The 136297-nt window shown below is 41.8% G+C and overlaps 1 protein-coding gene across 4 annotated transcripts; it reads left to right on the top strand.

Moving 5' to 3' along the window:
* The first annotated feature begins 56639 nt into the window (after positions 1 to 56639).
* Positions 56640 to 135944, top strand: MPPED1 (metallophosphoesterase domain containing 1). Of its 4 annotated transcripts, none has more exons than XM_053387659.1 (9): positions 56640 to 56765; positions 70908 to 70965; positions 72311 to 72583; positions 77981 to 78162; positions 91855 to 92080; positions 124368 to 124483; positions 131573 to 131686; positions 132717 to 132803; positions 134499 to 135944. In XM_053387659.1, exons 3-9 carry the CDS (start codon positions 72432 to 72434, stop codon positions 134615 to 134617), a joined length of 996 nt encoding a protein of 331 aa, XP_053243634.1. In that variant the 5' UTR covers positions 56640 to 56765; positions 70908 to 70965; positions 72311 to 72431; the 3' UTR covers positions 134618 to 135944. The 4 variants fall into 4 exon arrangements, with proteins under 4 accessions (XP_053243634.1, XP_053243637.1, XP_053243635.1 ...); XM_053387660.1 differs by lacking the exon at positions 56640 to 56765 and adding an exon at positions 57078 to 57133; XM_053387661.1 differs by lacking the exon at positions 56640 to 56765 and adding an exon at positions 58961 to 58981.
* Positions 135945 to 136297: the final 353 nt, after the last annotated feature.

Here is a 136297-nt window from a genome sequence, read left to right as displayed (position 1 = left end):
GCTCCTTGTTAAGTGCAGATAATAATCATGTCAAAGTGGGCTACATGTGAATTTTCCAACAGTACAAAAAGAATCCTGCTCCTTCTTTAATGGCTTTCTTTAGTTCATTTTTCTTAGATATTATGAGTAGCGTAGGAAGGTAAGCTCATGTGCTGCCAAGCTTTCTTCCATATAACTATATAACCAGTGTTTCTAAAAGCTTAGTATTGAATTAAGAAACTAGATAGAAGATTCCTCAGCCTGCTTTTATATTAGTTCCTTTATGCAAAATACTTCCTACAGCAATAGATTTCCATCTGAAAGAGTTAGGAGTGAGAAGAGAAACAAAATAAATTATAACATGTAAAACACTAATTGCAGATAAAAGAGTTAAATTCCACTCCAACACATTATACATGGTGCAATAGCAGCTCCAACATACGGACATTTCAGAAGAAGAAATGATTCAGTATTTTTAAAGTCCTCGTTAATTCTTAATTATACAAATCTAGAAATCCAATCTGTGATATATAATTTTAATTTTTTTTATTATTACTAGGAATTAGTTTTGAATTCTTATTCTTCATCTATTGTGTTCATTCAGTTTATTTGTTTGTTTGTATATGCCATTTTATACTGCCCCCTTTAGCCCCAAAGGCTCTCAGAGTGGCTTTTAAAAATCAGTGTTAAGAGAGCCGCTGCCCTCAGGTTTACAAACGAGGAAGGCTCAAGGAAAGGACTTCTCAAATGTCTGCATCTCTCTCTCTCTGGATCTTGTTATTTCTTTAAGGCTTTTCTTTTCTCTGCTCTCCTGTACATTTGTGCAGAAAGGCATGAAGAAGTTGTGAGTTTCTTGCTGAGCTTTCTCTCTGCAAATGTCCCTGGGGAAGCTTACCTGGTACCTTAGAGCTCCATCTAGTGAACTTCAATACATTTTAAGCAGAAATTTCATTCTTTAAAAGACGGACATGCTTGAACTATCATTTAACAGACAGCTATGGCAAACATTCTGGACACAAAAATCCTATTAAAAACAATCACATTAAAAGCAAACCATTCAAATAACAATATGTAACAAGCAGTTAAAGAAACGAGGCAGTGGCAAAAGTAATCGTTTGTTAAAAACCTGCCAAAACAAATAGATTTTATTTTTTTACTTTTTTAAATATATTTTTATTGGTTTGTACATATATTTTCCAAATAAAACATACCATCTCTCATCTTATACTACATTTTGGCTATAAGCCTAGGACTTCCATCAACCACGTCTAGTGATTTTCAACCTTCTTCTCTTAGTTTTGCATTTCCTTGTCTTAACTATTACTTTTAATAATCCATACTTTAAAATCCATTCTCCTAAAAAATTTCCTGTATTATTTAATATAGTTCTCCTTACAAAACGTCTTGTAATCCTACAAGCGTAGTCAGCTGATTACAATTGTTTTTCAAATAACCCACAAATTTACTCCAATCCTTCAAGAATTTCCGGTCCCGCTGGTTTTGAATTCTTCCTGTCATCTTATCCAATTCTGTGTAGTCCATTAATTTCATCTGCCACTCCTCTTTCATCGGCAGTTCTTCCTGCTTCCATTTCTGTGCCAATAAAACTCTTACAGCCATTGTCACATATAAAACAGTTTTTTATCTTGCCTATTAATGTCCATGCCTACAATCCCAAGTAAAAACGCTTCTGGCTTTTTAATAAATGTATATTTCAACATCTTTTTCATCTCATTGTAAATCATTTCCCAGAAACCTTTCACCTTTTTGCATTCCCACCACAGATGATAAAAGGTACCTTCTTTTTCCTTACATTTCCAACATTTGTTACTTATTTTATACATTTTAGCTAATTTCACTGGTGTAATATACCATCTGTACATCATTTTCATCATATTTTCTTTCAAGGTATGCAGTAAATTTTATTCCTTCTTTCCACAATTTCTCCCAGTCTTTTAACTGTATATTATAACCAAAATCTTTGGCCCAATGTATCATAACTGACTTAACCTCTTCGTCTTTCAAAAGCCATTCCAACAGCAACAAAACAAATAGATTTTAAATTGCCATCTAAAGCCAGTTTCCAAATGCAGATGGAAGAGTATTCCAAAGCCGTGCCGCCACCACTGAAAAGGTCCTGTTCCTTGTGCTTATCCACTGGAAACGTTGCAATGGCACTATCTGAAGCTGATCTCAGAATCTGGGTGGTTCTGTATAGGAGCAAGAGGCCTTTGAGGGCTTTAAAGGTCAGTTTAAAGCTGACCAGCACTTTAGATTGATCTTAGAAACAAATAGGTAATCAATGCTTATGTGGGGTTTGTGTTTCCTTCTAAAAGAGGGACAGTGGTGTCTTTTACACATATATACAACCTGACCCTATGGTGGAGAGGTTCCCAGATTTAACACCCCAAAAGCGTCTGCTTCTCCCCTAGCCCCAGCCTTGGATTCCAACAGAAATCAGGCATGAAGTCTCTCAGCTGCTCATCCTGCAGCTTGCCACACAAATTCCCAACTCTGGCCTTGCTAACTACCAGCGAATTAGACTACTACCTGGCACAGAGCCACTTCCGTTGTTTCCTTCATGGCCCATACCTAGAGGGCCATTGCCTCACCAAGAAGCTAGCCTGGCTGCTCCAAGAATTGAGGATCCATGCTGGATCCAGGAATTAGAAGGAGGCTCAGGTGCACAGCCTACTCCCGCAAACACATAACAGACATGATATACACCAATCTGTGACTGCTCAACAAAAATCTGCCCCCAATATTTCAGAGCAATTTAACTTTGCCATACTCTTTTTATTAAGCCACCAGGAACCAAAGTAGGGAAGTAAGAAGGCATGCTGCGCCTGAGCAGCCACAAACAAATGCTTCTACAATTCTCCACCCAACGCCAACTGATAACTTCACAGTCCTGAGGCTTTGAAGAGAGGTATATTTGAAAGAGCTGAATATAGCAATTGTCAAGAAACAACTAAGTACCTCCCCCCAGCTTTCTAACGTCAACTACCCTATAATTTCCCGAATATCAGACTTCTAAAGTTGGACATTTGTCTTTGGGGAAGGAGTGTGGGGAAGTGAACAGCCACCATGGAAGAGTTCCTCTCCCCTCTTTTTCTTGCTGCCATGATTTTGGGGTTCCTCCTTTGCCCTTCATCACTCCTTGCCCTCTCCCTTACTACTGAGGGTCTCCAACACAATACCTTTCAAGTCTGAGACTATCCCAGCCAAACTGCCATGACCTTCCAACACTGGAGATCTCTCCTAACAGGAGATCCCATATGTAGGGTCACTGAACCAGCTCTGCTTATAAACCGGCTGCATTTGGCTCTTCCCCTCCCCCAGTTCTTTCCATTCAAGTTCAAGAACTTTACAACTTTAAGAACTTGTGCCTGAGTTTGCTCTTCCCTCCTCACCTCTTTTTCCTTTTGTGTCGTGTGTTTTAGGTTGTAAGCCTGCAGGCATGCACTTGCCTTGTGGTTATTGATCTTAGGTGAGCCTTTTTGGCTGAAGAGTGGAGTCAGAAGCAAGTCCTGAGTTGGGTTTCTTTGAATGAAAAAGCACCGGAGACTTTTATTCTGGGCTTTTTGCCCTGCCAGACAAATCTAGAGATATCTTTATTTACAAATGTACAAGCAGAGCATAATGGAGACAGAAAGCCAATGTTGCAAGGAAGGAGTTTTGCCAGAAAATTACTGGCCAGCTGCTGCAGCACTATGAAGCTGCTGTATATGGAGTGTGACCCTTGGTGTATATGTTGCTGCAATAATGCAGCCCCAGGTTGCATCAACAAAAGTATAGGTCTTAGTAAGACTACAAGCTTAACATGAGTGTGATGCAGCAGCAGCAAAAGAAAAAAGGAAAAAAAGCTAATGCCATTCTAGGCTGCAGATCTAGTGTCCAGATCAAGGGAAGTTATATAAGTAATATTCCCACTCTATTCTCCACACCTGGAGTCCTGTGTCAAGTTCTGGGCAGCACAATTTAGGAAGGATGTTGATAATCTGGAACGGGTTTCAGAGGAGGGCGACCAAGATGATCAAGGGTCTGGAAAGCCTTATGAGGAATGGTTGAAGGAGTTGGGTATGTTTAGCCTGGAAAAGAGACTGAGAGGAGATATGAGAAACATCTTCAAATATCGGAAGGGCTGGCACATGGAAGATGGAGCAAGCTAGTTTTCTGCTACTCCAAAGGGTAGAACCTGAACCAATGGATTCAAATTACGAGAAAAGAATTTCTGACTAAACTGAAGTTTTGTTTTTTCTTTTTCTTTTTTTTAATAAAAAGACAGGTTTAGGACCAGGCTGACAGTGTTACAATGTTAGGAATTGTATGGGACTGGAGAGAACACTAACTAGTCTTTTTTGAGATTATTTTCTGTGTCTCCTTTCTTGGTTTCAACTGCTTGGATTTTTTAATATAAAAAAATAGCAGTTACACTTTGCATTTCAACTCCAGTAATCACTGTGATGAGAAATTTTAAAATAGAAAAGAAGAGGGCACGGATCTTATGTTTTTGGCAGGCATTTGCTTTTTCCTCTCATTATTGGCCTTTTAAAGAAAACAACCAGGAGGAATGCACAATTTTCACACTAAAGAAAAATAACGGGGATTCAGAGCTAGAAACTAAATCTAGGCACCACTTAAGAAAAGCTTCCCTGGAATAGCCTAACTGCTGGAGGATGTCAGTTCCAGCATTGCAGCAACCAGTTAAAGGGTTGAGAACCAGATTTGTACAGCCTCACAGAGCTAGAGCCATAATACAGAGATGCAAAATCATTTGCAATGATATGGCTATGTCCACACTCACACTGCAGGGGGGGGGTTGGGGGGGACAAAATGCAGGCCTTAAGATGTTATCCTTTTGCCACAGAAAAAATGTAGGTTCATGTTAAGGGCCTTGAAACCAAAGAAAGAGGAGGCTGATAACTAAGCAGAGCTCTAGTAACATTACTGCTTCTGATATGCTAATTTTAGTGGATTTTTTAAAAAAAGTCACAAAACTGTAATGCTCCATATTAAGTTTTGGTTGTTTTGGAAGGCTGGCCACTTCCTCCTAGAATTGGGGAATCATGTAGACTGTGGTCAGTGAGGGCATTGTTGCCGGGGCACGGACCTGCCCAATAGCATCTAAAGCCATTTTTTTAGCACCCCCTACCATCCACTCTTTTCTGCCCTACATCCATTTTATACTTCCATTTGAAGTTAGAGGGTTCTGGAGGAATTCTCCTGTTTTCTGGCCAGTCAGCTGTCTGCCCCACTGCCCTTAGCCAATCCCCAAAGACCTCCATGTAAAGTCCGATATTTGTAGGCCTGAATATCTTGATTGTGTCCAATATCCATTTTTTCCTTTGATTTTTAGGTTCTCCCCATTATTTCAAACCTACACACACTTTCCCTGAATCAAAAACGGGGGGGAGGCAGGCTAGAGATAGACCACTTCTTCTTCTTCTTCATTTTAATTCTCCTCTAGGGATCTCCCTGGAGGTGGTGTTCATGGGTCTCCCTTTCCATATGTTATCCTTAAAACCTTAAAACCCCCCACCGTGAGATAGATTATACTGAGGGAAAGCAACTGGTGCAAGGCCACACAAGGAACTTAATGACTGAGTCGTCATTTGAACTCTGATCTCCCAGGTACCAGCCCAGTTAATATCCCTCCACCTTATATCATGTTCTGGGAAGAAGATGTAGAAGCGAATAAGCTGGAGGGGAATAATCTTTTCCCATTGGTCTGGAAACTTACGGGTTCCCTTGTTCACAGTCCTGTGTGGTACCTTTAGAACCAGCCAATTTAGGCTATACTTCTGTACATTCTTCCCAGGGAGAATTCCCATGGAATTCAATAGAGGTTACTTTTGGTTTCTTTGACATGAACCCACACTAGATATTGTGAGAGCGGATCTGAACCAAGGTAAGACAGTTAGGTGTTAAGTATTTGCAGTTGTATGCTTGTCACGCTGGCCACGTGACCCGGAAGTGTCTTCGGACAGCGCTGGCCCCCGGCCTCTTAAGTGAGATGGGCGCACAACCCTAGAGTCGGACACGACTGGCCCATATGGGCAGGGGTACCTTTACCTTTTTAATGTTCAAGTGTCCGTTGCTGCTACTGCCCCTCTTCTTCTTCTTCTTCTTCTTCTTCTTCTTCTTCTTCTTCTTCTTCTTCTTCTTCTTCTTTGTAAATGAGATCAATAAGGTTACCAGATTTTTTTTCAGTGAATCAGGGGACACTTTTCAACTTCCTACTAAATAGATGGATTTTGTCAGGGGACCGATTTGTAAATCTTGGGACTGTCCCCTGGAAACGGGGACGTCTGGTAACCTATTTTGTAAAGGAGACCAATAGGGAGAGAATCAGAACCGGTGAGGCCACAGATCATTTCTGCCTGCAGAGAAGCAACTGTGACTGCAGGGATCGCCCTCTGAACCAAAGTAAGACCCTTTCCAGTTAGGTTGCACACTAAATATTTTTGCAACTGCAGTGTTTAAGTGTCCACAGTATCTTTGCAAAAGAGGAGGCTGGGGAGAAAAACGAGAGCAACTGGCCATGCCCCTGTGACCACCTTAGTCTTGCCCCATGACTGCCCAGCTGCCACTCGCTACAGTGGGGAAAATCCCTTTCTCCCTCCTCTTACTGGTTCACACTGGGCTGCTGCTTGCATCATAAACTCACACCACACTTTGCTTCCTCCCAGATCTTGGGTACTGCTAAATGTTTATAGATTCACTGATGTCACCATTTTAGCTACCAGCAATTTCTGTAGTAAATTTCCAAAAGATTACTTTCTTCCTTTATCTCCTTTCAGTTCAAAAACGTATATGCTCATCATTTGCTGACTATAGCATCAAGTGCTGACCTAGCGTTTGTGCTGGAGTCATCGCAGGTTGATCATTGCAGCAGAACATTCACATGCAATTCTTTTCCCTGGAGACTGTTCACACTTCTAGCTGACAGTCAACAAATGTTGGTTATCAAATAATGGACATATTGGTAATCAAATAATGGTGAACCAGCCATTAATTTTCTTATTTGACTGAATGAACTTCAAAAATTCCTTCAATGAAGTGGGATTTGGGGGTTTCCCGTGTTTTCCTTTCTTGTCTGACAGAAATTTTTCTGTAGGCATTATTTTACGTTAACAGTCTTCCACAAGAACTTTATGACCAGATCAGAATTTATTATTTTATTTATTACATGTATATGTATAACCCTTCCTTCCAAAGGAGCGCAGTGCAACCAACAAAAAGTGATAAAAACAATAAAAAAATCTAAGAACTGGTTCCAGTACAGATGCAGACTGGAAAGATTTCAGCTTAAAAGGCAAGAGAAGGCCCTTGTCTAATGTTCAAGGGGAGGTGCTGAAACCCTAAAGGCCCGATTCCAACACTAGGCAGAATTGATTTCCTGATAAGGTGGTATCTACAGGAGCCTTTCACCTGCACAGTGCAGTGGTCGGTTTGGTTTATAAGGGGTGAGACACTATTTCAGATATCCTCGTGCCAAGCTGTGTATGGCTTTATATACTAAAATCAGCACCTTGGACTCCAGCAGTGAACTGGCAGACAGTGCAATTCTTTCAACGATGTGGCAATAATATCCTGCCTCAGGGAGCAGTTAAGCCACAACAGCAGCCCCACATAGAGTACATTGCAGTAATACAGCTTGGAGGTTACCAGCACATGGATTACATTTATTCAACAACAGATGTATCAATTTAAATAAATTAGTTTGACAACATCTTTGGGGGAATAGGACACTCCTGTTGATTACAGTTCTCGGTGTCTTCACCATGGTTCAGATGCACATATGATAAATGAAAATGGAAAATTCACATTTGGTGTTCTCATTAGTCATTCCTTCATTGTTTGGTTAAATAAGGCTGAATATTATGTCATACCTGTCCCTATGCTCCAATTTCACTGCAACATGGGCTTAAAATATTCTGATCTACCACAGAATAGCAGAAAATAAATTGGAGAATAACCATCTAAAAATTTAAGTCTCCTCAGCACGAAAGTTCTAGGGTAGACAGGATGGGGTGGTTGTTGTTGTGGAATGCCAAAGTCAAAATACTGAAAGAATGTCACATCAATGCAAAATCGTAATCAGAACAATACCATAACATATACATTGTATTAAATATAACAAGAAACAAACAGAAAGATATTATGAAAGCTCTTTCAGCAAAACTTCAGACATAAAGAAATCGGCACAAATAGCAGCCTCTGTTCCAGCACCATTCCTCCTTGGCTTCTGTGCAGCCACCACAAATATAGAAATCTTTTGTATGACATACTTCCCTAGTTTATATAGGGAAGTTTATATGTTAGCCTGCTTATTTATATTTGCCTTTTAGCATGGTTTTATGCTGCTATGAATTTACTTTTTAGTTCCATATAAATGAAGGGACGCAGGTGGCGCTGTGGGTAAAACCTCAGTGCCTAGGACTTGCTGATCATAAGGTCGGCGGTTCGAATTCCCACGGCGAGGTGAGCTCCCGTTGCTCAGGCCCAGCTCCTGCTCACCTAGCAGTTCGAAAGCACCCCTAAGTGCAAGTAGATAAATAGGTACCGCTTTATAGCGGGAAGGTAAACGGCGTTCCGTGTGCTGCGCTGGCTCGCCAGATGCAGCTTGTCACGCTGGTCACGTGACCCAGAATTGTCTCCGGACAGCGCTGACCCCCAGCCTCTTAAGTGAGATGAGTGCACAACCCTAGAGTCGGACATGACTGGCCCGTACGGGCAGGGGTACCTTTACCTTTACCTTTATGCTGCTATGAATTTACTTTTTAGTTCCATATAAGTGGGACAACATGTATTGCATAGTAATGTAAGTCTTCGAAAGTTTGTGGGTCACAAATGAGTAATCATTCTTCTATTGGAATTTTATGGCAGCAGCAACCACTGAGTGGCATTGCTTGGGATCTTAAGGTCAAACGGCCCTCTGAAAACAGATCTCTAATAAACATGTTACTTCTAGGTAGCAAAATAATGAAATCTGAATCATCTCCACATCATGCAGGATATATAACTCGCCTCATTCAGACGTGTGAATCATAAGAGCCCTCTTGGGTGAATCATAATGGCCGATCTCGTCCTGCATCCTGTTCTAACAGTGGCCAACCAGATGCTTATGAGGAGCCAATAAGCAGGAACTGAGCACAATCCAGCCTCCTGCTAATTGCTGTGACATGGAAAACATGGAAAATGATGGAAACATTCTAAAGGAACATGCAGTGGATTCAGTGAAAGTATTTTCTATTCCTGTGATGCTGGCTAAGTGTTCGGAACCATATTCTGAACAGGAGCACTATTGCGATTTCAGCAGGAGAGTAAGATTAAATGGCCCATTCTTGGATAGATTGAGATTAAACCATATAATTTAAGAACATTTGTTACGATGAGGTTTTTTTAAAAAAACATTCCCCGTAATGATACAGGCCAAGCACACAAGGGGTGGTTGTGTTAATCTGGCAAAAACTATGGAATCCAGTAGCACCATGAAGGCTAAATCTTTTCTGGGATCAATTTTTCAGACGTAGCTTCAAGTAATTCTTTTGGGAAACATAATAAATTGTGCACAGGCACCAGCAGCTGCAGCTGGGACCAGAGCTCTCAAAAGCTGGATGTTCTCTGCCGTCTTCATTAACTTACTCATGGCCTTTCACAACCAGTATGCCATCTCTCAGAGTTTCTTTTCTTAGGACAAAGGCACCCTCCGGGTCTCCACCTCTTCCTTTCCCAGCTACCATTGAAGCTGCAATGTCTGGCAGGAGAGGCTCAGTATTGAGGAGGGTTGCAAACCCACCCATTTGGTTCTTGTTCTACTGCTGGTGGTCTCCAGATCCGCCTGATGCCCACCAACTGCTGGGGCGAGCCAACTGTCTGACCTTGCCAGCCGCCACAGATGCAGCAGCCCTCTTCCTAAAGCCAACTCCTCTGGGTCAAACTGGGTCAAATACTGCCCCTGTTACTGGCACTAGAGCTGTAGGAGCAGGCTCTCCAGCAGTAGATTGCCCTGTGCTCAGCATTGCTCTATGCTCCAAGACAAAAAGGAGAAGTAGCTCTGCCCCATTCTGTGTAAATGAGGGGGAGAGAGTTCTGGAGTCCCTTCTGGAGAGGAGGAGGGGGCTGAGATGAAAGGAGCACCTGGCTCTTTACCAAACGTAGCCTTCGCTGCTCTCACTTGAACGCCTACCGCTCACTCGAAGTCTGCTTATGTATGAGTGGAGGAAAGACCTCACCGTAAATCTCTTGCCTGCGACCCACAAAAATCTGGAGGCAGACCTGTTTCCCCCTTTGGTATGTATAAAAATAATAGACATGCCCATTTAACTATTTCTGGTTCAGCTTAGCAGTTCTGCAGCTAGGCTGGAGTTGGCCAGAGACACAACTACCCCAGAGAAATTGTCACATAGGCTTGACTGCCCCCTCACCGCCCTTCTTAAATTGTGACCATCATTCTGATCATATGGAAAGGTAGGCGAGGCAGATGGGAGTTGTAGTCTAAATTTATGGCGAGCACCAGGTTGGGAAAAGGTAAAGGACCCCGGACAGTTAAGTCCGGTTAAATTCAACTTTGGGATGCGGTGCTCATCTCTGCTTTCAGGCTGAGGGAGCTGACGCTTGTCATCAGACAGTTTCGCCTGCTGGCTGCAACATGGCTGGGAAATGCCATCAACTCTTGTCAGAGTTTTTTTCCTTGCAGAGAAACACCTTTTTCAGCATAAACAAAACGTTTTCACAAAGTAGCATCTAATAGATCTTACTGTGTGTCTTCTTTTGGAATGAGGGGGAAAGTGTGCTGTGTTGAAACTAACCACTGTAGCTATGGGGAAAATAATATTTATTCAGAAATATTTAGATCTCGCCCCATCCTATCCCCGTCGTCTGGATAAGGCTCAATGTTAACAGCATGATGGAAAAAGTGGAGCTCAGGGCAAATAGGAACAATGCGCTGGACAGAAAAACATACAAAAATTATGAGATACATTAATATTGGATCATAATCATCACTGATGCCTGTCAGCTATGATCACAGAAAGAGCTAAGATGCTGAAATATAGTTAGGCATGTGAAACAGCCTTATACAGAACACTGACAGGGACTCTTCAAGATCTTCTGCAGTCGTCTTTCTCATCACCACTGTCTGCTACCTGACTATTAAGCTGGAGGTACCAGGTATTGAACTTGGAACTTTGTTCTTGCAAAAACATTGGTTCTACCACTCAGCCATGGCTCTCAAGTTTAACAACTGGATTTGTTTTTTGTGAGTGTGGGCTCTCCTTTCAGTGAGGTGAGAAGGATTCTTTCCTAGGGGTTTTTGATGTCTTTTATGCTTTATGTTGCTTTGGTGCACTCATTTGTGTATGAAAATCAGCTAATAATAATAATAATTTATTATTTATACCCCGCCCATCTGGCTGGGCCTCCCCAGCCACTCTGGGCGGCTTCCAAAAAAATATTAAAATACTGTACTACATCAAACATTAAAAGCTTCCCTAAACAGGGCTGCCTTCAGATGTCTTCTAAAAGTCTGGTAGTTGTTGTTCTCTTTGACATCTGGTGAGAGGGCATTCCACAGGGCGGGCGCCACTACCGAGAAGGCCCTCTGCCTGGTTCCCTGTAACTTGGCTTCTCGCAGTGAGGAAACCGCCAGAAGGCCCTTGGTGCTGGATCTCAGTGTCCGGGTAGAACGATGGGGATGGAGACACTCCTTCAGATATACTGGACATGATAAACAATAGATATTACAATCTATGAGTTAAATTCATAATTGGTAGAGCATGGGGCTCTTAATCTCAGGGTTGTGGGTCCGATCCCCAGGTTGTGGAAAAGATTCCTGCATTGCAGGGGGCTGGACTAGTAGATGATCTTCGTGGTCCCTTCCAACTCTATGATTCTACCAAAGTAGAATAATGTTCTACCATAACATTATTGTATGATCAAGAAACAGAAGGAGAGTGGAACAATGCAGAGGTGTTTGTGAGTTATAGACATGAGAAGCAGCTCTGATTGTCAGTCACTGAGGTCACTAAGTCCAGGAAGCAGATTTGGCTCTGAACCAATTATATTTCCCTTTACTTTCATCCATATGAGTTAATGCTTGAATTCACTCCTTGCTGTTTGAAATGTAATGTGCTGCACCTGCACAGACGCTAGTAGGATCTTGGCTTTGGCCCAACTTAGACACTCTTTCTGTGTGCGCTTACTTTTGGGTTGTTCAGTAAAAGCACAGGCCAAATCTGAATTAATCATTTGGGAGTAGGAATAATCTGAATAACTTTATGTTGGATGGTAGCTCCAACATTTTTTGTTTCGTTACATGTTGCATCTGTCTGGAAGTGTTCCTTCTGTAATTTTGGGAAAGAGTGATCAATTCCAGACTCTCTCTCTCTCTCTTTTGAGGGGTGGAAGATATCTGCCCCCATTGACCAACGTGACAGCCATCTTTTCTCTGCCACAAAGAGTTCTCCTAAGAATGATGCTACATTATGAATTTGCCTCGGGGCTCTTTTTCAGCCAGAACTCTCCAGAATTCAGTTCTGGCCATTGTAAGAGAACAAGAGGCATTCATGGTGAGTTCCGGTACCCCTTTTTCGAGAAAAATAGCACTGCATTGCCTAATGATGAACTTATATTAATGTTATTGAGGCCAATGTTCATCAATAACTTTTTTAATGAGAGTATGTTTTTGGAATACATATGAGATGAACATCTATTTTTCCTGTTTGGCCAAAATGGTTTTGAAGCCACTCAGAATTTTTATTTCCAGCATAGACTTCAGAGAGGTCCATTAAACTCCAGCAATGGATTGATACTATCAAAAGTTGAGGGAAAGGAGAACTAAATGCCCTCCACAATCTCTCTCCTAAGGTATTATGGGCTTTGCTGGATAGGAGCTGTATCCCACTTGTCATGGATTTGCCCTACTCCATCCTATTGAGTCATTGGACATAATTACCTGATACCTTCCTAGTGTGGATGGAGATCAGTCACCAGATCTGCTCCATCCTTTTTTGGAGAGGTCTCTATGCATCCCTGCTAGGGCACACTGTCCCCTCCAGATGTTGATGAAGTAAGTAGATAAGGGCACACTCTAGCATGACCAAACAAGAGAATTGAGAATAGATAATTTTGCACATAATCCTCCAACCACAATTGCCTCCTCCCCCCCGGAGGTTAGACCAGTGTTGCGCTGGCACATGTCTTGACAGCAGGAGGTGTTGACTCTTCAGCTGCAGTACATGAAGGCAAAGTCATGGTATGAAACAGCGGAAAGCCTCATACATAAAACACATCAACATGAGTAAGAGCTTTGCAAGGGAACTACTTGCAATGGAGCCTGTGCTTGCTGGTTTGTATCCCATGACTTACCAGTTTGTGTTCTAAAGAAGTGGCCAGACTGCTCTTAGATGTGAAGAAAATTTATATTTTGAAATGTTTACTTTTTATCAGTTAAATATTAGTTATAATTCTATATGCAGGGCCAAGAATATGGCTAAGAGTTTCCATTTCTTTCCGAGGCAAGTCTAAATCCTGACCGTTTCCAAAACATGTATACACATCCATCACACATTCTTTTTGCAACTGCTTCTGAAATCAGGATAGCCTTTGTAGTCCTTTGTAGAAGGACTATTGTTATTGTTTAGTCGTTTAGTCGTGTCCGACTCTTCGTGACCCCATGGACCAGAACACACCAGGCACTCCTGTCTTCCACTGCTTCCCGCAGTTTGGTCAAACTCATGTTGGTAGCTTCGAGAACACTGTCCAACCATCTCGTCCCCTTCTCCTTGTGCCCTCCATCTTTCCCACTAATTTATCCAGTACCATGAAGGTAGTTTCTGTTAAATCCAGCAACACAATTCAAATAAGACTGAGCCACTGAGTGTTCAAAATACAGATTATGACAAGACCTAGGCTAAATATATGTTTTAAAAGGTTGAACCAGCATTCCCAATTCCCAGGCCTTTGTTGGTTTGACACTGTTCAAAACCTATGCCTATTATCATGGTACAGCAGTGGCTAATTAGGTTTGTGCTGCTACAGTATATCTCCAGCAAAAGAAGATCTTGAAATTCAGTGATGGCATCCCTTAAAACATCATTTGTCTTTCATCTGTGTAGAGGTATTTATATACTTTTTTTCTCCAAAGAAGCAGATTTGGCAGAATAGTGGGGATTTTTAGAAAAATAAAGGGTATGTTCTAAAAATTATTTAGCTGAAAATAACACAGTTACAACAGTTTCCAAAAATACCAGTTGTTTCACAAAGACAGACATTACAGTTTGTTCTATTTTTTACTGAGATGGAGCCAAGTGACTTCTTGTTGCCAGCACTACAGTAATCAAGATGATAGTATGATTTCACTTGCTAAAGCCAAGATACAATGTGCTGCAAATTAGAACGGAGCACTAAATAAAGAAAGATAAGTAACACAAGAGAAGATGATGGCTAATTAAAATTGAAAGATTTACAGCCCCCGCCCCCAATTCCTACCCTGATCCAAGTTTGGAGCTTGATTCCCACAATTGGAGCTTGTCTTATGTAAGAACTCATCATGTGAAACAATCATTTAAAATTGACCAGGATAATGCAGGAATAGGAAGAAAGGAAAATACACTAAAAGTAAATTCAGATTGAGGATGGGAAGACAGCCGATTGCTTCTTGGAGTGAACAAGAAAAAATGGGAGGGGTTTAGGTTGACAAACATCTATTGCATCAGGTGTTGAGAATTTGTGAAAAACCAAAAACTAGTGAAACAATTTCCCATCAGGTCTGGAGTGATAAGAAGGAACAAGTAGTTCTGTATAACTGGGGAGATCTATCGATGGGAAAGTGGGCAAGAGGGGGCCTTCGTGCAACCATGAATAATATGGTCACTTGTGAAATAAAAGAAAGCATTTGTGTGAAAGATAAAAGGCATTATACGAAGCGCCAGATATTCTTGTTAATATACCTTTAAAAAGCTTTCTAGTAAACCACTAAATAAACAGGGCCGTTTGGTCTTCACCTGCAGTACTTTAACTTATTGATGTAAATAATTGGGAACCAATGTGTTTTGAAAAGTTGATATTTTTGAGACTCTGCTGATTTTGAGCCTGAAAAAGGGCCACAAGAGAGAGCATCTTAGTAGAGCGGTTTCATCTTTTTAAAAAAGTGTATTTCTATATAGCATCCACTAAGATACATTCATTTGCATCCAATGATTTTGGGCCTCTTCTGCACCTCATCCCTTCTCTCCCTTTCCTTTCTCTTTATAAGAATATTGTTTTGAAGTCGGCCAACGAAACATGTTTTATTTAAGTACTATATTCCTGGAGCAATGGATTCTTTGGAGAGCTAAAGGCTGTGGAGCACTTCATTAGTTCCACATAATGAAAGAATGGCGCGATTGAAGGAGGTCTCTAAGGGAGAATGGCGTGGAAATTAGAGATCCGTCTGCTCACTTGCAAAAAAAAAATTTAAAAAATTGTGGATTTGCTAAATAAAGCACACCGTCTCCATTCAAGTCCACTGAGAAAAGGGTACCCCACTCAATCCTCTTACCGTTGACAATATAATAAAACCAGAGGGACTTTTTTGAAGTAGATCCGCACATTCCACATTTGGATTGAGGGGCAATGGACTGTTTAAATTGCTATTTACATTTCCAGCTGTTTTACCAGTGATTTGCCCATCTTAATAGCTCTTTAAGCTTTTAAACAAGAAAATAGCTATTCTCACGACTCAAAGAAGAAACCATGGTTATTTCAGACTGCCCCTATTGAAAAAGGCTTAGCTCCCTCTGTCTTTATATATGCTTTTCTTTTTATGCTACTTCCCTTTTCCATCCCTTCCTAGTTTCTAGATTTTGTCCTTTTTTACTTTTTTTTTTAAATTTTACATTATATGTTTTAGTAACATAATAAGTCTTTCCTGATACTGCTGATTCAAGAGGAGGGGGGAGACTACAAGCAGCCAATACGGTTCCCTAGAGAGGCTTAAACTAGCCAGAAAATGAGAATTAAGACTATAATCTTCTGCTAGTTATTGGAGAGTTAGGCTAGTGTTAAATACTCTGAGATGATAGAAAATGGTGTATTTATTTACCCACTTTTCTCTGGAGATGCATCAAATTTAGCAGCATGTTCAGGCATGATTTAAAACTCTCTTTTTACTTATTTTATTTTATTTTGCTGATGGCGGAGAGAAAGAAAAAAGAAAGAAAGAAAGAAAGACATATCAGATGGCAAATATGGAGGGATTTTATTTCCATGTTGATCTATAAAACACTGCAGCAATTCTGTTATAATTTGAATTCATTAGCCGCCTTCAACTAACTGCCTTTAAATTGTTATTCATGGTATTTGGGGAGAGGGAATCTCCCTTGTCTGAACCATACATGCCTTATCATTTTTCTTTTCTGTTAAAGTGTCTCCTATTAACTCTGAAAATATTCCATGTTTAAGTAAAGTGGAAAACTTCCAAAACTGATATTCTTCAAGTGCATTGACTGGAAAATATTCAGTCTATTCACTGGAAAGAAAATTGACAAGCTATATTTTCTAGGCATTGTCATTTTTAATCATCACAGTCAAGAAATGGAAAGCATTTGCATTTGTGATTCTGCCCTCCCCCCACCACAACAAAATGTGTAGATCCAGAAAGCCAATAAGATTACTCCAGAGTAAGTGGCCTTGAAAGGCATGGCAATTGCTTGTTTATTTAGATTCAGATTTCCTCACCCCAGCCTGGAGGGACTGGGGCAAGTAACAAGAAAACATGGATAGAGACAAATAACCCCCACAAACCAACAATTTTTTACTTGTTTTGTTCAGCTAAAACCTTATTGTAATGTCTGCACTTTGCTAATTTAAGCTGAGTACGGAAAGGCAACCCAGATTGGCACTGATTTAAAAGACTTCTGAAAAATGCACAGGCTAGGACTTTGGTGAGTCTACACGGACAGGGCCTCATTTAATAATAGAGTGTGGCCTCCAAGAATGCCTCTCTTCATGCCCTCAGCCTTTGAACCAAATTCGTATGAGGCACTATCAAGAGAGGGGCTCAGTGGGTCTCAGGGATCACCATTCTATGATTTACTCAGATTGTTGTTATTTTTCATTACGTAATTTTATTGTCTGTATTCTGTATGGCATTATTTTACTGTAAGCTACGTTTTATTGTTTCTAAAAGAAAAGCAAGTATAAACATTCGCTTAATTAATTAATTTATATATTCTTTCCTATTTGAAATGGGGCATTTGTTTCCGCTGAGGTCGATCACATTATTTGCACTTGCAAACAGTGCAGGCTCCCTTGGAAGCAGGACTCCAATGCATTTCACAAAGCGGTTCCATATACAGGGGAATTCCTGCTTACACAGGGGTTCCGTTCCCAGCAGGACATGCGCAAGTCCATTTTGCCCTGTTCTGCTCCCTCCCCACCTCCTTCCAGCACCAAAAACAGTGTGTGTGTGTGTGTGTGTGTGTGTGTGTGTGTGTGTTGGCAGTCAGGGACATGCTGATTGTCCGCCAATGGGTAGGTGCCTGTACCTACGGCCCACCTGCACTGGCTATGAATTTGTTTCCAGGCCCAATTAAAAGTGCTGGTTTGGGCTTCTACATTCTTGCATGGCTCAGGACCCCATTACCTTAAGGACCACCCCTTTGCATATGAATTTACCTGGACCCTGTGATCTTCATCTGAGGCCCTCCTTCATGTGCTCCCTCTATGGGAGGTCTGGGGAACAAGCCTTTTCAGTGGTGGCTCCCCGCTCATGGAAGCTTCTTCCCAGGGAGGCTCGCCTGGCACCATCCTTACATATCTTCAGGTGCCAGGCAAAAACAGACCTTTTTCATACGGCCTTTGGCTTTTTACTACCTATGGTCTTTTTGCCTGGGTGGGACGGTGTTTTTAATGTGTTTTTCATTTTGTTAAAGAAACGGTAAATTGCTTTGAGTTGCCATGACAAAAAATGACTAATAAGTTTAATTAAGAACAACAACAACAACAATTTGGAGCTTAAATTGAATTTGTTTGCAGGCAGGACCCAGCAAGCCCTGCTGAGTTTCCCTCTGAGGATTCCTTAGCGTAGCCAAGGAAGTTCTGTGTCAGCACTGTCAGAGACCCCTGCTTGGCCATTTGTAGGTGCTGTGTGGATGCAGAATCCCACCTGCTGCTGTGCTTTGAATCCAATTTGTGTCTGCAGATGGACTGCAAAGCAGCTTGCTATAACCACCAACATTACGGTAACCTTAGTACGAAATGTTCCTTTCATATCTCCAATTTTCTTGAACAGATCTCTGGTCAAGAAAATTAAAAGACGCCTGCTTCTTGGGAGAAAAGCAATGACAAACCTAGACAGCATCTTAAAAAGCAGAGACATCACCTTGCCAACAAAGGTACATATAGTTAAAGCTATGGTTTTCCCAGTAGTGATGTATGGAAGTGAGAGCTGAACCATAAAGAAGGCTGATCGCCAAAGAATTGATGCTTTTGAATTATGGTGCTGGAGGAGACTCTTGAGAGTCCCGTGGACTGCAAGACGATCAAACCTCTCCATTCTGAAGGAAATCAGCCCTGAGTGCTCACTGGAGCTGAGGCTCCAGGACTTTGGCCACCTCATGAGAAGAGAAGACTCCCTGGAAAAGACCCTGACGTTGGGAAAGATGGAGGGCACAAGGAGAAGGGGACAACAGAGGACGAGATGGTTGGACAGTGTTCTTGAAGCTACCAACATGAGTTTGACCAAACTGCGGGAGGCAGTGGAAGACAGGAGTGCCTGGCATGCTCTGGTCCATGGGGTCACGAAGAGTCGGACACAACTAAACGACTAAACAACAACAACATAACCACCAACCAGCCCATCAACGGTTGCAGCAATGAAGGCCTCTTGAATTTTGACTGGCGGGTGGCCTGTCAATGGAGGAATTGCGATGGTTTTCAAAGCAGGACTACACCACAAACAGTCCTGGTCCTACTCTTCAACCCTGGTACCCAAATCCTCTCCCCAAGCAAACTTTAAGAAATTCAATAAGAAGGTTGTAAATCCTGGAAGCAACACATGAATGCTAACGCCAGAGTTTTTCATCTGGCAGGGCAGGGCTGATGCCTTCAGGCACAGTTGTGTGAATAACCAGCAAAGTTGGGCTTCTCACAGTAGAAACAGCCGAGTGGATTATACGGCTGTTGGTCAGATCCAGCCAGGCCATTCTTAGGTTCTTATGAGATTTCCTCTTCAGAACATGGCCAAAATAATTCCATGACTGTGTCATCCCAGTTGCAGTTTTTAATCTTGGTGGGGGTGTTCCTCCCCACCCATATTCTTACCCTTTAATGTGGTTTTATAGAAACTGAGGAGGCTGCTTACTCGTTTTTCAAAGGGAAATTAAAGTCTTACTTTAAGTTCCAAATAATTAAATGCCAGTGATTTCAAATTGTTGTTGACCTTGGGTGGGACAAGTTACTGTAAGTCGTTTCACATGTTCTGTCCTCAGAGCTTTCAAAACACCAAGGCGAACATACTCTGTACTCCACGGTGACATTAACAAGGGAAAACAAGCCATAATGTAGTTTACTGGTGCGGGTTTTAATCTGCATTTAGTGTAGTGTTATTTAAACTTTTCAAAAGTCTTACATTATTATTGTTGTTAATTCTTCTTCTTCTTTTGTAAACTGCTTTGAGAGAGTTTCTTTCTTTTTATAATCCAGCAGTGCAGAAATTCTAAGAAATTAATAAATAAACAAATTCCTTCACCCCAATAGATCTCTAACACTTCTTCCCTGACCAACAGCATGGTTGTGAATTCTGAAGCGCAGGAGCTCAGAACAGCAGCCCACATGGCTACACCCCCAAGGAGAGCCCCAAAATGCAGGCATCTTGTTGAGCCATTCCACACACAGTATAGAATAACGATAAACATTTTTTGGGGATCATCAAGCAGTCATAGAATAGTGAGCTGGCAAAGGGTGGTACAATGGTTAAAAGGTAAAGGTACCCCTGCCCGTACGGGCCAGTCGTGTCCGACTCTAGGGTTGTGTGCCCATCTCTCTTAAGAGGCCGGGGGCCAGCGCTGTCCGGAGACACTTCCGGGTCACGTGGCCAGCGTGACGAAGCTGCTCTGGCGAGCCAGCACCAGCGCAGCACACGGAAACGCCGTTTACCTTCCTGCTATAAAGCGGTACCTATTTATCTACTTTCACTTAGGGGTGCTTTCAAACTGCTAGGTGGGCAGGAGCTGGGACCGAAAGACGGGAGCTCACCCCGCTGCGGGGATTCGAACCGCCGACCATACGATCGGCAAGTCCTAGGCACTGAGGTTTTACCCACAGCGCCACCCGCATCCCTCGGTACAATGGTTAGCATGTTGTAAATTGGTTGGTTCACATCCCTAACCAGATTAGTGAGATGTCAGCAAAGCTCCATTGGTGCTTATTTCTGACTGCACTGGGTGAACTTGTAAGACTCATCCACACTAATTCCCCCCTCCCCCGGTGGGCACAGGTCCACACTTTCCCAACCCATGTCAGAGCCCTCGCCTCTGCCCACCAGCACTTCCTTCACAAAAACCTGTTATTTAACGCTCTTGGCAACCCGTGAAAAACCCAAATTGCTGTTTGTTCCGATTCAGCATTAAAGAGCAGGTTTTTCTGGAGAAAGTGCTCAGACCCAGAAAGCATGGACCTGAGCCTATAAAGTGCGAGGTAAAAGGTAAGCATGGATGAGCCCACACTGAGCATTGCCAGAAGATCTTCAGTTGGCTGAAAATAGCTCTGAATTAAAAAGTGAAACTATTTCGCAAAGAACTGTAAACTGCTAACCTGAACACCATCAAAGGGTACAATTATCCATCCTGCTTTGGATTATTTCCCTCATTCAGGCTAATCTGTCACAAGTACAGGAAAACTTGAATTCCTCATTATCACTTCATTCACTTGCCAGAGCAAGGAGGATCCACCGTTTGCTTAGTGCTTGGGCAGATGATGTCACTTCTCCCCCTTTTCATTGACAAAAAAATTGTGGCTGCACGGCTTGAACAAACCAAATGAAGGTCATACCTAGTACATAGACCCACTTAATTGGTTTCTAATCATAATTAATTGTTGTGTAGAACCAATCAGTTGGCCACAGAGACTGGGGCTACTGACAGGGGGTCTCTAAACTCATAAACTTGTGACCTTCTTCCCCCTTCCCTGAATATAGCTTTTGTTGCTAAGGAAAATAATTCCTGGGTCTTCTCTTCTTCTTTTCAGGGGCTTGGAAATAAAACAATACACTATTGCTTCATCAAGTTTCTGCAGCAATTCTTTAACATGAGCTGCCTTCCAGAGTAGACCCTTTCCCCGCCATTGTTTTCAAAGTAGATGACAAATGGGGACATGGAACATGTGAAGTGAGTTACAGACTGCCCCAGTTGCTAGCTTTGCTAAATGTTTCCACAGCTCTGACTCTCTTTGGAGATAACTGTGGCAACACTATCACACAAATTTCAAATAACTCCATTCTTAGTAAGATGTCAGCAAGCCGCTCCAATATATAAAGACATATGACTGTGATTTCGGAGCTGGAAAAGGAAATCCTGAAGAGTTCTTAACTTTGAGAGACAATTACAAAGCCCTTGAATAAATTTGTCTTCTATACTGCACTTAAGCCAAGGGAGATTTTGGCTTTGGGGAGTCTGTGTAGTTAGGGGAGGAGAAAGAAAGCAGATGATAGGAGGTGATGGCATAAGCTTGTACAGCTCCGTTATATTTTATGAAAGACATGCCTGCAACTTTCTAACTTAGCACATATTTTTATGGCTTTCTCTGAAACGAACTCCAACAATCAATCTGGCTTGCTTGCTTATCTTACCCTGTTAAGCATGAAGTTTCTTGTTAGTGCTATAAAATAAACAAATACGGGGGGGGGGAGGGAGGGAGAGTTTAGGGTTTGTGACTCACTAAAGGCTGAGTCGATGGGTCTCAAACCCTCAGTGAGCTCATCAACCTGGGAGGGTAGCCCATCTAGAAGAAGGAAAACTCTGGTCCTAAACCTATGTGGGAAGTCTTCCGGAGTAGAATTGGCTAAGGATTAAACCCCACACAAATTCAGAGTAGAGTCCCTAAGACAACTGGATGGTGCCTGGTAGTTCTCCTTCCAGCAAGTCGTTCAGCCAAGCTGGTGCCGAACACATTGCTCTGCTTTCCTTTGGACCACGTCTTGCCCTCTGGGCAGCTCAGCGCCTCCACACACACGGCTCAGCCTTGCATCCCAGGGAGGTCAGTTCCCCTAATGCAGTGGTTTGACTTCACCCCTGGAGGCGCACTCCATTCTCTCTCTCTCTCTCTCCTGCCCCCCCCCCAATTATTTACTCAGACAGGTAGCAGCTCTCCAGTAAAATGCCTTTCTCAGCCTTGCTACCTGGGACAGCTTAATTTAATAATTTTAAATTAAGGGGATGGAAGCTGGTGCTTATACAAGTACTCAGCCTCGGGCCTAGTCATGGACGCTGATGACCGTAATGAAAACTACATGGGGAGACCGACTCTGTATAATCTGTGAACTGACCTTTACCAAACTTGCTGCGTTTGGGATGTATGCGTTACTGGCTCAATTTTAATTATTTATTTTAAACATTTATAAATCACCCTTCATCCAGAAATGGATTTCGAGGGCAGCATACAAATAAATTCAAAATTACCACACACCCCAAAAATTGCTCTCTTACCAAGCACACAGGGAGCTGAATCTAGAGCTTCTGATGTATGCTGGACCAGAGACGGTCTGAGCCCCACATTGGGGGAAAGATTCCTGTACTGCAGGGGTTGGAGTAGATGACCCCCGTGGTCCCTTGCGACTCGGATCCATAGTTCATTCTGGATGCATTCTCTGATCCAGCAAGGCTCCACTTAAGTTCTTATGCCCACTGGTTTATCTATCTGAATGTTTTTTTATGTGGTCTGGCAGCGGCTCTCCTTGATCTCAGGCAAAGGTCTTTCTACAGCTTGTTACTGGAGATCTTTTAAAGTGGCAATGCTGTGGCTCGCAGCTAAGAACTTCTGCATGCAGAATGTGTGCTCGGATCTGCCTTTACACACTCCTGCCCCAATATGGCACCAAGTTACAGCTACTTCTGTATCTTTCTCAGCAGAGTGTTTCTGATATGGGCTACCTGGAGGTCTGCATGGCACTGCGGTTGAGCCGCTTCCCTAGGCAGGCCCCTTCAGCGCTTCTTTGGGAACCTATGGACCAGGGGAATGCAAAATAAAAAATGATCTGTAACAGAGGTGACCATGCATGTGAGCGAAAAGGAAACAAAGTGGGGTTATTGGGGCACAGCCTTGAAAATGATCTAGGCACTGCACACAGAGGGCCGGAATAAGCAACATGCGCTTTCCTGAAAGTTTAGTAAGTCTTATCCAGTGAGGAAAAAACAAACAGTGAAATTAAGGATAATTGGATAAATTAGCACTAAAAAAAAAAGCATATGCAGTGAAGTCTCCTGTAATTGCAGGACTCCTGAGTCAAACACTGATTTTATAAACTCTATTAAATTTACACCGTAGGCATATATTGTGCAAAGCTAGCCTGCTTCCTGGCACAGATCCTTCCACAAGGGAATTTTTTGTGTGCAAGTGATCGCTTACACAACCACATTAATTGCTCAAAAATATTGAACTTTTATAAAGAAAAATGCTCTGTGTTAATTTGACAAAGACACTGCTGCCTCCTTGTGGAATGTCATGCCTACTGTTTTTTTTGCAGATAAAGTCGCTGAGATTCAGAAGGAGGTAGACTCCACCGTGGGAGCAGGGCCAGGGCGGGAGAGTGCTAGAGTCCTGTCTAGTCCTGTTACATGGGATCAATTCCAATCTGTTACCTCCGAGGATGTGGACAGGCTGCTTGGACAAGTGAAACCGACTGCCTGTCTCCTTGATCCTTGCCCATCCTGGTTGATAAAAGCAAGCCGGGAAGGGCTGGGCGATGGGCTCTGCGGGGTGGTCAATGCTTCCCTCTGTGAGGGAGCCTTTCCAGACCCGCTGAAAGAGGCAGTTCTTAAAAAAAACATCTTTAGACCTGGCCAACATGGCCAACTATCGCCCAGTCTCAAATCTACCATTTTTGGGCAAGGTGATTGAGCAGGTGGTTGCTGAACAACTCCAGGCACGCCTGGAAGATGCGGACCATTTGGATCCCTTCCAGTCGGGATTCAGGCCTCACCATGGGACTGAAACTGCCTTGGTTGCGCTGGTCGATGATCTCCGGCGGGCTAGGAACAAAGGTGAGAGCTGTTTCCTATTTCTCCTGGATCTCTCAGCGGCCTTTGACACCATCGACCATAACATCCTTCTGGACTGTCTAGAGGGGCTGGGAGCTGGGGGCACTGTTATACGGTGGTTCCGCTCCTTTCTCCTGGGCCGTGTTCAGAAAGTGGTGTTGGGGGTTGAGTGTTCAGACCCCTGGACTCTCACTTGTGGGGTGCCTCAGGGTTCCGTCCTCTCCCCCATGCTTTTCAAAATCTACATGCAGCCGCTGGGAGAGATCATCAGGGGGTTTTGGCTGGGTGTTCATCCATATGCAGATGATACCCCGCTCTATCTCTCTTTCAAATCAGAACCAGTGAAGGCAGTGAAGGTCCTGTGTGAGTGTCTGGAGGCAGTTGGAGGATGGATGGCGGCTAACAGATTGAGGTTGAATCCTGACAAGACAGAAGTACTGTTTTTGGGGGACAGGGGGCAGGCGGGTGTGGAGGACTCCCTGGTCCTGAATGGGGTAACTGTGCCCCTGAAGGACCAGGGGCACAGCCTGGGAGTCATTTTGGACTCACAGCTGTCCATGGAGGCGCAGGTTAATTCTGTGTCCAGGGCAGCTGTCTACCAGCTCCACTTGGTACGCAGGCTGAGACCCTACCTGCCCACAGACTGTCTCACCAGAGTGGTGCATGCTCTAGTTATCTCCCGCTTGGACTACTGCAATGCGCTCTATGTGGGGCTACCTTTGAAGGTGACCCGGAAACTGCAATTAATCCAGAATGCGGCAGCTGGACTGGTGACTGGGAGTGGCCGCCAGGACCACATAACACCGGTCCTGAGAGATCTGTATTGGCTCCCAGTACGTTTCCGACCACAATTCAAAGTGTTGGTGCTGACCTTTAAAGCCCTAAATGGCCTCGGTCCAGTATATCTGAAGGAGCGTCTCCTCCCCCATCGTTCTGCCCGGACACTGAGGTCCAGTGTCGAGGGTCTTCTGGCGGTTCCCTGATTGCGAGAAGTGAGGTTACAGGGAACCAGACAGAGGGCCTTCTAGGTAGTGGCGCCCACCCTGTGGAACACCCTCCCTTCAGATGTGAAGGAAATAAGCAGCTATCCTATTTTTAAAAGACATCTGAAGGCAGCCCTGTTTAGGGAAGTTTTTAATATTTAATGCTGTACTGTTTTTAGCATTTGATTGGGAGCTGCCCAGAGTGGCTGGGGAAACTCAGCCAGATGGGCGGGGTATAAATAAATTATTATTATTATTATTATTATTATTATTATTATTATTATTATTATCTACTAAACAAGAAGGCTCTCTCAGTCCGTGGCCCTCCAGGCAGGAATGCTGGGCAGGCAGGGCCTTCTGCATCAGGGCCAGTCTCAGTTCTCTTGAGCAAAGCTTGAAAATGAAAAGGACATTGTCAACATCTTCACGGCCTTTATATGGTGTGACCACACACTGATTCTTATCTACAGTTCTGGTTGCTGCACCTCAAAAAGAACATTTCGAGTAGGAACACATGCAGACGTGAGGAACTGTGCGACGAGGAAAGGTACAGCAGTTGGAGAGTTTTTGATTGGCTCTCTAGAAAAGGAAAAGGTGGGGGCCTGACAGATTTATGAAATTATCCATGGGTCGCCTTCTGGGGCCCTGATGCCAGCATTGGGTGGGGCCACAGGCAAAAATGGACACTTTTGTACAGCCGGCTAGTGAAAGGTGTGCCTGGGGAGAGGGCAGATGGCTGGAGAAATATCAAAGTCAGAGAATCACAGAGTTGGGAGGGACCCCCAGCGGTCATCTAGTCCAACCTCTTGCAGTGCAGGATTCTCAACCTGCAGGGCTCTATCCAGCCTGAAACCAGACCAGACCATGCCATGTGTAGCTTTGCAAATGTGCTAGAGACTCGGTGGCGGTGCCTGGGACTGACGTTTCCTGGTTTAAAGCGTTCTGTTACAACTTGAAAACAAATGCTGATTTTCCTTCAAAGTGAAATTGGGCTCCAATTTACCATTCCTGTCTTGCAGCATACAACCAAATCCCTGTGATCCTGCTTTCTCTTTTCAAATTTGGCCCACCTACCCTTGATCTAAGACAAACAGCACCACCAAACAAGGGCAGTCAAAGAGCTGGCACTGGAGGTTCCCTTTTGGAAAGGGGGCACCTGCTACATTTCAGGCTACATCAGATTATTCTCAGGACGAACTCCTTTATCTCTAGGCAGCGCACTAATTCTACAGGCTGTGGTTGGGGAAAAGAGTGGTTTTTAAAGAGGTTTGGGCAGAGGCCCAAAGCATATCTGGGTCGCTTCAAGGAAATGATCAGTAATGGTGGAAAAGCTTTCCTAAGGTCCACTTGTCCACATGCCAGTGATCCTTCCCGCAGCCAGCGGGGAGTTTTGTGCATGTACGAGGCCACACTGGTACACAGGAGGGACGGTCATGCTCCATAGCCTGCCTTGGTAAATGCTCTCTGCACTCTAAAACACCCCACAGAACCCTCCATAGTCCACACGGTTTCAAAGGCAGAGATACATGCGTTTCTCAGTTGGGAAGCTGACATGGAAAGGGTTTTCCCAGAAGAGGAATGTTTGAAAAACCACACACACACACACACACACAGTGCTTTTTTCCTAGAAAAAGAGGTGCAAGAACTCCCACCTTCTTTTTGACGGACAACCTTATGTTGTTGAGCTTTTTTTTAGAGAGCGCCAAAAACAAAAAGGAAAACAATCTCAGCATTTTTTCTTAAAACTAACAGCTCTTTAGCAGCCTTGAATGTAGAATGTATTAAAGAGCAGGGGCGTCTTACCCATAGATGCTAGTGGCACGGGGTGCCAGGGGGCCAAGTTCTGGAGGGCACCAGGGAAGAGGTGGAGGCTGGCATCAGCCTCTCCTGGCATCAGCTCACTGCCCTTGCCCGCCTCTGCCATGCCGCGCCAAAGCAGCTCCATGCCCGGAGCCTCCTTCTGCCATGGCCACCGTGGCACGAAGCGGCCAGCTGCGCCAGGAGGTGCCCTCCAGCCGCTGCCCGCCTCCTCCAGCCCCGCCTGCAGCGCTGTCCTCCTTAAAAAAAATATGGGAAATGGGGGGGGCGCCAGAGGGAGCTTTGCACCACAGCGCCAGATATGCTTAAGACGGCCTTGTCCAACAGCAAAACTTTGGGTCTTGTTGTATCCACCCACCTCCAGGGCAAGTGAAGATTAGTAAAAGGTAAAGGTAAAGGTACCCCTGCCCGTACGGGCCAGTCTTGACAGACTCTAGGGTTGTGCGCTCATCTCACTCTAGAGGCCGGGAGCCGGCGCTGTCCGCAGACACTTCCGGGTCACGTGGCCAGCGTGACAAGCTGCATCTGGCGAGCCAGCGCAGCACACGGAACGCCGTTTACCTTCCTGCTAGTAAGCGGTCCCTATTTATCTAGTTGCACCTGGGGGTGCTTTCAAACTGCTAGGTTGGCAGGCGCTGGGACCGAGCGACAGGAGCGCACCCCGCCGCGGGGATTCGAACCGCCGACCTTTCAATCGGCAAGTCCTAGGCACTGAGGCTTTTACCCACAGCGCCACCCGCGTCCCTATAGTGAAGATTATCTGTGAGCAAATGTGAAAAATTATGCACCAGAGCCAATGCAGCTGCCAATCTGCCCCTCAAGTGCCGCCTACCATCTTACCCCATGCGTGGATTTAACAGTTGATTTAAAACCAGTCTTGGGAGGACCTCTGGGTGCTTGGCTCTGGCATGAATATGCCCTTTGTCTTGCATCAAGCCTGCGGCTCCCATGTTTTGTCACCAGATGGCAGAATTCTCCATAACAATAGCAAAGAGATACAGCAGAGAAGAATGATGTGGAAGAGGGAGCGGCAACTGGAAGTAGTAGCTTTCAACTCATCTGTTTCTATTGAAAGTTTTACTACCATTCTCCCCCACACACACATAAAAACATCAAAGAAAACAAAATTCTGAACCGACATTCAATATCAAGTCTCTCCCCCCATTTTAAATAGGTTTAAATTCTGGTTTATTAGATTTGCTCATAAATTTTATAATTGTATACTTCAATATGTCACTTGCAGAGAGTAATTAAAGAACACAGGTTCTTTAATCCAGCTAGGTTTTACTCTTCCTGGCATCTGTCTGTCTCAGGAGACAATGGAGGAGAGCGCCTTTGGGCGTAAAGTCAAACAGGTGGAAGGTTGCAGCGCCTGCTGTGGCTGTGGAGGCCGATACGGGAGAGACATGTTTTGTTGCAGTCGGGGCAGAGGAAGGCGTCCGGTTGTGTTGCTGCAGATGCACCAGGGCACATCTTCTCTCTTTGTTTCTCCTAGGCTCTGGTCACTGTTGTGGATACCTGACTTGACTGCCTGCCTCCAGGTCCTGTGGCTGACTACAAGGGACTCCCAGAAATCCCACGGCAGGGTTGATGTTGCCAGCCTTCATCCTTGGGGATCCTGCCATCTTCCATTCTACATGACCAAGGCAGCGCAGATGTCGTCTACACTTGTTGTACTCACCCATTAAGTTAACGAGCATGACTAAGTTTGGTCCATTATTTTCAAGAGGTCTGCTCTGAGTAAAACTTTGTTGCACGCCACCCACAATGTTTGAGTTGAAGCCCATGTATATTAACTCATTTATAACCCTGGCTTTTCTACTAGTACCATCATTTTGTTTAAATATTAATTTACAGCACTGCTAGATCCTCCACAGATCATAGTATGTTTTGCATGACTTTCTAGTCAACATCCCATCAATAGCACAAAGCGGCCATTATAATCCAAGTTATCCTTCCTGCACCCAGAGGGGAATTTTGTGCATGTATGATGAGTTATTATAATTAAAATTCAATTTCTCTCTTGGTTTTGCATTAAAGTAAATACACAGCATAGTGCCATTGTTTTTGGAAAGGAAAATATTAAGAGATAATTAAGCCTTTAAATGTCCTGCTGACTGGTGGGGGGTTGGGGTCTATAGGGCAGTGTGGTCTATAGGGCACAAATGGTCCTCAGGTAAAGAATGCTAAAAATGGGTGCCAATTCATTTGAGAGCCTTGCTTTTAGAAAAGTGGGAGGCAAATGAACTGAGAGGCTTCAGAACTTCTAACCCAACCCCTCCACCAAAGCAAGTCATCTGGGACCCAAAGAATCCAAACAAATACTTACCCAGACTCTCCTTGAGAATCAAAAACAGTTTTTTGACCATAAGAGAATTTTCTCTCTCTTTTCCATTGCATTCAGGCCAGGTTGTGTGTAGAAACACGTTGCAACATCATTTCTCAAAACAAGCATGGTACTTCAAACAATGCGTTTACCATCACATCTAAGTTTTGGCCTTGAAGCACAGCGACCGGTTCTGGATTTCGTTCTATGTCTGATGGATTTGGATGCTCAACCCTGAACCACCCTCACAACAGATCATACCAACTCAAGATTTATTCTCAGAGAGGCCACCACTATGGAAGAGGGTTGAGAAGAGGGCCGTGACATATAAGGACAATGAAAACTTCCAGTCTGGACCAACGGCACCGTTGCACAAAGGACCCCTCAGTTTAAAGAACCCCTGAGTTCAGAAACTAGACTATACATGAATCCTGTACAGAAACTGGACTCAGAAACAACTCTCCTTACGATACGATATACGATATCTTTATTGTCATTGTCCCATGCAGAACAATGAAATTGAAAAACTATATAAAAACTACATAAAACTACATAAAAACTACATAAAACATTCAAAAACCCCTAAAAACTCTGAAACTCCATTTTAAAATACACTATACTATAGAACTCATTGAGTTCAAGTGGGCTTACTCCCATGCAAGAAGGCGCAAGATTGCAGTCTTAATTTCTTTACTGGGCTGATCTACTACAAGACTGCAACAGCCATGCCGTTACATGCAGAATTGCTTTGATGTTTATTGGAGCTAAAGGAATACAGCTTCTGTCTGTCTACCAAAGACAAGTAATAATTATCTGAAGGGTGGGAGAAATGGAAGGAGAACTGCATGAAGAACAATGGATAATAACAAAGGCTTTATTTAATCTGTTTCAAAATAATAATAATAATGAAAAAGGTCTAGACTTGTTACCACCCAGCTTCATCTAGAAATGCAAGGAATGTAAGAATTGGCGCAATCTATCATTTGGCACTGATGTTGCATATGTTCTGGAGAATTATCCTTAAATTTGTCTAATCTTATAGCAACACACCTCCCATGGTACAAAGAGGAAAAACAACAAGGATATTTCCGTTTGGACTGTTTTGTATTAGATTTATTACAATATAAAAGTTAGCTCCAGCCATACAGTAAGAGATCCCCATCTCTTGCAGACCTGCTGGCAGGGCCGGCCCACCCAGGAGACAAGGCAAGGCAGCCGCCTTGAGCAGCCCAAGCCCAAGAGAGGCAGTGCCGGAAGCAGCACTGGTTTCTGGCAAGATCTCGCTGAAATCTCATGAGATCTCACAGCGTGCACAAGATCTCACAGGATCTCGCTGGAAGCCGTGGTGCCAGCAGGGTGGGGAGGCAAGTTCCTGTTTCGGTTCAAGTGGCAAAATGGGACTCACCACCTCTGGTTCTGGGCGATCCATTGTATGTGCAGATCCCTGGAGAGTAATGGTCCAGGCAGCCATACCCAGCCCCAAATTGCCTGCCAACCCAGCTGCCAGCACACCCTGTCCCTCCACACACGGCTTTTGCCTTGGGTTGAAAACACAAAACTGTTCTCCCTCACACCTGGTTTCCTTTGTGGAGAGAGGACTTCAGTACAGAAGAGCTTTCAGTCATGTTAGAAGGGATACCGCCCAGGCATGAATGTATCTTTCACCTCAGTGACAATTAGGCCTTAGCATGTGCTAGTGATGTCAGCAGAATTCTCCAAATTCTCTCTTTTTTTTTTTATAATATTTTTATTGAACAATTTTTTTATATAACAGAAACAAAACATACATGAACAGACATTCAACAATAATAAAACATAAAACAAGTACCATTTCATGACCCAATTTCTAAACCTTACTTCCTCGACCTCCTCTTACTTCTCGTTTCTGTATTCCAAATTCTTACAGTAGTTCAGCGAAATCTTGCCTTGTTTTATTATAAATTTATGCTAATCACCCTTATTCTCTTTGTCATAACCATTACTAATAGTAACCATTTATTTTAATCCAACATCATTCTAACTGTCTCCAATTTTATAATATTTCTTTAAATAGTCCTTGAACTTTTTCCATTCTTCTTCCGCCGCTTCTCTTCCCTGGTCTCGGATTCTGCTCGTCATCTCTGCCAAACTCATATAGTCCATCACCTTCATCTGCCATTCTTCCAGTGTGGGTAGTTCCTGTGTCTTCCAGTACTTTGCAATGAGTATTCTAGCTGCTGTTGTAGCATACATAAAGAAGGTTGTATCTGTCTTTAGCACCCCCTGGCCGACAATACCCAAGAGAAAGGCCTCTGGTTTCTTGGGGAAAGTATATTTAAATACCTTTTTCAGTTCATTATAAATCATTTCCCAGAATGCCTTAATCTTCGGGCATGTCCACCAGAGGTGAAAAAATGTGCCTTCCTTTTCCTTACATTTCCAACATTTATTATCAGGCAAATGGTAGATCTTTGCAAGCTTGACTGGGGTTATGTACCACCTATAAATCATTTTCATTATATTTTCTCTTAAGGCGTTACACGCCGTAAACTTCAACCCGGTGGTCCACAACTTTTCCCAGTCAGCAAACATGATGTTATGACCAATGTCCTGGGCCCATGTAATCATAGTTGATTTAACCATTTCATCTTGTGTGTTCCATTTCAGCAGCAAATTATACATTTTTGACAAATTCTTAGTACTGGATTCTAACAGTTCAGTCTCTAATTTTGACTTTTCCACCTGGAAGCCTATTTTTCTGTCTAGTTTAAACACTTCATTTATTTGGTGATAATGTAACCAATCTCTCACCTTCCCTTTTAATTTTTCAAAACTCTGCAGTCTCAGTTTGTCCCCTTCCTTTTCCAAGATTTCCCAGTATCTTGGCCATTTCGACTCCATATTTAACTTTTTAACTGCCTTAGCTTCCATTGGTGATAACCATCTTGGAGTCTTATTTTCCAGCAAGTCCTTATATCTAACCCAGACATTCAGCAGTGCTTTTCTGACAATATGATTTTTGAAACTTTTATGCGCTTTAACCTTGTCATACCACAAATATGCATGCCACCCAAAAATATTGTTAAATCCTTCCAAGTCCAAAATGTCTGTGTTTTCAAGAAGCAGCCATTCTTTTAGCCAGCAGAAAGCTGCCGCTTCATAGTACAATTTAAAATCTGGCAGGGCAAACCCCCCTCTTTCCTTTGAATCCGTTAATATCTTAAATTTTATTCTGGGCTTCTTGCCCTGCCAGACAAATTTAGATATATCTTTCTGCCACTTCTTGAAACAGTCCATCTTATCCATTATTTGTAATGCTTGAAACAAAAACAACATTCTTGGCAATACATTCATTTTTATAACTGCAATTCGACCTAACAAGGAAAGCTTCAAGTTTGACCATATCTCTAGATCTTTTTTCACTTCTGTCCAAGTTTTTTCATAATTGTCTTTAAATAAATTCACATTCTTAGCTGTCATATTCACACCCAAATATTTCACTTTTTTAGCCACAGTCAACCCCGTCTCATTCTGAAACCTTTCTTTTTCAATCTGTGTTAGATTTTTCTCCAATACCTTAGTCTTTAACTTATTCAATTTAAATCCTGCCAATTGACCAAACTTTGGTCTCCAAATTCTCATTTATGTAGAAATGTAGGGTGTTGTGGTACACCAATGTCTGCCCTAGAACCAACCCTTCTGCCTTAGATGGTCTGTCAGTTTTTGTCATGAAGTAGTAACTGATTTTGACTCCACAAAAAACAGGGGATTTTTACTCATTGCTTAAGTACATAATATCTTAATCATTTTGATGAATGATTTCTGAAATTCTCTGAAATTTTGAATTACTATTACTTTATTGAATTGTATCATTCATTTTTATGAATTTGTTGTTTGCTTTGTATATGCTATTGTGTTTGATAGTACAGTGGTTGCAATGTTTGTTGTTTTTCAATCTCATTGTGATTATTGTGAGGCATTTTGAGCTCAACATTTGTTGTTGGAAAAGCAGAATATATATAAATATTAAATCAAGTCAATGTTAAATCACATACTATAAGTTATATAGACTGACTACTTTGTGTCTTATATCTGGCCAGTTACACACCTCAAGGAGTGATTTAGTGTTAAAAACCTGTCTTGGATTGGGCCAATGTTCATCTGAGTCAAGCGTTTTGTTTGTTATAGTGATCAGACATGTGCTGGGAGCAGTGGCGTAGCGTGGGTTGTCAGCACCCGGGGCAAGGCAAGTAATTTGCGCCCCCTAGCCCATGGATTTGCGCCCCCTAACCCTAACCCCCAGATGTTGCGCCCGGTGCGGTCGGCCCCCCCTGCACCCCCCACTCTACGCCACTGGCTGGGAGTTTTTGAGTTTCAGGAATAGAAATATTTCCTGAAAAGAACATTTTGGTTATGTGGCCGTTTACTTGGATCATGTGCAGTTCCATTGTTTTCTCTACCTGACTGTTGCTCCGTCTTTCTTCTTCATGTATTCATCTAGCCCATCAAACATCTTGTAGTGAACAGAATGATGTCACAAGGCTATAGCTACTCAGATTTGACTAACAACTTTATTGTATTCTATGTGCTGTAAGTCACCTTGCTATATTTTATGAAAGAGCAGATAATAATTGTTTTTTTAAATAAAAGAATAAACAATACAACTAAAGGTAAGTGAAATTTTCCCAAAGAATGTATAATTGCCAGATTTTCAAGTAGCACCAAAAAAATAAAGTTCATTTATTGAGATTCTGCCTGAACCATTTTGTAAGTGATATTGCAATACAGATTCTCACTCTCTCCGGTTAAGTTATTTGGAATCCTTCAAGATTTGGGGATGGTGACTGATTACCTGAATTACCAAATGTTTCAACAGTGCTGATTTATTTAATTGCTATTTCTATAAATGCACACACACAAAGCGGGCATGGGGACGTGGGAATAATGTCATATAGTTAAGTCACTAGGTGGTATTGGACATAGTTCTATCTGAGTAGAGTCAGGATTTTTCAAGATTTTTCTACTCTGGTTAAAAGGTAAAGGTAAAGGTACCCCTGCCCGTACGGGCCAGTCTTGCCAGACTCTAGGGTTGTGCGCTCATCTCACTCAAGAGGCCGGGGGCCAGCACTGTCCGCAGACACTTCCGGGTCATGTGGCCAGCGTGACGAAGCTGCTCTGGCGAGCCAGAGCCGCACAAGGAAACGCCATTTACCTTCCCGCTAGTAAGCGTTCCCTATTTATCTACTTGCACCCGGGGGTGCTTTCGAACTGCTAGGTTGGCAGGCGCTGGGACCGAGCGACGGGAGCGCACCCCGCCGCAGGGATTCGAACCGCTGACCTTTCGATCGGCAAGCCCTAGGCGCTGAGGCTTTTATCCACAGCGCCACCCGCGTCCCTACAGCGCCACCCGCGTCCCTGTAACTCTGGTTAGAGAGAGACAATGAAGTCCTTTCCCCACTTTCTCAGTTTACTTCATCTTAATGAATGCAAATGGTATTTATGACTTACTCAACTATTTAATCATGCAACCTGCAGCTGCTCATTTCCGTAAATTTTCTTACATTTATATCCTGCCTTTCTTCAATCATAGAATCCAAGGCAGCGTATACAAGGTTCCAAGTCAGTCACCTTCCTACTGACCAGACCTAGTCCCTGATGGTCTTCAGCAAGATGTGGCCTTTTATACGGCCAGAGTCAGACCATGCTCTCATCATATACCCACCTGATCCGCTCTATGGAATATTAATCTTGCTCCCTTCCAATCACAAGAAAATAATAAATAGATTTTTCCCCACCTCTGTTTTGCACTCCTTTAGATGCTGGAATTTGTTTCTTGCACTAAGCAAGTTGCACTCAGGCTACATCAAAAGCATGTCTATAATCCCAATCACTGGTTCAGTTCAGAAGTATGATTACAACCTTAAACATGATGGGTAAATGTAAGGATATTAGCTGTTAGGATTGCTATTGAGGTCAGGATTTTAATAAGTTCCGTGTTGTGTACTGCCAGGATATCAGATTTATGCAGTTGCAGTTTGGGTACCAGCATTTTTAGCGTCAGCATTTTTGTAGCAACAAACCAGATAATGTCAGGGATTATTGAGTCCAGATAGTTTGGGTGCATGCCTGCCTGCCTCCCCTCCCACTATGCGAACCTTCATCAAATTGGTCTTTTACCAGAAGGAGAATGCAACACTTTTCTTTCACCAAAACCAAGCAAGACAATACAAAGGCTAAAAAAGGAGACTGTTTAGCTTTATATATTTGGAAAACGTTAGTGTTAACCACATACAGTACATTACATATGCATTTTATTCGCCGCTAATAAACTGCAGGGTTCATTTCTTTCCAGCAGGCAACATGTTCCAAGCATGTTTCCAACGCTTTTATTTTTTCCAGTTGTACTGCAAGACTCTGAAGAAAAGAAGAAACTGAATAGAAGCTTAATTGAATGCATTCCTATTTAGCTTGAAGCGAGCAATACACACCCAAGATGTCCTGGGATTAACAAGTTAAGATCCAGCAGATCTCCGGCCCGGCCAGCCAATTCCCTAGTGCAAGCCCTGCACCCTGGCTAGGCCAGCTGAACAGAGACCGGTGGATCTTATGCTGGTGTAAGCCCTAAAAATATTGGTAATGCAGGAGAGTGACAGCCAGGAGCAGGGCCAAGCGGTGTCAGGGGGAGACTAAGCTGTACCTAACTCCATGCAGCTCCATGCAGCTCTGTCAGAGCAGCAGAATTTACAGTGGCACAAATGGTGTAATTGTCAAACTCTGTTTCAAAGGCTTGTTTTCCTTTCGCCAGGCTCAAACAGCTCAGCCAGCGGTAGCTCCACTCTGGAACGGAATAATTTTTGCCATCTTCCTAAAGTTCTAGGAGGATTGCAGCCCAAACCTGCCGCCTGCTTCGGGAATGCCAGTGACCCCGATGGCGTTACTACACCAACAAAGGCTTTTAACATGTAAGGATCAACTGTATGAGGATTGATTCAGCTTTGCTGACCAACAAAATAATATTTAATACAACAATAATATTTAGTACACGAATTTCAATATTTATTGCAATCATTAACAGTCTCCACATACCACTAACTGAGAATTCCTTGAAGATGTATTTCGTGTTTAGACTGTTTATTATCCTGGGACATAAGACAGATTAGTGAAGCCCGACTATTCCTCTTAAGAGTGGAACAGAGTTTTTCAAGAAACAAAGGGTTCTTGAAGGAAAAATTGAGTTCCACCTTGAGTACCATTTGCCATATCATGGGCCAATATCATTAAACTATATGTGTTTCCTTGATTCCCCTGGACATCAGCAGCTGCTGTTGGTGGAATCATGTCACCATAGAGTTGTAGAGTTGGAAGGGTCCCTAAGGATCATCTAGTCCAACCCCGTGCAATGCAGGAATCTTTTGCCTCATGTGGGACTCAAACCCTCAACACTGAGATTAAGAGTCTCATGCTCTACCGACTAAGCTATTCCAAGTCCAGACAAGGTAAAACACGGTGCAATGACTTCAGGACACAGCAGAGATAGACTTTGTGCAGGAACAGTTCTCTCTCTCTCTCTCTCTCTCTCTCTGTCTCTCTCTCTGTCTCTCTCTCTCTCACACACACACACGATATCTCGTACATAATACACCCCATTATTTGTTGTGCATTCCAATAAGCCGCAATTCCATCTCTAGAGGTTCATTGAAATGAACTGCAAGTTCAGCTTAGGTTCCTCATCAGTATTTTATTCTTACCAGCCTTGTTACCCAGTGCTATTGCTATCTGCAGTGAACAGATACTATGGCATACTCACTAAGAGACAGCGCTGCCAACCAGAAAATCCCCTGTCTGTCACCATTTCACTAGTGACCTCAGGCCATCTGCTCTACCCCAGCTCCCTCTCCTCTCTGCTCAATAGTGACAGTAACAGTAACTTACCTAGCGGGGGACGGGGTTGGAAGATTAAGTAAAATAATTGGCCTCTTGGCTGCTGTCTTATTTTGTATTGTAACTTTAATGTATCTGGTACTGTATGCCACCTTGTGATTTCAAATGAAAGGCAGCCTATAAATGCTTTAAATAAACACATTGATATAATATGTACCTTGATAATCTACAGCAGTCCAAGATTGTTAGCATTCACGTATTTCCTTGCCAGAAAACAGCAGTTTGTGATATTTAAGGTCTGCACTGTGCTCTCCTTTCGGTGTCCTTCTCCTGTTTGTTTCCTTTTGTGGCCTGGGAACAGGTGAGTGTGGAAATCTGGCAGTGCGAAAGTGTGAGTGTGCTGCCTGGTTAAAAACTCTTTGCACTTTGACAACTAGCATGTCAATGAAAAGGCATCCCTGGCAGGCTAGCTGCCTACATGCAGGATCTTGAAAAATATATCTGAGGAAAGATTCGTACATGCATCACCCTGCCTCCCTTCAATCTGTGGGATGTTCCAGCAAGAGCTGCACCAAAGGATTCTACTCATTGTGTGGTTCTGCTGAATGTCAGAAAGGGGGTCACACCGAGGACTGGAGAGCTGGTCTCCATCTCCAGAGGTCCTTACTTTGGAGCTGCTGTCCATGAAGCCGAGATGGCTAATCTGTGTTCCTGCAGATGTGGATGAAATACAGCTTCTGTCCATCCCAGCCAGATGCCCAGGGGCAGAAATTAGGCAGCATCTGGAAGGCCAAAAGTTAGCCACTTGTCCTATCAGGCTACATAAAGGTTTAAAATGCAACCAGCAGAGGGAAACAGGTTATACGCATTCTCTATGCATTGTGTGTTTTATAGTTTGAAATTATCTTCTTCTTGAGACTGTGGGATAGGAAATTGGGCAGAGACAGTGAGTGGATATTGGCGATCATCTGCCACATGGTAACTTAGTATGGCCATACTGCTAGAGGTGCAAATGTGTGATAAAAGGGGCATCCACACGCACTCACCATGTGAACAACCATGCCACCACAAGGTTATTTCACATGCCACAAACTGAGTTGAGTCATTACAGAACAGCTCCCCTAATACCTGGCAGTAAGATGTTCGGCTGGAAAATCACATGCATGGATTGAGCTCATTGCTTTTGGGGATTTAGGATATGACACTTCGTAATTATATAAAAACTTTAGCTCAGAGTGGCAGAGAAGCTTTTACACTTCTTTCTCCCCGTGTTTGACATTAGATGGATGGACAAATGTACACACACCACTCCATCCCATCACTGATTGACAGCTTGGCAGCCTTTCCCTTCAGATGTTTTAGACAACACCTCCTATCAGCTCTGCCCATTGGTCATGCTGGGTACATGCTGGGTATCTGGGTACATCAGGTTGAGAAAGATGGCATTGTAAGATGGCTCACAGCAGGATGTAGAAAGTGCTGAGGTGGGTGAAAAGTCCTGCATCTGATCGTTCACGTGTGTGTGTGTGTGTGTGTGTGTGTGTGAACTCATCGTCAGAACAAGAAAGTTCTGTTCTGTTTCAACCTCTACCCTATTAGCTACTGCAAACACATCCCCACTGTAACCATTACCGTCACCCCTGTTTTTCATTTGCTTTGTGGTTTGAATATTGTCCAAATATTCCTGCCTCCAGGGGCACATCTGCTTGTATATATTGCTTCTTGTTTATATAATGAAAAGCCAAATACTGGTGCCAAATGGTGGACCCAAGAGAACTTTAACAGGGCATCCAAGTCCTGCGATTTGGCACAACAGTGAGATTTCCATATTTGTACATTCAGGCTGCGTGTATATTAATTATTATTTGTCAAGTACTGACTGTGCTTGGCAGTGTGGAAAGCATGGAGGCAGACATAAATTCTGCTACACACAAAAACACTCTCTTTTTCTTTCTTTTCTAAGTGTATACTGTAAACAAAAGAAAGAATTTGACGGTGATGGTGAAACGCAGTAGCAAGTTGCTAAGGTGTCCTGTTGTCATAAAAGAACATGGCAGGAAAGAGAAAGCAATTCTGAAGATGGCAGCATAATGCTACGTTAGGAACTGACCAAGAACAAAGATATTTCACCAAGAACCCAATAAATTTGCTAGTTTTGCTGGCTACCAGAGACTGCAAAACTGAGGGGTGTCATTAGGGATCGGTAGCCAAAAAACAACAACAGGTCAGCTGCAGAAAAGAAGAGGCAAGACAGGCTTCTTTTTATCCCACACTATCTTTTAGTTAATCTGTACATCTTAAATGAACAAACTGATTGATGCTGGGCTCCGTCAAAATTTGCTAGGCCTGTCAAAACCCATGGGACTCTTGCCTTGATCAGCTCTGGGCTCCGTTCCTGAAACCAGAGTGCTCTGCCCCAGCTCCAACACAAATTCGAGGGCAGAATGTATCCCAGCGTTACCCATCCGGCCAAGTCACAAAGCTTGTGGTTTCCTTTGGGTGGGTGGGCCAGGCATTTTGCAAGCCTGAGCGAAGCACCAAGCAGAGGCCTAAAACCATAAGCGGCCGTGGGCTTGTTGACTATTGCCTGGCGTGAGCTGAAATGTTGTAGGAGAGAAACGTGTTGGTGAATGAAAATAATAAAGCTTTCCAGAGCAGTATGGGCGTTATGCTTAACTGTGGTGAACATTTCTTTTATTGTAATACCATGTAAATAGCAAAAACCATGAAAGCCTAACCGCCCACATGCAGTTCTTTTAGCCTGTGTTGGAGGGGGAAAGCACAATTCTGTACGTTTCTCCTGCTATGGAAAACAGCTGAGCAACATACAAGTGGCATTCAGGAAGCAGAGAAAGAAGGCAGTTCCTGCCTCATTAGCACTTTATTTTTGTCAGTCTGATATACCTTGGGAAAAGATTTCTGCTTTTCAGGCTCAAAGGCATCATCTTACTTAGCACTATAAATGCAACCCTTCTTACCGTATTTTTCGCACCATAGGACGCACTTTTTCCCTCCTAAAAAGCAAGGGAAAATGTGTGTGCGTCCTATGGAGCGAATGCAGGCTTTCGCTGACGCCTGGAAAGTGAGAGGGGTCGGTGCGCACCGACCCCTCTCGCTCTCCAGGCTTCAGGAAGCTATCCGCTAGCCGTGGGAGACCCAGCTCTCCCACGGCTAGCGGAGCGCTGCATTAATCCCGAAGCTTGGGGCGTGCGGAGCTCAGCGCGCCCCAAGCTTCTGGGTGCCGGCAAGGTCTCCGCTAGCCGTCTAGACCTTGCCGGCACCCAGAAGCTTGGGGCGCGCTGAGCTCCGCAGCACCAAGCTTCGGGATTAGCGCTCCGCTAGCCGTGTCTAGGCTGCGGATAGCAGCCTGCTTCCTGGAGCGTCGGGCGCCCTGAAAGCAGAGCACCCGGCGCTTCGGGAACACATCCGCAGCCTAGGCAACCCTGCGGGAGGTCCCGCAGGGATGTCTAGGCTGCGGATAGCAGCCTGCTTCCCGGAGCGTCGGGCGCCCTGAAAGCAGAGCGCCCGGCGCTTCGGGAACACATTCGCAGCCTAGGCAACCCTGCGGGAGGTCCCGCAGGGATGTCTAGGCTGCGGATAGCAGCCTGCTTCCCGGAGCGTCGGGCGCCCTGAAAGCAGAGCGCCCGGCGCTTCGGGAACACATCCGCAGGGTGGGGAGCCCTGCAGGAGTTCCCCGCAAGGCTCCCCACGCTGCGGATAGCAGCCTGCCGCCCGGCGGGCAGGCCGCCCTGAAGCAGAGCGCCCCTCGCGCCGGGCAGACATCCGCAGCGTGGGGAGCCCTGCACGAGTTCCCCGCAAGGCTCCCCAAGCTGCGGATAGCAGCCTGCCACCCGGCGGGCGGGGCGCCCTGAAGCAGAGCGCCCCGCGCGCCAGGCAGACATCAGCCAGCCCCACAAGCTCGGGGGACAGCAGGGAGGCGCAGCGCCACTATCCCGCTGTTCCTCGACCTGGTTCGGTTTCCCTGACCTGCTTTTGGGGGGGAAATAAAGGGAAAATTTTTTCCTTTATTTCCCCCCCAAAAAACTAGGTGCGCCCTATGGTCCGGTGCGTCCAATCGTGCGAAAAATACGGTAATTTAGGAAATGCTCTGCTGCAGATCTCATTTCCAGCAGTTTCCCCCACAGGATGAACCCACTTTCTGTACCAGACCCAGCCACATCCTGTTGTCCAGCTCCATCTTGCTTTTTAAGGATGTTTTAGTGACTAGTGAGAGCTGGACCATAAAGAAGGCTGATCGCCGAAGAATTGATGCTTTTGAATTTTGGTGCTGGAGGAGACTCTTGAGAGTCCCATGGACTGCAAGAAGATCAAACGCATCCATTCTTCCTGTTTCAGGAAGCTTTTAATGTTTGATGTTTTGGTGTGTTCGTGGTTGGGGTGACCCGGTCAGATGGGCAGGGTACAAGAAAATAATAATAATAATAATAATAATAATAATAATAATAATAATAATGTCATTTAAATCCCATTGACTTGGATGTCCCATTGTCAACCTGGGTTACAAACTAGCTGGTAATGCTACAATATTGCTTTTAGGAGTCCAAGAAAATTGGACTATGCAAGCAATGTCATCACCAGTTTTCCTTAAGAACGTAAGAGGAGCCCTGCTGTATCAGACAAAAGGCTTATCAAGGGCTGCATTCAGATGGCGGTTTATTCTATTTCCCCAATGCTTCCTTACCTGATAGTTTCTGCATTTTATTTGGTCTTTTGCATCACATAAAACCCACGTCTGGCAATCTAGCGGAATACAGTGAAAGTTTAGCACTCATTTCGGTGTTGATTGTTTCTGGAAAAAATCCATTTGCAACCCCATTAAGCCAGAAAATCACAGCAGTAAAGTGACAAAATTTGCAGCTGTATACTGGCAAAATGCTATTTCCTGCCATTTTCATGGGTGAATCAGAATCACACATGCGCAGAAGGTGTGGGGGAGTAGCAATGCTATCCGGTGATGTTCCTTGTGCCACACCATGGCCCACTGAAATGAAATGAAATTTAGCATGACATGCTGGTGTATTGGTCCAACAGTCACAGTTTTATAAGGCAACAGGTACTGCAGTGTGAAAGAAACGTTAGAAATTGGGAGAGAAGCACTGCTCTTTTAATCAGTTAAACTAACACAGGAAACCCCATTTCTGAATGCAGCCCTAGTCCAGCACCCTGTTCTCACAGTGGCCAACCAGATTCCTATAGGAATCCCCAAGCAGGACCTGAGGGCAACAGTTCTCTGCCCACCTGCAATTCCCGGCTGGTGGTATCTAGAGACATGCTGCTCCCAGCTGTGGAGCTACAATACAGTCAGTGATAAATTTATCCTCCACGAATCAGTCAGACCCTCTTTTCAAAGCCACCCAAGTTAGTGACCATTGCTAAAGTTTGCAGGAGTGAACACGGCATTTTTACTATGCACTTTGCAAAGAAGGATTTTCTTTTGTCCTGAATCATCCAACAGCCTGTGCTGAATGATGGAAGATTCAGGGTGGCTCCGAGTTCTAGTATTATGAAAGAGGGAGAAAATAATTTCCCTGTTTATTTTCTCTGTATTATGCTTCATTGGGCACTTTGCTAATAGCATAACCATCGTCAACAACTTAGAAGAAATAAAATGAGTGTGTTTTGTGTTCAACACCAGACCTTCTTCACTCCCTTTCCTGAGTGCCCCACAGCCTTTTATTTTTTCATTTTTCATTTTTGGTACCTAAACCATAAAAAACAGTGCCTTGTTGATAAGATGAAGATTTGTGATTGGGGAATAGACTGGAGAAAGAGAGACAAGGTCAGGAGACAGACATTCCCTTTGGAATCTTCTCCCCCAAGCTGGCTCTCCCATGTCACTTGACAGTAACTTACTTCTAAGTCTCTATCTCACAACGGGTTAAGGTTTCCGCGGTGTCTCATGTGTTTCTGTGCCTTAATTGCTCTCTTATTAGGGTAAAGCAAAGCAAAGCTGTAGGTTTTCTTCTGCAGTCTGAGTGTGGCTTAATTGCATTTGGGAAAGGCAAAGAGGGGAATGGGAGCTTGCCAACATTCATGCTGTCTGTCATCCACAACCTATTGATGACAAGGAGTTGAAAGCTTGGCAGCTCCTCTTATAAACAGCAACCTGGACGATGAGGAATGGAAAAGATTATATGAAATATACAGACAAAAGGGGGGCATTCTTCAAGAGAAAATTAAACACGAACAAAGGGCACAGAACAACCCCAAACAAGGGCCTTATCAAAACAGGAGAATGTTACATAAAATAGTTGCCTTTTTCAATTAAAAAATAGATTTATGCTAAGCAACATAAGCAGGCATAAAAACACACAGTATTCTAGGGCTTGCCGATCAGAAGGTCGGCAGTTCAAATCCCCACAATGGGGTGATCTCCCGTTGCTCAGTCCCTGCTCCTGCCAACCTAGCAGTTTGAAAGCACAAAGTGCAAGTAGATAAATAGGTACCGCTGCGGCAGGAAGGTAAACAGCGTTTCTGTGCGCTGCTCTGGTTTCACCAGAAGTGGCTTAGTCATGCTGGCCACATGACCTGGAAAAACTGTCTGTGGACAAACGTCGGCTCCCGCAGCCAGTAAAGCGAGATGAGCGCTGCAACCCCAGAGTCGTCCGCGACTGGACCTAATGGTCAGGGGTACCTTTACCTTTATTCTTATAACTGTAGTGCAGGTAGATATCTCTGTCATACAGTAGTATGAGTAACAAGGTATTTTTCTAAAAACACATTTAATTTATGTGAATTGCAGCTCCGTTGTGGTATATTAGCATAGAGACTGTGGGCATCTTCAGGCATTTGCCTGAACATGTGAATGCCAGAGTGTTTTGGGGGTCAGGGTGTGCATGCAAGTCCCACCCTATAGCCTCCTGCACTTCCTTCCCCATAATGTGTAGGAAAGGTGTGGCTGGTGATTATGCTTGTTTAAATGCAAATGGAATTGTCCTCACAATCAGGGATCTCCTTTATCTAGCTCCCCAGTGTCACTGAAGGTTCGACTTGCAGTAAATGAAAAGGAGTGGAAGCCCAGTGCACACCTTTTCTATGCAACATGGGGGAAGTTAGGGACTGAGCAGTGGGGCTGGGCTTGTATGCACATCCCTGCTGTCATCCACTCTTTGACGCAGCTGTCTGTGCAAAGCAAGAGGCTTTGATAAGCACAACAGAGGAAGCAGCCATTGTTGTTCACTAGCTAGTTTCATTCATATGAAAAAGACCAGCTCCTAGTACCTGAGAGGAACAAGATCTCTGAATGTATGCTAATGCACAGATTTGCACTGATCTGTTTGCCAACCACCAACACAAACACACGCCTCCATTTGGCCTTTAATTAGTCCTGGCAAGAACAAAGCACTACCTTCAATGGTAAACTCACGCAAGTTGTTTGCATTCCTCCGAGCTAGGATGCCCTTTCTCTGTTTTGCTGCATTGGCCCCCTACTCTTTTGCACTTGGCAGTCAAAGCCAGGTGCAGTTTGTACCTAGATTGGCTCATGGTCTTCAACTTTGCTCCCCAAGAGTGCTTCTCCAACCTGTGGTAGAACACTTGTCTCATCGTACTCCGGGTTGTTGAGCACATTCACCTTGATCTCAAAGTCATCTCCTTCCTTTAACCTCAGTTTTGATTTCATTCACCTTTTGTCTTAAGAAACATCTTACAAGTTTGTATGCACTTGTTTCCAAGGCACCACATTGTTAAGCCTTTGTAGGATCTCTTGAGGACAAATTGCTCCAAATGTAGCCGGCTCCCTTCTTCCACCTTGCCTCCACTCCATGTTTGTTGTTTTATTCAGCTTACACAGAAATCTTAATGGGACATGAAACCGTTTGTTCTCCCTTGTGGTCATTGTTTTATCTTCCACCATAGCATCTACTAGAAATCCTTTAGTTTTACCCTAGAATATTTCAGGTGAGGCACATTCTGGGCTGTTGTTTCTGTCCAAGATTTGTGATCAGTGTCTAATGGGCTAACCTATCAGTTTTGGTTTCTCAGAGTTTGCCGTTTGTTCAGTCTTAAGTTCAGTCTGAAAACATGTTTTTCCTAATATGCACATTTTTGTATATGTACAATATACATTTGTCTAACATGTATATGTTATATGCATAATATATGCATTTTTGCAAGGAATTTCTCCAGTGTATGTTATTTTCACAAACATATGTTTTTGTGTGTTTTCCCTCCTAATAGAAATATTTCATACTTTTGTGTGTGTGTTAGAGACTGCATCACTAAACTCAGAAAAGTGTGAATTTAAAAGGGAAAGCTGCCCCTTGGTTTGTTTATTGGTTAAGAAATTTGAACAAAGTAGTCTCATATTAAACTATGAACCAATTGGATTTCTCCCTGACCTCTAGCTCAGGTCACTATGAAACAGGAAATCTCCTTGGAACAAGTAACAATTAGGTTTGCAGTCCTTCTATTACTCTCTAACCCCTCCATTTCCCAGACCTCACTGTATTACCGTATCTCCCTCACATGTTCCAAAAGCTGCCATTTGCATTTGAGCTTCCCCCACTGTATCTAGGCTTCTATTGCAGTCTAGATTGTGCATCAGTTCCACATATGGCAGCAGTAATGTTTCCTGCTTGCATCAATCTCTAGCAAAGAAACTCAAAGTAACCATTTTACTCTAGGCATTTATTGCCTTGCCCCCTTCAAGCAGCAGACTACTTTTACTCTTCAGTGCTGTTTTGACCTTCCAATAATTTTTTTTTAAACCCAGATTGAAACACAATGGTTCTTGCATTCCCCCTAGCTCTTAAGGGCACAGTGCTCTACAACTCTGGGTCCAAGTGCCAAGATCCATGCATCTAGCAGCACTCCAAACACAGAGCCAGAGGCTGCAGAGGCAGCAGTAAAGGAGTTGGGCCAACTTTTTGGACCACCAGGGCCTGTAGGGTTACAGCCCAGATCCTCGCAGTTGTCCTCCCTCTGAGCCTTGAGGAACCAGGCTCCCACAGCAATTCATTGGTCCAGTGCTGCAGGAAGCTCACCAGGAGGAAAACAATGGAACGGAGGATGAGTGCCCATCTTTGGGCGAGCATTGGCCTTTCAAAGCTGGGAGCTATCTGCAAGGGGGTGGGGCCTGGAAGAGAGAGCCAAGAGACAGAGGCTTAAAGGGCTCATTCTGCTTGCAACTTCTGCGGGAATAAGTTGCTTGCTTGGAGCTATCCATGGTCCTGTAACTTCTGGCTCACCTCCTTCTCCTTAGGATCTGGCATCAGACCAGAACATGGCCGCAGAACATGGCAGCATCTGTGGGGAGACATGTTAAAGGGAAATATGGCTTGGCACTGTGTCTGTTTGAGTGGACAATGGCTTGGTGAATGCTGTATAAACCAAATTTTGTTTCAGGGAACCATAAATATCCTTACCTACAAGCTAGAGGAGCAGGTCTGGTAGATATGGACCTTCCTCATCTCTCAAAGCCTCTGAGTCTATCTCAAGTAGAATATATCCTACCTGTCATTCATTTAAGCAACTTTTCTTATTGTTTTAGAATACTTATTTATAATATACTGAAATTTTCTTCTCTTGCTTTTAAGTTAGCTGGGCTGGAGGGAGGGTGGTGGGAAAATGATTGCTTTCTTATATTTTATTTTCCATCTTCAAGTTGTTGTTATATAAAACTTTCTATTCAGTACTTGTAGTAGCTCCGTTGTAATTTTTCATCTTTTATATTGTAATCATCTTCATATATTTTTCTGTTTATCCTGGATCACGCTTTCACTGTTTTAAAGTCAGATATGTAATTTTTCATAATTTGCAGCTTACTAAGGTGCAAGTTATACTTCCAGGATAGGCCTTGCAGTAACTTTTGCTGTGGTGCTGACTTTTTGGTCACTATTTGTATGCTCACTGGAACAAATTTAAAGACTAGACTAAATTTAAAGCTGATTTTTCACATTGTACTATTGTTTTTCCTCACTCAGTGCCCCAGCAGTCCTCTGCATTCCACTGTGTCATCTTTGGTCTTGCATCATGGGGAATTTAGTTTTGATTGTAATATACTTGTGTGCAAACTTGTCTTTTGTGGGGGGAGAGGAGCTATTGTTTTGTTTTCATTATGTATTATGTATTTTTATCTTGTATTTTTATGCATTAATTAATTAATGATAAATTATGGGTTCAAGTCTGTGGCTGTGACATTGTCTGGGAATAGCAAGAGAGGCCTCTCATTTCAGCAGTGGCAGGGACGCTCTGTGCTCTACCTCAAACTCACCTTATTGCCCACTGCATGACAACAACAACAACAACAACAACAACAACAACAACAACAACAACGAAAAGAACAGCTGGATTGCTGTTTTGTCCTGAAGCTGCTGAAGGCACAGGAGCTTTGTCAGAGAGAAAAAATAATTAACCTTCCTTGCCAGTTTAGTTGTTCATGCCATAAATAATAAATGGATAATAAATAAAATTGTTGAATGAATATGCGAAGAGGGGAAGGGGAATTTCGCAGTGGTTATTGTTTGATGTTGGAGGAAAACACTCCTTCGCTCAGGCATATCAAAGTGGTTTTTGCAATGTATGATTAAAAATAGATATAGGGAATATTGAAAAAGGGAGAAAAGTGGGGTCAGCTGGGAATAATAGCTGACACAAAATTGTAATACATAGTTCTTCTGCCATTTTTTCGAGTTGGGGGTGGGAGAGAGTAACAAAGAGAACATATTGCAGTGGAAGAGCTGCTTACCCAGTCTAGGATGGGCAGCAGTTGTGGTCCATCGCGTCTGGCCATGCAGCCCCTCAGAGTAACCTCCATTAGGCGTCTGACCACTGGTAATCCTCAGGCCAGCCCCAGGCACTATGGGGGTTCCTGCCTTACCTCCTTATGAATTTGGCCAATCCAGCTAGGCCCATCGCTTGGGAGTGGACTGGACTGCAGTAGTTTTCACTCTGGTTCGCTCCCACCCAATAAAACATGGTTGGCCCTCTCCTTGGCACCATGTTCTGCCATGGAGCAACACCCACCCATCCCACCCTCAGTCAACTAAGCTTTTGTGTTAATTTCCTAACATTTTTCTTCCAGGACTCTTTTCTGCGGGCTTTTGCTGTGGTTTTATAATGGTTGCTGTATTTGTAGCCAGGAAGGAATTTCCCCTGCGGATTAGGCAAATCCTTTAGTCTAATCTCTGGCGGTGGCGGGGTGTGTGTGTGTGATCATCACAGCAGCATGATCGCAGGGTATCCCATTAGAGGGGTCTAGAGGGAAGTCTCTGTCCAAAAGCTGAAGCGATCAGCAAATGGGCCATAGAGCTTCCTCCAGCGCTGTGGGAGAGCCATCTGTGTAGATCTGTGTCTTGTGATGGATCCATTATCCCAGGACTGACCTTGTTATGCCTGTTAGTTCTTCAATAGGGGGCTGAGGGATACACGCCAAATGCCTATGCCAAATGCTACCTACACCTGAAATCAATAAAGTTGTAGCCAGTTTAAAATCACAGTACCTTGTCGTATACTTCACCTTCTCACATTGGGGTGAGGGCCCACCAGGGGTGGACGGCACTGCGAGTGGGACCACAAAGATCTCCACTTCTTGAACTAATGATGTCTGGTGTGCAGCATGTAATGCAACAAAGGGTATATTAACATTCATTTGGAATTATTCATTGGAAAGAAAAAGAATAGACACACGCTGATCAAACTTCTGCAAACAATGAATGAATATAACTAATCATGCACAGAATCATGTTTTTACTACTATGCCTGTTTTTTAATCAACAATTTTAAATGTTTTATTTTATATTGTTGTAAGCCACATATAAATTTTGCTGAAGAAAGCAAAGCAATGTACTTTCCCAAGATGAAATGTAATGTACCCCAGAAGAGAGGAGGCCAACAACCCTTGGGGCACCCAGTCACATCGCTGACCACAAAAGGGACGTTTTAAAGCAGATAGTGGAGTCATCTGACCATCTGAAGAATGCTCCTTCACAATAGAAGTGGGATAAAACCCGGGAAGAGATGTTGCAAATTATTTGTCAGGGCAACTGCTACATCAATTCCATGAGAAACAGAGCAGAATTAGCAATCCAACAAATTTTATTTATGAAATAAATATCAATCTGTGTTTGATCTTGAGCGCAGTATTACTTGTATTATGCATGTCTGAGATAGTTTTTTACACAGACACTTTCAAAAGGAATCTCATCTGCAACACCCGGGATGGGGAAGTGGATCTGTGGACCATTTTGACACAGGAGTAGGGCCACTCACCTGTCAATCACCTGAGGTCACCATGGCATCAGATGAAGCATATTCCTTTGCAAACAAGCTGCAGCTGACTGGTGGCATCCAGCCTCTGCGTCCTTTCCCCACATGGTTTTATTTCAAACTGTGTGTGCAAAGGAAGTCTAAAGGAAGCAGAAAGGGATATGCTTGCCTTTATGCTTTCTTTGCCCATGCTGTGTGAAATAAAACAATTTGGTCAAAGGAAGTGGAGTTTGCAGGCTCTGCCAGTCAGCTGATTGGCAGCTGCAAGCCCCACTTTTGGCTTCAGTCAGGATCTTACAAGTGGATCAATTCCCAGAGGGGTTACATTTGGCTCCAAATTTAAAAGGCACTAAATGCAGGTCCCACATGCCAAAGAACAATTGCCAAGACATTTTAAGTCTCCTGGTTATTTCTTGGCAGCTGTGTCTATGTTATACATGTCAGGTGTGGGGCAGGTTGGTGTGGTTTTGGGAAAACAGCCTTGCCAACCTAATAACACCCATGGGAGAAAGATGCCACATCTGGACCCTACACCTATTCCTAACAAGAACCTCATCTGCCCTGGAGTGCTGTACAATATATGAAGTAGAAATCAGGAGGACAACAATTAGTATACACTTAATGACGTCTAACTTTATTTAGTAGAACCACTGTTGGTGTAGATATAACCTGATTAGGAATGGACAAACCTGTCAATTTCAGTTTCTCTCAGTTTTCTGTTTTTCTACTCTTAAATAAGTTTCAGCCCTTTTACTGTGGAGGAGAGCATAGCGACCAAGATAGCCCCCCTCCTTCATGAATCCATCTAATACTCTTTTAAAGCCATCTAGAATTTTTTCTTGGTTAACTGAAAAACATCGGGAACAACAAAATAATTAGTGGAACAATATTACTTTCCAATAAGTGTTAAGATACGAGAATGGCAAATAGCTTAAAATACTTGATCATTTAATCCTAAACCGTCACAAAAACTTCCCTTGGAGACCACCATTTCCTGGGGGAACAAGTTTTGACCTCTCCAAAAGTCTTGTCATTTGTAATTTATTTATTTTTGCCCCATGTGTACTTAATGAAAGCCACAGAGGGTACAACAGAAACAGAACCCAACAGCTGGTATATAAATATTTGTGATATATATATATATATATATATATTTTCCCAATTTGATTTATATGTGTGTGTGTGCATCTGTATTTTTATATCTCTGCATTGCCATACAACACATTATAAAATCATTGCTGATAGGTGGTAAAGAAATGTTTTTAATAAATGAATATATTGAAATAACTGTTCGGATACTTCTCTGCGTTGAGAAGACAATGGTCAGAGGGACTTCAAATGTAATAATTGTCAGACAGGCAGAATGAGCAGAATGCAATAGTGTAAATAAATAAACCATCACCGTGCATAGATAATGTGCTCCCTTAAATGCTCCATCAAGCATTACTGTAAATAAACAAAAATGTTCTTTAAAGCAGCAATGGGCAATTTTTTTTCATTTTGTCCATGAATGATGATCCACTGTCCCATCTCACAGGAGTTGAGATACAGTTGCTACCTCTCCACAGCCACAAGTATCACACCATTCTGCTCCATATTAGTTCATGTGAACTAAATACTACCTGCAGCTTCCTGGCCACGATTGCAACCATAATTCAAGATACTTGCTTGACAATAACCACATGTTGTAAAGATCCAAAGAGCAAAACTGCAGAGAGCAAAAGTATGGGTCTTTCTCCAATACATTTCTGTAGTAGAGGAAAGTGCTCAAGGATTTTGGCAGTGTAGGTGGTTGTGTGATTTGCCTCTATAGTACAGCTGAAAAATAATAACCTATAAGAAAAAGAAAAAATAGCAGCATGACACTTTGAAGATTATCTATAGCAATAAACTGTAGGGCAAGGATTTCTACCTCTCAAAGTCCTTCAAAGCCAGCTGCACTTTACAGCAACGGTAGGTGAGCAATGCAAACGACTTCTCCTTTGCTTCACAACCCACGTATTTTTAGACAGTACCAGGCCAGCTTTTATCATAAGCACAGGCTCTGGACATCTGCATTGTGACCAAGGGAACAAAGACCTGTGATACAAATAAATCTGGCAGATTGAAGAGACAATCATAAATGTACCATGGCATTTCCAAAAGTGACAAGACATTTTGGAATAAAGCATAGGCAGCAATATTTTTGACCCTCTGTGCTTAATTTTGCCAATGGAAAGCTTGAAGGTTTTCCTCCAATTTATTGGGTTAAGTTTTGATCAGTTGTTTTGATAAGTAGATTGGAGAAGGAAGGCCGAGGTCTAAGTAGATACATAGCTTTGAGTGCAGTGGAGCCCCCATTTTGACCCCCCAAAGTTATGAAAATAACAGTTCAACTGTAGCCTAGGACTAAACCACAGAGCCTAGGGCTTGCCGATCAGTAGGTCGGCGGTTCGAATACCTGCAACAGGGTGAGCTCCCATTTTTTGGTCCCAGCTCCTGCCCAACTAGCAGTTCGAAAGCACGTCAAAGTGCAAGTAGATAAATAGGTACCACGCCGGCAGGAAGGTAAACGGCGTTTCCATGCGCTGCTCTGGTTTGCCAGAAGCAGCTTAGTCATGCTGGCCACATGACCCGGAAGTTGCCTGCGGACAAACGCCGGATCCCTCAGCCTATAGAGCGAGATGAGCGCCACAACCCCAGAGTTGTCCGTGACTGGACCTAACGGTCAGGGGTACCTTTACCTTTAATGTTTGAAAAGCAATATTGCAGTTACTACAGTGGTACCTCAGGTTAAGTACTTAATTCGTTCCGGAGGTCCATTCTTAACCTGAAACTGTTCTTAACCTGAAGCACCACTTTAGCTAATGGGGCCTCCCACTGCCGCCGCACCGCCGGAGCACGATTTCTGTTCTCATCCTGAAGCAAAGTTCTTAACCTGAAGCACTATTTCTGGGTTAGCGGAGTCTGTAACCTGAAGCGTCTGTAACCTGAAGCGTATGTAACCCGAGGTACCACTGTATATGCATTTTTTTAAAAAAATATAAACAATTTAAAAGCCAATTTCATTATTTTAAATCCAAATTTTATTCCTTCCCAAACCCCACCATGCTAAATGTAGAGTTATTGGAATAAGCAGCAACTACTCTGCCTGTCCATTATCTTCTCTTACAATCCATAAGAACTGGGTATTGATGTGGAACACTCCCCCACCAAAGAAAATAACAGCCATCCCCAAACTCTCAGATGATGTGTGTCTGAAAATAGCAAGAGTGCAAACTCTCATTGTTTAGCAGTTTCACCACCATCTAGGAGACAGATTCTGTGAGCTTACAGGACAGCCTTGGCCAAGTCCCTGTCTGGGCTAAATATTCAATAATTTTCCCTAATACTTAACTTGTATTACTAAGACTGTATTTAATGCCTATCAGTCTGGAAGACAAATAAGGCCATGAGAATAAGGGAGTAAATCTTCATATGATGGTAAAGGGAAACATAGCAGTAAAATAAAAAATAAAAAGTGGTTCTATGTTGCAAATCAACCACTGCTAGTTGTCTCTTTTTGTTTCCCAGTGTATTTCTTACCAATATAAAACTTGGTGTGGCACGAGCAAATTTTTCTTCTGAAAGTGTGGCTCAGAGGGAAAAGTTTGGGAACCACTGCCATAAGGGATGCCAGTGCCCGCCCCCCGGGGGCCCTGTTAATGTTTGTGGCCCCTGGCATTTGCCCCACCCTGTTGGGTGCTGATGCTAGGCCTGCCAAAGCAAGCTGGCCCCCCAGACTGTCATGCTAGGAAGAGCAACGGCCTTCAGGAATGCTGCTTCCCAGCCATGCTGACTTTATGCCTTGGGATGTCAGCCACTGGGGAAGAGCAGTGGCAAAGGCCTATTGGTCGCATGTCCTGCATGCGGCCTTTTCATAGGCACCTGGCTGCCCACTGTGGGAAACCATGCTGTGCTAGCTAGGCTTGGTGTGATTCAGCAGAGCTCTTCTTATGTCTTTATAGCTTAGAAATAATGTTACATAGTTACTCCTTAAAATCTATTAGGGAGTGCCTGGTCACAAATTTCCCTCCCTGATACTGGATATCAGCTCCATGTTTTCCCGTTCACTCAGGTTTGATTGGCAAAGATCAGGAGTAGCGCTTTATCAATAATAGCACCCACTCTACAGTATGCTATCCCTGCGGAGATTTGTCTGGCATCTTCCCTGTTGACATTTAGTTGAAATAATTTCTCTTTGTGAAGTGTTTCTGTTCCTGGGGGTATATTTTAACTGGCACTGTGAGTTTTTGATTTTGGTATTTTATTGTATGCAACTTTCATCCCCTTGTGGCAAACGTATAAATATCCTCAGATTACAAATATCCCGTTTTTCCTACTGTTTTCACAATCACAGTGCTATAAAATAGCAAAATGTTAATTTACAGAACCATTCCAATGCATTGTTTTCTGTGATTTTTGTGGGATTCTAAACCATTTGCAAAAAGTGATGTTTAAATTGGTGGTTGCATCTTCTACATGTGTACATTGGGGTGTAACTGATTTTTAATCTCACATTATTCATACATGGAGACAGATAATTTAGTTCTAAAGATAATTGCAGGCCGTGAACACTTCCATTAACTTTGCATACAGCACATGCCTACAGCTGGTTTGGAACAGGGGCGTAGTGGGGGGGGGAGCTGCCCCCCTAAATCAAGTAAATAAATAAAAATACTTAACTGACCAATTGCATCACAGATAACTTGGTTCTGTCCCCACTAAAATAAAGCCTGGCTATGCCCATGTTTGGGAAGTGGCCCTTCTTTGTGTGCCTCCTCTACGCGAGGTCCAGAGGGTGGCAACCCAAGAGTAGGGCCTTTTCAGTGGTGGCTCCCCATTTGTGGAATGCTCTCCCCAGGGAGGTTGGCCTGATGCCTTCATTATACACCTTTAGGCACCAGGCAAAAATGTTCCTCTTTAACCAGGCCTTTGGCTAATTGACATCCCATGCTCTTTTAAAATGCGTTTGAGGGGAGCTTATTCGGTTGTTTTTGTTTTATGTACTTTGTAGTTTTATATTCTGATTTTATCCTGTGAACCACCCTGAGACCTGTAGCTACTGGGCGGTATACAAATTTAATTAATTAATAATAAGTGTTGTAACCATGACGTTAGCCACAGTCCATATCTATTCTGTACCTGTCCTGTCATTTTTGACAAAATGCTATGTTCTGATGTGTTCCCCGTGCCAAACCTGCTTCAATCTTAATTGAGAAAAAGAATGACCCAGCCTTGCTTTAAGTTGGTGATATGTACAAAGCATATCAGGTCTGAAAGTTGACTACCGAGAGATGAAAGTAAGCGAGAAGAGTTACTAAGGGTAAATTCTCCCTCTGCAATAGCCACTGAGGAGTTTGGGACACGGACGGCTGATTCTCTTGTGCAGAGGTTTTCAACCTTTTTGGGTCCATGGGTCCCTTGACCAACTACACTCTTTCTGCGGCACCCATGTGGGGCTCAGGAGCCCAGTTAGGTCACCCTTGCCTGCAGAGCTGGCAGCCTCTCACCCTTTTTCAAACACCCTCCCTTGTGAAGTGTTCCCTCTCTGAGCCGCCCCTCTCCTGCCCCAAAGAGAGGTGCCTCCTCACACTGCCCCACAGGGGCCTGGGACTTGTCTGTTCATTCCCAACAATGAGGGCTGGTGGACTGGCAGGCTGGGCTCCCTCACCCACTTGCTTGCTTACTCCAAGGATGCCTCAGCTCCTGGAAACCAGCACCCCCTGGCCAGCCCCAGAGGCACCATTCACATGGGGAGCTTAGAGCCAGGGCTGCTGCAACACACAGCTGTGCAAGCCTTGGGGAGGCAGAGATGCAAGAGGGCATCAGAGGAGGGAGGGCGGGAAGGAAGGAAAGAGGGACAGAGACCAGTGTTGCCTGGGGCACCTGAGCATCACTCAAGGCACACTGGTTGAAGACCACTGCTCTAGTGTACTGTTACCAGCATGGCTTTTGGATGACTCACAAGTCACAGTAGCCCTGTGAGGTAGATTAAACTGAGCCATAAGTGACTTCTGGCTTTGGGTGCAGAGAGTTCTGCGCATTAGTTTCCTCCGCATTCCCCCCCCCCCCCACTTCATATCATGTTTGATTGTAAGCCATGACTTTACAATGTTAGCCACATTGCGCACATTAGCAGAAGGGCAGATAAATACATAATGTATGAATCACAGAACGGTAGGGAAGAGATCCTAAGGGTCATCTTGTCCAACCCCCTGCAATGCAAAGATCTCAACTTGAAAAAAACCTTCAAAGGAGGAGAGTCCACCACCTTTCGTGGGAGTCTCTTCCGCTGCTGAACAGCTCTTACTATCAGAAAGTTTTTTCTGATGTTTAGCGGGAATCTCCTTTCCTGATGGCATTGGTTTGAGTCCTACCCTCTAGAGGAGAAGAAAACAAACTTGCTCTACCTTCCAGTGTGACAGCCCTTGAGAGATTTGAAGATGTTTCTCATATCTCCTCTTTTCCAGGCTAAACATACCCAGCTCCTTCAACCATTCCTCATAAGGCTTTCCAGACCCTTGATCATCTTGGTTGCCTCCTCTGCACACCAGCTTGTCAACATCCTTCTTAAATTGTGGTGCCCAGAACTGGACACAGCATTCCAGGTGTGGTCTGACTAAGGCAGAATAGAGGGAGACTATTACTTCCCTTGATCTGGACACTAGAATGAGGCGCCTAGAATTGCATGAGCTTTCTTTCTGCTGCTGCATCACACTGTTCCCTCATGTTCAGCTTGTGGTCCCCCAAGACCCTTTCCCCAAGTACTGCCCAGCCAGGTGTCCCCAGGTGTCTTTCTTTGGTGCATCTGGTTCTTCCTCACAGCCCTAGACTTATAGGGCTGGGAGGGCCCCCGAGGGTCAGGCCCCTCGGACCCCAAGGTCCTTTCCACACGTGCGGCCGGCCGAATCCCTCTCAGCCCTGCCCCCCCCCCCGCCTTGGCGCCGCGGCTGAGGAGACGGCGACCCAGAGGGGGTCGGTGGGGAGGGCGGCCCCCACTGCGCCCCTCGGAGTGGTCGTCGTCGTCGTCCCCGCTCTTTCTCCTCAGGCCGGGGAGCGAGCGAGCGAGCGAGCGAGGGAAGGAGGCGCCCGGAGGCGCGTCTCTGAGGGGGCTGAGCCGGCGGCGGCCGGGCTCTCTCTCGGGGGCGGTGAGGCGCCCGGGCCCCCCAGGAAGAGGTGGGGGCGAAGGGGGAGGGGAGACCGGGAGCCCCGTTGCCAGAGATGGCTGCGCGCTTTAAAAGGAGGAGGAGGAGGAGGAGGAGGAAGAAGAAGAGGAGCGAGAGGCAGAGCCGGGCTCCGTGAGGAGAAGTGAGTCTTGGCGGGAGAGGAGGTGAAGCGGCGAAGGGAGGCGACGCCTTGGCGGGACAGAGAGAGAGGCGGGCGGGCGGCGCTGAGGGGGCGAGGCGGGCACCCCCTGCCCAAGGAGGAGGAGGAGGAGGCGGAGGGCCGGCCTGCCTCTGCCTGCCTGCCGGGGAGGCGGTTCTCCCGCCCGCCCCGCCGAAGCCGCGATGGGGGCCGCTTCCCTCACGCGGGCGAGGCAGGCGAGAGAGGGAGCCAGCGAGAGCGCGGCGGCTGCTTCTTCTTCTTCTTCTGGGAAGCCCCTGGGCGCCTCTCCTTCCCCTTTCGCGGGCTTTGTTGTTTTTCCAGGTTCCTCCTCCGCGTCGCCTCGGAAGAAGGTAAGCGACCCGCCGCGCTCTGCCTGTCACGCGTCTCCCTCGCCCGGCTCGTGTGTGTGTGTGCGCGCGCGCGTGTTCGCGTGTCTGCGGCTCCTGCCTTCCGCTTCTAGATCCTTCTTCCCGGCTGCTTCGGGGCTCCGAACAAAGCGGAGCGGGAGGAGGAGACGGGGCGGCGGGGTCTCCGCCAAGCAGGGAAGTTAGTCCGGAGTTTGCCGAGTTCCGGCGGAGGCTCCTCCGGGCGAGGGAGGCATTGCAGGGCTGGGGGCTGCAGGACGCCGACCTCGGCCAGGCGGGCTCCCCCGTCCCTCCGCCGCGCTCCTGCCGCTCTTCCTCCGCCGCTCGGCTCTTTCCCGGAGCATCTCCTCCTCCTCCTCCTTCCCCCAATTTCTTAAGAGCCTCCTGCATCTTGTCCGCGGGTGACTTTGCAAGGGGTCACTCTGCAAAGCGGTCCCTAAATCCTCGGAAGCCCATGCTCCCTCCAAACCCGGCACTTTTTCGTTCCTGCGCATATGCTTGGCTTTTTCTTCCCCCTTTAATAATAGTAATAAAATTGGAAATGTTTAAATAATTCATTGGGAACCGGCTCCAACCCGGATCATCCTGCAGCCCCGGCAAGGCTTATTAGGGATGCTCACTGAAATCCTCAAGTGTTTCTTCCGGGTAAAATCTGCATAAGGTTGGTCTCTGTATCCTGCTGACACCAACGCGAGAAGTTAGATGTCATTCAAGGGGGTTCGCAGGTCAAGTCCTGTTTGCTCAGAAGTAAATGCCATTGAATTGCGTGAAGCTCTCTGCCACAGGACTAACTTCAGCTGCGTTGGGGTCTTGGAGTTTGGGTTAGAGCACCGCTCAATGGATTTCTACTGGACAACTTGTGTCCTCTGCCCTACATTTTACTTTGTCAGTGGTAGTAATAAAACAAAAAATGAAGTCATGTCAGTGGCTAGTAACCTAAAGCATTGTTTTTCTGTTTGGGATCAGTAAGTGAATTCATTGCCTTCACCCTGCGGAAGCACTGGTGTCTGCTTGAAGCATAATTGTTATGTCCCAGTATGTTAATGTTGGATGTAGCAAAAGTCACTAGCCCATGGTGTAACAGACTATTGTTCCCACACATCTGTCAATGAAATTGAGGGTATTAAATTTTGAAAGTTCCTTTTAGTAAAGCACAGTGATATGTATGTATGTATGTATGTATGTATGTTCAAGGTAGCAGGCCATTGATAATTCCTTTGGGAAAAATACTGGAGAAACTATATTGGAGTTTAAGAATCTGAAAGAGAACAGTAGGATGTAATGGACCTGGAAAAACAAAAACAACAACAGTAACAACAATAGTTTAATGTTTTTGGACATGTAAAATTTGGACACTTAAATTCATACTGTGTTTAAAATGCTTTCGCCTTAATAAATGTATTTTCTTGAAATCTTATTAAGTGTGATCCCATATGCCGTTAAGTATGGCAAAAAGCTGGTATATGCTAGGCTGTAATTTAGCCATGGAGTCATAATGATATGTTTAAACTGTCATCTCAAGGTTTATTTCATTATCTCACATGATAGGCAATTTTTATTCAAATGCAGCCTTAAAATTTCTACCTGCAGGGAATGTATATTGTATGCATATATAAGTTAGTGCAGTGCATATTTATGAACACGCTCTCTCTCCTTTTCTCCCTCTTAAGGTTTAGGAAGTGATATGACTGCTAGGATTTTTGACATCTTGTAAGCAATGTTCTATCTAGAGTGTGACTGAGGAATCTATCTCACAATTGATACCAATACCTTTAGCTGCTTTTCTGAATTAGGAATTCAGTTTTACAATAATAATGTGATCCAATCTTAAAGGTAAAATCTGTAGCTTGTTCATTTATAGTAGTGTTAATGTTTATTTCTATGGTTTATGCCTGCTTGTTATATTGGAGGTGTTATTGGTCTCAGTGTAAAGATGGCCAATAGTTGTTACAGTCCTCCTATCATCTATAGATATCGGGGTTGTATATCCTGGAAACTGGTTTACCCCTAGTTACAATTCCCAGGGCCCTTAAGAGACTACAGTTCCCATGATAATTGGGGGAGGGGCATGCTTTAAATGTATTGTGTGTACACAGCTTAAGTTTCTGGGCCACTTATGAGAAGCAGCATATTATGGTTTTGTGGAACAACCTTTATGTTGCAGGTTTTTTTATAGGCAAGCTATAACAAATAATACTCACAGAAGTTATGGAAATAATTGTTCACTTCAGACAGTCCAGGAAGTTCACAGACCTCATTTGCATTGTTTTACCTAAACAATTTCAGTCCGACCATCTTTAGTAGATGAGGCAAAAACTTCCAGGGGATGTTGCTATTCACAAGGGAGAGTTAATTACTTTTTATAATAGAATACATGAATACCAGTGTCATCCTTGTTTAGATTGTGATGTGCCTGGAAAGGGTCCTACTGATCGCATGTTTTGTAAGATCTTATGTCTGGTGGCTTACCTGAAGCATAACAATTAACCATTACCACCATCATCTCCAGTTTAATTACTTAATTTGATGATAACACCGCATGTGAAATTTGTTGCCAAATCTTGTTCTAACAGTCTTGCAATGGAAGGCCATTTTCAGTATAAGATCACCTTCCCTTGAAAACCTTGCCTGCTATGCTGGCATCATATTAAATATGTCACCATTTTCAGTTTGGATTTGGAAAGAGTTGGTTGATTGAGGATGTGGAATACAGTACTTTCTTTCTGCATCATAAACACGTTAGTGAAAATTTGAGTGTAAAACCATCTACCCCTAGTAATGAAGTCCTCCTACTCCCTCTTTGTCCTTACATTAGGTGTGTAGGAGAAAAGAAGGGAAAAAAGGTGGCACTATGCTTGGCAGCTTTAAGCTGTTTTCCCCCTCCCTACGCCTGCTCACAGAAGATAGAGAACGAGTAAATTGATTAAACGATGGGTTAAGAGATTTAGGTTATACATTAGAAATAGTGATGAATAACCTTCTAGAAGTAGAACCCTTCTAGAAGTGATATGGAGAGCCATGTCAGATCCATTGGTGCCTTACTTTAGGAAACAGAAAGGCAGTACTGTGTGTTGTGGGGGTGTGTTAAGGGGTGTGTTAATAGTGTGGTAAGGGTTATAAGGGGTCAGTGACCGAAGACAGCAAAGGGGAACAGATTTGGATCCAGAATTGGTGTGTAGGGGTGGGATTGGAGTGCTCTGGGATTTATTTGTGTGGGGACTATGGGGCTGAAAAAGTGACTTGAGTGTCACAAGGCATTTGGAAGCTGCAAGCTAGTTTTTTATGTTTGGATGTTCCTTTCCACTGAAAGTAGAAGGCACTTTTTCTTCTTTTTTGCTAGGAGTGCTATTAACTTTTGTTTTTGTTTATTTATTAAATTTGTATATTGCTCTTCATACATATTAAAATTGTATATTGCTGTTGATCTCAGGGCAGTTCACAAAATACATACAACAAAATACATAATAAAAAGGAAAAACAGAAAACAAATTCACTATGAATTTATTTATAGGTGAATATTTTTGCCTGAATTTTCTAAACATAAATCCTTAAACGAATTGGTCACAAAAATCACTGACTTAGTTTCTAGTGATAGTACCAAGCCAGACAGCAGATGTAATTACTGCATTTTTACTATTTTAAATGCCACTATTTCACATTTAACTAATACCAACAGTGTAAAAGTTCATTGTTCAAAAATTATAAAGCTCCTGTCCAAAGGCCTTACAAACCATTTTTTTTGTCGGGGGGGTACCCTAACTCTAATGTGTAGAATTGCAGCCTAAATGATTTGCACTTTAACTCATTGGTATTGTTTTATTATTAAGGAGAGGATGAAGATTTTTTAAAATTATAGGTTATAACATATGCCTATGTTTCTTTCTGATTGATTGAAAACTAAGAGACCTGTAGCACTTGAAATGCTATAATAATAATAATAATAATAATAATAATAATAATAATAATAATAATAATAGTGGCTTAAGCTTTTTTGGATTACAGCCCACCTTGTCAGGTGCCAAAGGATTATTTGTTGCTTTTGCAACAAAGATTTGTGAATAGATTTCTGGAAACCTGCATCATTTCTTGTGTTACACAAGGCATACATTCAACAGCATCATTCCTTTTTTGTTTAAACTTCCCTTTATAAATGCTTTTAAATAAAATGACTAATGTAACATAAGAATCATTTTTCTCCATTAGTTTTAGAAACTAATTAAAGAGTGAATGTTTTCTTTTTTAAAAAAAAAATCCTGTTAAATTCGTTAGGTAATTAACCGGCAGCAAGCAAATGAATTGTTCTTAAAATCAGGCTATATTTTGAGTTGTAACAAATTTTAAAAGTCTAGCACGGTAAAGGAAAACCATTTTTACTATATCACAATTTGATCATTGTAGAAAGTAAATAATGGAAAAACATTTAATATCTGGATTTGGAGTCATTAAATAAATAGATGGTCAGGTGTCATTTTGATGCAGAACACTGACAAATATAATTAGTCTTTCACTGTGAGTCCTAATTTTCCTGTAAATGAACAGTTCCTTTGTTTTCCTCTTACATTTTGCATGGAATTAGTCTGATTTATAAGAACTTACCAAGAAAATGTTATCCTTCTTGTCTACAATTCTTTATTTATGGACTTAATTAGATTTGGAGCCCGTCTCATTTTACAGATATAAAATGAAGATAGATTGTTCCTATCCTATATATATGTTAGACAAGGACTTGGATAAGAGTGGGCGACAATTTATGTACAGTCACAGGTGTTCATACATGCTGCACTCAAATAGAATTTCCTGGGGAGAAAGCAAAACAGAAGTAGGGGAAGGGAATGCTTCATAAGGAAAAATAAGGAGAGATGTTAGTATATGAAGGATCAGAAATGAGAAGTGAGAAGACAGGGAGGTGAGGCTACTCTTCATTAAATTACTCCTAGAGACAAGTGATGGTGCCACAGAAATGTTAACAGAGAAAATTAAGGCATGGGATGGTAAGGAAAAATGCAAGGGAAGAGAGCTTTGAAGAAAGGGACCAGGATGTCTGTCCATGTGTCTTCTTTAATAGAGGACAGTCCTCTATTTGAGGGACTGTGCCCAACTCCAATAGAGAAGGGGGCTCACCAACACCAACTGGATGGCTCTTCAACAATACTTGGGCAGTAGACTGAGAAGACTCACAAGGAACCTGATCACTGTCCTCTCTTCTATGATGAGATGTGTTTCTAGTTGTTGTGTCTGAATTTGCATCTATACATTTAAATCAGCATCTGCAGAGTTTATGGTAACGTGTCCTTGTTTGTCCTCTTTTTTGGTTATGCATTTCTTAACCAATTCCTGATCCACAAGAGGACCTATCCTTGTATTCAGTGACTGCTAAACCTACTAAGGAGTCTTTGGTGGGATACTTTGTCCAAAGCTTTTTGAAAGTCCAGGTACACTATGTCAGCTGGATCACCTCTATCTGTACACTTGTTGACACTTTCAAAGAACTTTATCAGGTTTATGAGACAAACCTTCCATTTGCAGAAGCTATGCTGGCTCTGCTTCAGTAAGGTTTGTTCCCCAGTGTGCTTGGCTATTTTATCTTTAACAATACTTTCCACCAGTTTTCTGGGGGCATTCAGCTAACCAGCCTGTAATTTGCAGGATCTCTGCTGGATCTATGTTTTAAAAAACATGTTGCCTTGGCTACTTTCTAGTCCTTAGGTATGGATGCTGCTCTGAGAGACAAGTTACATATTTTTGTTAGAAGATCAGCATTTTCACATGAGTACTCTCAGTTGGATTCCATATGGACCCAGTGATTTCTCCGTTTTTGTTTTGTTTATTTGTCCTTGAACCTCATCTCTCATCACCACTATCTCCCTTAGTTTTACAAACTCACCTCCTGCAAAGGTTAGTTCAGGCACAGGGACCTGCCCTATATCTTCTATCATGAAGACAGATGCAAAGTATTCATTCAGCTTCTCCTCAACCCCTATCATTCTTTAGCACTCCTTTGACTCCTTTATCATCCAAGGGTCCAACTGTCTCCTTGCTACTTCCTGCTATTAATATATTCAAAGGACTTCCTCTTTTTGGACTTAACATTTTTAGCCATGTGTTCTTCAAAGTCTATTTTAGCATTCCTTACTGTCTGCTTGCACCTCCCCACCCCAAGTTTGTGTTCTTGTTTCCTTTTTTGGGACAAGCCTTCAGTTTTTTGAAGAAAGCCTCTAAAAGCTGCATTGACTGTCCTTCCTTGGAGGTTTTTAAGCAGAGCTTGGATGGCCATCTGTCATGGACGCTTTAGCTGTGATTCCTGCATTGCAGGGGGTTGGACTAGATGACCCTTGGGGTCCCTTCCAACTCTGCTCATTAACCACACTGGTGTTCTCTTGACCCTCATGGTACCTTTCTTGATCTGCGGTATACACTCCAGTTGAGTTTCTAATACTCTGTTTTTAAACAACTCGCAAATATTTTGAAGTGCTTTGACCCTCTTGACTTTGCCTTTCAACTTCCTATTTACCAACTTTCTCTTCATTTGGGGGAAGTTTCCTCTTTTGAAATCAAATGCACTGTGTTGGATATTCTTAGCAATTGATCATTTACATGTATATTTAATTTAATAGCACCATGGTCACTGCTCCCAAATGGCTCAACAACACATACATCTCACATCAGATGCTGGGTGCCTCTCAAAATTAGGTCCAAGGTTGCCACTCCTCTGGTTGGTTCCACCACCAACTGTTCTAGGCTACAGTCATTTAAGGTCTCTAGAAATTTTACCTCCTTGTCATGACTGGAGCACATATGCAGCCAGTCTGTGTGAGGGTAATTTCAGCCACTCATTACTACAATGTGTCCTCTTTTGATGCTTGATTTCATTATTCATCTCAAGATCCTGGACCCCTGGGGCCCAGTATCACCACCCACAATGATTCTATAGAAGTATTTGTCACTTTGGGGATTTCTAGCTAGCGGGATTCAATGCTGTCTGTGACGTTCAGAGCGACACAACCTTAGGTACACCCTTCTTTTTGCTTCCTGTAGACTTTATATCCAGAGATAACAACGCCCCACTGGTTCTTTCCATTCCACCAAGTTTCTATTATGCGTACTATATCAATGCCATCCTCCAAGACAAAGCACTCCCGCTTGGAGGCGTCTAGCATTAGCATATAAACACTTATATAAATCTCTCTTTGGTACTTGTGTTTGTCTTGTGGTCCTTTGGCCTCTCTGAATTTCTGTCCTGTCCCCTGCACTCTCAATGCCTAGTTCTCTGCCAGCCCATTTAATTTTTCCTTAGTTTCCTCAGTTTTACTTTGTGGTTGAACTGGTCACTGCTGCAATATCATTTTAGCTGATCTGCAACAGGCTCCACTGACCCAGGCAATCACAGACTTATTCCTTCTTGCAAGTATGGATGCAGGACACTCAGGAGATTGTCTGCCTAATAGCCTCTTGCCTTTTAGTGACTAGTCCTACAAATCTGGAAGTGCACTTAGTTGTAATTGACCATTATATAAATAAACTGCTCAAAAACCAAAGTGGTTTAAAAATGTTTCATGTTTACTTCTAGTTAGAAATAGGCTTAGGTTTTTTGGTTTTGAATACTAATCCATAATTGTGCTGTCTTCAAGAAAGTTATGGGAGTGGAGAGAGAAAGTGAGAAATCGCTACAGATTGCCGTTTAAAGTGTCCCAAAGGATTTGGTTCTCCTTTCAAGATGCTTGTTTAACTCCCATTGACAGTAATGGCAGATATAAAATGCAGTCAAATTTTAATGAGTTGGCTTGTAAGTGCATATTTCCATGCTAGGCACAGTTTCAACTTAAAATTACACTTTTGAAAAAGGTTCATTCATTTACATTTTCAACTAAGACCGTTATTTCAGGGTTCTCAGTTCTGCCAGTATTTACGCACATCATTGACTTCAGACTGCAGATGCCTAAATGTCAGTTCATACTAGTATTGATGTCAGTTCCATAAATTGGTGGAAAGTTACTGATTTGGTCAGTGGTTTTCAACCAGTGTTCCTTGGCACTCTGGGGTGCCTTGAATAATGGTCATGGGCAACCCTGGCCTCTGTCCCTCTTTCCTTCCTTCCCTCCCTCCCTCCCTCCCTCCTCTGATGCCCTCTTGCATCTCTGCCTCCCCAAGGCTTGCACAGCTGTGTGTTGCAGCAGCCCTGGCTCTAAGCTCCCCATGTGAATGGTGCCTCTGGGGCTGGCCAGGGGGTGCTGGTTTCCAGGAGCTGAGGTGGCCTTGGAGTAAGCAAGCAAGTGGGTGAGGGAGCCCAGCCTGCCAGTCCACCAGCCCTCATTGTTGGGAATGAACAGACAAGTCCCAGGCCCCTGTGGGGCAGTGTGAGGAGGCACCTCTCTTTGGGGCAGGAGAGGGGCAGCTCAGAGAGGGAACACTTCACAAGGGAGGGTGTTTGAAAAAGGGCGAGAGGCTGCCAGCTCTGCAGGCAAGGGTGACCTAACTGGGCTCCTGAGCCCCACATGGGTGCCGCAGAAAGAGTGTAGTTGGTCAAGGGACCCATGGACCCAAAAAGGTTGAAAACCTCTGTATTAGGTAATAGAAATCCCAAGCTTTTAAACTCTAGTACCTCCCGAAGGTGGAGGTGGTCCTAGATGCTGGGTTCCTGGGCGTGTCACTGCCGCTGAGAAACAAGAAGTGATGTGCCTATGTTTGAGTGAGGAACTAAGTGGAACTCAGCAAGCAGCAGTTCTAGCAAAGTGCTTCATTGCATAGGCATTCTCTGTTGTCAAGCAAGAGAATGAGGATTACAGCTGAGGTGAAGCGGGTAGTGCTTCCTCCATGTGCAGGAACTTGCATGCATGAAAGTGCCTCCAGACTGTTGGAGGGGCTCAAGTGCTTACCAGTAATTTAGGTTTGTGCAAATGTAGGTTTTCACAATCAAAGTGGGTTAAAGTGCTAGGGCACCTCAGTGGAGCAAATCAACACATACCGTATTTTTTGCACCATAACACTCACTTTTTTCCTCCTAGAAAGTAAGGGGAAATGTCTGTGCGTGTTATGGAGCGAATGCCTGCGGGTGGCGGGGGGGGGGGGATCTGCAGTCGTGAGCAGAGGATCCATGGTTCCCCTTCCTTGCCTCCTCTGTGGTTACAAAGCATGGATCCATATGGATCCTCAGGATTTTTGCATTGGGCTACTCCAAACTCACTGTCAGATCACATGTCTGCGGCCACAGCATGAACCACAAAAATCATATATCACTATTTCGTTTAGAATATTTTTTTTCTTGTTTTCCTCCTCTAAAAACTATGTGCGTGTTATGGTCTGGTGCGTGTTATAGAGCGAAAAATACGGTATATATAAATGCAGACTTTCTGTAGTTAGGGAGGTCACAGGGAAATGCACTGGAAAGTGTAGGATGAATGAAGGGTTAATGGGAAGTGGCTCACCATGTAAGCTTCATGTAAGCAAATCTATATGAGGTTCAGTATACAGGCCATATAGAGAAGCACTGAGAAGCACACACAGATGAACTGTGAACAGGCTTCAGAAGGTAGAAACCTGCCTATCTTACTCAGAAGCAGATGAGCTATCAGGTGCTCCTCCATCTCTCTCACACACACTTTAAAAATTGTCTGGAGAGTTCCAATACGTACAGGGACTGCAGCACAAGAGAATTGAGAATTTAACCCTTCCACGTCCAAAAAGGTCAGCCCCCCCCCCCCCGTTTTGGCCTGCTAGCAGAGACGAACCTTGGTAATATGGCCCTCTGTGTGACGCCAAAATTTGACATCCCGGTGCCTTCCCAAAGTTGGGCAAGTGCTTACTAGACTTTGGGAAGGAGTCGGGGGAGGGAGGGGGGACTCTAGGTTCCTGTCACACCTCCTTCCCAAAGCCCAGCGCTTACTAGACTTTGGAAAGGAAGCCAGGAGGTGCCCCCTGCACTCTGTGTTGGGGAACCATTCGCGCTGCCGGAAATCTGCCTCTACTGCTAGGAAAACCATATATGTGTCTTATTTCCAAATAGCCTCATGGAGGGATGGTGGTAAATCTGCTCTCTCTGTAGTACGGATTAGATTAGGCCTCCTGCATTTCTGTATGAAGAAATTGTAAAAAGACAAAGGTGCATTCAGACATCTCTGGTGCATATGTAGCTTAGCCCTTGTATGATTAATAATTTTATGAAATACTTTTCCTTTTACCCATCTGATGATACCACCTTTTCCCACTGGATATCAATTCATTCCTATCTCCCCCTAACATTCAATTTATCCTTGCATCATCAGCATGTTATAGATTAGCAAATCTCATATGAAAATGCACTTGTCTCTTGTTATTTTTATGTATTTCCAACCTTCGTTATAAATATTATGCTGTATGTGAGCAGTTGTTTGTTTCAATATTAGATTGCAGTTATAAGAGATAATAACTATGGGGGTGTATCTCTGGGGTTTGTGAAATACACTGTATTTCACAAACCCCACAAAAGTTGAACAGGGAACAGTAGATAGTGGAAAGAGAGACATTATGAAAGCAGAAGCAAAGAGTTAGAAAAATGGAAATCAGGAAGAAAGAGTTCAGAGAAATATTGCCTTATCTGTAAAGAAAAAGAGCAACTAAAATGTGATTGAAAAATGGCAGAATGCAAAAGATGGAATTACTTTTTGTAGACATGTCAACAATGATGGAATATGTTAGAGTGAAGAGTAAATATTCTTCAGCAAAAAAAGCAAAAATCCAAAGTCCTATAAACACCTATTCATCTCATAGAATGAGATTTCTTTATTAAGGTGCATAAAATAATAATGTATTGCCTCTGAAAGGTCACACTAGGCTAAAAACTACAGCTGATTTTACATGCCACAGATAGTTGTATTAGTCCTTTTAGTGCAGAAAGCAAGATGTGGAAGCTCTCAGAGCATCCACTCACAATGCCACTGGTTTCTAACACGCCTGGCTATGGCCCTGCAGCTTGAGGTTTTCCTTGCCTCTTGAGGCATCCAGTGCTCCATTTATCCCTCCACACATCAAGAGTTCCATGTACAGGGGATTTGCTCATTCTTTTTATTATTAAATGTATATCAAACAAAACTTTACAGTATTCATGATTTGTGGAAAGGAGCGCAGAGTCTTGAAACAAGAGAGACTGTGTGGGTTGTATCCAGTGATCCTGTTCGTGCAAGTACTTCTTCCGGCACAACACTCTCCTCTCCTCTTGTCCCTGTGTGCCCTCCAAAAGTTCTCTAGAGGGTTGGGGGAAAACTCAGAACATATCTGGAGTGTGCATGGAGCGAGGAGAGGAAGGGTCAGTTCTATCGCACAAGCAGAAGTCTCTGTGTGAATGGAAAGACTTCTTAACTACAACCCTGTGAGCCTACTATTGTGCTTTGGCAAAAATGACAGAGAGGAAGGTTTAGACCATGGGTAGGCAAACTAAGGCCCGGGGGCCGGATGCGGCCCAATCACCTAAATCTGGCCCGCGGACGGTCTGGGAATTCGCGTGTTTTTACATGAGTAGAATGTGTCCTTTTATTTAAAATGCATCTCTGGGTTATTTGTGGGGCCTGCCTGGTGTTTTTACCTGAGTAGAATGTGTGCTTTTATTTAAAATGCATCTCTGGGTTATTTGTGGGGCATAGGAATTGGTTCATTTCCCCCCCTTCAAAATATAGTCCGGCCCACCACATGGTCTGAGGGGCAGTGGACTAGCCCTCTGCTGAAAAAGTTTGCTGACCCCTGGTTTAGACCAACAGGTTTGCAGATGCCTCCACTTGCAAGCTGTCTACAAATGTGGGCTCTCACAACTATGTTCTCCTTGAGCAGAGGGCAGAAACTACAATTGTCTTTTGATACAACAGAATAACATATGGCAAATCTTCTTCAATCCAGGAAGACGTTTAACTTGCATCTAGTTTTAGACACTTGACTAAGTTGCTTATAAATTAGGTAAATAGCTGCAAACCTTCTCATTTTGCATATGTTAAAAACATTAACAAAACAAATTATGACTGTGTATTTTTGGATCAGAAAGTACCAAAACCTGGGGTTGTCAATCCCATTTCATGGGAATTTCCCTCAAAAGTGCTAAGTGCTGATTGTGCTGTGCTTAATACCAAAACCTCCATCTTCATAGTTTTCAGTTGCCACAAAAATGCTAGGTAGGACCTTCATGAAAACCCTTAAGCTGTCATGGCCTCTCACTTTGTTATGCAGAGTCCCAAATTCCCAGTTGCAAGCCTTCCCTCCCCCTCCTTGTAAAAATCCCCCACCCAAATCTTTCCCCACCTTTTCATTCATTGCTTCTTCCATCTCCTGGCCAGGGAAAGAGAAAAGCAGCAATCTACCAGTACTTCAGGTTCTCATTTGCACAGATTTACCAGCTGCTCAGCAACACTGCACACAATGGGGAGGGTCTGCTCTGCGCCCAAACCTCTTAGGTCCCGGCCCAATTTGTTTGCATTGCTGCCTCACCTTTCCTTGCCAGTTTCATTTGGGAACCTCAGGTATCACTGAGGTGTGTTGTGGGCATTTCCTCTTTGGGTCCTGCTTTGAAAAAGATGCAGAGAGATCTGATCCTGCAGCTTGTCCCTCTCTGTGGCTTAAAATGAACCAGACTAGATTCCTGGAGTGTAGGGGCATTTGGGGAGATGGGGAGGCGTCTTCCGGAGGAAAAACACCTCCCTCCAAAGCCCTTTCCTGCCTGGCTTCTCACATGGATGGGGAAAAGACATTGATTTCTCCCATGAGCTAAATTGGAGTCGCCTTCTGAATATTGGGGCATGTGCAGAGTGCCCATTCAATACACCAGCGTTTGAGCCAAGAGGCGGGGGCTTAGGGCAAACTTGCTACAAACACAAGAGTCTTTATACTTTAGATTGTGCTGAGCCACTCTCTGACTCAACTCTCACAAATATGCTGACTCACTCTTTAAGGAACCAGCATATACACGCTGGTACTAACCCATAAAACCTTTTTTTAAATGTCAAAATCAGCATTTTGAATTGTTCTCAGAAGTGGAATGGTTGCCTATGCTTCTGTTTATAAATTGCATGATTTCATTTCATTTCACTTTCAATTTGTATACCACCTTTATACATTAGTGTGCTCAGGGGTTAGAAATGACAAAACATATAACAATAATCACATTGGTTCTATTTTCTACTATAATAAGGTAACAATCACATTGTCATTCTATAACAACTCAAAATGTCTTTAAAACATGTGATCGGCTAAATAAACCCAAGATATGCAATGTTGTAAATCCTTTTTGAGTTTTCTTCTGAAGACTATGGTTCTATTTCTGTGTTACAGGGTTTCCCTTCTTTATGCAGAAAATAAAATGTTATTGGGCTGATACAACTTATTTTATCAAGAGTAAAATATTGCACTTACGATGAAGCATGCATTTTGCTTTTACAGCATATATATTTTATGAGCAAACATGGATAATAATTTAAGTAATAATCATCTCCAAACTGTTTTATGAATGATGGTTTGTTGTCTCACAAATTGAATGTGGCCTTCTGGACTTATAATAATGTTTTCAATATAGCTAGCAAATTGCCCATTCCCAGTTTATTACAACTGACTCCAAATAAACAATGAACATTTTTTTCACACAGTTTTTGCTGTTTTTATTCTTTCAAATAGAAGATATGATTTTCCTTCAAATCAGGTTGTCAACTCTCCCCCCCGCCCCGTTAGGCCAGTGCTGTTTTGGAGGGGCATAACCATCACTGTGATCATTCCAGTGATATTAATTCTGTTATTTTTTTGTGTTTTTCAGGAGGTGCAGCACTGACAATGTGAATGTGCGATGATGAAAACATTTGTGGTTTGAAACTGTAAGTTTCCACTGTTGGTGCTTGCACAGAAAAGTATGAGATTTTGAGACTGGAATGATGAAATTATTTAAAAAATACGTTAGTTTGGGAGGTGATAAAATTCTGATACAGTGAACAAACAAACTGATGCCAATGATATGGTTAGAATCCAAAGGGGACATGACCTAGTGCTCAGGCCTAATTTTTCCAGAGTTTTCTGCAATCCCCCCACAAGCCGTTAAACTTTCTTTTTTCAAACCTACCAAATTTACATATAGTTTGATTTTACGAAGGGAAACTTGGCAAAAGGGAAAGTGCAAAAACAGCATTATTTCCATTGACATGTTCATTTACATTTACAGAATTGTGTGTATGCTCCACCTCAACCTGCAGATCTCAGGCTATGTAATAACATACTCCTAAATACACTGGAAGTGAATAATCAATGCAAAACAATAGGCTGCAGGTTTTGAAAATGGATTATTTTGGTGGAGTCTTGAGTAAATATATAGAAAAGCAGAGAAAAATGCACAAACCTTAGATAGTCTTTATTGTGCTATTTGTTTGTCATATTTTTAAAGATGTGGGAGCCACAATTTAGATTTGGTAGATCCAGTCTTCATAAAAAATAATTTCATGAAAATTCGTTAAAATATTTATGTGAGAAAAAATAATCATTAACTGTGTATTGACAAATGTACTTTTTTTCTGACTGACGGTCGAATAAAAAGGTTGTTGATGATGATAATCATTAAAGGAATGTACATTTGTGACACCCATTTTCTGGATTCAACAAAGCATGTTCAGTTATAACTGTTACAACATTCCTCTGGGTAATTCATGGTTTTATGAGTGCCATTGAACCATAGGAGAAAGCAAACCTTATACTGATTTCTTTGGAACACACACTTGGTTGTAATCTCTTCACGCACAGGCATGCGGTAGATTGCAGCAATAATATAAACCTTCCCCAATACGCTTAGACTAGGGGGAAATTAAAATTAAATAATGGTGTTTGCAAAACATTGAAACTGACATGCAATTTCTAAGCATTCCTGCATTGTTCAGTAGATTTGTGATTCAAAGTCCTCACCATTGGAACATGTTGTGCCATGTGTTCTTTGATAAGTTTGTTTTCCTCCTTTCTCACTCACTAAAACACACACACACACACACACACACACACACACACACACACACCAAATCATCAAGTTGCTGAGTTGGAGAGATTTGTAATGAGATGTTCAAGTTGTTAGCATTTATCTTCCTCTCCTAAATCTCCTTCTGACATTAAATAAAGTGTATTTCAGGCAGATTAACTGTCAAACACTTATGCCAACTACATTTCCCCCCAATCTGCTCCTAGGTTTTCAGAAGGGAAAGTTGTGCATGATGAGGTACGGAACGAACATGGATATTTTTAGCCCGTATAGGAAGATAGTGGAGATGACCCCCTGAAAAAGCATCACCATCCTCACACAGCAAGCATGGCTTTTGCCCAGTCGCACATTATGACAGCTAGAAGGCATCAGCACAGTAGACTAATAATTGAAGTTGATGAGTACAGCTCAAACCCGACACAGGCATTCACGTTCTACAACATTAACCAGGGACGTTTCCAGCCCCCACATGTGCAAATGTAAGTATTCTAGTTCTGTTATTGCTATACACAGACTTCTGAATGGTTATTGCTATGTCAATGTGGTATTTGATGGGCCAGTCAAAAGCGGGAATCGAGGGAATAGTGTTTTGGGGAAACATGTATTTTTATTAACAGATGCAAGGGGGAACACTGTGTTGTTTTACCTTGATATTTAATAAAATGGCAATAGGCAATTGCAGGAGCTTAGTACTGTATTATACCCTTAATCAGTAACCACCCCACACCCTTATATGAACAGTTATTTTAATATGAAGCCTTTTAAAGAACAAAACAAGTCTCATTGTTTGGCTAGAGATTCAAGAGATCTGCACTGACAAAAGAATGGCAGCAACTAATGAAATAGTGTGAGCACCCATATGACAAATCCTACTTTGATTCTGACAGTATGTGAAAGGCACAGGGTGCTTAAAGTGTAATTAGATTAATGTGTTTGTTTTGACTTTTTGTGTACCATGAAAACATCTGTAAAGTTAATTGCTTTGAAGGGTGATTTACTTTTAATGTAACATGGAAGATCATAACTGCAAAATGAACAGTGCTAATAAACTTGAGAGCCAGAAGGAAAAGAAAAGAAAATATTTAGCCATAACAGTCAACGAAGTATTGACATTATTGTAATATATTTTGGTAAAGTATAAAAACCAGTACAGTATCCTTTTTCTCTTTAGGTTAGTGAACTGTAACTTGACCAGGATAGGAGTAGTAATAGACTTAATGGGTTCAAAACTATAGGTCATGTTTTTCAAAAACCAAACATGCACTGTGCACATTTGACATGCAAACAGAATATGTTGGCCCATTACCTGGGTCTTCTGCCCCCGCCCCCTCCCCTTTTGAAGATGGGGACAACATTTGCCCGCCTCAAGTCTGCAGGGACCTCACCTGTTCTCCAATAATTCTCAAACATCATAGACAAAGGCTCTGAGATTACATCCACAAGCTCCTTTAGTACGCTTGGATGCAGCTCATCAGTCCCTGGAGATTCGAATTCATTTAAAGTAGCTAGGTGTTTCCTATCTTGGGCTCCAGCTCCCTCCTTACATCATTTATTCTGTTATCACTTTTGGGTGAAGACAGAGGCAAAGTAGGTGTTGAGTAGTTCCGTCTTCTCCCTGTTTAGGTTTTGTTGGGTTAGTGTTGGTTAATTGTTTAGTTGGGGTTGGGGTTTATTTTAATTTGGGTAAAACTGTAAACTGTTTTATTATTATTATTATTATTATTATTATTATTATTATTATTATTACTGTTGATTTATTGGTTTATCTATTTAATGTTTCATTTTTATCACGTTTTCATATATGCTGTAAGCTGCCCTGAGTGGCTGGGGAAACCCAGCCAGTTGGACAGGAAATAAATAAATAAATGATAGCTTTTCTCTGTCTTCTCCATGCAGAGGACCTACCACTTACCTATTTTTCCTCATGCTTTGGACATAGCCAAATAAACATTTTAGAAATTTATTTGTAACCTCTCTTGCAAGCCTGAGCCCATTCTGAGCTTTAGCCTGCCTGACCTCCCCCCTGCAACTGTTGGCTACTCGTGTATATTCCTCCTTTGCTATTTCCCCTTTCTTTCATTTCTTATATATGTCCTTCTTAACTCTCAGCTCATTGGTAAGCTTCTTATGCAGCCACACTGGTTCCTTGTTGGAATTGTTGCATTTGGGTCTTCATTATTTCTGCTTTTAGAGACTCCCATCCATCTTGGATCCCTTCTCTTTGAGTATTCCTGACCATGGGATTTCATCCAGTAGCTCCTTAAACTTTTTGAAATTGGCCTTCGTAAAGTCCAGAGCGCATGTCTCTTGCCTCTGTATCATGAAACCCTGGAATACATGATCATTTTCTCCCAAGTTTCCAAATCCTTCCACTTTGTTGATCAGTTCTTCACTGTTAGTGAGGACCAGGTTCGAGATAGATGAACCCCTTTTCTGTTGCTTCTACCTTCTGGGAGATGAAATTGTTGGCGAGGCCGTGGAGGAATTTGTTGGACCTTGCATTCTTGGCAGAGTTTGAGTTCCAACAGATATTGGGGCAATTGAAGTATCCCATGACCACTGTATCTCTCCTTTTTGAATGTTTGGTAATCTGCTCTAGTAAAGCATCATCCAAATCTTCAGTCTGGCTTGGCGGCCTGTAGCAGACTCCCACAGTAAGGTCGCTGTTGTTTCTCTCTCCTGCCATTTTTACCCATATACCCTCAATCTGCTTTGCATACTCCAGGTCATGGATTTCTTCACCAGCGTTCAAATCAACTGCCTCTCAGCCTAACCCACCTCACGGGGTTGTTGTGGGGATTAAATGGGGAGGGGGGAGCAATGTTTTATTCTCACCATATCGTAGAGCTGGCGATTTCCCATTCAGAACAGTCAGGGAAGGATTAAGCATACTTTTAAGTCAACTGATTTACGGTCATACCTCTTGTTGCATTTGCTTCACATTGCGGCTTTTTGGGTTGCGAATGCGGCACAGAAGCATTCACGCTTCGCGCACGCACAGAAGCATTCTATGCACTTTGCACATGCGCAGAAGCGCTGTATTGCACTCCGCACTTGCGCAGAAGCGCCTCTCTAGTTGCGGACTTTTTGGAGTGTGAACAGCACCCTGAAACAGATCGTGTCCGCAGCTAGAGGTACCACTGTATTGCACTTAGGCCATTGCCAGCACCCCCACAATACACAAGTAATTATAGTGGGAAAGTAGGACAAAGGGAGATTACTTTAAGCTACAGTTTCACCTCTGAAATTGCCTCAAAGATCTTCAGAGAATATTTGGCCCATCTACCTTACCTGTTGGGGACGCGGGTGGTGCTGTGGGTTAAACCACAGAGCCTAGGACTTGCCGATCGCATGGTCGGCGGTTCAAATCCCCGCGGCGGGGTGCGCTCCCGTTGCTCGGTCCCAGCGCCTGCCAACCTAGCAGTTTGAAAGCACCCCCGGGTGCAAGTAGATAAATAGGGACCGCTTACTAGCGGGAAGGTAAACGGCGTTTCCTTGTGCGGCTCTGGCTCGCCAGAGCAGCTTTGTCACGCTGGCCACATGACCCGGAAGTGTCTCCGGACAGCGCTGGCCCCCGGCCTCTAGAGTGAGATGAGCGCACAACCCTAGAGTCTGTCAAGACTGGCCCGTACGGGCAGGGGTACCTTTACCTTTACCTTACCTGTTCTGTAAGGGTTTTTTGAGTTGGTAATTTATTATTCATTTATTGTGTACAATAATAAAAAAGGTGCTCATAATTTATGTGAAGTGTTTTATAAATACCAAGTTTAATCTGAAATGTCTTAATGGTAGCCTGAACTGGGCCTGGAACATTGCAGGCAAATTACTGTGCACAGTGTCTCCTTTTGCTGATTAAAAATACCCTAGAGAGTGGAGTCAAAAGACTGGTGATTTCTTGGAAAATTTGGACTAAGGAAACCAGTACCTAGTTCTGCCACACTTTGTATATCTGTATTGATATTTTTTGCCACCCTATCTGGGTTCAAGCCTGCTTTTTCTTTATGTTCTGGCTGGCTTTTTCATGATCACATATTTTGTTGTTCCCTTTAAAATGCTGACTTCTGGAACTACTTTTTGGACTATGTTATGCATCATGAAAATATCTAGGAAATAGACTGCCCTAGATTGATTTATGAAAAGGGTATGTTTCATTATATCTAACTTACCGGTATATGAAGTAGTTACCATCCAGTTGCACTGTGAAACTTGGGGGCTTAATACTCTATGCAAAGGTACACAATGCTAGATAGTTTAGCATTAAGTGTTTATAATGTATTGCAACATGTGCATATGAAACTTAACAAAAAATGGCTGGTGAAGCACTGCTATGCGGCAATTGAGAGAAAGAGGAAAGCATGCCTTTCCAGTAGCCATTGGGAGCTGGCAGTGGATAGTGCTGGTGGCTCTGTCAGAAATGTGCAGGTATGCGGCTGCTGACAGCTCGCTGTCCTCTGGCACAGGTGCAGGTTGCTGACTTCAGCAAGGGCCAACAATAAGCTTCCAGGCTGTTGACTGAGCCCTACTCCCCACTGCTGTCTCCTGACAATTATCAGTGAGGATGTGACCTGCCCCTAGATTGTATTGCAGTGGCAGTGCAAGCAAGATTTCCAACAGCAAACTGCCTCATCAGCTGCTGGTAGACACAACTCCGTTTATACCCTATTTTTATGTTTGTGTTTCAAATGATCTCTGTTAGAACTGGGCAATATCTGCTTTCCAGCATTGTAATATATCACCAGCCACGGAGATGACATCTTTTGCCTCTTCCTGGTGAGGCCGGGCAGGCAGCGCCACCCGGGATGGAGCACATCAGCTGGCGCGCTGCATGCCATGGCACCACGGAGCCACCGGTCTCCCTGGAACTGCCCCAACGATAGTCTCACTGTGCAAGCGGTGGCTACCAGGAGCCACCGTTCTACTCAGTGCAAGGAGGAACCAAGGGAGGGGACAGCCTGCCAGTGGGTGTATGGCCTGGGGAAAAAATGAAGTCACTGGCTAGCAGGCAGGCAAGCCCCATTCCCGAGGCTGGTGGCTGGGCTGCGGAGGGAGGGTGTGGCCAAGCACCAGTGGCCTGACTGAAGTGCGCAGTGCTGGCTGGGAGTGGCACTGGGGATTCATGAAATGTTGCCTGATAGGAAATTCTGAAATCGCTCTTGCATTTTTATCTTTAAACCGGCTTCAGGCAAAGTTTCTCTATATCGCCCAGGCCTAACCTCTGTACCTGTTGTTAAACAGCTATTTTTCTTGAGCTTTTTCAGACTGGTTTCCCTTGAAAGCTTACAGACGTTTTTCAGACTGGTTTCCCTTGAAAGCTTACAGACGTTTCAGTTATGTATAATCTATGTTAATGTAAATATTACAGAATTGGTTATTTAGGCTGTAATCCTAATCATGTCTACTCAGAAGGAAGACCACTTAAATTAAATCAGGTTTACTCATAGGTGAGTGGGATTAGGATTACAGCACACACTCAAAATATCTGTAGATCTGCAATCCAGATCATGTAAACTGTTCTCTCTCCAAATTAATATCACTACAGAAACGCCAGTTGTTGATTTAACTATTGTGAAAAGTTGAAAAAAATGTATTTGAAAAATATATTTAAAGGTTTTCTCTAAATGGTATGTTAACTGAACTTCAACAAGAAGAGATATTTATTCATTTGCAGTAAGGAAAAAATAGCAATAAAGTAATAAACATTTCTGATTTATTTTTACAACAATTTTGTCCAACAATTATGTACTGCTTGTCTGCTTGACTATTCTGAATTGCTGTGTCATACATGGTGAGAGTGTATTGGATTTGCAAACTAGATGTGTTAAAAACACAGTCATATGATTACATTTTGTAATAATTCCTCAATATTTTTTACATAGGGTGGATCCTGTTCCACATGATGCTCCTAAGCCTCCAGGATACACACGTTTTGTCTGTGTATCTGATACTCACTCCAGAACAGATCCTATCCAAATGCCATATGGTGATGTTTTAATACATGCTGGTGATTTTACTGAACTGGGACTGCCTAGTGAAGTTAAAAAATTCAATGAGTGGTTAGGTGAGTATAGCGTTACAAATAATTTCTAAAGCTAGTTTCATTTAACCAGTGAATAAAACCATACCTCTGCTTCTGAGAATTATGACTATTAATTTTGTCTTGGTGTTGAAGTAAGTGATCAGCACAGTGACAAAATCAGATTACTGTGTGCTTCAGCTGTAAGAAGCAGCAGTTTGAAGTCATGCATTTTTGCTTCCTGAATTTTTAAACTTTGCTGCAACTCAACAGTTGAACCTTTGATGATTTGCATTACAACTCTTGCAAACATGGCAAACATTTATTTACCCCAGAGGCTGATAATTTTTCCGTTTGTGGCTCAGCTGCACTGCAGTCCTGAAATCCAAACAAAGCAAAGCACGATCATGTAGTTGCTGCCTTGGCTAGAGATGCAGATGTCTTTTGTAGGAACTGTTGGCATTGTTCACTGAAATTCTCTTCCATTGGGCAAGCAAGCAAGCAGTAATCTACATGCACTCCTGTATTGTTTGGAGTAGGCGTTTAAAGTATAAGCTTTAGTTTTGCTTCACTAAGTGGCTGCCCCACTATTGCCATGAATCATGGATTTCCACTTTGACGGATATTTTCCTGAATTATCTCTCAAAAGAATAGGAAAAATGGCTGAAAACTGAGATTCATACATAGCGTTGAATATTTTTAGACCCCGTTAAAATGAATGGTCCTAAAGTAAGCATGTAGGATGAAAAAATTCTTTTTGGTATGAATGAACACAATATATTTCATATGTCATGAACTGATTGAAGCAGTGGTATGAGTTAAGACTTATTTTAAGCAAAGCAAGAAAATGATGAGTGGTGTATATTTTTAGCACTGTTGAGCCTCTTGTCATTAGAAGGCTAGCCTAACTGGTATAATGATGTGTGAATTTGTATATATGCGAATATATATCAGTGACCAGCTTTAATGATGGAAAGCTTTGCAGCAGATGGAATTAGAGAGGTGCAGCAGGTCGAACAATACAGAAAGTATTTTGAGTATTAAATCCTTTCTGCAGCCACATTAGCTTATGATGGAATAATCAGATGGGTAGTTTGGATGTGATCAGAGATTATGCCCTGCTCCTTTAAACTGCTTTAGCGAGGCAACAACTTAGCCCTTGTTTCAGTGTTGAACAGTGTTGATGTGTAGAATTTAAAGTCAGTTTTCTGTTTCATATCATGTTGTGTCCCTGTGCACTAGGCATCTTAAACATTGAGGGCATTTTCACACATGGGGCTTAATACAGTTCTTCCTTTAACAGCAAATTCGGTTGGTGAGTGCCAACAAGGAATGGATCTAAAATAGGGCCAATGAGAAACATATTGGCATGTCTGGAAAAGAGCGTAGGGAAAAATAGAGTAAGATATCATTGCCTGAAGAAGGAACTTCCAGGTACACAATGAATGCCAAAGAAAACCATTTACACTTGCTGTGTGCTGTTCCCTGTTGTTGAGGAGTCACAGCTACACTAAAATTCTGATTCCCGCCCCCATTGTTTTCTGTGGGACCTTTGACTTTTGTCTAGGGGTGAATAAAGATATAAAAGAATCAGAAGTTTGGCAACTTATGTGTCATTCAGTTTAGTATGTGGTTGAGAGAAGTTGAGATACAAAATGTGAGGGTGTCAGTTGAGGAAGGGAAGAAACGGAGGTTTGGAGTAATGTTCAAAATTAGCCAGGCACATTTTGCACCTGGCTTTTGACCACTTGCGACCAAGTGAAGATGCCTGGGTGCCAGGATGATGCCTGACCTCTCCACCATCTGGAGGTGCATGCCTCGGGATCATTGGATCTGGACTGTTTTCAGACACGGATACCTCATCCTGTAGAATTCTATCAGTTATATTTTATCTGCACAGTAGGGAAAAAATTTCTGGAACCAAAATGTTTTTTTCTGTGCAGCCTGAGCAGGAGCAGTCACCATTAAGAAAAAGAGGTAGGAATTGGCCAATACATATTTGGACTGTCCCTGGATCAGGTGACTTTTCTTCTTGACGTTCTCAGAGCTCTTAACCTAGCTCAAGGTTGTCATTTGAAATAGCCAGATGTTTAATCAATCACGGTCAGTCCATTATTTGAAAAATAAGACTTAAGAGCCATTTTGCCCCCAAAGGGAAACTAGACATTCCGTTTTGGTGACTGTATCCTTGGTTTAAGGAGCCATTTGGCACCCAGCTTATACACCTGAGTTTCTAACACTGGTTGGTGGAAGGGAAGAATGATTTGCTTAGTGAGTACTCTGGAGTGAGGGGGTGGAGATGCTCCTTCAGATATACTGGACCAAGGCTGTTTAGGGCTTTAAAGGTCAGCACCAACACTTTGAATTGCAATTGGAAACGTACTGGGAGCCAATGTAGGTCTTTCAAGACCGGTGTTATGTGGTCTCGGCAGCCGCTCCCAGTCACCAATCTAGCTGCCGCATTCTGGATTAGTTGTAGTTTCCGGGTCATCTTCAAAGGTAGCCCCACATAGAGCACATTGCAGTATTCCAAGCGAGAGATAACCAGAGCATGCGCCACTCTGGCGAGACAGTCTGCCGGCAGATAGGGTCTCATCCTGCGTACCAGGTGGAGCTGGTAAACAGCTGCCCTGGACACAGAATTGACCTGCGCCTCCATGGACAGCTGTGAGTCCAAAATGACTCCCAGGCTGCGCACCTGGTCCTTCAGGGGCACAGTTACCCCATTCAGGAAAGGGGGTCCTCCGCACGGAAAGAGCACGCCTAGCTGGCTACCTTTGAGGTCAGTCACCTTCTCTTCCCTCTTAGCCAGTGGTGAGGAAAGAAAGTTGAAGGAAGGTGGTATATTGGCAGCAGGGGGAAATGGCGGAGGAAATGTTGTTTCTTCCTTTGCCCTGTTTCCATTTGCTTGTTGGCCCTCCCTTGCATGCATAATGATTCTGTTAGTGCGAAAGGTTACATTAGAACAGTTCCCCAGCTTTCTTGTTTAGTACCGTAGTCCTAGAGTTAGCTTTTCAGTTACTCATTTGATTCTCCTGTTCCTGGCAGAAACTCATAAAAAGTGCTTTCCCTTCAAATACTTGAAAAGTTGTATGTGGTGCAATATATGAATTCTGCGGTTTTAGCTGGAATGCCATTTGAGACAACATGTTGATTTACTTCATACTGGTTCTATAGTAGAGAATTTTTCTCTCTGCTTTTGCTGTTTCCTTCTTGTTGGTAGTATCCTCTTTGGAGAGTGCATGCTCTTTTAGTGGGATACGGTTTTAAATATCAGACAAATAGTTCTCGGGTTTTAATTAGTATACAATTTATTTACACTAAGCATATAAAAACTTACCCAGATTCCTTGAAAGAATTTCTTGTTTTCAATAAACCACCCCATGTGCCTCTTCCTCCCTCCTTCTCCTGCTCTCTTTATGTCTGTGATCTTGCTAATTTGTTTGAAGGAATAATTGACACCATATGGCAAGAGTTTTCACCCTTTCCCACATATTCTTGCTGCATCCCAGATTGCATTATTTAACCCTCCCCTTACAACATTTATTTATTACTTTCTTAGATTTGGTTCCTCTCATATTCAAATATATACTGCCATTTTCTCCAGCCTCAGAAATCCTTTTCTCATATTTTAATGCCTATCAAACTGTCCTTCTTTCATAGCTGTGTCCCTTTTCTTTGTGTTTGCTTATTACATTCTTCCAGAAGTTTCCAAGCATTCTTCCAAGTGTTGCCCAACTTTATTTATTTTATTTTATTCTTTTTATAAATGGCTTCCCATAAAATAGCTCAAAGTAATTTCACATTAAAAACATCAGCAGTTAAAAACAATTCCATATATACAGAAAATTAAATACAATTCAAAATATTAAAAACAATTTCAAATCCAACACAGATGCAGACTGGGATGAATATCTACACTAAAACAGATTGTTTTATTTTTTTATTTCTTTGCAAAAAAATTATTAGTTTCTATAATATCAATGACAAACAAAAACATAAAACAAACAAAACGTAACAAACATAAATCATAACCTTATTGAAAATAACAGTTATTTACTTTGTAAAACGACTTCCTCGTTTCCCCTTAGTTGAATTTCATTGCATATCCTTATAACGGTTTTCCAAATCCCAATTTAAACATTAACATCTTTAAATCTTCTCCTTCTTGTATTAAACATATTATTTTATCAGTTAACATAGATACAATCCTAAGCCCTTTAAGTATCTGGACGCTATTTCCAGTTATTTCAGCTTAACAAATTTAACTAAATAATCATTAAATTTCTTCCATTCTTCGTGGTGTTCCTCCTCCTTCTGGTTGCGGACTCTTCCGGAAAACAGATTGTTTTAAAAGGAAGGTCCTAAGTAGGAACCAAAAGGCAACAGAGGTGGTACCAGAGGGAGTTTCAAAGAGTAGGTGCCATCACCCCAAAGGCCTGATTCCTGTATTGACCTCTTGATAAGGTCATATAGATTGGGTATATAAGGGGTGAGAAAGTCCTTTAGGTATCCTGGTCCCAAGCTGTGTATGACTTTGTACACCAGAAACAAAATATTGAACTTAGCTCAGTTGAACTGGCAGCAAGTCCAATTCTTTCAGCACTTGTGTAACATGGTGATACTAGTCTGCCCCAGTGAGCAATTCAGCTGCTGAATTCTGCACTAGCTGCTGCTTCTCAACCAAACTGAAGGGCAAACCTACACAGAGCACATTGAGGTAATCTAGTTACCAGCAGTAGTCTGATTATCCAGGTCCAGAAATGGCCGTAGCTGTTTCACCAGCTGAAGCTGGTCAAAGGCACTCCTAGCCACTGAGGTCACCTGGGCCTCTAGGGACAGAGATGGATCCAGGAGGACCTGCAAACTATGAACAACTGAGCTATAACCCAGACTTGGGAACCACCCACCCGCACACCTCTGTCTTGTCAGCATTCAGAGGTGGTTTGTTCTTCCTCATCCAACCCACCACTGAGTCCAGACAGCAGGTACATGGCTTTCAAGCATGACCTCTCCTGATTCATATCTTAGAGGTAGATAGCATCACTCTACTGATGACTCTTTGCTCCCAAACCCCTAATGGCTTCATATTGCTGACAAGATGGCAGACCATGGCACCCCACAGCACAACTGCCAGGAGATTGAGCAACAATCATCTAATACTATTCTCTGAAACTGATATAAGATCTGAACTGTAAAACCTTGCCTCCAATAACCATCTCACCAAGACTGTTCAAGAGAGTAGCATTGTATCAAAGACCATTGGGAGATCGAGTAAAGACAACAGGGTCACGCTCCTCCTTTCCTTCTCCTAATAAAGGCCATCCATCAGGTCAGCCAAAGCCAATTCAGTCCCATAATCAGGCCTGAACCCAGAATGTTGGGGGTTGAAATATGCAAGAGTCCCTGCAGCTGCCCCACCACAACCCTCTTAATCACCTGAAAGGGGGTATTTGCCACCAGGTGGTACTTGTCGCAAAGCAGTGGGCCCAGGCTTTCATGCCTTGTCTCCTGCCATCTACCGCATTTCAATATCTAAGTATTGTTTGTTTTTAAAGGCAATATGCACAACTTCTCGGAAGTATCTCTCTACCTATTCTCATTTTTTTACTAAATTCCCCTCTCAACTTTTTTGGATAGTGCCATTTCTTTAGGTACTCATTTCTATACCATAATAATAAAATGGCATTTATTTTAATAGTAATTAACTGTAGGTTAGCGATGTACTTCAGAAACAGCACCAGTAAATGGCCTCCATATAAGGATTGTAGAGAAGATTTCTCATGTAGTACATCCCATAGTTACTCTCTTAAAAATCCTCTACATGTCTATAGTCTGAAGCAGTGATGTGGAGAGGTATCCAGTGCTTTATTTTGTTGTTGAAAAAAAATCTGTTTCAAAAGTCCATTAGTAACAATGAATGGGTGCAGATTGCAAATGCTGTACTAAACAAGTATGGCAGTTTCAATGTTTTTAGCTTTGCCTGAATTTGCCCAGGGATTTCCCCCCAGAAAATATCCCAATTGATTTTTTTCTAGAAAACCCACATCACTGATCAGAAGCAAGTCCCATTGAGTTCAGTGGAGGTTATACCAAGTAAGGTAGTATACGTTAGTCAATTTTCTTAGGAAATGATTTTTATGACCACTATAAATGTAATATTGGATATGGAAAGCTGTTATCCTCATCACATGTACTTGGAAGTAACTTGTATTGAAATCAGTGACACCTTCTTTTAAGTAAATTGGTCTAGTTTCAAAATGGAGGTATATTTTTGAGCCAAGACAATTTTTCTCCCGTGTGTGTGCATATACACCCACACCCACCATCTTCCTTCCTATTAATATTGGTGCTGGGTTGTAGTATTTATTTGATATTTTAATGTTTAATTTAATTGCTAGCTTTTATTATTCAATGATGCTTAGATATAACAGTTTATAGGTTATTTAATAAGGTGTATTCATTTTCAATGTTAATGTAAATTTCCCAGACATCAGCCGAGTGTTTAAACACAGAACTGTCAATGAGATGCTTAAAATGCAATCTAAGACAGTTACACTGTTTTTACCGTATCACTCACTTCAGTATTCTAAAAGGTTGAAATGAGAAAGAGAAAGCGTTAAGTGAGCATTTATATGGTTGCCAGTGCTCTTACAGAATACTAAAATCTGTTCCAATAAAATACCTGCAGAAAAACAGAGCACAAACTGCTGTTAGGAACTTGTGTATATGTCTCACTGAGGTTAGTTTATCATTTGTACTATTTATTTTCACACATAGCATAGGGAAGGCTACAAAAGCATAGCCATGTAAAATGATTAGGCTCAGTTCTAGAACTGATGCTCCTTGCAGCAATTAAAGCCAACAAAAGAAGGAACAAGTCTATGTAGAATCTAGAGCAGATCAGAAATGTAGTGCACACAGACCAAGAGTAAACACTGGTAAACCAGGCTGGTCTAAGGCAGAGGGGAAGCAGCTGCCCCGCTAAACAAGGAGCTTGCCCCCACTTGCACCCCCCCCCCATTGCTGGACTTTGGCATTCACATATACTGTTACTTTTCTTTCAGAGATCTAAGCATGTGTTACACAGCTTGTGTGTATGTGTGTGTGTGTGAGAGAGAGAGAGAGAGAGAGAGAGAATGTTTTCAGTGAGAAAATGAAGTGAAAGGAAAGAAAAAAATATTTGAAACAGTGATACAATACAAAATACAAATTACTTACATGACCTGATAATTTTTAAAAATGCATTCCAAATAGAATTGCATTTATCTGTGCACAATCTGTGTCTAAAAGTAAACCGTTCATATATTGCGATAGTTGTCATCTCTTCTATCCATTGCTTAAAGAATAGAAAATCCAAGCCATAGAAGAATTCCCAGCTTCCCTCTACTATCTGTGTCAGACCCTTGCTGTCTCCCTAAAATTCTTACTACAAGCCCTACTTTCCAAAACACCATCTCCCCTTTCTCTGGAAAATAGCAGTGAATAACAGAAGAGAGGAGATAGGTTTGACTCTGTCCTCCCCACTTCATGTGCGTGGGGCACTGACCAGAAGAATGCTGCACTACAAAATTGAAGGACATTTGGCCCATTGGCTGCACAGCTTGCCTGGGAAATGAAGATAAAAGGGAAGCAACAAGCCTTCTCAGTCTCTTCTCCCTCTATTATCCTGCTGCTTGGGTGGGCGGGCAGTGAGGTCTTTCAGGGATGGGGAAGTTCATTTTGTCAAACCATGGATTACATTGATTTAAAATGATTTTTCTTCAGATTTTTTTGGGGGGGGAGAATTTGGCTCATTACTGGATGTTGTTATTATTACTTATTTTATTTATTGATCATTTTACAAAAATAATCTCAAAGCAACACACAAAGTAGAAGAATCCATACAACACAGCTGAAGGAAATAAAACATTAAAATCAGCAATAACAAACTAAAAGCAATGATCACTAATAGATAGGAAAAATATCTCCCAACCAAACCATAGATTATAACAAATTATAAGATTGTAACAAAACTCCTAGTTGATCTACAGCTAGTTTGGGAGAGCTCACCCATCAGTACTTTGCATCCAACAAAGCAGTAATAGATTTTGGAATGATGTCCTCTGCCCATGTTGTGCTCTGCTGACCATTCAAAAGTTGTAAACTTTAATGTACAACTGCAGCTGCCCCCGCTTCTCCTGTCACCCTCCGTCCTCTGCCCAAGAGCTTGCAATTAACCTCTTCCTGCTTTTTATAAAATGTAGGGCTGCTGGGAAGACTGTGATCAGGAAAGATAGGGTGCCGAAGTGCTAAGGTGACCTTTCTGGTGTAGGTGTAATAAAGCAAAGCTGGGAATCATTTTGAGTAATATAAGTACTACAAACGGGTTTTCAGAACCTTGGCAATATTTTGTTTATTCTTGAAAAACATGATGGTGAATGGGGCCCTTGAAATGTGGTAATATCCTACTTTTGTTGCTCCAGTAATACGAACCACAGTGTCTCATAATGCTGAAATCCTCACTATAAAGTGCACAGTAGTTTGAAAATTGGAATACTGTGTTTTAGCTGGCACATAAAATTTCCCCCCCAATCCATTTCATATTCCTTAATTTCTAAAATAAATGTTCAAAATGAATAAACAAAGCAATTATCAGCTATAAGCTATAGACAGACACATGCCCATTAGACTGATACCATCAAATTAAAGAATGAAGTGAAAAATGAAAAACAGAACTCACACTCACAAAGTTACTGGTGAAGAAGTTAGGGATATAGAGAAGATGCAGTTACACACAAAAATCAGAAAAATGGCTAATTATATTTTGCTCTAGTTATAGATGTATATACACCTGCCAACTGAGGATTAAATTTCAAGCATCTGGTGAATTGGACTTTAGTCCCCAAAAGCTTATGCTACAATAAAAACAAGAAATACAGCAGATTTATAAAGATAATACTAAAACATGTTGGAAGTATGGGCAGTGGAGCTGAGAAGACTCAGAGCTGGTGTCAGGTGAGCTTCTTTGGAGAAGGAATTCTATATATGAGCTTTTACAAATGAGAAAACCCTGTTCCCAGTCACTATTCATCTGCCATCAGATGGTGCGTGGACTTGAATGTATACTTCTGATGATAAATGAGGGATTCAGGCAGGTATCTGTGAAAATGGCAGTCCCTTGGGTCTCTTGACTATATTCTCTACTCATTCCCAGCCTAACTGGACTCTGGTAACTCGTCAAATGCAACCCCATGTATAACACTTTGTAGTAATCAAGTTGGGAGGTTAACAGGTCATGGGCCACTGTGACCATGCTAGCTCATAAAGAGGTTGCAACTTACGTATCATCCTTACGTGAACCACCAAGCATTGAACCTAATATTTTAGAAGGTTTGCAACTTCATTCAGAATAGATTGAACATCATCTCCCTGGTTAGGTGAAACATCTACAATGTCTCACCTGGACTAAACTTCATTTTATTGGCCCTCATCAAATCCATTACTGCTTTCAGATGTTGTTTCAACATGTCTACTATTTCACTTGAGTCCCAACAAAAAGGAGCTGGGTGCCATCAGCATAGTGATGGTTCCTCACTCCAAATCTTCATACAATCTTACTCAGCAGCATCAAATAGATGCTATGGGAGACAAGATGGAACCTTTGGGATCCAACAGCATAAACACCAAGGAGCCAAACTGCGATTTCCCACTACCACTTTCTGAGCTGGCCAATAATCTACAGTTTCCCCAACCCACATTCTTCTTGGGTTCCTATATTACAAGTGTTCTTCTCCCTCTTATTACACCAAAAACATAGGCAGTATACAGAACACCATAAAGAGAGACAGAAAAGGTTTACATTGAGGGCTTCTTTTAACCTGATCATATTAGGAGATATATCAAAGGGTAAGAGCTTTCAAATTTTATATATTAGGCTAATCACTGTGCCCTGTTATTTATTCATAATTTGCACTATTTGATTTAGCATCTGAAAAGCTAATTTAGACATGCCTAAATGGGCACCCAGTCAATTTCTTCCTCTCCTTTGAAAGGCAGGCTCTTTTTCTATGTTAAGAACTGGTTTTCAAACTCCTGTAAGTTTCAAAACTGGTTTGCCATGCAGTAAAGTACTTCTGCTGCTCAAGAAAAACTTGCCTGTTAGGCAGAGAAACAGTTGCGTATTTCTTTACATCCTGGTCTTGGAAATTAATTCGAAATCATTGGAAATAATACACAAGACTTTCTAGTACAGAAGGATTTTCAATATTTGTGGTAATTGCCATGCCATGTCTGTTACGTTATGCTTAAGTGATGGGAAATTGTATGTTATCTTTCTAATTCATAAAAGAAGCCCAAATGCAGAAGCAATTTACCTTGCAAAAGAATGCTTTCAGAGTACTCTGAAACGGCAAAAGTATTCTGCATAATTTAACTTTAGATCATAAGACTGCACCCCACCAACCAGTCTATACTGGAGTACCTATGGATTAGTGTTAATGGGATTTTAGTGCAACCACATTCTACTGACATATTTGATTGGAATATCCCATCCTGCTCACTCCAGTCCAGTGATTTACTTCAGATAGAGTAGCTTCCTCACTTTGAATAGCTTCTCCATGCATTTGATTAGGAGCATAAGAAGCTGCTGCCTTGTACCAGGACAGAATGTACTTGTCCATTTAGATAAATATTTTCTACTTAGGAAAAGGTATTTCATATCAGCTGTTACTAGTTCCTTTTAGCTGGAGATGCCAAAGACTGAACATAGGATCTTCTGAATGTGGGATGCAAAGCTCTGCTGCTGTGTTTTTATTTATTCATTAACCTTGTAGGCTGCACTTCATTTCAAAAGAATCAGAGCCATTTCCAATGTACTATAAAACAATATGTTATACAAAGAAACAACAAACATATAAAACTAAGTTAATTTTAAAACCATCATTGATGACAGCAGTGGTTTGACACATCTCAAGACCTCAAATTGTCTAGATTTCATTCACTAAATTCCTGGGAGAACAGATAGATTTTAACCTAAGGTTAACAGACATCCCCGTTTCCTGGGGACAGTCTCCAGATTTACAAATCAGTCCCCATACAAAATCCATTGAAGTTGAAAAGTGTCCCCGGATTCACTGAAAAAAATCTGGTAACCTTATTTTAACCTGATGCCTGAATTCCATCAAAGCTGGGTCATTCTATGCCTACTGAGGGAGAGAGTTCTAGTTGGGGTTTTTATTATGGATAAGGACTGATCCCTTATTGCCACTTACCATGCAACAGCAAAAAGGGTGACCTCTGCCAACCTCAGAGTCCAAATTGGTTGATATAGGAAGAGGTGTGGCCAGGCTATCTTGGTCCGAGAACAACCACAGCTAATACTCAGTCCTAATACACAGTCCTAATACAAGTTCAGAGCCTCAAGTTCAGCACTGAATCTGATACTGATACTTGAGAGTAAGTGCGACTCTGAGCCTCTTGGGCTTGCTGATCAGAAGGTTGGCAGTTCAAATCCGCATGATTGGGTGAGCTGCCATTGCTCTTTCTCAGCTGCTGCTAACCTAGCAGTTTGAAAGCATACCAGTGCAAGTAGATAAATAGGTACCGCTGCGGTGGGAAGGTAAACAGTCTTTCTGTCCTCTCTGGCTTCTGTAATGGTGTTCCGTTGCACCAGAAGAGGTTTAGTCATGTTGGCCAAATGGTGACTCCCTCGGCCTGAAGTGAGATGAGCACTACAACCCCATAGTCACCGTTGACTGGACTTAACTGTCCAGGGGTTCTTTACCTTTAGCTTTACCATTCACCCAATTTCCAGGCAGGGAAACCACCCGTGCCTCTGTCTTGTGAGGATATGGCTTCAGTTTATTGGCCCTCTTCCAACGCATTACTGCTTCCATAGACCAGTACCTCCCAAGATGTCAAATACTGGGGACCAGGGCTCCAAGCAAGCAACTATTTGTGCATCTGAACATATATAGCTCTGTGAATGAGAACTAATGAACAGCAAGTTCTTCTGTGGTTGAGCAAGCATAAATATTTATAATATTATGGCCTAATATTTAGTTTGGGGAAAATAATCAGGTCATTTTCTGTAATGTAAGGCTTACTGACTTGCCAATAGGTATGGAAAAGCTTGAAAAAAGCTGTGCTGCAAACTCATCAAAAATAGAGTTGTTAATTGAACAGCTGACGGACCTATAACCACAACAATGCAGCTACCTCTATGATAAATGTTACTGTACATTTAAAGTAATTTGATAATTTGCTTAAGTAACATCCATAGACAGCAGCATGACATAAATACATTATTTGAAGCAACAACTATATCCAGCTTACAGGTTTTAGTTTAGTAGATTTAGTAGGTTTAGATGAGCTGGTTACGTACTTAATTCATTCTGGAGGTCCGTTCTTAACCTGAAACTGTTCTTAACCTGAAGCACCACTTTAGCTAATGGGGCCTCCTGCTGCTGCCGCTGCGCCGCTGCTGCACGATTTCTGTTCTCATCCTGAAGCAAAGTTCTTAACCTGAAGTAATATTTCTGGGTTAGTGGAGTCTGTAACCTGAAGCATATGTAACCTCAAGCATATGTAACCTGAGGTACTACTGTATTGAATTTTCTTCTATATTTTATAAGGATACTAGTTTGAAGCTTGTTAACAGCTATAGCACTTGTGTGATATTAGCAGCTCATGTTGGTGTCAACATATATATGAAAAGGAGACAAGTCTTTTCAAACTGCAATTTAAATTATATCTTCAATTTCAAGAAGAGTTTTGAATAAATCTAATTTTATCATAAGGGCAGAAAATCCTGATGTGCAGTAAAGAATAGAGATGAAAGAGAGTGGGCTTTTTTATTTTTTAAAATACATATGTCCATGTTATATTAAAGCTAGATTTGTTAGCTATCATTTCAAAATAAATATTCATGTAGATGAGTAATTTTGATAGGATATCAGGGTAGGGGGATCCATTTTAGCTTGGATGGAAAAATAGGTGTCTAGGGGGGAAGTGGGTAAGAATGGATATTTACCGAAGTACTATACTAATGTATATTGACAGTTAGGGCCACGTGAGATGTGATAGATGAGTTTTGTGTGTTTAAGTACGGAAATGTCATAAACACACTAGGAGCAGGTATTTCAGTAGCAAAATATGTACCTGAGTAAGAGGTGCTGAACTTTCTCCACACCTGTTTTTTACCTTCCAGGTGCATTTTGTGTAGTTGACCTCACTTCTAGTATCAGAACTCAAATGAGGAGAACAGTGCTTGGGGAACAAAGTTGGATCATAAATAGTTGATCAATTGACTAGTCAAATAATGGCCATGCATTTAAACAACGCAAAAGATACTTAAAACCTGAACATGTTTGATACTTTTAGTAATGACACAAACAAATTTGTCAGCTATTATTGTGAAATACTGAAATTAACTTTTAATTTGCAATGAATTATAACTTTTAATTACGGTAAGTAAAATTTCTACAAATGTGCAACAATCACTGAACAATACTTCACTTTGGTTATTATCCCACAAGAAGCAAATATTTAAAGGGTTTGACTTGCCAAGCACTTGAAGAAGTGCAAGCCATATTGCTTTCCTAGGTATAACCACTATGAGTTTCATCTTTGGACTTCCTTTGGAATGACTGGCAACATCGGTGGCATAATTTGAATATGCATACTTCATTTGGGGTTTTTTTTTACAAATAAGTGTAACAATAAATGGGTTTGTTGTGTTTTCTCCCTACCATTTAGGCAGCCTACCATATGAGTACAAGATTGTGATAGCAGGCAATCATGAACTGACGTTTGACCAAGAGTTCATGGCGGACTTAATCAAGCAGGACTTTTACTACTTTCCCTCTGTATCCAAGCTGAAGCCAGAAAGCTATGAGAATGTGCAGTCTCTCTTAACAAATTGCATATACCTTCAAGATTCAGAAGTGACAGTCAGGGGCTTCAGGATATATGGCTCCCCTTGGTAAGTATTTAAAAACTTAACAGAATTGATTAATTCTAAAATTCTTCTCATTTTGATGGTTATACAACAAGAAAAAATGGAAACCCGTTTTTTTTTTTTACAGCCAGAACTTACTGTGTGGTGAATTCTGGCACCCCTTTGTTGCGTTCCGGCACCTTTTTAGTGTTGCTGCCGGAATGGCTCTCCTAGCTGCATGCTGGAGACAACATGCAGTAGATTCCTGCGATCTGGGCAGCAGTGCACCTCTTTTTCTTGGGAGTTCCTGCACCTCTTTTTCTAGAAAAAAAGCACTGTAGAAACCATTCCATATATTTTATAATAAGGTTTCAACAGTTAAATGATTTATAAATTAGATGAATTAAGAACTTTTAATCAACTAAAAAGTGTCTTCAATTTATCAGGGAGCAGATTATAAATATTTGAATACAGGTCCTTATTAAAACTCTGTATAGCATGGAAGGATATACATATTCTGCCTTCCCTCATATACAAGAGGAGGCATGATAGAGGTGTTGAAACCCAGAATAATCCCTGGCATTTTCAGATAGTTCCAGTTACAGATAGGTAGCCGTGTTGGTCTGCCATAGTCAAAACAATTTTTTTTTTCCTTCCAGTAGCACCTTAAAGACCAACTAGGTTAGTTCTTGGTATGAGCTTTCGTGTGCATGCACACTTCTTCAGATACATCTGAAGATACATCTGAAGAAGTGTGCATGCACACGAAAGCTCATACCAAGAACTAACCTAGTTGGTCTTTAAGGTGGTACTGGAAGGAAAAAATTTTTTTATTTTCAGATAGGGCTTTGATCAGAGGCAGGGAAGCCTTTTCCTTACTGGCAGACCCCATCTTATATAAGATCTCCTATAAAAACAAAAGAATGATGATAGGTTGCCACCAGACACAGTGAATCTCCTGCCATATCCAAGGACTGATCAGCTGCCAGAGAAGCTTCTATACCCTGCTGCCAAGGGTTCCTCCCTTCAACCCAGTTTGAAGTCTATGGGAGCCTGAGAGCAAAAGAAGCAGGAAAAGATTGATGTTTTGTCCAGTCACGAGATGTGCTCTATCTGTAATGGCACCAGTCTCTGTGGCCAATCAGGAATTTACTTTGAGCCTAGTTATTATGGGTGCCACCCTGGGTGCCTTCAGGAGGGATATGAATTGAATAAATAATATTAAAAACTAATAGGTAAAGGTAAAGGGACCCCTGACCATTAGGTCTAGTCGCAGATGACTCTGGGGTTGCGGCACTCATCTCGCTTTATTGGCCGAGGGAGCTGGGGTACAGCTTCCGGGTCATGTGGCCAGCATGACTAAGCCGCTTCTGGCAAACCAGAGCAGCGCATGGAAACGCCGTTTACCTTCCCGCCAGAGCGGTACCTATTTATTTACTTGCATTTTGACATGCTTTCCAACTGCTAGGTTGGCAGGAGCAGGGACCGAGCCACGGGTGCTCACCCCGTCGCAGGGATTCGAACCACCGACCTTCTGATCGGCAAGCCTTGGGCTCAGTGGTTTAGACCACAGCAACACCCACGTCCCTTCTAACTAATAGGTACCTACAAGTAAAAAAAAGCTAATCAGTTCTGGCCAGTTAATCTTTGTGAAAAGAGGCTTAACTTGAGGGTGTATGTTCAGAAATACAGTGGAACCTTGGTTCTCGAACTTAATCTGTTCTGGAAGTCAGTTTGACTCCCAAAATGTTCGAAAGCCAAGGTGCGGCTTCCGATTGGCACAGGCGCCCTGGAAACAATAGCCAACAGCCACATCAGATGTTCAGCTTGTGAAAAACGTTTGAAAATGGGAATACTTACTTACCACCGGGTTTTCGCCGTTCAGGAGCCAATTTGTTCGTCAACTAAGCCCTTTGAGAACCAAGATTCCACTGTAACTACTAATCCAGGTTCACAGTGGAGGTGAGAAATCCTGGACGCTCCGGGTGGCGCTGTTGAGCTACTTTGGAGTATGTGGAACTCATCCTATTGGCTATAAGTCCTGGAAGACCACCTCCCTTCATTGCAGGCCTATTCCCACGTGACCTGGGAGGACGGGGCCCTGACTAATTCCAGCTACAAAAGTTGAGCCTACTGAACAAACTCTTGGGCTGGGGTGTTGTTTAGGATGTTTTGTTGCAATGGTGGTGGGAGGCTGTTTCTGTTATTGATAGCAAATTTTTGTATTGCTATTTTAGCTTTCTTATTTATATGGAAATTGTTCAGTATGTATATATATAGAGAGAGAGCAAGCTGCCTTGAGCATGGTTTTAACTTTCAAAAGGCGACATAAAAAAATATATGATTGCTTGCTCATGGGTCTGAGGAGAACTCCTGTATGAAATTCTGCAGAGTTGTGTTTGATTCCAACATTTTATGGTGTGAGTCAATGGCTGCATAAGAAATTTGAGACGGGTAGCCCTGATAGTTACAATGAACAAATAAGAGTCTTCAGACACCTTTAAGACCAAAAGATTTATTATAGCATAAGCCTTTATAGTCTACAGCCCATGTCATCAGAAATGTGAAATATTATTCTTGGAGCAAAAGTTGGCATGATGCCAGAGATGTATGTGAAAGACATCTCCCCAAATCATCACTTTTGTCTTACTCTTTTGATTAAAAGCAGCTGCAGGTTATGGAGAGCCAATGTGGAAAAGGGAGGGATATCGAACTCTTCCCTTTATGTTGACACCCTGATGCAAATCCCCATTCCAAAGCCAGTATTAGTTGTGGAATGGAAAACATGGAATGGAAAACATGCTGAAAATGTTGTCGGTGTTTGTGCTACAATTTTAAAGATTTGCATTGAGAGAGTCTTTAAACCTCTTTTGTTGACCAACAGCATTACACTTTCCATTTTTAAGTTGGGAATAGAGTAGTTGCTTTGGAAGACGATAATTGGGCATCGAACAACATGACCAGTACAACAGAACTGATGTTTAAGAATCATTGCTTCGACACTAGTGATCTTTGCTTCTTCCAGTACACTGGCATTAGTTCGCCTATCTTCCCAAGTGATATGTAAAATTTTTCAGAGACACTATTGATGGAATCTTTCAAGGAGTTGGAGATGGCATTTATAAGTGGTCCATGTTTCACATGCACGCAGTAAGGTTGGTAGTACAATAGCTTTGTAATCAAGTATTTTGGTTTCCCTGCAAATGTCCTGGTGCTCAAACACTCTGCCCTTCAATCTGGAGAAAGCTGCACTTGCAGTGCTCAGGTGATGCTGGATTTTAGCATCAATGTTGGCCCTTGTGGAAAGATAACTGCCCAGGTAGCAGAAGTGATTGACATTTTCCAATGTTACACCATTGAGTTGGTTTAGTGGTGCTGCAGAGAGGTTGTTTTGTGCTTGTTGGTGCAGCACTTTGGTTTTTTGGATGTTGAGCAATAGGCCAAGCTTTTCTGCAAAGATATTTTGGATGGTTTGAAGGTCATCTTCCGAGTGTGCACACACTACATTGTTATCAGCATACTTAAGCTCTATGACGGAAGTTATGGTAACCTTACTCTTTGCTTTCAGCCTACTCAGATTAAAGAGCTTTCCATCTCTTCAATATATGATTTCTACTCCTGTGGGGAGTTTCCTTCAACAATGTGTAGGATCATGGAGATGAAAATAATAAATAGAATTGGGACGATAACACAACCCTGTTTATCACCTGATCCCACTGTGAATGGTTCACTGAGAGCCATTGTTATCTGTGATTGTTGCTGTCATATTATCATGGAGGAGCTGAAGGATGTTTACAAATTTATCTGGACACCGATTTTCATAAGGACAGTCCACAGGGCATTACAATTTACTAAGGTCAATAAACACCATATACAGGAGTTGGTTTTGCTCTCTGCATTTTACTTGAAACATTCAAGTGGTGAAAATCATGTCCACTGTCCCCCTAGAAGGTCTAAAACCATTTGGGGATTCAGGAAGGGGAGCCTCGGATATTGTGAGGTGACGGTTTGCTAAGATCCTTGCAAGAATTTTGCTGGCTGCAGCTAATAAAGAGATACCTTGACAGCTTCTGCAATCCATTCTTTCACCTTTTTTTAAAAGAGATAATTTTGGCATCCCTAAAGTCTGTTGGGATCTCCTCTCTCTCCCAGATTTTTTCGATTAGCTTGTGAAGTTGTGTAAGTTCAATTCCACCCACTTTGAAGACTTTGACAGGTATCTTATCAGGTTCGCTGGCTTTGTTGTTTTTCATTTGCTTAATAGCTGTACACAACTCTCCCAGTTTTGGAGATACTGCAAGCTCATTTCTAATTTGTTTTTGTGGGATTTGTGAGAAGACCTCAGCAGCTATGGGGGAGTTGTGCTTAAGGAGATGCTGATAATGTTCTTTCCAGTGCAGTGCAATAGCTTCTTTATCTTTAAGAAGTGTGGTACCGTCTGTTGAGCCATGATTTGTTGGCCCATAGATAGTCTTTGTGGCTTTAAAGAAACTCTGTGCATTATGAGTGTCGGCTAAGTGCTGGATCTCTTGAGCTTTTTTTACCCACCAGGTGTTTTTCCATTCTCTGGTTCTTCTTTGAACCTCAGCCTTAGCGTTGGCATAGAGTTTTTTCTTAGTGGCACAGTTTCTATCTCTTTGCCAGATCTGAAAGGCCTTCCTTTTCTTGTCAATCATGCATTCAGTCTCACTGTCATTCTCATCAAACCAGTCCTGAGGTGTAATCTTCATAGCCATCGTGGAATTGGTGATCTGTCCAGCAGTCGTTGGCACTTGGCATAGTTCTGGTAAGGAGCACATCACAGTGCTCTTCAGCTCATACAGTTTACATAGCCTAATTGTTTTTCACAACCGCTGGGTGATAACCTCACCAAAGTGGATTTTGTTTTTGGTGATTTTGTTTCTATGTGTTCTGTAGGATTGGAATGTCCCAATTTTTCATAAAGAAGATGTGTATTCCACAGTTCCTTCGAAGTGCAAAAAAGTACAGAATATGATAATACTGTATGTGAAGAATATTATGTGCTTTGGGGGGATCAACTTCTGTTTTAAAACAATAAGATTTCTAGTACTGCAATATATGGCTGCTAAAATAGAAGTGAAAGCATTTGCAAAACATCTGGTAAAATATTAGAAGCCAGTATTGTGGTTACATAAAATTTTCCATTGGTCTTCAGGTAGTATTTGGTGCCTTGCCAAACTTCTTATCTCATCCCTGGTGAAATCAGGAAAAATTGTTTTATTTATACAGGTTGCAGAATGCAGTTTTTTCTTTGCCATTTTGGTAGTTTTAGTACAGCATACAGGGAATACTGGGTGTGCATAAGGTGTATACTTATATTGGAAGTTCAATAAACCCACAGTAAACTTTGTTTCAATTTTAACCTTTTAAAGAAAATACTGAGGTGTCTGGTTTACGGTTCTATATTGTTGTTCTTTACAAGTCACATAAGTCTGGTATATAGGAAACAAGTTGTCAGACCTAATGCACATACCTCAGTGTGAATTTTCACAGTGTGAGTAAACTGTGAAATATATTGCAATTTTTTTCTATATGAAAATTGGCATTCACCAGCTTGATGCTTGTATTGGTGTTAATCCTCCCCACCTGCTGATTGTTGTGCATTTATCTAAATTTAAAACCACATTTCACTTGAAATGCACCCATTTATCTCCAATATCCAAATGGTTTTGTATTTTCTGCCTATCCACCTGCTGTTTTCAGTTTGATCTTCCAAGTTAATTTTGTGTCTGTTATACATACAGCCAATACAAAAACTAAGATTGGCTTCTAAAATTACGAAGTAAATAACTACCATTCCCAATAGTATTTTTTTCTGTGGCATACCACTTTTGGCACCTATTACTAATTTGTAAATCTAATGTAAACATAGTAATTATCCTTTGACAATATTTCTGGACTCTTTCTTGGTATCTTCAGAGTCGAAACATCGAATCATGGATGTAGATGCAAAAAAGACCTGCATTGCAGGTACAAGGAAGGAAAAGTAGTGGTGTTCTTAAATAATATATTCTGCACTGCGGAAACAGTAGATGATGTTATACAATAGCAAACACTTCGACAAATGGCAGAGACATCCTGCTGAAGCAGAACCTTGCCCTTTCTAGTGGCAGCTGCTGTGCCTAAATGGCTAAATGAACTGGACTTCCCTCCTCCTGACAGGTTCTGTTCAGTGTATTGCTGTCATTGCCCAAACAAATAGATATTGCTTAATCAGTAATACTTAATCTTTGGAATAAGAATGGGGTAAGATGCGAGACTCAGGTCATTGTTTTCTGGAAGCTCCTTACCCCTCTTGATTTATCCTCATCTGGACTACCAGGCAAAGGGCAAGTGCTAGGAAGAGGTTTTCAAACACCTGCCTCTTCTTACTGTATGAAGGAGATTGCTGCCTCTTTCCAGAGGCTGATTTGGATGAGTCATTAGGCAATGTGTTAAGGAGTAGTAAATTGTTCCCTTGTAGGTTTTCATATATAGGATTGTAGTTTTCCACCATATAACTATGGTTTCATTGTTGCTTTCCAAAAGTGATTCTGATTCATAAAGCCTCAAAAGATCAGAATTATAATGTGGTGGGTTGATGCAAAGATATACCCTGCATTTTTCTTATGTGCTATCCATTCTTCTCAGAAGGAAATGAGCTTTCACCAAATATAATATTTTAAGAGGTGAGAAAACAATTGAACACTCTGTTCCTTGATAAGATTGATGTAGAGTTTCTTCTAAATTTGCTGACTGAACAGGGTATTTGATGAGGGAAAGTGTGCAATTATTCCATTGCACAAATGAGGTTCAAATAAGCTGTCAAAGAAATCTGGATTCAGATCTTTACTCCTCCTCCCAGTTGATAGATGTGATTACTCCTTTTCTAATGGGGTTGCACAAACATCATCCCAACAGTTGCACAAGAGCACATCTGAATAAGGCATCTGGTCTTTTGCCTATGTTTTCCCAGCTGTTACTGTGCTCTTTCACATATACAGTATAATTAGCGAGCTTGCTAATCACATTTATCGACCAGCAGCACCACCTCAGAATTTGAAAAAGTGTTCCTGTGATCACTGAAATTGACATCCAATAACTAATCACCAGGTTGTGAACCAGGATTGCTCATGGAATCTAGAACTCCAGATTGGCTGGAATGATTCACATGATCATAAACACAATGTTTGAACCTGAGTTGTGTTAGGATAATCTGACCACTGCAATCTCTATATTACTTACAGCAACTACCAATCCACAGTGTCACCTCGTATTCCAGTTATTTCATTCATTCCTCTTCTACTGATGATACTTCTCAGAGCTTCTTTCATTGTTTCTCTTTCACGTTTCTCCATAAATAAAATACAATGCATAAGTAAAATACTATGCAACATCAAGATTGATAGGTTTACAGTGGTACCTCGGGTTACATATGCTTCAGGTTACATAGGCTTCAGGTTACAGACTCCGCTAACCCAGAAATAGTGCCTCAGGTTAAGAACTTTGCTTCAGGATGAGAACAGAAATTGTGCTCTGGTGGCGCGGCGGCAGCAGGAGGCCCCATTAGCTAAAGTGGTGCTTCAGTTTAAGAACAGTTTCAGGTTAAGAACAGACCTCCGGAACGAATTAAGTACTTAACTCGAGGTACCACTGTCTTTTCTCAGACACTGTGCAGATTTTAATTATTGTCAAAGTGCATATCAATTGAAATAAAATACTTATTTAATTAAATGTAACTTATTTAAATATTAGTGTCCACTCCTATGTTGAGAAATTCAGGATTGCATTTCTGTCTTCAAATTAATGTTGAATTAATCTGAATATAGCTTTTAAACTTACATGCCTAAAAAGTCCGCTAAAGTTCCAAAATGTTTGAAAACTGAAAGCTGAAGCCTCAAAACGGAAGCCTTAATACGTAAAACTCAAAGCAGAAGCCATGTTTCCTGTTTGATTTCCGAGGCATGTTAAAAAACCAAGGCATTTACTTCTGGGTTTTGGGCATTCGAGATCCGAAACGTTTGACTACGGAGGCGTTCGAAAACCGAGGTACCACTATATTGCTATATGATGGGAGGTTGATGTCTTAAATTTGATAAGTTTTAGTATTCTTTGGAGCATAGAGAAGATACTTTATTTCAGATGTTCAGTAAATTAAAGTTAAATGTGACAGATGCTTAATCTTTTCTTTAAAATACAGAATTGATCAGCATGTTAAAAAAAAATTATTTTAGCATTCAACAGGCACCGTTTTTATTAGAGCATTGAACTGACATTTTTTTTTATTTTCCCCCCAAAATTTTTATTAGTTTTCACAATATTATAAACAAACAAACACACAAGACAAACAAACATAAATCATAGCCTTATTGAAAATTACAGTTATTAACTTTGTTAAGTGACTTCCTCGCTTCCCCTTGGTTGAATTTCATTGCATGTCCTTTTAAAGGTTTTCCAAATCCCAATTTTTATGAAATTTAACTTAAACACTAACATCCCTAGATCTTCACCTTATGGAATTAAACATATTAATTCATCACTTAACATAAATAAAATCCTAAGCCCATTAAGTATCTGCAAGCTATTTTCAGTTAGTTTAACTTAACAAATTTAACTAAATAATCATTAAATTTATTCCACTCTTCCTGATACTCCTCCTCCTTCTGGTCGCGGACTCTTCCGGTTAGGTCGGCTAGCACCGAAAAATCCATCATCTTCATCTGCCATTCTTCTATTGTTGGTAATTCTTGGGTTTTCCACTTTTTAGCTAACAAAATACGAGCAACAGTTGTGGCATACAAAAATAATTTAACATCTTTCTTGGGCAATTCCAAACCTGTAATTCCAAGAAGAAAGGCCTCTAGTTTCTTTATAAATGTATATTTCAACATTTTTTCCCAATTCATTATAAATCTTTTCCCATAAGTCTTTCAGCTTGGGACAGGTCCACCACATATGATAAAAAGTTCCTTCCTTTTCTTTACATTTACAACATATATTGTCACAATTATGATATATCTTTGCTAATTTTACAATTGAATTGACGTTTTATTCCCAATGTTGTACTTACTTGGGTTTTCCATTCTAGAAGCCACCATTTCTCTTCAAAACTCTTCATTACCCTTTCAGGTATCGTTCTCAACTCTGACTCAAACATACTCCCAGCAAATCGCAGATGAAAACAGATACGTGCTTGCACCATCCCTGTTCTCACAGCATTTGCTACTTTGTGAACACCACACCCTTAATAATGGCTATAGATTACTGAAGGCTTTTTACTGCATAGCTGTATACCGCAAATATTTACCCAGCACTAGTCTACCCACTGATTGTGTATAGGCCAGGCTAGGTCTGGGGGAAAAACATGGGTGACTATCTCAGACAAAACAAGCATGCAGTGGTTTTGCAACAATGTCATATAGATTCTCCATAAATTAATAAGTGAATGAAGAATTACAATTCCAGAGAAAGGGACTAGTGTGGAAGCAACCTAACAGTCCTGTGCCATTCACAGTTTGTGTAATTGTGTTATACTCAAGCAGCATACAGTTAAAACTTCATTTAATGTGAATGCTATCATTTCACACTCTTTTAAACAATATAATGCAAAAGTATAGACTTCATATAACTTTTTTCAACCACGTGGGCCTTACAATAATTTATTTAATACTTGGCTATTTTGGAAATGGAAAGGAAAATAACTGATGTCTTGAGGTGTGTCTATTGTGGACCTTTATGCTTTTCACTTCTCCTTTAAGGGACACATACTATACACACTGTGCCTAGTAGCTGAATGTTAGAGGCGATTCCACTGAAAAGCACTGTGAATGTGATATGAAAGCTCAGTCCATGGAATACAGTGGTGATATATTCACTCACAGTAGTCATCATTTGAGGCTTCAGTCATCAGATGATGTACATGCATTGTTGGAATTCCTGCTGCATGATTGCAGTTATGGGATTTTTGTCTATCACATGACAGTGTATATTTTGACTCCACAAAGTGCGAAGTGACGGAGACAGGATGTTTGTGTTACTGTGTTCCATGAAGTGGGACTATTGTCCTTTGTTTTTTCTCTTTGCTGTCTAATGCTAGAGAGAGAGGGTGCCATGTTCCAGTGCTCCATGTGTGTTTATATGTAAATAAAGTAGATTAGCCAAAATGCTGAGTTGCTGAGGTCTGTTATGCAACTGCGCAAACTCTGCGGATCCCAGAGAGCGCTGGTGTCTGTTGGCATCGGTTGCTGTGATGTTCCGGCAGAAGAAAGCTTTTGAAGCTCCTGAATGATCGACCAGGAGGGAGAGAACATGCCAGTCGGGCATGTGTCTCTGCCAGGGTCCTACTCATTTGTAGGCTGAGCTCCTGAGATGCATATGTGTGCCCTTTGTCCCAGAAATAATCAATGTATGTTTCCTGCACATTCTCAGGGTTTCCATATGTTGTATTTGCTTGCATGGGATTAAATGGCATCTAGTTTCTAGGAATGTGAAGTACCCAAATACTGTATGTTTCTGGAAAGTATCCAGCATTTTAGCTTGTACTAGCAGACAGAATGTTCGCTGTATGGCTGAACAGGTACATTTTGTTGTTGTTGGCACAAATGGAACAAATTCAATGCAAAAATGTGAATACAATAATACTGAAGGAGGCTGGGGCAGTGACAAGGAAGAAGGTCAGTGGGTGAACCCATGCCAAACTTGCATGAAGCACTTGCACCATTTTAATGATGTATGGGTCTTTGTGTAAAAAACAACCGTGAAGTAGAATACAAACAGTGGCAGATTATAGTATGTGATATAGCATGTGTCTCCTCAGCAGGTACAAAAAATGGGATGAAAAGCTCCTCCTCAGTCACAACCAAGGATGAGCATCCAGTTAAATTTAATTGTTTGTTTCCTTGCTTATTATAATGGTCATATATGCAGGATAATTTCAAAAGTATACCAGACTTTTACTTGTATGATTGTGGTATGAATTTTCTTACTTCAGCACAATGATTTTAAATCTTTATTTGCTATACCGTAATCATAGTCAAAAATCTTTGCTTATTTTTGAAGGGTATTAATCCTTGCATGCATGTATTATAACACGTAGTTCAGTTTTCAGTTACTTAAGAGAAAATAATTGAATTTTCAGAGTAAGTTAAGAAGTATACTCCATTCAGCTGTCTTTTAATTTAAGGCCTACAAAATAAGAGACCTGTAATTTCTCTATGGGGAATTGCTTCATTTTTAAGCAGTTCATAAAGCACAGGAATTTTAAAAAACCAATCCCCGAAAGCATTTCTTTTTCTTTTTCTTTTTCCTCGTTTCCTTAAAAGTTTAATTTTATGAGGAACATCTGGGGTTTTTTTACGTTTTAGGTGGGGTTTTTTGTTTATGCTATAAAATAAAAACTTCTGCTACTAATTGTTCTTAATTTAATAGGGTGTCCATTCTTAAGGGGCAATCTTGCCATTGTGCATCCATGGATAAACCCCATTTACTTGCCATAAAGGCAAAAGTCACTGTACAATTACTTATATTTAAGTTCCATTCATTTCTGTGGTATATAGGCATATGCAGCTGGGTTGGAGCCATTTAAACTAATGGGTTAGCTCCAGATGTGCAGTATAATTCTGCACATGTTTACTCAGATTCAAATCCCAATATGTGTGTAGAATGAGACTTACTCCCAGGTAAATGTGTATAGGATAGAAAGCCAATAATTTTAAATCTGAGTAGAATTCTCCCTTCTCTTCTGGCCACAGTTCTGGTCCAATGGGGTGAGGCAGACTGCCCATTTACTTAACAAATCCAAACGGCCAGATTTTGGTTTCTCTGTAGAAATAACCAACAGCTCACTACTATATCACCCATATATACAAATTGTGTACAAATGAGAAGGTGCATGGCAGAGCTTTTTCTGAAATATCATGTTTGTGCCATTGTTTTAGTGCACTTAATTTGTCGTTAACCAGATAAACAGAAGGCAGAAAGTCAGAAGAGCTGCTTTTTGTCCTCTTTATTTTACTGAGATAGTTTCAGCTTTTAATAATTTTTGCCTACATATTAGACATATAATATGCACGCACACACACACACACACATGTTTCAGTTTATTATTTTCTGCTTATTTAACTGAAGCCTGCTTTGAATTAGAAAAAAAAGTTGGCAAGCAGCTAGTCCATATGGTCTAATTACTTTTGGTATTTTGGAAGGGGGGAAAATGAAAGCCTTATGTGAGAAATCAAATTGAAAAGTGGATCTTATTTAGGCATTCCTTGTAAATTTTTAAAATATGTTTATTACACATATATCCTACTTTCTTTAGTCTTTTGCCCTTCTCAAATTTATCCCCCACCAGCAGGAGTTCGTGGAAATTTATCAAATTATGTAAGCCACAGGGGTTAATCTTCAGGATTCCTGTTCACCCAGGGAAATTCCCATTCTACAAAGAGTCTCACACATAGCTTGGTCTTGGCTTTGTTTGTTTCAGACTGGACTGTGTTTCCTAAACCTGGTAGTTCAGACACAGTTCTTTTCTGAATTACAGCTGAAGGCACACTTCACTCTTTTACACCACAAAAGTATAACACAGTGTGAATAAGCCATCATTAGAGGAGTCCAACCTTTGTTCTTCATGGGTATACCTAAAAAAAGCAGTGACTCATGGAGAGATGCCATGAGTGTGTGTTGGTACATACACTCAGGAATAAACAGAGCTGCAGAGATGGGATCCCCACCTCCAGAACCAGGATAAAATGGTCCCTTTTTCTGGGAAATATTTATTCATTTAGGAGTATTTATACACTGTCTACTAACCAACGTTATAGAGCACTTATATTTCATCCATATTAAAAATGTATTTATTTGCACATTAGCAAACCCATTTTTAAAAGGGGGGAAAAATAGCACGCAAGTCCAAGCAATAGGGGTCTCAGCCACCTGTGTTCCAGCCAAGGCTTCACCCATCTACTATTCAGAGCTGGCTAGCTTGTGGCAGCTGAGGGAAAATGGTGCTTGCTTCTGCTCATGCTGTTTTTGCTGTGAGAATGAATGAATCTTTATTTGCGTCAGCCATCGGCCATAGCAATAAAACAATACGAAATACAAAGAATAGAAATAAGAAGTCAATTATATAAAATACACTTTAGGGTTTTGAATCAGTAGTCAAATAGTGGATCTTATTCTAATTGCCCCAGCTAAAAACCTTGCAACCTTTGCTGACACCTGCAAAGAGAAAGGACACTGTGGCAGTGGTTGGACGACCTGGAATGGACAATGAAAGAGGGGTGATAACTTCATTCCTCAGGCATTGAGAGTTTTATTGCAAGGTGAAATCTTCCTTTGTTTCCAAGCTCATAATGGTAGTTTCCCCTCCTCCAACTACCTTCCTCTTCCATTTCCTCCCCCTTTGAGCTCCTATGACAAATGAGTGCTTTGCTGTCACTCAAAGAGGAGTTTATAATCTTCCTGCTTTTAAAAATGGTTGTATTTAAATGGGGGATAGACATTATGGGCCACATGGTCAGCCCACAACCTGCATGTAGCCCTCGTGGGGCTCCTCCGTGACCCATCAACAACAACAACAACAATAATAATAATAATAATAATAATAATAATAATAATAATAATAATAATAATAGCAATGTTATTATTTGTACCCTGCCCATCTGACTTGGTTGCCCCAGCCACCCTGGGTGGCTTCCAGCATATACAAAAACATAAATAAAACATTAAACATTAAAAACTTCCCTGCCTTCAGATAATCTTCTAAAGGGTGTATAGTTACTTATCTCCTTGACATCTGATGGAATACCGTTCCACAGGGTGGGCACCACCACCGAGAAGGCCCTCTGCCTGTTTCCCTGTAACCTCACTTCTCATCAAATAACATCAAATATCTGGCACCACATATTTTGGTACCTCTAGCAACTTTGCTGCCACCACTGCCAAATAGGGTTAAACCTCCCCTCCCCACATGCAAGCTTCCCACATAGCCCAGGCACCAGACACCGCTGCCTCTAGCTATGCCCATTGGTTTGTGGCTCCCAAATACTCATCCACTTGCTGTACATGACTCTCAGGGCAAAAAGTTTCCCATCCGTCTTATATGACTGCGTCTAAAGCTTTAATAGCTCTTTATCTGTTTCCCCTAATAGTCTGATGTTGCAATTGTATTTAAACTATATATTTAAAAGTACACAAGAAGATTTGACAAAGAGGTGAAGGCTAAATGGAGAAAACTGGAACAGGTTGTCAACAGCGTCATCTGGATTCTCCATAAAAACTGAGTGGAAGAATGATGCCAGACTACACAGCAGGGTGGTTCCTTTAGAGTAAATGTTTTTTTATATATAAATTTTTTTATTGATTTTCCAACATAAATTATAACACATTGCAACTTACAATACAAAAACAAACAAACATATAAACATGTATAATTTCATAACCTTTTTTTCTTAAACCCAATTTCAACGACTTCCCCATGCCTCCCTTTTCTGCATCCCTATTTTAAACTTTTCAGCAACCCCTGATCTCAATTACTTATAATTCACTTTCTTTAACCTTTTTCTCTTACCCAATCATTTGTCGCTGCAAATCTGCTTTGCCTTACCCATGACATTTTAACACTCAATAATTTTACAGCAGTTCTTAAGATAAAGTTTAAATTTCTTCCAATCTTCTTCCACCGTCTCTTTTCCTTGGTCACGGATTCTGCCCGTCATCTCAGCCAGTCCCATATAGTCAATCACCTTCGTCTGCCACTCTTCAAGCGTGGGTAGTTCTTGTGTCTTCCAATACTTTGCTAAAAGAACTCTTGCTGCTGTTGTAGCGTACATAAAAAACGTCCTATCTTTCCTTGACACCAATTGGCCTACCATGCCCAGGAGAAAAGCCTCTGGTTTCTTATGAAAGGTACACTTAAGAACCTTCTTAATTTCATTATAGATCATTTCCCAGAAGGCCTTAATCCTTGGGCACGTCCACCAAAGGTGATAGAAAGTACCTTCCGTTTCATTACATTTCCAGCATTTGTTATTGGGCAAATGATAAATTTTTGCAAGCTTGACTAGGGTCATGTACCACCTATAAATCATTTTCATAATATTCTCTCTTAAGGCATTACATGCCGCAAACTTTATACCGGTGGTCCATAACTGCTCCCAGTCAGCAAACATAATGTCATGACCAATATCCTGTGCCCATTTAATCATAGCTGATTTAACCGTTTCATCCTGTGTATTCCATTTCAACAGCAAGTTGTACATTCTTGACAAATTCTTAGTATTGGGTTCTAACAATTCTGTTTCTAATTTTGATCTTTCCACCTGGAAGCCAAATTTCCTGTCCTGTTTGAATACTTCATTTATCTGGTAGTAGTGAAGCCAATCTCTTACTTTAGACTTCAGTTTCTCAAAACTCTGTAATTTCACTTTCCCCCCCTCTTGTTCTATAATTTCCCAATATTTTGGCCATTTGGATTCCATATTAAGTTTTTTCACTTCCTTTGCTTCTATTGGTGACAACCACCTGGGGGTTTTATTTTCCAGCAAGTCTTTATACCGAGTCCAGACATTATATAGTGCTTTCCTAACAATATGATTCTTGAAACCTTTATGAGTCTTTACCTTGTCGTACCATATATATGCATGCCAACCAAACCTGTTATTGAACCCTTCCAAGTCCAAAATATCTGTGTTCTCAAGAAGTAACCAGTCTTTCAGCCAGCAAAAAGCCGCTGATTCATAATACAGTTTTAAGTCTGGCAGGGCAAACCCCCCTCTTTCTTTTGCATCAGTTAATATCTTAAATTTTATTCTGGGCTTTTTGCCCTGCCAGACAAATCTAGATATATCTTTAGAGTAAATGAAATGCACATGTACAAGGGCAGCTGGACGTGATATAGATGCACAATATCCCACATATGTTGGGACAGCCTTTAATGTGGATACCATATTTAGCAACTTAATCTGCCTGTTGTTTTTTCTGAATTCAGCTGTATGCTCCTTCATTATTCAGAGTAATGTGGAACTTGCTTGACTTGTACAGAGGCATCCCAGACTACTATTCCAGTAGCAAGCTGAAGGGGGCAGTATTTCTTATATCTCATGTCTGGACAGACACTGGTTTCCTACAACAAAACCTGGTGGTAGAGACCATCTGTACTCTGGAACAAATTGCAACAGCTCTTTCTAAGATGTCCTTACCCTAGGAAAACCAGCTGGTGCAGACCTTCCCTATACTTATGGTTGGCTCATTACCTATTTGTTTGGCCAGTTGGTGTGTCCCATTGAACAATTTCTGAGCATAGATTTTCTGCTGATTCTAGTTATGCACCCCTCTGAAGACGGATAACAATAATCCAAGTGCCACTGGATGCTACAGTAGAGTTTAGCAGCAAACCTAGACAGTTTAGTTAGGCCAGGTGATCTGTGTATTATTTTTTAAAAAATGAATTTTATTAGGGTTTATAAAGAACAATACAAAGAATTTTATATATACAGTTGTACCTTGGTTGTCAAACATAATTCGTTCCGGAAATCCGTTTGACTTTTGAAATGTTCAAAAACCAAGGCACGGCTTCCGATTGGCTGCAGGAGCTTCCTGCACTCAAGCGGAAGCTGCGTTGGACGTTCGGCTTCCAAGAAACGTTGGAAACCTGGAAGACTTACTTCTGGGTTTTTGGCATTTGGGAGCCAAAACGTATGAGTATCAATGCATTTGAGAACCAAGGTACGACTGTAGTGGACAAAGAATCAGAAGTTCCTTAGCTTCTTAGCTTTTCTCAATCTGTATACAAATCTAAAGCAGGAGGGTGTGCTCTCTTATTCAAAGTACTGGGTTCCGGTTTCTGGAGCCTAAGGTGTAGCAAGCACTGATGAGGCAAGGACAGAAGGCCTTACTGTTAGTATGTCAAACTTGGTGAAGCAGAGACTCAACACCATCTTCCAATTGCATGCTCTTATTATTTAACGTGCTTGAAGAATGCCCTGAGACCTGGTCATACATAATTTGAGGTAATTTACTAGGCCAGGTTATAAGGTGCTTAGGTAAGACCCTAATAAAATACTGCTTTTTATTGCTTTTACACCAATTTTAATTATGAGTGTAAATCTGAAGAGGTGAAAAATAGAGAGTTCACCTCAAATTGGAGAACCAAAAGGTAATAGCCGCATGGCTAATGTCCCTTACATTTGGCTGAAGCTGAACTATCATTGAGTTGTTGGTTTTTTGCTGTGTGTATCTTAATGTTAAATATATGACTTTTTATTCCCACCTACCTCAGAACTTGAATGTTTCCTTCCATCATCATCATCATCATCATCATCATCATCATCTTTTTAATTTATATACCGCCCTATACCCAGAGGTCTTCAGAGGAAGTGTAACCCTATCAAGAGCAAGTGATCTCCCACCCATCTGGTCTTGGGAACCACCCACTAACAGTGCCTTAGTCTTATCCGGAGTGATGTTTCAGTTTGTTGGCTCTCATCAAGTTCCTTACTGAGGCAAGACACTGGTCCAGCACTTCTACTGTCTCACCTGCAGATGTAAAGGAGAAATAGAACTGAATGTCATCAGCATACTGCTGACAATGTACTCTAAACCTCTGGATAACCCCACCCAGTGGTTTCATGTAGATGTTAAACAATGTGGGGGGATAGGATTGAGCCCTGCAGAACCCCACATTGAAGGTTCCACAGGGCTGAAAAGCATTCCCCAAGTAACACCCTCTGGGAACAACCATCCAAGTAGGACTGGAACTACCGCAAAGCGGTGCCACCCACCCCTAGTTCAGAGAGTCGGTCCAGAAGAATATCATGGTTGATGGTATTGAAAACTGCTGAGAGGTCGAGAAGAATTAACAGGGACATGTTTCCTTTGTCTCTCGACAGAGGTCATCGTACAGGGCGACCAAAGCAGTTTCTGTGCCAAAACCAAGCCTAAACCCCGATTGAAATGGATTCAGAAAATCAGTTTATTCCAAAAGTACTTGGATCTGGTCTGGGACCACCGGCTCCAGAACCTTGCCCAGGAAAGGGAGATGGCCAGTGGTTAGTTAGGTTTTCCAAATCCTGGGAAGGTTTCTTAAGGAGTGGTTTTACCACTGCCTCCTTCAAACAGGCAGGGACCACCCCCTTTCGTAAAGAGGCATTGATAACCTCCCTGGCCCAGCCAGCTGTTCCCTGCATATCAGACTAAATTTTGGCAGAATTGGGGTGGGTGGGGAGGAAACACAATTGTATATATTCAGCATTCTGTTAACACTATTTTCTATGTGTTCCTATCTTGTCTGTCTTAGTTATGGAGATAAAACTTACTTAGTTTTATTTTCCATTGTTTTATAACAAATTAATTTTTAGAAACAATCATTTCACATTAGTCACAGCTCGAGTCTTTCTTCTTTCCAGTCAGAGATGCATGAATTCTCTTGTTAAACAAAAGGTGAATGATTCCATGTGTAATTTGAAAAAGGAGAAAAAAACAATAGCTAATACCAGAAATGCAAAAAAGAAAAGAAAAAAGTACCAGTAAATTTTGATTTCTGTGTCTCATTTTCCCTTTCATTTAAAAAATGTTAATTTAAGACAGAATCCCTTGGAAACTTCACCTGTGCCTCATTGAAATTTAAATGCGACATGGAGTTCTGCCATACCCTTTGGGGCAAACAAAGATGGTTAAGAATGTTGTGAATATTCGAGTAAAACAGTGAGTACTGCTATTAGAATACTTACAAATGAAACTGAAGAGAGTAGGTGCCTATTCACATTGACCCTGTCAGCCTCTGCTGCCACTTCATACTTTTCCTGGCCCAGGGACCCATTTGCTTAATTTGGGACAGAGTAAGTCACTTGCTGTAGGGATGCGGGTGAGTAGGGACGTGGGTGGCGCTGTGGTCTAAACCAGTGTTCCCCAACCTTGGGCCTCCAGCTGTTTTTGGACTACAACTCCCATCATCCCTCGCTAGCAAGACCAGTGGTCAAGGATGATGGGAATTGTAGTCCAAAAACAGCTGGAGGCCCAAGGTCTAAACCACTGGTCTAAACCACTGAGCCTCTTGGGCTTACCGATCAGAAGGTCGGCGGTTCAAGTCCCCGTGATGGGGTGAGCTCTCGTTTCTCTGACCCAGCTCCTGCCAACCTAACAGTTTGAAAGCATGCCAAAAAGTGCAAGTAGATAAATAGGTACCGTTCCGCCGGGGAAGATAAACAGTGTTTCCGTGCGCTACTCTGGTTTTGGTGTTCCATTGCACCAGAAGCGGCTTAGTTATGCTGGCCACATGACCCGGAAAAACTCTGCGAATAAACGCCAGCTCCCTCGGCCTGTAAAGGGAGATGAGCTCTGCAACCCCAGAGTCGTCTGCGACTGGACTTAACTGTCAGGGGTCCTTTACCTTTAAGTCACTTGCTAGACACCCCAGAGACCCCAGCAGAATATCTTCTCGTGAGAAAAGGGGCTAGGACTGCTGGCCAACACGGTTAACTTTTTCTGCAGTAACTTTGCACTCGACCTGGAGGCATCAACACCTGGAGATGGGAGGGGGCCTTTCTCCTCCTTCTGCTTTCTCTTTCTCCTTTGTGGAGTTTAAAACTACATTAGGGCAATAACTTTTATTAGGCCAACCAACATGTCACCAAATAGCGTGTAAGGCTTCAACTTTCCCTGGTGCTCAGTAGTAGAGCACTCTTTGCATAATCAAGAACTGAAGCTTAATCCCCAGTGGGGAGAGGTAGGGCTGGGAGACACTCCTGCCTAATCCCTGAAGGGCTGCGTCCAATCAGTGTTGGAGGTTCTGAGCTAGATGAATCCAAGGGTCTGACTTGCTATAAGGCATGTTTGTGAAAATGTACTATTATCAGTACTGGCCCACCCATCAAACAACGAGAGGTGACCGCCTCAGACGGCAGGATCCACAGGGGCAGCAGATCCTGATGTCTCCCCCCCAATTCCTTGTTCCTGGTGTAGACTTTCACTCAACCCTTCCTCCCTGGCTATGGCGGGGCAGCAGGAGGTGCCAAAATGTCTTGGCGTCCCTGATTAATATTGTTTGTTCACTAAGTTTCTGAATCATTTTAGGGCTTCCTTTTGAATTATTGCTTGTTGACACTTTCAGGACAAATAACAGTATCCCGCAGCTATCTGTAACCAAATATTACTCTGATGTTATTGAACTTGGTTGAGTAGATTGTTAAGGAAGTTCTTCCATACAAGCCCCATTAGATGAATAGGAGCTGTGCAAAAGGCTGGTTTATAACTCCAGTTTCTTTCAGTCAGATGCAGAGAATCATGACCAATATATCTAGAACCTGGGTAACTGGAAATAATATGATGGAGTGTGCAGGATTGAAACAATTTTATTTCATCCGCATAATAGGATGATGACAACAATAAATGTCTCTTAGTTTAATGTGAAAGCCTTAGTTTAATATGCAATTTATTGATGAGCTATAGACCACTACAAGAATACATTGTTTGATAAACTGAAAGAAGGGGTTCACCAGAACAGTTTTTATAAGGCATTTTTTTCCAATTTTGGGACAATTACAGCAATGTCTTCCTCTTATATAGAATAGATGGTGTATTTGTCCAGATTACAAAATATCTACATTCTACGAGTAATGTAGGAAGTTGAAATCTAAGGTTGCAATCCTATGCATACTTTTCTGAGATTATCTTTAGCAGGGGTTGCTTCTGCATGTATATGCGCCAGACTGAGCTCTAAGGGTGTTTTGTTGTTTATATTTTGCTCACCAATTTATGTAAGGGAGCATTCTTACATTACTGTCAGTGGCTTGTTTAACTTACATGAATGAAGGCAGGTATAGATTCTTTATTACACTTATAGTGTAATAAACTAGTGCATTTAAACTAGAAAAAATAATACTTCATGTTCTTGGGCCAATTTATGGAAACAAAATAGTGAAATTCTTGATTGTACTTTTCTGAGAAATGAGACCACAACCAGATTGCATCTGGACCTTTTTTCCCTGTGTTCATGCCCTGTTCATTTCTGCAACTGTTAAAGTCATTTGAGGGGCGTAAACCCTCAATTTCCATGTCACTTAAAGATCAAATCCACAGAAAGCACTATAGCCATGTAGAGTAAATTACATGTACAAATGTGGTGCGTCCCATTTAAATAGCACCATTTGAATGACACTGGCCCTTTTTAAAGCAGAAGTTGAATAAAACCAGAAACTGATAAATAATTAGTCTGAAATTCGCTTGTCCACTTTTTTTTAGTCTCACTTATTTCTGTTATTATGGTAGCAGAAATGAATACTTCAGAGAAAACTAAAGTGCTAATTATAGCTAAAGAGGTCATTTATAAGAGGTTAAATTGGTTTAATTAGAATTTATTTGAAGGTTACATAGGAGTACAAAGAGATGTTAAGGGGTTAACCCATAAGAGATTATATTGTAGTCAGTGTTCTGTTAAAGTTTGAATTAATTTTTCCCATGGGTTTTTCACATTCTAATTTTCAACTAAATGAGACATCTGTTTCAGAAAAGGAAAATTTGCTATGGTTGTCATAGCAACTATCATTCTGTAGGAAAATTATTCCAATGGTTACTTTACAGCAGAGAGGCAGACATTCGGTACATAAAGCAGCATCCAAGAGCTAGCAGAAATTCAGTCCTTTTGTATTTGACCTGTAAAAGTTGTTCATACATTTTAACATAAGGTTAATTAGGCTGTAAACAATTTTTTTGCCATTCAGTTCTTCTCCCTGGAGCCTTGTGTGTAGCAAAACCTTTTCTGTCACAGCATTAACAACATTCGGTTTATATGGGATACAGAATACTGAAAGAAATTTGTTCTCTTTTGGAAAGGAAATCTGTCAGAATACAGTGCTTTGTCATGAATACTTTTGTTTCTTTAGTGAAATGCATGGCCATTTAGATACATTAAGTTGATTAACGTTCCAGAAATATGTGAGGGAATGTTTTCCAGACATCTGCTTAAATTTTACTTCTTTTATTTAATCAAGTGAAAGTAAAATAAAAGTATAAAGTAAAATAAAAAGTTGTATGAGCCATATTTTTTTTAAAAAAAATCACAGAGAAGATCCTAGAAAGGTTCTCAGAACCTTAGTTCCAGATATTAAATCAAATGCTCTAAATCAAGTGTGAAGATCTTTTTAAAATCAAGTTTCATTAAGAGTTTCCACATAAATACAATAATAGCCAAATTGGTCTAAAGAAGATAAACAGGAAACAAGCAAGAATAAGCAAAGGAAGGAAATAAAGAAGAAGAGAAGAGAAGAGAAATAAGAGAAAACAAACACAAAGCCCTCCCTCACAATGATATCTTAACCCCCAGGGGTCAGCAAGGTTTATCTTGCCTGGGCCAGATCGGTCCCGCAGAGATCCCTGTGTGGGCCAGATCACACGTGCACCTGCAATTTTCGGCGTCTGCGCGTGCACACCTGTGATTTTCAGCATCTGCGTAGATGTGATTTTCGGTGCCGCAGAAGCAAGTCCCCATGCTATGCCGGTTTAGCGCAGCACGCAAGCAGGCAGCTCTGTTTGGGGGCGGCTCAGGGGCTGGTCAAACGACCTCCGTGGGCTGCTTCCAGCCCATGGGCCTTAGGTTGCTGACTCCTGTCTTAACCCTTATTCCACACATACTGTAGAAGAGTGAACCCTCCCAGCTCTCACCGAGGAGCTTCCCCCAGCCTCCCACCCTGGGAGATCCTCTCTCCCTGCCCCTCACACAGGGCCCTTCATCTTCCCTTCATCACCTTCCTGTGTGTATCTTCATTAATCCAAGGTAGGAAACTTCAAAAAACAAAGCATAATTATAGATAGAATTAACAGAGAGAAAACAAGAATTAAAGATAATAGAAAAGCAAGATAAGAAGAGAAAGGCGTGGGAGGAAAAGAGGGTCCTCCGATTCTCTGTCTGTCAATTATGTGTATGACAATTATTCAGAGTATGCACTTCAGGATGACATCTAGCTTGTATTAATGTCCAGTTTTTTCTCAATCTGCTAGGGGTTGTTTTCTCAATCTTCATGCCAGGCATCTTCATGCTCGCCTTTTTCCATACAAAAAGTACATAAGTACTTCAATTATTGTTGTCGTTAAGTGCCCAAAATAATCCCTCTCCAATCCAATGTGATGAATTTCTCCCCAAGGGTTGCAACAAATCTTAATAGTGGAATAGTCTGTACTTATTTGCTTGTTGTGTCTTCATTAAACCATACTCAGTTCTATATATTCCAGTCCCATCATGTTTCATCCTGGTTTGAGGAAATAGGGGGAAATCCTTTTTCTTCCCTTTTCTTCCACGTCTTCCATTTTTCCAAATCAATTGCCAAGAGCTTAGAAGCTTTGTCTTCTCTGGTCACCTCAGTTTGTGCACTAGGCCCTTTCTCTCTGCCATCTCCAGTTGTCTCTTAATGTCTCTGATCATTAATCCATTAATCTCTTCTGGCATCACAACAACATCCTTTGTCTGTTTAATGCCTCCAGGCTTTCCATGGAAATCTAAATTAGGGGTGAAGATCTTGTGGATCTTCAGATGTCACTGGACTCCAACTTCCATCAGCCCCAGCTAGCAGTCCTAAACCCACAAACATGGGAGTAAGCCCCATTCATGTCAGCAGGACTTGGGGCTTATCCACACTTACCTCTCCTGCATGCTTTCCAGGCACGGGCTGCACTTTAAAGCTGAATCGGAGCAAACAGAAATCTGTGAAAAACCAAGTTGCTGTTTGTTGCACTTCAGCATTAAGTAGCAGGTTTACACGGGGAAAGCTCTGGGGCAAAAAGAAAGTGTGCTTGGATATGGTGTTTTAAAGCATGGACCTTGTGAGTAGACACTTTATAGGATTGCAGTTTAAATCATCTTTAAATGGAGGAGGGGGTGTCATAGGATTATTCATAGAATCATAGATTTGAAGAGTTGGAGGGGAAACCCAAGGGTCATCTAGTCCAACCCCCTGCAATGCAGGAATCTCAACTAAAGCACCCACGACAGATGGCCACCCAACCTCTGTTTTAAAAGCACCAAGGAAGGAGATTCCACCTACTCCTGAGGGAGACTGTCCCACCGTCAAACAGCTCTTACTGTCAGAAAGTTCTTCTTGATGTTTGGTTGCAATCTCTTTTCTTGTAACAATCTCCTTTTTTGTTACAGTGCACAAAGAACAATAGTTTCCTTCTTTACACTTTACATTTTAAAGATTTTTTATAATGATTCACGAAAAGGTACCGCAATGCTATACTCCTAGAATGGTTTTGAATGTGTGTCTGTTAGGCCTGTGATGTGTGTGGCGAGGTATCTTTCCAAAGGCAAGAAAGAAGACGAGGCTCGTACACCAGATCTTTTCTAGGGTTTCATCTTTCTAGCCAGATTTTGGTCTGGTTTGAGATTATCATAAGAGAGACAGAATAATGGCAAACCACACGCCTTAGCGCTACCTTTGCATAAAAGAACAGCTTCAGCTTCCATAACTTGGCGGATCTTAATATATACTACAGTTCCAAGGGAAGAGAAGGATGGACATTTCTTGTCCCATAATAAGCTGATCATTTCTATTCATAAAGGAAAACACATTTTCTAAGAAGAAAAATGTGGGTTATGAATATTAGGACTAATGGAGGGAATGATAGCAGTGGGATTTTGCATGTATTGCTTAGGACCGATGAAACCCTCAGTTTCAGTGGTGTCAAAAAAATAGAGGTTATATTTATTCCCTTGTTATACTTTACTGTAACTATAGATTTCTCTAATATTTGACCTTTTCTATATGATAACTTTGTTATTCCTTATTCCATTTGTTTATCCAGTATCAGCTTTAAAAATGCACCAAAAACTCCAATGATATCTATAGATATCTAGTTGTAATTGGGGGCACCTAGTCAAATATAGCATCTGATGATCCTGCAAGCAAATCCATATCACCATTTGCATCAGAAGATGCACCCAGGAAATTCAGTGGGGCTTGGATGAGCACTGTCCATTGGAAATCCGCTGGAAATCACTGGGAATCTGTTTGTACATTGCAAAGACATTCATTGACACAGTTCCCATAACTAATGGCAGGGAAAACAATAGAACAGCAGGATTATATTTTCATTAAAAGCTCATATTTTCAGATTTGTTGAAATATGTAATGAAAGTGAAGCTTTGTTTAGACAATTTGGGGGGAAGCCAATTTCAGGCTAAGGAATGGTTATAATTCCAGCCATACTTTGGTCACTGACTACTGTAGCCTGGCAAAACAATCCACAAACGTTACTTGCTTGCAAAAATAAAAATGACCATTCTACTCCTGGCTGCAAGTGGAGGGGTGGAAAACTGTGCCCATCCTGTAGCAGCCTATAGTGTTTCTATTCTGGGCATAGAACAGGAATGGAATAGAACATCTTGTGATGGACAGACCCTAGGTCCACCTCAGTGGCATGCGGTCAGTGAACTAATGGGACTAGGCTAGTCCCCTAAATGTAATTGAAACTAGCGTGATCTGCCTCTCAATTTCTCCAATGGAAGGGCTTGAGATTGAGCGACCTTGGACTGCTTCTCACCCCACCCTTGCCATTATCCAGTAGGTCAAAAAACCACTCGAAAAGCCCCCTGACATTCAAGCTATAGAGCCCACCTTCTAATAGCTTTTAATAGGCCAGGTGTTGAGGCTGCCTGTTTCTTTTTGTACCCACTGGCCTGTTTGACCTGCCAGTCACCTGGGGCATGTAAACGATTGAGCCTTCTGAGGGAGGTCAAGAGGCAATGGGCCATAGTCCTGTCTCAAGTTCAAAGTGAGTGGACACCACTTGTCCACTTCCTGGTGACCTGGCAACCAGTGGGATAGACCTGGAATCAGATAGCGATTAGACTCTCAGTAGGAGAGGGACTAACTGTGTCTGTGTAGGCGGTTGGAGTTTTGAACTATCTGAGTGGGGTCAGGGAGGGAAACCCAGTTTTGGTTCCCTAAGGACTTGGAATCCTAGAATGGGTTGAGTGGATGTTGTACAGATAGCTAAGCAGTGCCGTTTAAAAGTTTCTCTAAAAGGGTTCGTGTCTTTAAGTATTAATTACAGTGTAATTAATTAAATAAACATATAGTTTTGTTCCAGACATTCCTCCTCATGCTTTGACGCTCTGGGTGGAATGAGTGGACACTGGGCAGCCTTCGCTGAAGTGCAACGCCTTGCTGCTGTGAAATCTGAAATAGTCAATTGTAGACCTCTGCTGTGTAATACAGGATTTTTTTAAATTATCTATTAACACATCCAGAATATCAGTCACATTACCCAGCACCCATCTTAAGTGAGGGTGTGTGTCACACATCTCTCCTCTGCCAGCCGCTTCACTCGTTTGCATTCAGTCCCTTGTTGCTTTAAATATAAGGTTGGACTACTGTAATGTTAGAGCTTTGAAGTCCTGTATGCCATTTTAAATAGTAAAACTTAATTTTTGCAAATTTATTCAATGAGAGGCCTTTAAAATATGGTTTTGGATGTGAGGCATTCAAATTTGCTATTATGTTTGTGATTAGACATTTAGCTTGGTAAGTCTACGTTGGATGAAGAAACACATAAAGTGCTTTTGGAAAACCAAAGGATTTTAATTTTACCTTCTGAAAATGTCAGGTAATGCTAAATAATAAAAAATAATATTAATATTAATATAACTGCATGTACTTGAAATCATTTTTAATGATTTCCATGCAATTTTACAAAGGAAAAATAAATTAGATTAATTTAACCAAAATATATTTTGAGTTTCCAAGTCTTGTTTCAAATTTTTAGCACCCATCATTTTTTGTAATTTGAAAGTTGAAAAAATCAGCACACACCTTTCACCATGCCTTAGTCTACCTGGAAACAGTGGTGGACTTTAAAATTTCAATGGTGCCCTGTGCAAGGCCAAAATTTGGTGCCACCTCTCACCTTCTTTTCTACTTAATTCAATATGTTATAGTTGCAAATCCCTGCAGCACCCTGTAGTGTCGGTTCCCAGTGCAGCAGAACCAGTAGCTTTGGCCAAAATCCACCTCTGATGGAAACCTGTTTGGGGGGTTTCCCATTGAAGAGGAGTAAGGAACTCACATCAATTCAGGATTCTCATACCATTCTGCTCACACAAGTAGACTTCTACAGTCTGTGTAGTGCAAGGCAACGGCTGACTTACTGTGAGAACCAGCCATCATTGTGTCTATCTGAAATGTTTTGTGTGCAACCAAAAAGAAAAGCAGCCACTATCTAATATATTCCTTTTTTAAAAAGTTCTGGGCTGTATGATTGTGTATTGTTGCTGCCACTATAGAAGGAGAAAATTAAGGGGAAAGGTGATAATTGAAAATCTGGAATTGAGAGGATGACAGGATAGTATACACCTATTCATGCGTAAGGAGAAACAACCTCTATCCAAGTTCTCTATAAAGCTGACAACTTTTGAATTGTCTTTCACAAAGACCTAGTTTCATTGAAAAGAATGTAATGTACTACACTCATGAATGTAAAGGTAGTATATTGCATTGTATGTTGCTATATTCACACATCCCCAGTATGGATTGACTGGGTGGATCCTTGGAGTGTCAATGCCTCAGTGCAGGAGGGAGTCATAGCCTTCAAAACAGTGGTGGAGTGGCTCCTTTTTAAGAGGTCCTCCCTGGACCCTTAGTTGTACTGCCCTGTTGCATATATTCCTTTCTTGGGTAAGGTGATTGAGGGGTTGGTATCTAGTCAGCTTCAGACATACCTGGATGAAAATGATTGTTTAAAACAGTTTCAGCCTGACTTCAGTCTTGAATTCTCTACTGAAACACTCTTGGTTGCTCTTGATTAATAACCTTTATTGGGAGAGAGAGAGATGGGTGGCGTGGGAGGGGGGAAGCGCTGTTCTGTTGTTTCTCCTAGACATCTCAGCAGCTTTTGATACCATTTGCTTTGGAGCAGCGCAGGTTTGGAGTTGGACCACTGGTCCTCGCTGCAGGTCCACTCCTAGAAAGTGGCATTGGGGAACAATTGCTTGACCCCATGGCATTTGTGCTGTGGAATCCCACAAGGATTCCCCATGCTATTCGACATCTATGAAAGCTGCTGGAAAGAGTCGTTCAGGGATTTGGCACAGGATGTCACTAGTATGTGGATGACACCCAGCTCTTTCTCTCCATTCCATTTGAATTGGGAGAGGCTGTGCAAAGAGCTGGACTAGTTTCTGGAGACAGGCATTGGCTAGATGAGGGCCATTAAGCTGAGACTGAATCCTGATAATACAGGTAACTCATAATGTCTGGGAATTGGAGATATTTCCCCTGATGAAGCAGATGTGTAGCTTAGGGGTGCTCATTGACCCGCTGCTGTCACTGAAGGCCCATTGGTGAGGAAGGCCTGTGCCCAACTCCACCAGCCATGGTCATTCCTGGACAAGGATAGCCTGACTTCAGTACTCCACACTCCAGCAATGTCACACTGGAGTATTGCAGTGTGTCCTTTATGGGGCTAGTCATGGAGATGGTCTGGCTGTTATGCTATGTAGTGAAAGGGATCATATAATAATGATTCTTAAACCACTACACTGACTGCTAGGGCCAATTCAGGGTGTTAGTACTGGTATATAAAGCCCTAAATATCATGGGGCCCATATATTTTAGAGAGTGCCACTCCGGTATCTGCCAACCCATACTCTGAGATGTACATGAGAGGCCCTGCAAATTTTGATCCATTGACTTAGCCTGTTAAGTGGTAATACAAGATACAGAGTCTTACCTGTGGCAGCACCTCATTTGTGGAATTCCCTCCTGATGCAGCTGTGATTTTGAGCCTCAAACCTAGTTTTCCATTTGCTTATGAGTTCATTTCATTGTTACAGATTGATGCTGGTATGCAGCTGTGTGTGTTTGTAATTGGCTGTATTTTGCATGATTTATTGAAATTTTTGCAGGAGGGATGATGGTCTAAAAGTGAAAAAGGAAATATGCTCACCAATATTTACTTATTTCCAATCTTAACATACTAATTTATGAGCTTTTCTATAGCTGGTTACTGGCGTGGGGCAGGGGTTGGACATGCACCATAGGCCATAAAGGCAATGGCTGTTTACAATAGCATCATAAAGAGCATCATGGAGTGTTAAGGAGATATACATGGGATCAGTTCCAGGTGTACTTGTATGGAGACAAAACGATGGAAAATGATGCATAGGAAATGAGAGCCAATATATGCATATTGACTTCTCTCCCTGATGTTGGCAATAAAAGAGGAAGCCTGTTAGATTATCTTTCTGTAAAATAGGATCATGCACTAATATTAACCCTATATGTATTGCATATGCCTGTCTCTTCCCCATCTGTAGTAGAATTTAGTTAGACCTTTTGAGGACTGGAAACAGGAGTAGGGAGGGATGGTTTTCACATCTGTCTTCAGTAAAACCTTGTAGTTCTGATAGTCATGGAATATCGAACTTTAACATTAAGGACTTCCAAGTGAAAAAGCAATACTACAAAGACTATAAAGGGGGTGACATGATCAGAGAGAAATATGTGTTCTCAAAAAAGGGGAGAAGCATTCTGGAGCATTTCTGCCATTTCTTTTCTACCAGTAACTTGGAACTTATTCTCTCAAATAAAATTTATTCTATATTCAGGCTAGTTTGCATTTATAATAGCTCCTGGAATGCAGTATTCTACAAACATTCCAAAATACACACACACACACACACACACACACACACACACACACAGAGGAAATATGAAAAAAGCTTCAGAAAGATTGCAGACAACACGTTAATTTCTGAAAGCACTGGCAATTCATCAGTAGTGGAAGAAGATAAATTGCAGCTTCAGGGGCACTTCCTTTTGTCTTTGCCATGCAGTATACAAAGAATAGTTCAGAGCATTTCTTGAAAGAATTCTCTGTCTTTTGTTGATGTAGCAAGGAAGTAGTGTAAAGCCTTCTCCAAAGTAACATCTGTAAAAGGAGTGTAGTTGATGTGCCTATATTGCTAAGCACTAACATTGCAATTATCATAAAACTTATTAAATTATAACAGTCTATTGTTTGTTGTTCCTTCTGTAAGGGATATAGCAAAAGCCCCATTCAGCAGTCCGTCAGAAAGATGAAAACCCACAAACATATTCAAGAGTATCAACCCCACACTCCATTACTTGTAGTATTGCCAGGAAGCAATTGTTTGCCACTGTAGTGGTAAATTTTAATTACTGAGATTGCCATCCCTTTAACTTCCTTACATAATGAACACAGTTTAAAATAGTAACTTCAGAGTCAAATATTTGAATATGAAGGATAGGAATAGCAATAATTAGCATATCAAATGCCAGAATAAAACGTTATATACTAGTAATTGAGTAATTGGAAAGTTTAGTTGTTAATTTCAAATTTTGGAAACCAGAGATTTAGTTTTTTGTTTTGTTTTTATCAGATTTTTCTTAGAACTGCCCCCCTCCCTTCAATAGGAACTTCAGTGCTGCTGACATTGCTGTTAATATACATCTTGATTTAGGCAATTGCCTTATGGACCATTAAAAATGGTTGGACATGCCATCTACAGGTGAAACTGCTATCTTAATTAAATACCATATCAACTGATGTATTTGTTTTAATAAGATAATTTAGCAGGCTAAGCAGGCATGGCCAATTAATTTATTAAAAAGATTTAAGCTGTGGACAGAGTTGTGTATAATTTAATACACATTATTGTTTCCAGTACAGCTTTAATAATTGGCAAGGATCTTACTTTTCTATATTGCTAAATAAATTTGCATAATAGCAGTAAAATAGGTTTTGATTTAGCACACATTTAATCTGACCCTGTGGAGGGACCAAATTATCCTGTGTTGTTGTTTGACTCATTAACAGGCTGATATTACAACAAGTTGCGCACCCCTAATCTCCAGGTTAATGTTCATAAGGGTGGGTGGCAACTGTTGCTGTAGCAGGGCTGGGTGTATGTTTTTTGAATAACTATAGAAAAGGCAAGTCGGGAAAGGTCAGTTTGTCACGTAATAGTGCTATGCCGTAGGATACGAAAACTTGAGTCCCTCCCAGTGCCTTGTTATATTCCAGGGCTGCATTGCCTCAAGGATAATCCATCAAGGTCTGGAATTCCCAGTTTATTCTTCAGTAAACTACATTGGGTTTGATGGGTTATTCTGAAGCAGGAATGGGAGGAGAAAATTTATTCATTTTGCATGTAAAGGTGAATCCATGCACTTTCTGAAATGATACACGACTAAAACACAGCCATCCTTTAAAATTTCTGCGTCTCTTAATTTTGCAGTGGCGTGCTCCAACCAAATACAAAGTGCATATATGCTAAATTAAAGAGTGCATAAAATGCACATATCAATGAAAATAACATACAAAAATGTATTAGGTAACATTGCTTTGCAATAATGTGTGAAACAGGCAAAATTGCATATATCCCTGTATATTAGGATAAATTTGCACTAAAATGCAAAACAGTATAATATTTTAAGACACTGAAATTGTAAATGTTTGTATGGATTGTGTTTAAATTTGGTTGGTAATTGAATTGTTCTCATGTGTTTAGCTAAAGTTGGTCACATGGGAGGTACCTAGTGAAGGAGATTATGTAAAGCAAGATTACTGTATTTTAGAATTTAGCTGTGAACACTGCGAAGTTGAATAGAGTGTTGAAGCGCATCTTCTCTGCTTGAAAGAAACAGAGCAAAGCTGCAGAAGAAGGTAAAAGTGGAAATCTCTAATAGGATCTGCAAGGCATGTCCTAATTGAGAAACAGGAGGTTGAGTGCTGAGCTCTGGAAAGAGAGGAAAATACAGTTGTTTGGAAGTTAGAAGAAGAGACCGTAAGGCCATGCTTTGAGAAGAATGTGCATTTAAATATTATGTTCTAATTCATCTACAACTATAAGTTTCTGCAAGTAAAGTTTTTGAATGTTAAAGTCTGGACATTGGTTTAATTTCCAAAGAAGGGTGTCAGTCATATACCGGTATATGATTTGAGCTTCTTAGCTGCGTTTTTCATTACTCTTACTTCAACACAGTATTCACAAACTAATATGGAAATGTGTAGAACTGAATTTAAGATTAGACAAGTGAGAAACTGAGAGAACAGAAATTGACCTGTCCACATATATAAAGTACACAAACCAAAATAGGTGCTGTTAGTAATTCTTTCCTTAATTGTGTGCCACACACACACCACACCACAATGCAAACCTTTCCATTTGTTTTACACGGTTTGGAGGAATATTCCCCAAACCATGCAGCCCAGAATATGTACTTGTATCCATTATGAACAAAGTTGAACGGAATGTTTCGTGGTTGGTCTTAACTGACTAATCCAACGTGTATCTAGCACTGAAGAAAATCTCTCCCTTTTTCGGCAGGCAACCTTGGTTTTATGGCTGGGGCTTTAATCTTCCGCGAGGCCAAGCACTTTTAGAGAAATGGAACCTAATTCCAGATGGAATAGATATTCTTATAACACATGGACCACCTCTTGGTAAGAAAACACTGAAAAATGTTTCGGGTCATTATTTGTCTGTGTTGTGTCATTGCAAGTAATAGTTTGTAGATTCTGCTGCCACTTAGAATGTGTGGGTTTAAAGGGGTCTGATTCTGCAATTCTTTAGAGTGAAACAGTATTCCACTCATGCTTGCGGTCCTCATTTCTGTTTTTTATACAGTGGTACCTTGATTTGCATACGTCTTGGTTTGCATACGTTTTGGATTACAAACACATCAAACCCGGAAGTGCGTGTCCCAGTTTGCAACCTTTTTTTGGATTACAACCCTTTTTTGGGGGGGGGGGACTACGAACTAATTTTTTTGGGAGGCCCCATTGGCAAAAGTGCACCTTGGGTTACAACCTGTTTTGGTTTACAAATGGACCTCCAGAACGGATTATGGTTATAAACCAAGGTACCACTGAATTAGGATTTTATGTTGTGAAGCACCCTGAGCTCTATGGGTATAGGCTGGTATACAAATTTAATTAAATAAAATAATAAATAAATAATTACAGGACGCTTTAGTGATTTAATGATTGAAATAACCAAGATTATAACAATGAAATAGGAAAACTATAGTAACACATTGCTTATGCAGTGTGAAGTTCTAGTGTACTGCTACAAGATTTTGTTTCTTTGCGGTGTCTGCAATATGTGCTATACTGCAAAGATGCATGCAGAGCTCAGTGGAAGCAAACAGGCATTCCAAAAGCACACACATAAAATACATGCTAACCTTGCATCCCCAATGTGTATGTTCATTGGAACATTTGAATTCCTATGCCTGGAAGTCTTCACATGTTTGATGAACATGCTTTGAATCATAGAATTGTAGAATTGGGAGGTTTCCAAAGGTCATGTGCAGCAAAATCAGCTCATGTTCCTCAGAGAATGGGATGCAATTTTTTTTCCACAACAAGATGTTCATTCACTGAATGCCAGCTTTTTGTAATGAGCTGTGGAGTCACTGGTTTATCTTGAAAAACTGAATCACCTCCCATACTTCAGCTTGCCTGCATATTCAAAAGCTAGTGTAATATAGTGGTTCATGTAACATGAGCTATGATCTAGACTTTCCCAGTTCCAAGTGCATCTCAGCCATAAACTCACTGTATGATCTTAGACATGAGACTGTCACTCAGGCCTCCATTTGCAATGCGATGACAATAATACCAGCCTATCTTCCAAGATTCCAAGGATTAGTGAATGAATGCATGTGAGCAAGATAATATATGAACTTCCAGAGTTAAGCACTTTAGAATCAACTTTAGATGGAATACCTCCCTCCCATCAGATGTCAATAACCACACATCTTTTAGAAGACGTTTGAAGGCAGCCCTGTATAGGGAAGTTTTTAATGTTTGATGTTTTATTATGTTTTTATATTTGTTGGAATCTGCCCAGAGTCGCTGGGGCAACCCAGTCAGATGGGTGGGATATATTAATCATAATCATAATTTTATGGAACTGTAGAGTTGGAAGTGACCACAAGGGTCATCAAGACCAACCCCCAGCAATGCAGGAATCTTTAGCCCAACGTGGGTCTCGAACCCACAACCCTGAGATTAAAAATCTCATGCTCTACCAACTGAGCTCCTACTTACGTCAATATAATAATAATAATAATAATTTATTATTTATACCCCGCCCATCTGGCTGGGCCTCCCCAGCCACTCTGGGCGGCTTCCATAGAAACCAAAAATACAGTAAAATATCACACGTTAAAAACTTCCCTGAACAGGGCTGCCTTAAGATGTCTTCTGAATGTCAGGTAGTTGTTTATCGCTTTGACATCTGCTGGAAGGGCGTTCCACAGGGCGGGCGCCACTACCGAGAAGGCCCTCTGCCTGGTTCCCTGTAGCTTTGCTTCTCGCAATGAGGGAACCGCCAGAAGGCCCTCGGCGCTGGACCTCAGCGTCCGGGCAGAATGATGGGGGTGGAGACGCTCCTTCAGGTATACTGGACCGAGGCCGTTTAGGGCTTTAAAGGTCAGCACCAACACTTTGAATTGTGCTCGGAAACGTACTGGGAGCCAATGTAGGTCTTTCAAGACCGGTGTTATATGGTCTCGGCGGCCGCCCCCAGTCACCAGTCTAGCTGCCGCATTCTGGATTAGTTGTAGTTTCCGAGTCACCTTCAAAGGTAGCCCCACGTAGAGCGCATTGCAGTAGTCCAAGCGGGAGATAACCAGAGCATGCACCACTCTGGCGAGACAGTCCGCAGGCAGATAGGGTCTCAGCCTACGTACCAGATGGAGTTGGTAAACAGCTGCCCTGGACACAGATTTGACCTGTGCCTCCATGGACAGCTGTGAGTCCAAAATGACTCCCAGGCTGCGCACCTGGTCCTTCAGGGGCACAGTTACCCCATTCAGGACCAGGGAATCCTCCACACCTGCCCGCCTCCTGTCCCCCAAAAACAGTACTTCTGTCTTGTCAGGATTCAACCTCAATCTGTTAGCCGCCATCCATCCTCCAACCGCCTCCAGACACTCACACAGGACCTTCACCGCCCTCACTGGTTCTGATTTAAAAGAGAGGTAGAGCTGGATATCATCCGCATACTGATGAACACCCAGCCCAAACCTCCTGATGATCTCTCCCAGCGGCTGCATGTAAATGTTGAAAAGCATGGGGGAGAGGACAGAACCCTGAGGCACCCCACAAGTGAGAGCCCAGGGGTCTGAACACACGTCAATAGGAGATATTCGCCTACATGCTTAAACTCACTAATTTTGAACAATGGAGTATAAAGCTAGATAATGCTCTAACTCCTAAGTTTTAGGAAAGACCTCTGGAAATGGGTTATTATTCCATTCTGAATCTTTATTGAGACTTCTTAAATTTCCTGATAGATACAGGTTGCTTATAATTTATCCTAGCTGCAAAATATTATCGATGGCAACAGTTGCTCCATTAATATCTCTTTTTCTTGTTGACGTACTTTAATGAGCTGATAGTTATGGTGCCATATGCTTTGTAAAAAGAGGAAAATTCGCTGTCTTACTATTCCCCCCCCCCACAAAAAAAAATATTACAACACTGTTGAAAGTTTTGGGGACTTTCAGCAGGGCACCCTAGAAAGTGCATTGGAGATGGTTATTGCTCTGTGACATTAGATTTATTATAGACTCCAATAAGATGTAGCGGCTGTCTGTTTCATAATTCCAGTGACAGCTTATTTCTTCTCTATAGGGCCCATGGGATGACGTTGCAACAGGCTGTCTGACTTGAATCCTGCTCCTTGCATTAAATCACAGACAGCTTTGAGCCTAAGCCAGAGAGGTTAACAGCAAAGTTCTTTTATAGCTAAAAACTTTCCAGAAATAATGTTAGAAGTACCTGTGAAGATACAAGCTTAGTTGTAGTTAACAAAACCCCAGAGATTAAAGCTAAATTGCCCACCCAAAATCCTTGTAGTCTTTGTTATTCATTGTGAAAGTTGGAGAATGAGATGAGAGCTTGGGAGGTATGAAAGAAATGGGCAAGCGTGTATAGCTGTAGCGAACCTGAGTGGTGCAAGGAAGTATTCAGGTTTTAAAACTCATTGAGTGCTGAAGGTCTCACTGAATGTGACAGCAAATAGTGATATCGTGTCCTCATCACGAATAGATATGGGGGAAAGTTCAGGAGTTATGTTGCCAAATGAAGTTAGGGAAGCAGTAATAGACGTCTGGAATAAACCTAGAAAATTGACATCAGAAATACCCTTTTTAATGCCTCCAGTAACTGGGAGGGGCAGTTACTCATTCCAACAAGCTAGATAGCTTTTTAGGTGGAAGGAATGGAGGCAAAAAGTCTTCGTGAGGATTTTTGACGTGTTTAAAACTTTACCATAACTCCCCTCCCCCAAGAATACCCATGATCTTTTGATGAAATTGTTTGCTTAAATGCGCATCAGGGGTTCTAAAGGCATGTTCATTGATGAGAAGGAATGAGGGATTTGCAGATCCTAATCAAGAAATTTCATTTTCATAGAATTATTGAATCATAGAGTTGGAAGGGACCGCGGAGGACATGTAGTCCAACCCCCTTTCATCTTCTACCAACTGAGCTATCCCAGCATCATGAATTTTGTAGCTTTAGTGATATACCCAGTTTTGGAATTATCTTGTATGCATGTTTCACTTGTGAGTTTAAAGATGATTTGGTACTGCTTAAGAATGCTCAGAATAACATATTTCTGGCCCCTGTCATCCATCTATCTTACACTTTAATCTGTGAACGTTGTAAAAAAAAAAAGTTTTTAAATAATGGCTTTCTAAGTGTTTTCCTCTCAAAATCCATATTTTTTAAAAAATGAGCAAAAACTAAAGCTGCCAGAATATCCAGGAAGTGCAAATCCCAGTGAAATAACTAAGTTTCCATCTAGTTTGGGAGGAGGTGTGGATCAGATCAGTTCATATCAGAATCCTCAAATGCCAGAATCCTCAACCACAGTGCTCCCTTGCCCACAGAAATGCACTTTGCCTTTCCTCTGCCACCACTTCCTATAAGTATATCCATTTATAACTAGTTTTACATGCCTGGGGTTATGCTGGTAATAAGGTGGTTAGGCAGGAATATTTTGATCTTGCTGGGACCCAGTGGATTTTTACTTTGAGTAAAAGTGCATTGTTTAAAGCGCATAGCTGGCCATCCCGAGCCCTTGGTTCAAGTTAGAATACAATATGAATAAATCTCTACATCCATCCCTGGCCTAATTCAAAATTCTTTCTTTTCTCTAGGGGGGACTTTTACTCCTTTTGTCTTTTGTTTTTAAACAAGCTTTCATTTCTCCTTTATGTCTTTATCAAACAGTCTGTTTGATTGTTGGTGACAAAGATTTATACTTTCCTGCCAGTTACAGATCCCTGTTTTCAAGTAACCAAGCATAGGGGAGGAAGGGAGAATCTAAAGCAATCTCTAATTGTTAGCTAGGTGTAATCAATTATTCTTAGTTTGTGTAGTCAGGTGTACATAATAAGCTGCAAACATATGGGAAAGCTTCAGAAGGCTGATATTGCATGCAAACAGAAACATGTTCAACATAAATAATGCTTAATTTAATGGAGAAGTTAATTTCATGGATTTTAGTTTGCAAAGTTTTTGAAGTGGAAATACTTTTTGTCTTTACAGACAGGCTTATTTATAATTAACTATTTCCAGCCACTGGACCAGCAGCGGTTTGAGTTTCAGTCTGTTTGCTTCTCAGGACATTCTATATGGGAGATACTTTCCCCATTATGTACTTTCCCTTCCTTGTCCTTGGCGGAAGGGTGATGCTGGTGATGTTCTGCCTCGACCGTCGGAGGCAGTGTGGCTCTGAATACCAGTACCTGGAAATCACAAGTGGGAAGGATGTTGTTGCACTCGGTTCCTGCATCCTAGCTCCTCACAGACACCTGGTTGGCCACTTTGAGAGCAGGATACTGGAATAGATCAGCCTGTAAGACTTGATTCAGCACAGCTCTTCTTATGTTCCTAGAATGGCCATTTTGTACCTTGTGCGAGAGGATTTCATGAGAAAAGTGAAAGGAAATAGAACAGTTTCTTCCACTTGCACAAGACCCTGTGCACCCTCTTGCAACAAGTGGAAGCATGAAGAATCTAATGCCCCCTCTGGAAGGGAAGACGGAGCTTTCTCTGTGCTGCTGTTTTGATCCATAGCGATATTCTTCTGAGTGACTTTATCCCTTTGTCTCTATCCTTTAACTATCCCCAAAACAGAACTCCCCCCTAAAAAAAGGTTAACCCCTAAAAAACTGGGGCTTTCCTCCTCCCGAAAAAAAGCTCAACAATTTTGAGCCGAACCCCTTCTGAAAGTAGATCACAGTCTCTTGAGAGTTGGCCACCCCTGTTTTAGATTATATGCCATTATTATTATTATTATATTTATTTTGCATGTTGAGCACCATACAGATAACTTTTAAAAGCTTTGCTAATCCCAGCAGAACACAGAACTGAACAGAAGCATTTGGCATGCTGTAGGTAATGTGCACAGAATTCTGGTTAGAAACCTTCCATATGGCTGAAACTGGCAGAAAAAGCGCCAGAGCATTAAGAAGAGGCTGCTGGGTCTCAAGCTAAAGGCTCATCTGGTCCAGCGTCCTGTTCTCACAGTGGCCAACCAGATGCCTGTGCGAAGTCCACAAGCAGAATCTGAGCACAACAGCCCTCTCCCCTCCTGCGGTTTCCAGCATCTGGTAAATGTTACACTTAGGATGTTGCATGTTTTTATTTCCTTACCGTAAGGCTCCGTCACTGTAGCTCTTCAATCTCTAGCCATTGTTTTAACATAGTAAGCATCACAAAGAGGCAATAGGAACGAGAATGGAAATGAGAGGTCATTTTCTGACCTCAGCTGGCAACTGCTAACATCTCTCACCCTACTGAACCACAGCACTAACAATGAGTCTTTAAAAATGGCGTGCTATTCTGCTGATTAAGCACTTACATTCCGAAGATTAAAAAAGAGTAACTACAATATTCCCCACCTTGAGATAATTTTATTCTTGTCAGGAATGTTGTTAGAAACTCCAGTATACTATGCATGAGATTAGGTACTCTTTTCTTCTCGCATGGGGGCCACAATACATTAAGTCATCAAATTTCCATTTCCATTCATTTTAGGTGTTTGCCTGTACTCCATGAGAACTTGATATTAGGCACCATGGTTTGAACATAATGGCTGGTATTCAATTTATTTCACTAGGACTCAAAGCAGAAGAATAGCTGGATGCAGGAAAACAGCAGATATGTCTTAAGCTTATTAAACTATACATTTAGTTTAATATTAAACTGTACATTTGTTAACAAATATTTATTAGCATTTATTTAAAACCATATCTACCACACACACACACACACACACACACCTTTGTTGTTAGCAGTAAGATTAGTCTTAATCCCTTTTGTTTGCATAGTTTGATTATTCCATTTTATTCAAATGCACTTTCAAAGATAATTCTTCATAGAGACACAGTCACAAGAACTAGGGAGAGATGTTCAGTGCTGTGCATTTTTAAAATTCAGGTTATAAAATTTCTCAGATAATATCTGTTTTCTTTGTTCTTCTTTTGTACTGTATCTTTTATTCTAAAGGTTTCTTAGATTGGGTTCCTAAGAAAATGCAAAGAGTGGGATGTGTTGAGCTGCTGAATACAGTCCAGAGACGAATACAACCACGTCTTCATGTTTTTGGACACATCCATGAAGGTCAGAAAGCCTCTTTTTGTATAGATTGAATTCCAGGTCAAACTTTCATTAAATGCCGGATCCCACCAAATACAAATTGAAGAGGTCCAACTTCTGTTACTATTGTTGAAGGCCTAGGTTGTAACATATTGTGTTAATACTGATTTCACCTGAATTATGTCCTTTAGTTCCCTAAAATTTCTAAAAGAAAAGCCATAGTACGTGGATCCTGAGGGGCAACTGTCTGCTAGTTACTAAACAATGTCAGTAGTTTCCTTTTCCAGAATTGATCTGACATATTTATCTATCTTTTTCTAAAACAACAGTGCCTTTATTTCTGTGAACATCACATTATAAATAATCAGTTACACTGATTCTGAAGTCAATTTATTTAACGGCACAACCCTTTTGAAACTCAAGGAAATTTAAAAACCAATATAAAATATAGCATGGCACTAGGATATAGAATCAGAGAATTGTAGAGTTGGAAGTTCAAGCCCCTGCAATACAAGAATCTCAACTAGATCATACAAATAAACATTTCACAACTCCCCCCAGGCACATGCATGTCAGCTCTGGAGCCGACTGCGCGTCCAGCGCTGGCTCTGCCCTGCTTATAAAACCCCAGAGCGGACTGGAGTGAAGCCTTCTCACTCATGGTTCGCTCCCCTGGCCCTGGCCCCAGCAACACCGCAGATTGGCCAGTTTTAATAGGGGTTAGGCGGGAACCCTATCGGCCCGTGGCGCCGGGAAGGCAGGCCAAGTGCGGCAGACTAGCTTGTCTCCAGGGAGATCATGGGTGCTGTCTGCAAATGGCGCCCACCGCCAGATGGGTGAGCAATTATTTCCACACATGGATACTTGAGATAGACTCTCTTGCAATGTGCATAATTAGTCTTTTGTGCCAGCAAAACCAGTCAAATCAATGCTGTCACAACTTGTAGCACAAATACTACCCAGAACTAAATAGTCCACTACAACACACTGGTGAGTATGTAGTGTTTGCTTTGGCAACAGCATGATAAAGGATACAGAACATTATTTATTGCAGATGACAGGAACTTAAAGAAAACAAGTAGGAAACGGCAAGCTAGATGTTATCCTGGGACGTTCAGATTCCTCAGGGAAGAACTCCCAAGTAAGTTCTATAGACAGCCTTAGAACAAGCTCCTCTTTATAGTGTCTGCATGCTGTGAGCAGGAGAAATCTTCCCCCAACCAACCAAAGCTACGTCTGCAGTTATCATTTATAGAACCTTGGGGAGGAATAATAACATACTGTTCTCTCCCCTCTAAAACTTTTTTCCTATGAAAAATGTCCCACCTGAAACTATATTTTCTGCTGCTCCCTTCAAATGGTGACAGAATCACCATTATTTGAGTGCTGTTGCCAACTGCTCATTCTTCAGCCAGAACTCAGTTTCAGTTTATTGAGGGCTGATGAAATCCTAAATTCTCCCTCTCCCTCCCTCCCCTCACCCCCCCCTCAGAGTTTCTTCGAGCATTTTTTCCCATTCTTATCTCCAGCAGCTGTTCATTCTCACCCCTTTAAAAACTGTTTAGGAAAAGCTACTGAACTTTCTAGGCAGCGGAGCTACTTAAGAGCTGAAGAATGGAGCCTGCAATGTTTTCATGGCATTTCCAGCCTTTTGTTTTTTAAAGGTCTCAAAAAGTGCAGGAGTGTTGCCAACTTTCTCATGCTCTTGTGTGTATTTATAAGCCAAGACCCATATATGAACAATATCTATCAACTGAACTGAACAGGTTTGCTCTTAAGAGTCCATTCATCTTAAAGATACAGTAATGCATATAATCGTGAAAGTAGAAAAGAGGCAGCATGGAATAATACTAAATGGATTTGGTTGTTTGAGGACGTAAGTGACCTTCAGGTCCTAATGTTCACCACCTGGAGGTCCAGACCCTGCTGTGACCTTCAAGTGAGGCCAAGGACCTCCGCATCATCAGTGCATGCAAAGTGGCAGTTTAGTGAGAATGGCCTCATTCACACCCTGAAGACCACAGCAGGGTCTGAGTTCCCAGGCCTTGGCAAGATGGCTTCCAGAAGAAAGGTATTGGGGCTGGGTTTCAACACAGAGCTACTTAAACTGTAGGAAACAGAATTTGAGCATAGCTCCACACGACTTCCCTGGACACGGTCCCCCTGGGTGACATAGGCCAGTATTTTATATTGCTTCTTCTTGAAATGTTTTTGAACATTATGCTGTTTGCTTATATTCCGGTGAAGATAGATGGAGTGACATCATTCGGTAGAAAAGGGTGCTTTAGCCTTTTCAGCACGTAGTGATGCTACAAAGCCCTTGTCATGGGGTGTGATGGAATGAGGTCACCATGTAAAACACCCAGTCTCGACTCTTTTCGAATGCCAGGACACGGCAGAACCTTAGATGTGGTCGCTGAAGCTCTTTTCCAGATGAAATGCAAAGTCAAAATACTTGAAGAATATCAGGCTAGAATTGCTGTTACTCCCTTTGCCAAACAACCACTGTTTTGAATTCCCGGATTCCCTAATGCCCTCCAGTGAAAGTTAATTTGAAGCCAAAAAAGAGAGAAGATTATATATGGTCTGGCTGGTGGTTTTAGCTCCTGTGATTTGTATTGCATTTTATTGTGCTGGTCTTTTTGTATTTGAATCATATGCCAAGCTGGATTTTTCAGACTTAACTGTGATGGGGCGGGGGGGGGGGAATCATAGTTATTCTGCACATTATTTATTCTGTTTTTACTTGATTTTGTTACAATGCTTGGCAAACTTCTTTGATGAGATGTCTTAACAAGTACAGCTGAGTAATAATAACTATCTTTTAAAATTCTAGGTTACGGAGTTATGGCTGATGGAACTACCACCTACGTGAATGCTTCTGCATGTACAGTGAATTACCAGCCACTCAATCCACCTATAGTTATTGATTTGCCTACTCCAAGGAACACATGATTATCACATGCAGAAGTATGAAGCCTGCAACCTGCCTAAAACATTGGCTAGCAGCACAGAGCTGCTGGTGTAAAAACTAAGCATACGCTAAATTATGAACGTGCTTTTCTTTTCTCTTTATGAAATAACTGGAGAGGCGAGAATGGACAGACATCGGGGGTATCTGGTATCACAGCCTTCTAGAAATACTTCAACAGATCTAACATTTCATCATTTTAAAAAGACTTTTTAATACAGAAAAGGGGTGTTCATTCCATGTTATATCAAGAGAAATCAATGCATTATGTATATTCCATGTGCTATATTGAACTTACTAAAATGACTCTTCAGCCAAGTGGTTCTTTATGAAGGTTTACAGTTTTCATGTGTGTTAAATGCTGGCATTTGCTCATTTAAACCTGGTTTCACAGGATAATCACAGTGAGGGGAAAATATAATTGTGCTAGATTCTTGGGACTATTATTACAGATATAAAATGACTCCCCATGTATTTAAGAGGTCAAAAGAAGCACATTATTATGGCACATACTTTTCAAAGCTATAATCTACCAGTCTTGTAAAACCGAGTATAGGAGAATTTTAAAAATCTTCTTCCATCTGATATTAAATATGGAAAGTGATATTATGGTGGAGATTACCGAAATGCAGTATACAGCACAAAAAAATTGAAAGAGAAGTAGTTTAAATTAAATGTAAACTCAGGAATTAAAAAGCCCCCTCCCCAAAAAACACCTAATGAATTCTGCAGCTGTTAAATCTCATACAGGGCAAACCTAATTATATTTCCTTAGAAGTAAGTTCTACTGTCTGCAACTGTCTGTACAACGATGTGCAAATGCGACCTGAAATACTTGCTGCATTTTCAGCCGCTACTGTGTCCATAGCCATAGCTTTTGCCCTTGCAGCCCAGTTCTCAAAGGTCAATTCCACACTCACCCAAGCTGGCAAATGTGTGTGCATGCAGCTGATCCAAACATGTTTAAGAACTGCGGAACAATCCACATGAGCACATCACAGGGAACATAAATGTGGATTTTAACTACTATATATATATAGCCACATAACTTCAGGAATGTGGAGTTCAGGGTCAAATCTGAGAGAGGTACAGAATGATAACTAGACTTGTTGCCTGTTCAGTGCTCAATTTGATGATTGGTTGGAATCCATGGAACATGGAGCTCAAAAAGAAGACTTCACATTTTATGGCAACCTTATGTGTTCTGAAAATATATATTACTGTGGATCAAATTTACTCCCAAGATCGGATGTGCAGATATAACTTTGCACAGAAAGGCTACTGCAAACCAGGCTACATGGCAGGTAGATGGCAGACCGTTGAAAGATAAAGCAAAGTCCCTGTGACAAGTGGCCAGTTTGCACCAGCCTTTCAGCACATTGTCACTCCTCCAAATGAAGGAATTCTACATTGTCAACCAGACTTTTAATGTGGCTATTTTTATAATAAACCTTTACTTATGTTTTCTAATGACAACCCCAGAAAATAAAATGAACAAGCTTCCTGAAACAGATAAATGAGTCTAAAATGTTTACAATAACTCATAGCACTTCAGAAACACTTAAAAAAGGAGGTGGAGCATATTATTAAAATAAGAGGCCTTTCCTTTTTTTGCCTCAAGAACATTTCTATGTTAAGTCAAGATATATTCTCTGAAGAATATT

The sequence above is a fragment of the Podarcis raffonei genome, chromosome 5, assembly GCF_027172205.1.
Source record: "Podarcis raffonei isolate rPodRaf1 chromosome 5, rPodRaf1.pri, whole genome shotgun sequence".
Taxonomy (NCBI): Eukaryota; Metazoa; Chordata; class Lepidosauria; order Squamata; family Lacertidae; genus Podarcis; species Podarcis raffonei.
This window is presented reverse-complemented; position numbering and strand designations above follow the sequence as displayed.

Excerpts from the sequence above, each read along its gene's own strand:
- MPPED1 (XM_053387659.1), top strand. The coding sequence starts at position 72,432 with ATGGCTTTTGCCCAGTCGCACATTATGACAGCTAGAAGGCATCAGCAC. Across the intron at positions 92,081-124,367 it reads AGGATATATGGCTCCCCTTG|GCAACCTTGGTTTTATGGCT; the intron begins GTAAGTATTTAA and ends CTTTTTCGGCAG. Across the intron at positions 132,804-134,498 it reads CCTCAGGGAAGAACTCCCAA|GTTACGGAGTTATGGCTGAT; the intron begins GTAAGTTCTATA and ends TTAAAATTCTAG.